This window comes from Hyperoodon ampullatus (assembly GCF_949752795.1).
Source record: "Hyperoodon ampullatus genome assembly, chromosome: 13".
Lineage (NCBI taxonomy): Eukaryota > Metazoa > Chordata > Mammalia > Artiodactyla > Ziphiidae > Hyperoodon > Hyperoodon ampullatus.
Window position 1 is genome coordinate 43,434,733 of NC_136926.1, and position 144,179 is coordinate 43,578,911.

General features: G+C 43.6%; 1 protein-coding gene and 1 long non-coding RNA gene across 2 annotated transcripts; one reads left to right on the forward strand and one right to left on the reverse strand.

Moving 5' to 3' along the window:
- Window positions 1-10,695: 10,695 nt before the first annotated feature.
- Window positions 10,696-17,740, forward strand: LOC307062232. The gene is made up of 3 exons (XR_013811212.1): window positions 10,696-10,718; window positions 15,988-16,045; window positions 17,570-17,740. It is a non-coding gene; the product is annotated as an uncharacterized lncRNA (long non-coding RNA).
- A 154-nt stretch (window positions 17,741-17,894) lies between these two features.
- KCTD1 (potassium channel tetramerization domain containing 1) lies at window positions 17,895-106,336 on the reverse strand. Its single transcript, XM_079717964.1, has 5 exons — window positions 106,294-106,336; window positions 60,875-61,053; window positions 38,279-38,423; window positions 22,108-22,413; window positions 17,895-18,143 (listed from the first exon to the last, which is right to left on the reverse strand). The coding sequence occupies exons 2-5, from the start codon at window positions 61,036-61,038 to the stop codon at window positions 17,985-17,987; spliced, it is 774 nt and encodes a 257-aa protein (XP_079574090.1). The 5' UTR covers window positions 61,039-61,053; window positions 106,294-106,336; the 3' UTR covers window positions 17,895-17,984.
- Window positions 106,337-144,179: the final 37,843 nt, after the last annotated feature.

Here is a 144,179-nt window from a genome sequence, read left to right on the forward strand (position 1 = left end):
TGTTTTGGGTATTTTTTTTTCCTTTCAAGGGTAAAAATTTTATTTTTGAGGAACTTCATACTGCACATTTTCAAAGAAAGTCACATAAGAAAGGAAAAAATGTTATCTGCCCCTCACCCTAGAAATAAATAAGAAGGGTATAAAATTTATTTTAAAATCATGATACTTAGAAGATTAGTACCAGCATCTAAAATGAAGAAAAAAGGGGAAAAAGGCATTTACTATATATTTCAGATTTCTTTGGTTGGGGTTCTTCCTTTGTGGTAGTAATATTTCTTCTTTCAATTCATATTACCAAAACAGTAAAAACCAGGAAAAATATATTTCATATGAATATATACCCAAGTTATAATTATTAGGTTTATATACTGAAGCACTTAGGATACTGCCTGGAATATAATAAACACTGTATAAATGTTTGCTATTATTTATATTAATACTGAACTGTTGTGAGGATTAAATGGGTTATACTCTCTTCATAGAAGCACATCTGTGATACAAGAGTTATGCAAGGAGCATGGATTTTGAGCCTCATTCTTATCGCTTACATCCCTTCTCATAAATATCATGTAAGATGTAAGCTCACTTGTAACCCTGGTATTAATTTTTTTTCACTGCAAGAATATGAGATGACATGCATAGATATGGTTCTCAAATATTCCAGCTGAAAAAAATAGTAACACCCCAACTCGCTGAGCCTGTACCCTTTGCAAATACATCATTAGGAATTGCTGGTGTAGAAAATATTTCTCGTAATTCTTGGTCTACAGAATGTAAAAAACAATAATTATATCAACTGACTCGTGTTAAGGCATGCCATTTTAATAAAGTAAAAAGTTCAAAAAAGAAGAGGATCTGCGTATTTCACTCTGCCTTTTCCTTCTGGCTTCTGCCCTGGCTCTCTTTTCCTTCACAAGTTCTTAAAAAGAATAATGGACAATCACTGTCTTTACTTCCTCACCTCTGATTCCCTTCTCAGCCTGCCGTGGTCTGGTTCTGGATCCCAGCACTCCGCAATGGCTTTCTCTAGGGTCAGCAATGGCCTTGCAGTTGCCATAGCTGCTGGACCTCTCTCCAGCACTGGACACGCTCATTCTTTCTTTGAAATTCTTCCTCCACCCCGATTTCCCACCCCATCGTACAATGGTTTTCATTTTTCCTCTTGACTGTTCCTTCTGGGTCCCCAACCACTTCTAGGTGTTGGTGGCCTCTCCATGTGGGGACCACGCCCCCTCTCTATGCTCTCCCTGGGCGTTGCAGGCACTTTCTTGGCAGTCACCGCGCCAAAGCCACGTGTTTAAGTGCAGCTCCTCCCCCCAGAGCCCACCCCTCCTGCCCCGAGTCCGGACATCTGGTTGCCCACAGACACCTCCCCGCCACATGCTCAAAACCAAACCCGACTGAGCGTCCTCTTTACCTGCCCTACAAATGCAAGCTTCTGCCTGGCCTCCATTGCCTCTTTCTCTTAAGGGCTCCCCAACCCTTAAGAGCCTGAGGTAGAAACTTTGGAATCATTCTTGATTCTTTTCTCTCCTTCACCACCCACATCTAATTGCTCATCAAGTTCTGTTGTTTCTACCTTGGAAATATCTCATGAATTCACGCCCTCTTCTACCTTCCAATTGCTTTCATTTATCTTAGTCCAACGAGACAGCTGGAATAATCTCCCAATTTATTTCTCAGTCTCTGTCTGCTTCACTTCCTTCTCCATTCTGCCACCAGAAAATAGTATTTCTTAAAAACAAATCTAGTTGCATCACTCTTGGGCTTTAAGACGTCACTGATTCCTTGTTGCCTATGGCTGGTTCCCACACAGGGTGCCTGGCCCCAGGGTCAACTGGAGATAGATTCCTGGGGGCCCAGCCCAGGAATTCTGAGTCATTAGGTGAGGCCTGGATACCTGCAGTAAAAAGAAGCTCCTTTCCTAACTTCCCTAGGCGGGTCTGGAAGCTGTCTTCCCCGCACCTGCTCCTGCCCCACGGGGAATGTGCTATTCTTAGTACACTGGCATCTTGCTTGTTCAAGCCTCTGTGTTTTGCAGCCTCTCTGCTCTGCTCGGGCTGTTGTCTCTGCCTGGAACACCCTCTGCTTGCCATTCCCCCTCCCTTGTTTTCCTGGTGGGCTCAACCTACAGGCTTCCGTGAAGCCTTCTCTGGCTTCCCTGGGATGAATGAGTTGTCCCCTCCTCCGTGTCCCCAGGGCAGTCTGCGCACCCCCGTCAGGGCGTCTATCCACCCTGCTGCTATAGGAGCAGGCCACCTGCCTCTCTTGCTGGATGCATCTTCCTCAAAGGCAGGACGCCGTCTCCTCCTGCCTGTGTCCTTGGTGCCCAGCACAGTGCCTGGCACATCAGCCCCCCTTCCGGCTTGGCCAACGAGTGAAAGCATGAACGTCCCTTCCTCCTTCCCCTTTCCTACTTCAAGCACTGCTTGTTAGAGGGCAGTGCTAATAGTTAGGAAAAACCCAATGTGAGTTTGTAAGTGTTGCTTTGGTTAGGACCTCCAGTTTCTCCGAGTCCATTTTGGTAAATTTTATTTCACTTCTTTCTTTTTTTTCAGTAGCAGAAAATTAAGGAGAGATTGAGGAGGGGCAGCTTCTCAACTCTACCACCTACCAAGGCTGTTTGATTTGGGTATCATGAGAGAACACCCCTCCCCTGCCCATGTCACTGTAAAGAACTTCCAGCCTGAAAAGCCCCACTGAGATGGTTTCCCTCGTTGCTGGGCGGTAACATTTATTTATTTAGCTAGCAGGGCACTGCCTTCTGTGGCCGGGGAGGCAGTGGGGACTGGGGGGTGCGGTCTCCCAGCCTGGAGAAGGCAGCAGCAGCAGTGGGGTCCGAGTCCTACTGAGGGTGACGTCGAGAAAAAGAAAAGCCGTCAGGAAAGACAGCTGACCCACAGAATACTGATTAATGGACTGGCCTCATGGTGGAGAGAGAACTTGGATGGTGCTTCAGTTGGACAAGTACATCCGTGGCTTGGGGGGAAACAGGCCAGGATCACAGAATTCTCAGACAACTCAGACTGGACAGAGAGTGGAGAGCTTCCTGGAGGACAGATGCAAGACTCCCACGGTACCTGAGAGGCAGGGATGAAGGACAGACACCAATTCCACGTAAGTTCACTGGGACTAATGCCAAGTTCTTCACTTGGTTACAAATGATCAACTGCTCAAGGGATGTGGGATACCTGGCCTGATGGAAGTCAAGCTCAGGGTGGTGTCTGTTTCTTGGGCTGCACTAAGCTGGGGGTAGTATTCACATGAAAATAGCGCTGCTGGATCTGGTGAAGACAGTATGAAGGGTGAATTCAATGCCTTTCTTCAAACAGCGGATGCCAGTGGACCAAGGTAAAGGTGATCCAGGTGACAAGAGCATGTTGCATCTGACCGTGGCGAGCTCCCCGTAACTGCGGCCGCTTACAGTCGTGCGGGGCTTCGCTGTTCCATATTCTCTTTCTTATTTGTTCTCCACACAGCCTTTGGGTAGAGTTGAGACAGAGGATGATGTGCTCTCGTTAGAGCCAAAGAAACGGCACGGCTAAAGAAAGAGCATTTAAGCGACCGGCCCAAGGTCACACAGCTCACAAGTGGCAGAGCTAAGACTGGAAGCCAGGTGTTCTGGTTCCCAGTCTGATGGACTCCCTGAGTTTCCCATGATCAAGGTGTTGAAGGAGAAGCTGGAAGGTCATGGCAGGGCTGCCACGGAGGTGAGTCCTTCCGAGCCCTGGCTCTGAGTGTCTGTGATCGCCAGGATGCCCCATGCTGGACATCAGACTCTTCTGCAAACTGTGTTCATCACTGTGCAGATGATGACAGGATGCAAGCAACTGATGCTCTTATGTCCCCCACCAGCCACCCAGCAAACACCAGCATGGCTGTGAGTGGAATGTTCGATGTTCGCTGCCTTGCACCATTTTCCAATGAGTTATGTCACTTATTCAAAAGCATGATTTAATGAAATAGCTCCTTCTGCCTTTTGGAATCGTGGGTGTGGTATTAGGGCTTTACTTCAAGTGTTATTACTTCCAAATTAACTGCAAAATCAAGCTTTCATTATCTGAGACTTCCTAATTGGTGGGAGTGGCAAATCAGACAGACACACTTAGTGTGGGTTAGCAAGTGCTTGGCAATATGACAACTACATGTAACGTGTGAGCCTTGATTGGTTCCAGAATCGCAAGCCAAACAAAACAGTTCTAAAATAAATTATTGGGACAATTGGGGGAATTTGAATATTGACCCTGCACACGTGGGTGTGTGCATATGAGATATTATCGCATCAATGTTAAATTTATTGAGAGTTATGTAGGAGTATGTTCTTTTTCTTAGGAGATTACATGCTGAAGAACTTAGGGTTAGATTGTCGTGATGGTTGCAGTTTATCTTCAAATGGTTCATCAAAAACAATACACACAATGAGACCAGCGGGAAGAGCAGACATGGTAAAATGTTAACAACTGATGAATCTAAGAGGAGGGTATTATTTGTACTATTGTTTCAACTTTTCTGTAGGTTTGAATATTTTCAAATGAAAGCTGAGGCAAGGGTGGATTAACATTGAAATTAAGGCAAATTTCAAGAAATACCTTTACTGTGTTGTAAGCCTAAAAACGAAAAGCTCCGGTGGTAAGTAGGCAAGTTGGGGCAAACCATGTTACCTCTTTTCTTTTCTTAGCAGTGTAAAGCCAGTAAACTACAGAATAAAACAAAGGCTGTTTTGTGTGGTAGATGAACTCATTTATCAGCTCATTCAGACTGGAGATGCAGAGGGAAAGATCAGGCTCTTTAAGTCTCTTTTCTCCACCGCTATACCATCACTCTGATTAACCCTATAGTTACTTCCTGATGCTTATAAGAAGAGGAGACAGCCCTACCTCAAACCAGTATAGCCAGGGTTCCAGCATGTTGCCGTACGTAAAGCGTCTTTGAAATACAAGCCATAATTATTTTTGTTTTTCTGGAAAATACCCTTAGTTTGAAAGATGTACAGAATTTAAGAATCTATTTTAAAAAATTAATTTTGAAAGTCAGATGAATTGCCAAAAAAATAATGTTTTTAAAAAATGTTTTACAAAATGTAAATTTTTTAACGTAAATGTATTGCTGTGAAGTGTTTGGGTTGCAAATGTGTAATTTGGAGGGTTATTAAACTTGTTAGAGATACTTTTATGGGCCCAGAAAAAATTTTACACAAGCCTCGCCCAACCTGTTTGCCAATCTGGTGTGCCTCTCTGAACCCTGAAGAGTCCATGGAACCTGGGCATGACAGGTGGTCAGACCTGGCTGGAATCTGGGCTCCTTCATTGATTTACTCTTTGCCTTATCCCTGATATTGACTATAAGTGTCCTCTTGCTTTTTGTCCCTGATCGATCTGGCTAGGTTTATCAATGTTATTGATTTTCTCAAAGAAAACTTTTGATTTCATTGTTTTTCTCTATTGTTTTTTCTTTCTTTTTTTGTTGATTTTTATTCTGATCTTTATTATTTTTGCTCCTCTGCTTACTTTGGATTTCATTTGCTCTTCATTTTCTAGTTTCTTAAGATAGAAGCTTGGGTCATTCACTGGAAACCTTTCTTCTTTTCTCATATAGATGTTTAATGATATAATTTCCCCCCTGAGTATTCTGCATTAGCAGAATCCCACACTTTTTAAAATGTATTTTCATTTTCATTCAGTTCAAATACTTTCTAATCGCCCTTTTGGTTTCTTCTTTGACTCATGGGTTGTTTAGAAATGTATTATTTAGCTTTCAAATATTTGGAAATTTTCTAGAGATCTTTCTGTTATTAATTTCTAATTTAATTCCATTATGGTTAGAGAACATCCTTAGTATGACTTAACTCATTTTTGATTTATGTTGTTAGAGTTGTTCAAGTTGTCTCCATTGTTACTAATATTCTGTCTACTTTCTCTATCAGTTCTTAAAAGATTTGTGCTGAAATTTTTTGCAGTAAGTATAATTTGCCTATATCTCTCAGCAATTCTATCATTTTTTAGTTCCTATTCTATTCTACTCTAATGCTCTGTTATTATGTGCCAAAAAAAAAAAAGGCTAGAAGTATGTGCTCTTGACCTCTTTATAATTATGAAATGACCTTTTTATCCCTGGTAATATTCTCTGCTCTGAAATCTTTTTTTTTTTTTTTTTTTTTTTTTTTTTTTTTTTTTTTTTTGCGGTACGCGGGCCTCTCACTGTTGTGGCCTCTCCCGTTGCGGAGCACAGGCTCCGGACGCGCAGGCTCAGCGGCCATGGCTCACGGGCCCAGCCGCTCCGCGGCACATGGGATCCTCCCAGACCGGGGCACGAACCCGTATCCCCTGCATCGGCAGGCGGACTCTCAACCACTGCGCCACCAGGGAGGCCCTCTGCTCTGAAATCTTGTTTGACTAATATTAATACAGTAACTCTAGCTTTCTTTTGATTGGTGTTAGTGTGGTATATTTTTTCCCATCCTTTTACTTTTAACCTATTTCTTATTGAAAGTGGGGTTTCCTGTAGGCATCATATAGGTGGGTGATGTATTTTCATCCAGTCTGACAACATTTGTCTCTTAATTGAGGTGTTAGGCCATTTATATTTAATGTGATTCTTGATATGGCTTAATTCTAGTTGGGTGCTCCTTTTTACTTATTCCATTGCACTTTGTTTGCTTTTCTTCTTTTTTCTGACTTATTTTGGATAAAGTGAGTGTTTTTAATGATTTTATTTCATCCGTGTTGTCTTATCAGCTGTAACTCTTTGTTGCATTGATTCAGTGGCTGTTTTAGTGTTTATATATAGTATCATCTTTCAGATATCACAGTCTGCCTTCATGTGATATGATATCACTTGACAAGTAGTGAAGTGACATGAGAACCTTGTACTTCTCTCTTCCTTGTGCTATTGTCATACATTTTACTTCTACATATGCTACAAATTTTCAATGCAGTGTTGTTATTTTTCCTTTAAACAGTCGATTATCTTTTTAAAATATTTAAACAATAAAAAATAAAGCCTTTTATGTTTACCCAGGTATTTGTCATTTCCAGTGCTCCTCATTTTTTGTATAAATGCAGGTTTCCCTCTAGTATCATTTCCCTTCTGCCTGAAGGACTTCCTTCAACATTTTTTGTAGAGAGGTCTGCTGGTGATGAATTCTTTTAGCCTTTGTATGTCTGGAAAAGTCTTTAGTTTGCCATTGTTTTTGAAAGATAGTTTTACTAGGTATAGAAATCTAGGGTGACAGATTATGTCTTTCAGTACTTTAAAGATGTTACTCTAATGTCTTCTGGCTTGCATTGTTTCTGACAAGAAATTTGCTATCATCCTATCTTTCTCCTTCTGTTTATAATGTATCTTCATTCTCCCCTCATGGCTGCTTTTAAGATTTTTTTCTTTATCACTGTTTTTAAGCAATTTGGTTATGATGTACCTTGGTGTGTTTTTCCTCATATTTCTTTTCCTCAGAGTTCACTGAGCTCCTTGGATCTGTGGGTTGATAGTCATCTTCAAATTTGGAAAATATTCAACCATTGTTTCTTCAAATACTTTTCAGTTTCTTTCCGTGCACTCCTTGAGAGAGACTCTGATTACATGTATATTAGGCTGACTGAAGTTGCCCCACAGCTCAGCAATGATCTGTTCATTTTGTTTCAGAAATCTGTGGTTCATTTTAGATAGTTTCTATTACTATATCTTCAAGTTCACTATTTTTTTCTTCTCTAATATATAATCTGCTATTAATTCTATCAGGTGTATTTTCCAGGCACTGGAATTTTTGTTTCCAGAAATTTGACTCTGTTCTTTATTATATTTCCCATGTCACCAGTTAACATGTTCATTCTTCACTTTAGCTCCTTGGACATATGGAATATAGTTTAATAGCTGTTTTAATGTCTTTGTCCACTGATTCTATCATCTTTATCATTTCTAGGTTGATTTATATAGATTGATATTTCTTCTTACTATGGGTTGAATTTTCCTGCTCTTTTGCATACCTGGTAATTTTTTATTAGATGCCAGATATTGTGAATTTTACATTGTTGGCCGCTGGATATATTTGTATTCCTATAAATATTCTTGAACTTTGTTTTAGCATGAGGTTGAGTTACTTGGAAATAGTTTGACCCCTTTGGGATTTGCTTTTAAGCTTTGTTAGGTGAGATCAGAGCTATGTTTAGTTTATGGCTAATTTTATCCTACCACTAAGGCATTCTGAGTATTCTAGACAATGCCCCATTAATTATGAGGTTTTCCACTCTGGTGGAAATAGGAACTATCGCTGGCCCTGTGTGAGCAACAGTTTTTCTAATCCTTCTACATAGTTCTTTGCCTAACCTTGGGCAGTTTCCTCAGCCACATGCACTGATCAGTACTCAGCTGAAGACTCCAGGAAGACCCTCTTCAGTTCTTTGGCCTTCTCTCTCTGTGTGCAGGTCTCACCTCCCCATTACTCTGTTCTATAAACTCTAGATGTCTTGGCTTCCCTGGACTGCCAGCTCTGTCTCTCCAACTCAAGGAGACCACTGGCTTCTGCCTACCTTTCCCTGTACCATGCCCGGGCAAATGTAGGGATCACCCTGGTTTTTTTTGTTTGTTTGTTTTTAATTAATTAATTTATTTATTTATTTACATTTTTGGCTGCATTGGGTCTTCATTGCTGCATGTGGGCTTTCTCTAGTTGCAGCAAGCAGGGGCTGCTCTTCATTGCAGTGAGTGGGCTTCTCATTGTGGTGGCTTCTCTTGTTGTGGAACACGGGGTCTAAGCATGCAGGCTTCAGTAGTTGTGGCACGCAGGCTGGTTGTGGCTCACAGGCTCTAGAGTGCAGGCTCAGTAGTGTGGCACACGGGCTTAGTTGCTCTGCAGCATGTGGGACCTTCCCAGACCAGGGCTCGAACCTGCATCCTCTGCACTGGCAGGCAGATTCTTAGCCACTGCACCACCAGGGAAGTCTGATCACCCTGTGTGTTATCCACCTCTCAGACATCACTGTCCTCTGTTGCCTGATATCCAGTGTCTTGAAAACCACTGTTTCATATATTTGGTCCAGTTTTTTAGTTGTTTCATGTGGTAGAGTAAATCTGTTATTCCATACTGGTCAAGTGTGGAGGTCCACCATAACTTTTTTTTTTTTTTTTTTTTTTTGCGGTACGCAGGCCTCTCACTGTTGTGGCCTCTCCCGTTGCGGAGCACAGGCTCCGGACGCGCAGGCTCAGCAGCCATGGCTCACAGGCCCAGCCGCTCCGTGGCATGTGGGATCTTCCCGGACCGGGGCACGAACCCATGTCCCCTGCATTGGCAGGCGGACTCTCAACCACTGCGCCACCAGGGAAGCCCCCACCATAACTTTTAATTGGGCAAAATCCAAAGTACACATTTAAAAACCTACAGTGCTTAAGGGATTTAATATTACTAGTAATGGATTCCCTATTGTATGCCTGTTCCTTTACAAATAATTTACATTTGATCTAGTGCTTATGCGGATAAACAGTCTCTCCAAGTGATGGGGTTAGCAACATGAAAACACAGACTCTGCCTTTTCTAGGAATAATAGACTTCATTTGTTTATTTCATCTGTCACAACAAATAATTTCTTTAGCATCCACTAGGTGTGACAGAAATAAGTCAGATTTCTCCCATTGACGATCTTAAGTTTGGCCATTCGATGTAGACATGTAAATAAATATTTCAGTATTATGTGATCAGTGCCATAATAAAAGTACAAATAGGATGCTTTAGGACCATAAAGAAGGGTCGCCCAGCTGAAGCGCCCATGGGAATGTGGCAATAGGTAAAGGGAATCTTCAAGGATGAGGGGAAGGTGATTAAGCAAATAAGATGATAAATATATTTCAAAGCAGGAAGACTTAAAACAATAAGACACATGGGGGAGCTAAAAGCTCCTGTACTTATGCAGGAGATGAGGCTGAGAGTTAGGTCGAGGAGAGCCTTGGATGCCATACTAAGGAAACAAGATGATTCTGAAAGCAATGAGGAGACATTGCTGGGCTTTTAACAGGGGAGTGAGAGGCTGCAAAGTGGAAGAAGCATTTGGGGGATGACACACCCAATTCCTGGCAGAAAAACCGATTAAGATCTTATGGAAATAGTCCACGGAAGAGGAGTTGATAATATGACATTGAGAAGTGGTAGTAGGGATGGAGAGGAAGAGACTGATTTGAGAAATGTTTAGGAGATACTTTCTGTAGAACTTGGTGGCCAACTAGAATGGAGAGGGCAGGAAATGGATGCCTGGTTTGGATGGAAGAGAGCATCTTGAACTGAGATAAGAAATTTAAAAGGAGAAAGGACAGGGCTGGGGCTAAAAAATAAGTTCAGTTCTGGATAGTGAAAGGGAAACATTGTACAGACCCTACATCTGTCATTGCTATGACAGAGTATATTGAAGTGATCTGATTACATCTTACTCACTTGCCTAACTAAAGTCGAATGGCAGGACCATAGCTTACTTGTCACTGTGTCCTTGCAGCTGCCTACCCTGCCTGAAGCTCTGGAATAAGTTGGGCCTGAAGCATAGGTGATGGGGAAGCCATCAATGGATGAGATCACCCAGGGAGAGGCAGGAGCCCAAGAAGAGCAGTAACACACAGAAAAAGATGTTCACACCTTGGAGTGAGAATTTGAGAAATGAGTGACCTGGCTTCACATTGCCATAGGGCTTTCCCATGGACCCCACGAAATACCACCCGCTTTGTCAGTGTTTTGGGTTTAGGTAAGTCACTTCCTTTGTATATTTTAAATATTAACACAAAAGCTTTTAGTGATTGTATGGACATATTTTGATCCATCACTTGACTATCTCTGCTTGGAAGAAAATATCTAAGGAGTGGGCATGGGGATGAAGGATGGTTAATGCAGACTGGACAGAGGCAAAAAGCTACAGGAAGGAAGGATGTGGGGATGTGTATGTAGTTCCCCTGACTCTGGAGCTATGAGAAATAACTCTGATTTTGCAATTATGATGCCAGTAGGGAAAAGATTATATAGGTCAATGTTCTGTTGTAGAAATACATCTACTTTGCTTAAAGTAAGAGCTATAACTGAATTATTTTCATGAATACGCAACCTACTTAACAGAACTCTGAATTTTCTGGTATTTATAGATATTAAGAGACCACATATGTGAGAATAAGACTATAGGACAACAGTATTTTAAATAACACAATACCGTTTCAAATACAGAGCAATAATGGATGCAAAACTGAAACGTTAAGGGCCCCCAGCAATCCATCTCCCATCATTTTCTCTTGCCAATCCAGTTGCCCATTATTGCTGACTAATAGCAACACCAGTGGAGGCAATTCCCCGGCGGTCCAGTGGTTAGGATTCTGCGCTTTCACTGCCAAGGGCAGGGGGTTCAGTCACTGGTCAGGGAACCAAGATCCCACAAGCCACTTGGTGTGGCCAAAAAAACCAGTGGCATCGAATAGATGGCTCAAGCTGCAGATCTTTAAATGATCCTTTGGGGCCTCAGTTGATTTAATCAACTGTCCCTACTGATCTTGCTTCTTTTCCAACTAAGGTGAGGCTTCTGTGACAAAGATTTGGTTTTCAGCTTCCGGAACAGGCTTTCTGAGACAAGTTCCAGAGTTTGAGTGGAATGCACAGCAAGCGTTGCTCTGGCTTTTTTAGTCCTGTTAGTCAACAGTATAACTTAATACCTGTACTGTCTGTTCCGAATTCTGACAAGCACGATCTGATAGATTGTGAGGAGTGATGAAACACTGGGTTTCACCCTGAGAGTGAGGGAGAAAGAGGAAGCTGAGGGGGTGGGGAGAGGGAGAATGAACTTGGAGCCATGGGAAATACAGTCACATTGAGCTCTCTGAATCTAGCAATTTTTTTTTTTTTTTTTTTTTTTTTGCCGTACGCGGGCCTCTCACTGTTGTGGCCTCTCCCGTTGCAGAGCACAGGCTCCGGACGCGCAGGCTCAGCGGCCATGGCTCACGGGCCCAGCCGCTCCGCGGCATGTGGGATCTTCCCGGACCGGGGCACGAACCCGTGTCCCCTGCATCGGCAGGCGGACTCTCAACCACTGCGCCACCAGGGAAGCCCTGAATCTAGCATTTTTTAAGCATATGCAAAGGGCTTTTGTGTTAAACTGGTTAGGGTTATAGATTTACATACCTCTTCAAATTCTGAAGGTTGAAAAATCATCATTTAAATTTCAAAGAAACTCACACAAATTAAAATATATGGGAAACGTCAGATTCCTGCACACCTGTAGTTAGCTATTTTTACACGTGGCAGATGCTGTGGTAATTCTCTCCTGTAAGGTTTCTGTTCATTCAAACCTCAGGTAGCTTGTTAAAAGGAGGTGAAAGGATTCTGTAGCTGATAGACAATTTCTGCAGGATCAGGTAGTTCTCTCCCTAATTAGGAAAGGATGAGGGCCTTCAGGTTAAATTTCAGTTAAGTACTTCCCCACCCCCACTAACTCCACTGGAAGTATTCAATCTGGCCTTCAAATCAATGGAAGGGGCCAACTATTGTTTAACCAACATCAACGAAGTCATAAGAATGCAAGTCACAAAAGCACCCGCAGAAGGTTCTCATCTACTATTCTTAGTCTAGGTTGAGGGACACAGTGATATCACCCAGTAATTTCCAACCTTGCCTGATCGAAATGTCACCTGTGATGGGCATTGTTAAAACACAGCTTCCTGGGCTCTTCACTTGGAGACTGAGATTCAAGACATTCGTGGGGAGATTGGGGGCTGGGGAGAGGGACTGGAAACTGTAACTTTAACAAGTGCCTTTTGTGTGTCTTAAGAGCGGGCAAGTTGGGGGAGCCGGGACATAATCAATGTAAGCTTTTATTGAGAAGAGTTGCTTGATGGTTACAAAGTCAGAGAAAACACTTCTCAGGGCTTAGTAATTCCTACCCTAGAGCCAGTAAGTTACTGCAGCGACACTTTTGTCTAGTGCCTTTATGACGAACTTACTGAAGTTGCCAATGACAGAGAAAAATCATTTTTTGCATGAATTAGAAAACAAGAAAGAGTTGAGTCCAAGGTATTCATCAGACGTGTGTGTGAGTGTGTGTGTGTGTGTGTGTGTGTGTGAGAACGTGTTGTTCCAAGTGTCTTCTGGAATTTGGCACTTTTTTTTTTAACATATCAATGTTCTCCTCTGTAAAACTGGGATAATAATGCCGACTTCCTTGAGTTAGTATGAGGACAGAAGAACATCTGTAAAACCCCAAGCACACTGCCTGGCATGTGGAAAGCATGGAATGAAGGTAGCTTATAATCGCTATTGGCATTTATACGCCAGGATTTAAATCTTTATGATCAAATGATGTATGACTGAAAGCTTGCCTTAAATTTCCGTATTTTATAAAAGTCATGTTCTCACACAATTTAGTTCTGGTGCCATCGCTTATGACTCTACCCAAATGGAATTTTTCTAGAATGTCTAAAACTGTTTTTATTGTTTTCATAACTTTCAGAGCTACAAACTCTGCAGATGTCTTGCTTGGTCTGTACACCTGGGAAAAAAATGAGTTTGTTCTAACATTCACAGCTAGAGATTTCACACAAAAATCTAGATTTCCAGGTTTTCTAGAAAAATGAGAAGTTGAAGGATACAGGCTTCTTGTTCTGCTGGAGTACCTGCTGCAGTGGAGGAGGGGCTGCCCCTCTGAATGGGGCGCACGTGTTCCTGCTTGTCTGCTTCCTAATTTCTGAGACTCACCTGGCCCTTGTAGGTATCTGAGTTTGTCACCCTGATGCCCAAGGTGATGTCTTATTTTCTCATACATCTTTGAATTCTCAGCTCTTAACCTGGTTAGTAGTCATAAATGGATAAACTGGAAAAACAGCCACTCAACTGCCCCTCACGCCGACACTGTTCCAGCCACTCCACCGCAGACCCCATAGGTGAATATCCACAGTGCCTACCTCCTATGATCCTCCAAAAGCTGCTGAATCAAGTCCACCCCCCAGCCTGGCACTCAAGATAACCCCCAGTCCACTGTCGTTTTCTGCCATGTTTCACATCCCAGTTAAGCCAGCTGCATCCACAGCATTCTCTGAACCTGCTTCCTGCTTTCCCAGCTTGGAGCCTCCGCCCTCCCTCTATACCCCTTCCTTGTGAAAGCCTACCCATCTTTCAGGTGCCACCTCCCCTGTGATGCTTTTCTAATTTCCCCAACCAGAAGTGAACCTCATCATCTGGCATTTCTATAATCGTTGGTTTGTAAATGTGACGCCCATCCATAGTGCCTTGTACTGTGGTTAGCTGGGTACAGGCCCTAATTCTGCTGCTTGATGTGTGGGAACACCCTCTCCCCCAGTACCCCATGGCAGAAACCATGTCGCAATCCTCAGAGTATCACCAAAACCAAGAGCCCAATATATTGTGAGGGATGATCAAAATATTTAAATATAGGAATACATCTCCATTCTAAGGAGAAAATGCTGTTAGCTAATAATCTACTTTCTTCATCATCCTACTACAACATGAAAACTTACTTTTTCTCAAATGCTTTGTTTTGGGCCCTCCTTAGAAAGCTTAACTGAACATTAGCCTTTATCATATCATTTACTTGATGGCTTAATAGTTTCTTTAACTGAAAAATGGGGATAATACAACCTCTAGTGTGGTCATAGGGATTCAGTGAGTTATGTGCAGGTGAAGTACTTAGCACAGTGCCTTGGGCAGAGAAAACATCAAGTGCATGGCGATTATTATTACTATGTGAAAACTCACCTAATATTTAGAAACCAGTTAAGAACTGGCTTTGCTTCATTCTACTTTTTCTAAAAATACTTCTTAGTAAAGAGCAGGTCAAAGATTATAGTTTGTGTGACTTAGACTAAAGAAATGTATTTTGCTCAAAAAAAAATGGTTATTTCAAATACCAAAGGTTCAGGCAATAGTAGCTTTTTTAAGAGTACACTTTTATAACCACCAAGGTAATGACTGATTCAGGAGAAGATTACCAATGAATGTTAAAACCATCAGGTGAAAGTGTGTTGAGGTACAGGGTATTTACAATCTCACAATTTCATCCCATAGATTAGTTATTAATTGCAAAGGGACGAACTGCTTTTACATTGGAGAAATTTGGTGACTGTCACCTCAACTGAGTGGTCAGAATTACCGCCACCAAAGAAAAACCACAACTGACATGCAATAAGATCTACAATAACAAAAAATAAAAACAAAAAATATAAATAAAATTATCATCACCATTACGAGCCAAACAGACCCTTGTGATGTGATGTAATGAGGAAATAACATCCCTATGCAGTATTCTTGCAAAAAAGTTAACTTGACTCTACCAAGCAGATAAATCTAGATTGTGCAACAAACTCCAGAACAACTGACTCTTACTTTCCAAATAGACCAATGTCATGGAAGACAGGAAAAGAAGGAAAGAAAGAAAAAGAAAAAAAAAAGGGAAAATCTTTCTAAATTAGGGTCTAAAGACATTGATAATCAATGCAGCGCTGAGCCTTGATCCCATCCTCTGTGGGGAAAATAAGCACAGCTATAAATATCCTTATTTGGACAACTGGTGAAGTATGGATAACCCTATATACTGGATAATTAAACGTAGGGGAAAAAAATAAGATTGTAACTCAATTATATTTTGATTGACCAGCTCTTTCCTGAAGTACTTTGGTGTCTGGGAATCTATTCGTTGTAAGACCTAAAAACATGAACATAACATCTGACGTGTTTGCTCTGTTGAAATGGATTGGAGTTTCTGTAGAAAGAATGCACAACTGGGTTATAGTTGTATAAATGGGCATAAGAGCTCAGAAAAGAACAAAGTACACATAATTCTGTGGAGTGTTTGATTGGGACAATACTAACTGCCCAGAGAGAGTGCTGGGTAAATGTTCACTGATGACAATAACCAGCAGAAAGTCCCAAAGTGGGGCCCTTGCTTTATTGCTTTTAGGAAATTTTACCCACTGAGAATGGATTACCAGTAAAATCATAGAGCAATTTTGTTTTCCTTTCAGCAGACGCGGATGACCAAGCAGCCGGTGGGAGCAGCCCTGGCTGTCTCCATCTGATACAGTGGTGTGTACTAGTCGCCAATGAGGGGAAATTAAACAACCACGTGAAAGCCTGGCTGGCAGTCATTAGAGTAATTCAGTGTTTGGGCTGCCTCTGTGTTTCAGGGGGGTGATTGGAGCCATTAACAGCTTACCTTTAGTTTCAGAAGCCCCAAATATTTTTATTACTAGTGTCCTCAGGCATAGACTTTTTAATTTAGAAAAAGAAAGTTCAGGATGGAAATGGTGCATCACCACAAGAACATCTCTGCCTCAGAAACACATTATAGTTTACCTGTCAATCTTATCATCATGCCAGGTTTATTTTGAGTGTCTGGAATGAGGAAGAGGAAGTAAGGAAGAAAGGTGGTGGCAGCGCTGACAGAGTCGTCTTCAGAATCACTAATACCCTGGAAAAGCTGAGGGCCTGATTCCAAAGTGGTACTGACATCTCCGGTTTCTCGCCTCTCTGGCTAATAAGAAAGCGATCATTCTGGCCCTGAGATTTTTCCCTACTTCTTCCAAAGCCATGAATGCCTTACTTTTTGGATTTTTTTGGACAGGTGTTATGGTAGATTCAATTTGGCTCAACTTCTTTGGCACTCTTCCCTACAGGAGGTGCATTTTTATCCCCTGCCCTTCCTTGAATCTGGGCTGGCTCTGTATCTGCTGAACTAACAGATTCCTGCAGAAGTGCATTGAGTAGCTCCAGGCCTGGCCTTCCGGGGAACCGTGGCTTCCTTCCTCCCTCTTGGAACCTAGCTCCCACGCTGGGAGATGCCCAAACCACATGAAGAGGCCCATAGCCAGTGGGGACTGGCGCCCTGGTCACGCCCCAGATGACATCACATGCAGGCCAATCCACACAGGAGGATCACACAATCAAGAGAGAGAAGAAAATATTATAAGCTGCTAAGTTTGGGCGTGGTTCGCTCTGCAGAAAGAGAGAACTGAAATTTGTAAACTCACAGGAAGGAAGGTTTATCTTGCTAACCAATGCAGAATAACAAAGCACCCGACCTAACACTGAGCAGTAACAGAACTGTTCAGAAGGAGGGTCGACATCCTTATCCTTTAGTGGGTTTGGATCTCAACACCAGCCTCAGCTTTTAGGCCTCTTTTTAATGTTCGACACAGAGAATTTTAAAATAGAAAAATTTCGTTTTAATACCGCCTCACCCCAACACGTGTGTTTCACACAGACCTTATTTTTTAAACAGAGTTTATTGTATTTAATACATTATAAAATTTGAAAAATTGTAGGAAAGCAGCAGACTCAAACTGGAGCAACTCTAACAAGTAATAATTCTGGCCCCTTTGCAAAACTGATCGGTTTAAAAACAAAGTCATGTTCACATCTGTGAGGCGGACAAAAAAGTGTGACTTCTGTACAAACTATATTTAAAATTTCATGTCTAACGTCTTTCGAACGCAGTGTGCTCATGAGAGTTGTTTTTGAAGTCCTGCCCAGTCCCCCGTCTAAAAAGAGACATGAAACTTCCATATGCAAAGAAATGCGATTCTAAGTGTTCTTGTTTCTTTAAAAAAGGAAAAAGAAGGACAAAGGAAAAAGAATGAATGGATGGCTGTTGGCAATGGAAACTGTAAGAAGATGCGTCCTCACTGCTTGTGGCTTGTTTATTGGTCAGAGGCCTTGGGAGGCCCAGGACACTTCACGGCCATCACAGCACCAACTGTAGCTACCACCTTTTTTTCTTTTTTTGCATTTCCTACCTTTTGACATATATATATATATTTATATATTTTTTACACCTTGAGGATATCACTATTCCAATTGTTCCCATATGAATACAGGTGTGGTCTCTATTGGATATAAATGTGTCTTTTATTCAATTTTAGGTCCAGGACTTGGTTTGCTGTCCCAACTGCACATAAATGTCCCTTTCTTATTTGCATTATTTGTTGTGTATGTTTTCTCCTTTTTGCATAAGAAATATGTCCACTTAGTCCAGAGGCTCTTGCTTTATCCGGATGACAGAGGGTCCACGGGGCGTCCGCCTCAGTTCCCGCCGCAGGACGTATTCGCTGAACTGAGATGAGTCCACTCCTCCCCCACAGGAACCCACGATTTCAAATCCTCTTTGCTGCAACCTCTCGAGGACCTGCGAGGGACCGATACAAGCATGCAGTTAGGGGTGAGCTAGGTCCTTTGGCCACATAAACAGCCCAAAGACTGTTCCAAAGCTTGAGATCATGTGCAGCTCTGGTTCATCTTATCCAACCCTTAAATCTCTCTGTTTCTCTGCTTTCAAACAAAAGTCTGGATTACAGGGCAGGAGGGAGCGAGCAAACGCTTTTAATACCTAAAATGTTCCTTTACACCCTAGCTTTACACATGCCAAGTTCATTTACTCATTACAACCACCTTGCATAATGGGTGGAGTTAGTCCATTTGACAGATGAGAAAACTAAGGCTCACTCCTAGTAAGTGATGGAATTGGATTTCCAACTTAGGTCTCTTTGGCCTCAAATCCCATGGTTTTTGCAATGTGCAACTCCACCTTCTCTACAGAAAGAGAGGGTTCACATTTCAAAGCTCATTTACCACTAACATATATTCGATGAGATGATAAAGACTAAGGAGAGACAGTGATAGTATCTGAATTTACTCCATCGGTGATTCAGCCTCAACTCATTCACTCTTGACTGGGGCCATTGTTCAAATTTCATGAAACTGAGTTAATATATTTCAGCTTGAAAGACGGATGCAATTTTAACAGCAGAAGAAATGGACTATTAAAGACAGTCGAGGTTTATCTACAGCTTTTCAAGTTTGTGGCTTTGAAGTAGTTCTATTGCCTTGGGTGTATCCAGGGAGGCAAGAATAAATGCAATGGTTGTATATGATCTGCATTAGAAAAACATCCAAAAGTAAAGGTGTTCTAAACTTCTCATACAAACATAACCCATATAATCTGACTTTGAAATCAAATACCTAATGCCAGAAAGATCCCTGGGTTTGTCACTACTTGTCTGACACTCTTGAATGCAGGAAACATTTCCTGCAACTCTCAGATACGCAGAAATACAGGAAACTGATCTAGAGCATTCTGTTTCTTTAGGAATCCAACAAATATTAGACTTGCAAATGTTCCCTGCCAGGATTCTGGATGTAATTAAATTATATCTACACCACTCTAAAGGCAAGATGACTCAATCATAACTTTAGAAAAAACGCCTGGCTCAAATTTTTTAAATTTTTGGAACAAAGTGAAATGTTACCAAATAACTCTCAAAATGTAATTACAGTGAATCCTTACTATGTCTTTTTTTGAATTATTATTTTTTGGTTGGCTACTTTTGCATGTAATATAATCTGCTATTTTGCAAAATAGCTAACTAGATGAGATGGGAAAGCAAGAGTATGCATTCTAAAAATTAAAACCTCAAATGGTGGCAAATTAAAAAAAAAAAGAAACAAGTCCTTATGGCAACAAAATGAACACTCTTCCCTGCAGTGTCTACTTCTGTACATAAATTCACAATGCATATGCACACCAGGCAGCAGAACGACACTATGAAGAAAACAATCTCTAAGTTCAGAATCAAGCACATTAAAATGTGCTTTGGTGGCAGGTGAATAAAAAGGTGAACAGCTCGCTCTCAGGAGATTTCCCCAGTAGAGGCAGGAATGTAGCTCGTCAGCAAGAAACACCCCAGCCTACTTGGCCAAGCCACTGCCTTGGAAAGGATTTTTTTGCCTTGATCAGGAGAGAAATTACAAAGGTAGAGGAAGCTGAAGAATAAAGAACTTAACTCTGATATCGTTTGTCTTTCAGTGTTGTTAGGTCGCTAAATTGCTAATATAAGGAAGTCCCTAAGCTTCCTCCCCAGAGGGTCTAATATGCATTTGATAATTATTCAATATGATCCAATGTTACCTTGAAGATGGTAAAGCTTATTCCAGTGTAATGCAGATAGCTTATGCTCCTTGACCATTCCTTTTTAAGCCACAACTCGTTAATAGCAAAGTTCCTTAAAGTTAGTGATCATTTGGAAATATTAAAATCACTTGGGTAGCTATCAGGGCTCCTGTGCCTTATCCCAAAGCCTCTGAACGCCTAGAAGATGGTGCCTGCCCTCTAGATGGGGCAGGAGCTCGCAAGGCCATGTCATATGACGAAGTTAATCCAGATGGAAATCCACATCTGATCAGACTCGAATGACTGGGAAACGTGTCAGGCTTGTGAATTTCTGATAGTTATTCAGTGGCCCTAGGGATGGGGCCCTAGAGAAGCCATGAAATGCTGTCTAGAGAGAGCTGGGGGCGGGGGGCGGGGCAGGGCGCGGGGAGGAGGGCAAAGGCTTTCAGGGCTCTAGAGGCTTTTCTAAATCTCTGAGGCCCCGCTCAGGAACTGTACAGGTCTAGGGTGCGACTCCGGGCCTGCACAGCCCAGGCGCCACCCGCTGCCTACTGGGGTGCGTGCCTCCCTCTGGCACGCCCAGGGCTCAGCGTCTGCCAGTTTCCTGCTACTCTACTCTCAGACACCTGGTCACAAAATTTTAAAATGATAAATAGTTGTGAAACCGTCCTCAAGAGGCAGAATGGTAGAGTGGGTGCTTCTAGTCTTGGAGTTTGGGGAGAGGTTTTGTTGGCTCAATACTGAATAAAGCCATGGACCCGTTCCAATTAAAAAGACAGAGAAAAGCCCCCAAACCCTCACTCCATTGACTTCAAATCATTTTGAATCACACAGACCTGGAGTCAAGACCCAGGTGCGCTTCCGTTTTCTCATCAGCAAGACAGGGAATTTACAGTGCTTACCTGTTAGGGTTGGTGTAAGAAGACAAGCACGGACAACGCTTGGCCTAGGGCTGGCACACGTCAGTTATGACGGTGACCACAATCACCATCGTCTAAGGCACGTGGCCCCTCACACCTTGTCAGCCAAACTTCTGAATTCTGCCCTTAAGTCTTCTTCTCCCATAAACTTCTCTATCTCAGAAAATACTAATTCCATTCACCCAGTTCCTCCATCAAAAATCTTAGTCATCTTTGCTTCTGTCCTACAACCCAGAGCCATTGTCAGAAAACCTTGTCAGCTCTATATTCAAGATATTCAGGGCAGTCCAGTGGTTAGGACTCTGCGCTCTCACTGCCGAGGGCCCGGGTTCAATCCCTGGACAGGGAACTAAGGTCCCCCAAGCTGTGCGGTGCCTCCAAAACAAAAAACAAACAAACAAAATTACTTTGGAACTTCCCTGCCAGTCCAGTGGCTAAGACTCCGTGCTTCCACTGCAGGGGGCACGGGTTCAATCCCTCCCTGGTCGGGGAACTAAAATCCCGCATGCCGCGTAGCGCAGCCAAAAGAAAAAAAAAAATAGATATTCAGAGTCGGAAACTCCTCAGTTATTGCTTGGACCAGTTTTCTAACTGGTCCCCTTGCTCCCCCTGGTTTCCACCTGTTGCTGGAATATTCACTTTCAAATACGTGTTACAACGTGTCACTCTCTTGCTCGAAATCCTCAAATGGCTTTCCATTTGACTCATACAAGCAAGGGAACCAAACCCAAAAGAAACCAAAACAAAGAATCCCAGAGCTCTTCCCACCCTCTGTGGGGCACTCCACCATCTGTCCCTGGGGGGGCTCTGCACTAACCCCCCCACCTTTACTCACTTCAAGCCACGCTGGCTTTCCTGATACTCCTCAGTATGTCAAGCACGTGCTCCTACCCTGGGGGCTTCAGCGCCCTCTGCTCCCCCTGCCAGGATACCCTGCCCTAGGCATCCTCTTCTCACTACCTGCCCATCATTGAGGTTGGTTATTGTTTGCACCCTCCCACCCCCAGTCCCGTAATATAATTCCCTCTTTTCCACGAAAAGAGGGCTGTTGTCTGTTTTCTTCCCTTCTGTATCTCCAGTGCTCATACCAGCACCCAGCACACAGTAGATGTTCAATAAATGTTTGTGGAATGACTGAATGACTGCTGTAGAGGGGTGAACAGTTGACGCCCCCCAACCATGTGAGGGTTCTCCAGCTCTCTGGAGGAAAGGTACCACATGAAGGCAAGATAACAGCATTAAGAGCAACATTCGATGCCACACAGTGTGTGACGACACTATACCTGGACTGAGTTGAGGTGACAGTAGCCATTCAGTGGAAATCTGATGACGTGTGTTGAGTCGTGATTCCAGCCTGCATTGACGGAGTTACACATCACGTCGCCGATCTCTGGAAACACTTCTTCTATCAAGGATTTGTCACCGCTGAGCGTGATCCTTTCTCCGAGGTCTGGGGCAACACGTACCACGAGGCACTCACAGGGCCTTGAAAAGCGACCGGTTTCTCTGTCCTGTTTCCATCTTTCCATCTCCAACAACATGGGCTGAAGCTGAAAATATTTTGCCTCTTCATATAACAAAGTGTAGTCCTGAAAAAAAAAAAAGGTATTTCACAGTGTGAAATGCAAACATAAGGTGCCAAAAATGTCCACATATGAGAGGTGAATTTTTCACCCCTGTTACTTCAATAATCAAATCTGGGTGTAAATTTTTCACTTATATGACACTTTCGTACAGACTCAATTTGCATTCATTCATTCATTCATTCAGTGATTATAATAGGAGCTAAAGGTATTAAGGGGCAGGTGGGACCCTTCTAAGTGCTTTCATGAAATCCCCATAATGGCCCAGTGACTTGGGAACCATTTTTATTCCCATTTTGCAGATGAGAAAACTAGGATGTGAAAGGATTCACCAAGACTCTTCTCTTTTTGTAGAAAAATGCCTTTGGGTGTTTACAGTTTGTGTCTGTGAGAATCCACTTTATGGCCGCTGGATGGAACGCCTATATGGGTCGAGGCGAGGGAGGCATAGCTGTGCACCATTCACCAGGAGCCTATGCTCCTTGTCACCTTCGGTGGCAGCTCCAGAACTTCTCACAGGAGGGGGAGGGGCAGGGCCGTGGTGGAGGTGGGGCTGGAGAGCGGGTGGATGGGCACCTGGAGGGCACGCATGCTGTTTTTACCTAAACTTGCGGGATGGGTGATGGTTTGGGGGAGGCCGATGGAGGACGCACTGCCCTCCACCAGCCCTCGGTGCCCCCATCACAAAGTGAGAGAGGCAAACAAAGTGAGAGCGCCTCAGGCCTGGGCTCCCGAAAGGCAGATGTGCAGGAAAGGAAACTAGTCCACTTCTAAAACGTAGCCACCCAGTCTTTGGGCGTGGTTTCTTTTTCTCTTGTCTTAAAAAAATATCTATTAAAACACACACAAGCCACTGACTGGGAGGACAAAAGAGGATGACGGGGAAGCAGCAGCTCAGGAAGAAAGTTATCAAGCAGGTCAGTATTATGTCTAAACGTAGCTATGGCCACAATCATCTCTGGCTGTGAGGTACGTGGACACTTGTCCAGACACGCTGGCTGAGAACATTTTAATCAGCTGACACGCATTTCGCCTTCCTTCCATGGGCTGGAGCTGGCAGGCGGTGCCCGGTGCCTGCAGGAGAGCCAATGCCTGAGCCCAGGGCTCGAGGGCCTCCAGAGGCCTCGGGACGGAGCATAGGAGGGCACGACTTCAGGAGAGCTGCTTTATTTGGCACTTTGCTTGTCCTTGCAGATCAACAGCTGGAGCATTATTCAAGACTTCCACAGAAAACAGCGTGGAGGGGTGAGAAAGTGTGAGTGGGTCCCTAGCTGGATCGTCTACCTTCCGTGCTGAGAAACTCGGGCCAGGTGGGAGACATGACCTGGACGCTGGTCAGCAGAAGGGGCTGCTGCTTTACTCTGTCGTCTCCTAGCAACCCCATCACTACAGGAGCCTGGCTCCCTGCAGGGGAGCAGCCCTCTGCTCCCATCATCTCATTTCACCTGCTTCGCCTCCTGTCTCACAGGAGGTACTGCTCGGTTTGAGGTGTTGAGAACCAAGCTGCGGTGTGGTCGCTCTGAGGGCAGAACCGAGCCCCCAGCGCAGCCTGAGGGTAGGAGTGAGGGAACTGCAGGTTCCTCCTGGTCAACCTGGGGACCCCACTACCGTGCCCTGGCCATCTGTGAAGTCCACCAACTGTGACATACTGACCTTAATATCTTACTTACTCACCAAGATGACAGCTCTCAAGGAGATTTAAACAGTATTGAGAGTTACACAAGCAATAGAAGTGAGAACTTCTGCTACTGCTTTTTATTCTCCTGTGAGATTTAATTCCAAATTTTAGCATGAAAAAGAATCTGGACTCCAGTGAAAAACATGCCATCAAGTCTTCAGATCTTAAAAGTGCTCACAGCAGTCTTCTTGACCAACCTTGACCCTTGGAGTCAAGGAGGAATCCTTTCTAATATCACTGTGTAGTGATCATTCAGCCTCTGACTGAATGCTTCCAGAGGTGGGAAGCTTACTACCTAACAAGGCACAGTATTTACTTTGAAGCTGTGATTGTTGTAAATGTCTTTGTTAGAATGACCTGAATTTCCGGTAACTTCAACTTATTTGTTCTTAATTCTACCCTCTGGGGTTTCAGTGATCTTAATCTTTGACGTGTTAACCCTTCAAATATTTGAAGACAACTGTTATGTCTAAATATTATTCAGGCTGAAAATACCCCATCGTTTCAGCTCCTTTTCATTTGTTATGACTTCGAAGTTCTTCAACATCTAGTATGTACAGCTGACCCTTGAAAAACACGGGTTTGAACTACACGGGTCCACTTACATGTGGACTTCTTTCACTAAATAGGTACCACAGTGCGACATGATCTGCAGTTGGTTGAATCCGCGGATGTGTAACTGCAGACACAGAGGGCCGATGAAATCATATGCAGATTTTCAACTGCGAGGAGGGTTGGCCCCCCAATCCTTGCATTGTTCATGGGTCAACTGTACTTGAATTTGTCAACATGCTGCCTAAAAACCAAACCAGAATGGAACCTAACATTTCACATGTGATCTCATGAGTGCACTGCACCACCTTTGCTTGGCTGGACACTGTAACTGCTATGAATGCAGTCTGTATTAGTTCTCTGTTGCTGCTGTAATAATTATCACAGGTTTAGTAGCTTAAAACAACATGAACTTATTCTCCTATAGTTCTGGGAATCAGAAGTCCAAGATGAGTCACTAAGGCTGTGTTTATTCTGGAAGCTCTAGGGGAGAATCCATTTCCTTGACTTTTCCAGCTTCCAGAGGCTGCCTGCACCACTTGGCTTCTGGTCCTGCATCACTCCCCGCTCTGCTACCATTGTCACATCTCCTCCTCTTACTCTGACCCTTTCCCCTCCTTCTTTCACTTGTAAGGATCGTTTGAGTAAGTTGGGTCCACCTGGATTATCCAGGATAATCCCCCCATCTCAAGATCCTTCATCTAGTCACATCTGTAAAATCCCCTTTGCTGTGTGAGGTGACATAGTTATAGCTTTCAGGAATTAGGACATGGACATCTTTGGGGGGCATTATTCTGCCCACCACATGGCATAAGGTCATATTAGCTTTCCTGGCATCCCCACAGTCCCATTACTGTATTCACATTCTGCTTATTCGGCTTACAGTGAAATCCCTACACCTTTTCCACAAAGCTGCTATGGAGCTAGGTCTTCCTCATTCAGCTTTTGTGAAAAATTTTAAGTCCTCCATTATTTATCCCTCTTTAAAGTACATACTGTAGGTTCTGAGTTTGTTCCAAGGTATTGAGAAAATTCAAATTCTTTCACCCATGTTCTCGGTCTCCCTCTCGTTTTTGTGTCATTTTGAACTGGGTGTCCTGTTTCTATGTGTGAATCATTTCTAAAAGTACTGAGAGGACAGGGCTACATACAGGGCTTTGTTCAGGCTGACAGTCAGCTAATAAATTAAGTCTCTGGATTCTGGCTGCCAAGTGGTTATACAATCTGTAATCCAGCCCATAACTGTGGCATTTGTTAGATTCTTGTTGAAATACTGTGTGTTTGGGTGGGACTCCAGGGGAAAGGCTGGAGGTCTGGGAGGGTCTCCAAGTCGCCATATTGCCAGATAGTCCCCTTAACTGTTTAGGGCTCCAGTGTACTTACCTGTCAAGCGAGTGGAATCAATCGCATTCAAGTTGTTTCCAGCCCTGCTACTGTATAAGCCTGTGTCTGTGCAAACGCCCTGATCTACCAGTTTGTCTACCATAACCCCAAAGTAATGAGACTAACAGGGCCTGGGTTACAAGTGCCCCCTACGCTGACTCTGCCCTCCTCCTTTTTTCCTCTGAGTTCACAAGTCAAGTGTGTAATAATCCACTCTGAAGTCCGCCATGGACTCAGTCCCTCCCTACATAATGTTGCTCACAGTGATCATTAGCCGCTCTTGGAAAATGAGGAAACACTGGCCTTATCAGCCCTTTGGCCCTGCTCAGGGCGGCTCAAGGACCCTGCTAGTTAGTGGTCGGGAAAGTGAAGGATTCAGAGGGCTCTCCCGAAGGTCATCCTGCACTCGGAACGTCATCTCACAGGCCTAGCCTTGAACGACCTCAAGCCGCCAGGTGTTCTTTTACTGTCTCTTGACTATCTCGGCTCCACTTCTTCCTTTACCGCTGCACCATCTGGTCTGCAGGACGGGGCCACCCTCTGCGCTAGGGAGGGAAGGCTGGAGAACAGCTGAGCGTGTGCGCTTGGCGTGGCCATCGGCTGCCCACTCTGACTCGCCTCCCAGCATCGTCCTCCACCGGCCCGAGTACCAGAAAGGTCACCCTGTAACCATTCTCTGCACAGCTAAGCTCACGCTGGCTGTGCTTTTCATGGCAGGCTCCTTTACATCCGTCCTTCTCCGCTTCCTAACGCCCGCCTCCCGTCTCATCCGAGAACTCCCTGCAGAACAGACTCAGTCTCCACGGCCACTCTCTCCAGAAGCCTCAGCCTCCTTTCCTTGCTCAGTCAGGATCATATAATTTTACTGTCTACATTTCACGTTGTTTAGGGTTTATCCTGTTTCCTTTTAGATTTTCTGGCCTTGTGCTCATCTCTTCTGGTATCTCAATCTTTTGAAGTCTTTTTCCCTGAAGACTCAGTTCCTATCTGACGATGCCCGCCTTCCTTTCATTGGCTTTTACAAACTCTAGACGACTCAGCCTCTTGTTCCCAGGGAATGAGGGGGAACTGGGCAGGCGTTTATGGGGCTGCAGCAGGTTTGTCCCCAGTTCTTCTTTTGAAGGAAGTGAATCCAAAGCATCCGTGTCTGCTTTCAGCAAAGCAAGTCCAGACTGTTCTAGTAGCCATTACTCTTCTCTGCTCCCACGCTGATTTTACCTTCTCTCGTTAAGACAGCATCAACCATATCTCTTGCTTAGCCTCATATTCAGTAAAAGATAGGTTATTCACAGACCTATTATCCTGTTTAAATAATTTAAAATCCTAGAATACATATTTTTAAAATAAAAAAGAATTTTTTTTTGAGATTTGCAATAATTCTGAGAGGCAGAAAGATCAAGATCTCATTTTACAGGTGAATACACTGGGCTTCCCTGAGACCTTGGAGAGAAGTACACAGAACAGGAAAGTAAACGTGGGTGGCCTCCAAAAGGCAGATGGGCCATTCTTCAAAAGCTTATTTCTTGATTAAATATTTGAATTCAGAAGACATTTTCCATACAGTGAGGAAAGTGATATACACAGTGTATTGGTTTCCTACTGCTGCTGTCAGAAATTACCACAAATTTGGTGCTGTAAAACAGCACAAATTTATTCTCTTGCAGTTCTGGAGGTCAGAAGTCTGAAACAGGTCTCACAGAACAAAGACGGGGTATTGGCAGAGCTGCCTTTTTTTCTGGAGGTTCTAGGGGAGAATCAGGTTCCTCGTGCTTTCCAGCTTCCAGGGGCTGCCCACACATTCCTTGGCTTGTGGCTAACCATCACACCACTTCCTTCCTGATACCTTCTCTGACTCTGACCCTCCAGCCTTCCTCTTTCACTTCTAAGGACTCCCGTGGTTCTACTGGGTCCACCTGGGTTATCCTGGATAATCTCCCCATCTCCAAATCCTTAAACTTCATCACATCTGCAAGGTCCCTTTTGCCATGTAAGGTGACATTCACAGGTTCTGGGGATTAGGATGTGGACACCTTTGGGAGCCATTACTCAGCCTACCACACACGGCTTCTAGTTCCACAAAACCGTTGAAAGGCTTATTTCACGCCTAATGTACTTGAAGTTTCACAGGACCTTCCCCTCAAAAGGCAACTCAGCCACTCACTCATTCATTTTAAGACCTGTTTATGTTCAGCGGCCATGCTAGGTACCATGGGCACAAAGTGGGTTTTTCTACGAGGAATGCATCCAGCTCCTCCCCGGAGCTCTAGAAGCTCTTCTCCCACCCGCACCCGGGACAGGGGGTCCTGCTCCCGGGTCTCCCGGGCCGTGCTTGGTTCCCCAGAAGGCAGGGTATGTATGTATCTGGGCACCTGCAAAGAGGAGGCGCCAAGAAAACGAGGAGAAATGAAAGGATTTTATATTTTACATTTCAACAATAGCATCCATGTAGTAATCATAAACAAAAGCAGATCCTTATAAAACTTTGCTTTGAAAACATTTGTTTTTTAGGGGGAGGTGGGCCCTCACAGTTTTTTCAGTGTGTGAGGTTTGGGACCTCTGAGGCTCTTAATTTCTCTGGCTCTGTAACCCTCCTTTCCTCCCTCTCTTCTTCCTTCCATTTTTCCTTCCTTTCAATTTTCTTTTTTTAGAGCAGTTTTGTTCACAGCAAAACTGAGCAGAAGGTGGAGAGGTTTCCCATATGCCCCCTCCCCCAACCCATGCACAGCCTCCCGGGCTACCCATAGCCTCCACCAGACTGGTCCATTTGTTACAATCTATGAACTTACACTGACACATCATAACCAAAGTCCTCACGTTAGGGTTCACTCTCGCTGTTGAACACCGTGTGGGTTTGGACAACTGTCTGATGACATGTATCCAGCATTATAATATCATACAAGGTAGTTTCACTGCCCTGAAACTCCTCTGTGCTCCACCTGGTCTGCTCTCCCCGCCCCCAAACCACTTCCTTTTCTTCAGAGCCCAGGAGGACTGGCCCACTCACTCCTTTTGCCCTGCTACCACTCGGTACTTCCGGCCAGGAGTCTTCTTCCCTGTTCAGCACGATCTGAACACCATCTTCCAGCCCCTCCTGACCACCCCTTTTCCTGGGCCAAGGATGCCCAGCCCTGATGGCTACTGAAGGTAACGTGAGAGGTGGCAAGGTCCCTTCTGTACCCGGCCACTGTCTCCACCCCCACCTTTCTGACTCTCCCAGAGAAAAGCTAAAGTGTCCACAGGTGACAATGACAGGGTGCTGATGGCAGATCCATGAGCATCTGGAAGCCACACCCTGGCGTGTGGCCAGGGCTGGGATGCTATCTGACAGGGCGCTGGCGCTGGCTGCTACCTCTGGTTACTGCAGCTTGCCCTGCCTCGGAGGGAGTGTCCTGGGGAAAGGGAGAGAAGTGGGCCTCGGCAGGCATACCAGGAGCAACAGTCTCTGCAGCAGGGATGCAAACTCTAGGTGGCAGATCTGAGACTGTGGGCGGGGGCCGACATCCTGAGTGGGCACTCTCTCAGGTGCTAGGGAAGAAGAAACTTCCGGCTGTGGGGGGAGGTCTCCCCAGCTCAGCACTCTGCCTCCTCCTAGAAAGTTCGTTCCTCAAGAATGAGTACCTAGAAGCCACGTCTGTGTTGCCGCAGCTGATTGGCTAAAGCACCAGCATCGGAGCCAAGTGGAGCCAATCAGATGGTCTCTCTGTGGAACCAAAAAAAGGGAGAGAGACCCTGGGCATTGCTGGGGCAGAGCCAGGTTAAGGGCAGCATTCTAGAAGTCCACAGACTCCCACAACCAAGGTCCTCAGAGCTGCCCTGGTGTTTCCACCCCTGAGAGAACGTTCCCACTAATTCTGTGAGATAAACAAGAATCCTTCCCATAAATCCTTCCTTCCTCTTTTCCTGAAGCCAGGACATTTTGCAATGTCTGGAGACACTGTTGGTTCTATAACTGGGAGGGGTTGGGTGCTACTGGCATGTAGTGGGTAGAGGCCGGGTATGCTACTCAACATCCGACAATGCATGGGACAGCCCTACCACAACAATCATGTGGCTCAAAATGTTAATACTGTGAGCTGAGAAACTCTGAGCTAGACAGGAATAATTTCTGCTGCAACTACAGGAACACAGAACGTACCCTGAATGAACGGTCACTCCTAGTATCATTAGTGGTGACTCAACCACATGTGTTTGCTAATGTGACGCAATATGAAGTACCCAACATCACTGGAGATGTATTCTCACCAAAATATTTAACTTAAACCTATCAAGTCTTTAGATACAAGTTGCAGTTTACAGGAAATGAGAGGTTAGCGTAATGAGCTCACATGACAAAGCAACCAGACAAATCCAGATGGTGGGGCATTGTGTAGGGCAAGTGGCCTGGTCTCTTCAGCAAGTCAGCATCATATAAAAAGGGACTATGCTAGATAATAAAAGGAAGGGACATAACTAGGTTCATCGAGGTCTCGGATCAGATACCAGCTTGGAAAAACCACACAGAAGGGACTTTCCTGGTGGCTCAGTGGATAGGAATCTGCCTGCCAACGCAGGGCACAGGGGTTCAATCCCTGGTCCGGGAAGAAGCCCCATGCCGCAGAGCAACTAAGCCCGTGCACCGCAACTACTGAGCCTGTGCTCTAGAGCCTGTGAGCCGCGACTACTGAGCCCGCGTGTCACAACTACTGCAGCCCGCACGCCTAGAGCCTGTGCTCAACGAGAAGCCACCACAATGAGAAGTCTGCGCACTGCAACGAAGAGTAGCCCCCGCTCACCACTAGAGAAAGCCCGCACACAGCAACAAACACCCAATGCAGCCAAAAATAAAATAAAAAATAAAGAATCCCTGGATCAAAAAAAAAAAAAAACCCACATAGAAAGGACATTCTGGGGGTCAACCAGGGAAATCTGAATATGGTTGCAGTATTAGAGGAAATAAAATTTTATTAAAATGGAAAGGTAGAGATATTGTCTGAAATAAGCATAGCAAAAGACCCAGAAGCCTATGCACTAAAGTTTTAACATCGGCAATCTCTGAGTGGTGGGAATATACTGTTGAAACTTCTTTTTGCTTGTCTATTTTTCCAGGTTTCCTACAACGTACATATACTTCTTCTGCAATATTAAAAGGTTATTAGAGGGCTTCCCTGGTGGCGCAGTGGTTGAGAGTCCGCCTGCCGATGCAAGGGACACGGGTTCGTGCCCCGGTCTGGGAAGATCCCACATGCCGCGGAGCGGTTGGGCCCGTGAGCCATGGCCGTTGAGCCTGCGCGTCCGGAGCCTGTGCTCCGCAATGGGAGAGGCCACAACAGTGAGAGGCCCACGTACAGCAAAAAAAAAAAAAAAAAAAAAAAAAAAAAGGTTATTAGAAGTAACTAATAGACTTTTTTTTTTTTTTTTTTGTGGTATGCGGGCCTCTCACTCTTGTGGCCTCTCCCGCTGCAGAGCACAGGCTCCGGACGCGCAGGCTCAGCAGCCATGGCTCATGGGCCCAGCCGCTCCGCGGCATGTGGGACCTTCCCGGACCGGAGCACGAACCCGTGTCCCCTGCATTGGCAGTAGGACTCTCAACCACTGCGCCACCAGGGAAGCCCACTAATAGACTTGTGAACTTAAGCCAGGGAGAGGTAAGCTGGAGGCTGTCTGCTAGCAAATTTTTCTTTATCTAAGAAGGGGAGACATCTATCCAGAGACCACAAAAGATGTTAGCAGCACGCGGGCACTTAAAAGGGCTCAGAATAGAAGCCTAGAGAGGGGTAATTTTGTGGTTCCCCATCAAAAAAGGAACCAAAGCTCTGGACTTCTGATGTGCTGGTAATTCCAACTGTGTGCATGCGTGTGTATATGGGTGTGTGCACCCACACATGCCCATGCATGCCTGGGAGTGAGCAGAAAATAGAGCAACAGTGAACAAATCAGTATAATTAGGGGTGAGGGGAAATGAAGGGAAGTTTTATTATTATCCATAATAAAACACAGCAAAGAAGTTCTACAATCACTTATCTAGAGAACAGATTCCAATGCCTTTCAGTGGGAGCAGCGCACAAGCAGCTGCCACTTAAGTGGTGTTCCGAAGTATGAAATTATCTAAATTGTTAAATGGGTATCTAGCTCAGACAGCACATTTGCAGAACGAGATTTTCAGGGTCGTAGGATGCAGTGATTTCAAGATTTCATGCATTTGCTCAACCCAGCGTTAAATAGCTGGAGAGCGGAGCAGGTCATCAAGGAATGCTCTCCCTGCAAACCCAGTAAGAGAGATTCTCTCCACAAGCCAAATGCCGTGTCCCTTTTCCAAGGTCAGGAGATAAGCTCTGCCAAGGGAGAAAGCACTATAGTACTGCTCAGGGACAGGCAGACTGAGCCCATCTGTGTGCGCCCACGTTTGTGATTCGCACAGACTGCGGTGGATGCACTTCCATCATCACCTGTTCTTCGGCTGCTCGGCCAGGTTCCAGACTCCCTGTAATTTACAGCCTGTCTGTCACCCAGAGGTTCTGTGGGAAACATTTCAGGGCCCTGGGATACGTGAGTTTCATTTGACATGCTTTTTGTCTTTTTCCCCAAGTGTGGGCTACAGTTAAAACCTTAGGCAATTAAAGGGTGTGTTCTGTGCTTAGAGTTGATGAACAGCAGGTCTTTCAGAGCTCTGGAATCCCAAGGGAGCACCAAAGGTACAGAGAAGCACCCATCCCAATCCTAGCCAGGGGTGGGGGGCTGGGGGTGGTGACTGGGTGAGTCCTCAAGGGACTGTCCTCTGGAATGGGCCACAGCTTATCTCCCATGCAGTTTTTCTCTGCCCAGCATCTAACCTGAATATTCTTGGAGGAAAAATAATGCCTGCCACATTTAAATGTGTTTAAAACACCTAGCTCTGTTTCTGGAACATACTGCAACTAAAAACAAATGGCTATTATCATTTTCTGACTGTAATTCCCCATAAATTGTTTTATATTCCCTGGAGTCTGCATCTCTTTTAATCATGGAAATTATAAGTTAATATATTACCCTGACAAGTAGCTTAGGATGATGATATTACATACATACATGTTTTATAATTTCCATTTAGTCCTATATGATTTTAAATGGAAGTGTAGTGCCTACTTATAGTTAGCTTCTGGTCTCCTATGACTCTTTTGACCTTTTTTGGCTGTGTTTAAATTAATTAATACTAAGTAAGTATTACACGTCCAGCACACAATGTCCTCTAGAAAAACCTAAAAATGATCCGGTTTGTGAGACTCTTACAAAGTAGTTAAAGAGTCAGGATATACATACAAAATATCCAAAGTTCAAATATAAGGAAGTATATGACCAGGTAGGAATGAGAATCTGGTTTGAATGTGAGACTCATTTCATTCATTTACGCATCCATCCGTGTATTCATTCACTTACGCCACAGATATTTACATGTTACTACGTGCAGGGCTGAGCTGGTGTGACAGACACTGCTGGCTAGCTTCCCCAATAGCTGTTCCCAACCCCTTAGCCTTTGCCCATTTCTCTCACTGTAGAGGTTGAAAAAGAATGAAATTCACTTTTTCAGCCTCCTTTGCATATAGGGGAGGCTCAGTTCTAGCCAATGAGATATAAAGAGAACCTGGGAATCTTCTGACAAGGACGAAGTCTTGTGAGTTATAAGCCTTCTGTCCCCTTTTCCTGCCTTGAATGAGGATGTGATGCCTGGAGCTGTGGCAGTCACCTTAAGACCCTGAGGTGACAAGCATGAGGCCAGAACGTCAACACTGAGGATGACAAAACAAAAAGAGAGAGTCCTGTCCTTGATACCATCACTGAGCAGATACCACAGCCAACAGCCATGGACCTCTGATTTCTTATGTGAGAAAAACAAATCTCCATTAGTTTAAGGTGCTGTTGATTGGCTGTTTCAACACGTGTAGCTGAAAGCATTTGCTAACACACAGCTGGGTACATAGCGCTAAACAACAGAGACAAATAATTACAAATACACTGTGTGTGACCACGGAGAAGCGGGGACACAGGCAAATCTAAGCTAGACTAGGCACTCGATGGCTTAGTGATGAATATGATGAGCCCTAAGTGACAAATAAAGGCCAGGGAAAGAGCATCAGACAGACAGAGTGGGCTGCTCTGAAGGGGAACAAGAAGATGGTGTGGCACATGTGTAGGTTAAGAGCCGGGCGAGGTAGGCAGGGGCCTCGTGGGTTCTGACAGGGATGTGCTGCTTTGCTCCATGAACAAGGAATGGGAAACTCCTGCAGAGTTTGAAGCAGGAGCAAGTCACTATACACGATGTTTTTTAAAAGTGTCCCTTGGTGAGGGATGGGGTGGGAGAGGGAGGAGGGCATAGCTATAAAAGGGCAACAGGAGGGATCCTGGCCATGATGGAAATGTTCTGTACCTTGACTGTGACAATGCTGACATCCCAGTTGTGAGGTTGTAGTATAATTTTGCAAGATGTTACACTGGGGGGAACTGGGTAACACAGGATCTCTCCATTATTTCTTACAGCTACATGAGAATCGACCATGATCTCAAAATAAAAAGTTTAATGGAGGGCTTCCCTGGTGGCGCAGTGGTTGAGAGTCCGCCTGCCGATGCAGGGGACACGGGTTCGTGCCCCGGTCCGGGAAGATCCCACATGCCGCGGAGCGGCTGGGCCCCTGAGCCATGGCTGCTGAGCCTGCGTGTCGGGAGCCTGTGCTCTGCAACGGGAGAGGCCACAGCAGTGAGAGGCCCGCATACCGCAAAAAAAAAAAAAAAAAAGTTTAATGGAAAAAAGTGTCTCCTGGTTTCAACATGGAGAGTGGATGAGAAGGGGTAAGGGTGGGAGACGAGACACCAATTATGAAGCGAGCCTGAGGCATCCAGAGAGTTGCCGGGCCTTGGACTAGGGAGGGGGGATGAGAGGGGTGAATTGATTCGAGAAGTATCCGGAGGGTACTCTAGGCAGAGCCACCGATGGATGGGTGTGGGAGGGTAGGGCCTGGAGCAGGACGGTGGGTTCTGGCATTTTCACTGAGATGGATAGGACGCAAGGGGAGGGGAGCGGGTTTCACGGTGCTGGCAGCAGGGAGGAGGCGGTGGGCCCCGCCAGCTCCTGGGTGGGCAGCTCGTTTAAGGAGCCAGTGAACTATCCAGGTCAGTGTTCTGAGTGGGCGTCTGGAAATGCAATCACCTCCAAGTAGAACTAAAGGTGCAATTTCTCTCCTCCACCCCCTGTCCCACTCCTAGTGCCTTCCTTCTAGGAAAACACCAGAGAGGAAGGAAACCTTGGCTCTCATTCTTTCAGCCCTTTCTCTACTCGCCGACTTGCTCTCCCAGCCCTAACCCAGGAGCCAACGCCTGCCACCCGGGGCGCCGGGTCTGAAGAGAGGCTGGGGTCCCTGCCGAAGCCCCGCCCACGCGCAGCAGTCCTCTCCCCCTCCCCCACTCCTTCCTTCCCTTCTGTGCCCAGTGCAGGACTCAGCCCTGCTTCGCATCTCCACGTAGGGCCTCTGCCTGCTTTCTAGAAGACTTCCCTCCGAGCTCCCGTTCCGCTGCAGCTGGTGTGCGAAGCGGCCGGCTGGCAACTCTGCAGCTGGGGGTCCCTGCAGAGAGGGGCCCGTCAGCTCGCTCTGCCCTCGTGTCTAAGCAGGTGGGTCCCCAGCTCTAGACTGAGGGCTGGAGCCCGGAGAGTCCCCTGCGGCCTCTGCGGACGATGCTCGCAGATGCATCGTATTAGAGACTCGCAATACGTTTTCCTTTCTGAGTTGGAAGAGACCATCCTTGGTAAAGCTGCCGACTTTCGCATTTAGGAGCCACGCTGCACAAACCAACTTCCAATGTCTGTAAACCCTGGAATCCTGCTCAGCACCGTGAGAGGCCTGCTCTGAGAGGCCCCCGGGAACCCCCAACTGGCTGGGGAGCAGCAGGGTCACAAGAGTTCCTCCGATTCATTCCGGGGCTGCGGGGAACTGCACACACTCATTACAGTTATTATTCTCTTATTTTTCTGCCAAATGTATATTGTTTTCAAGTAAGAGGAATGTGTACATGATATGACCCTTCTACACTCTCTTTTCCATATGGCTAGTCATCCTTGGCCCGTACCCTACAGGTCAAAGTCCTGAAGGAGAGGATGGATGAGAGCCCCCTGAACCCCTATTAATTTGGGATCTATTCTTCTAGATCTTTTTCTATCTATTTACACATACATACTCATAATTTTTTACATAAATAGAAACATACTATTCTGCAACTTAATGCTTTCACTGAAAAAAATCTTGGTGATTTTTTCCCCATACATCAACTAATCCATAGTATGAATATTGTGTAATATTTGTAACCATCTGCCATTGTTGAACATTTTAAAATTGTGTCCAATTTTTACTATTACAAATATAATTATAATAAACATTCTATGTACATATATTTTTGCATATTTATGTGTTACTTCTAGAAGATAAATTAACAGACATGGAATTGCTAAATCAAAACTAAATTAAAACTAAATTGTCCTCCAAAAATGTTTAATAGTTTTCACTCCCAACCACACTGTATGTTCCCCAATACTATATATTACCAATTTTTTAATCTTTGCCAATCTGATGGATAAAAGGGGGTATCTCATTTAAGTTTTGTTTCTTTGATACTAGAGAGACTGAATATCTTTTCAAATGTTTATTGGCAATTTCTATTTTTTCCTTGAGAAACTTTTGTTTACATTTTAAAATGTTTTCCATTGGGTTGTTTGCATGTTTCCTACAGATTTTTAGGAGCTCTTTTATGATGGATATTAATTTTTTGTTGCAAATATTTCAACTAGGCTGACACTTGTCTTTTATCTGTATATGGTGTCTTTAGTTCAACAATTTTTTTCTTTTTTTAAGGATGGCTTCTGGGTAGTAAGTCTTGCTTAAGTAGGCCCTCACTGCCTGAAAATTATACTTTTGGAAATTCCTTTTTATTTTCTTCCAATACTTTTATAGCTTTAACTTTTATGTTTATTCCTGGAATTTTGGTGAGCTTATGACAGAGATAGGGCTCTGGCTTTATATTTTTTTCCAAAGGTCTTAGTCCCAATTGTCTCACTGCCAATTACTGACTATTCCTTTCTTTTCCCACCGATTTGAAATACCACCTTTATAATATATCAAATTCCTACATACACACACATCTGTCTCCAAACCCTGTTTTTCTCCATTGATCTATGTGTATAATTTAGCCCTGTCAGGATCACACTTTCTAATCACTGTAGCACTAGTATGTTGTGATGTCTGGTAGGACACATCCACTATTGCCCACCATTACTATCACCACCAAATATTTTTTAGCTCTTCTTAAGCATTCTTTTCTTCTACACAAACTTTATAAATGGGTCACATTTCATTTAAAAAACTTGTGACTTAAATGGGTTTGCACTGAATGTATAAGTTAATTTGGGCATAGCTGACATCTTTACAATATTGAAGCTTCCCAACCAGGAACAGAGAATGTCTCTTCATCTATTCAATTCTTGTTTTAAACTTGTATGTAGAGATTTGCAGTTTTCTTAATCAAGCTTTGCATATTTCTTAAGTTTATTCCTGGGTGTTATAATTTTTGTTGTTACTGTTAGTGGTACATTTTCCCATTACATTTTATAATTGGCTTTTGCTCTTCTATTGGTAAGCTATTGACTTTAATATATTGACTCTGAATGTGGATGCTTTAATGAGTTCTTTATTAGTTGTAATAGTATTTAATTGATCCTTTAGAATCTTTTATTTAGAGAAGTATTAACAGTTGCAAAGATAACATTTTTGTATACACCCTTCTAATATTAACATTTTCTATTTGTTCTTGTCTAATTTCATTGCCTAGAGTTGCCAGCACCATGTAGGACTAACTTTAACACTTGTTAGTAACTTTAAAAGGGAACACTTCTAAAATTTTACTGATAAGTATAATTTTTCCTTTAAATTTCTGGGAGAAAACGTCTTTATTAAGCTAAGGAGGTTTCCTTTTATTCTCTACCTAAGACTTGTCAGAAATAAGCTTTGAATTTAACCAACTTATTTTCAATGTATTAAAATGAGTTGTAATTCTATTCTTCACATAAAAGCTGTCCTCTTTTGGCCATGTAAAACTTTAATGACCATATACTCTATTTCATTAAGATAGTATAACGATGTCAGAAACCTCTGATGCCATTAGAGTTGGTGTATGTTAAAAACGTAGAACTGGAAATATTTTTTTGGAGCATATCAAAACAAAGCACATATTTATGCTGTTGGTAATTTAATATGAATCCCTCACCTTGAAATCATCAGGAATGAGGAGTTTTGATGTTCGTAGAAAATTCAAGATATATCTGAACATCTGTCCATCTCTGTCAATGAAATAGTGCTGTTTGAGACTGTCCAAAACAATGGGCTCTGTACCATCAAAAAGTCTTCCGATTCTGTGATAGGAAAGAGGGAACAGTGAAGACAATTAGAATCAATTGTTCGGCTGCTAAGACTGAGAGCTACTGTTTTGTGTCACTGTCAAAGTTAGCACTTTTGAAGATGGCAGTCCGGGAAAATCACCCACTAAGTAGTTATGGTTTTCTGAGAAATACTAGCCCCTGCTTGATAAATATCTCAAGACCAGACAATTCAAAATAGTCTCAGCCTTTCTCAAGTAAATTCTATTATTCAATGTCTTTTACCTGTAAAGAAGATGTCCTGACATGGTGATTATGGCTAAGTGCTGTCACTGTAATGGAAGATCATGTCTTTCCCTCTGTGTTACTTAAAACAACCCTCTCTGCCATTATTATATATATATATAATTGCTTCAAAGTGTCTTTTAAACAGATTCTACAAAAAAAGCAATTTTGTTTTTAAGAAATTTGTTTTCTGAGCTTTCCCTACTCATGAATCCCAAATTTTCTAAAAATAAAGCAATGCCTATATGCTAACATCTACATTTAATTATAAAAAACAATAATTGAGAATATCACTCATCTAAGAGAATATGTTTTCCATTAACAATATGCAGTCTAGTTTCCTAGGTCTCAGCAAAAATCATCTGTAACAGCCAGGAATCGTTATAAAATATAAACATTTGCCCACCCAAAAAGTATGACCTAGTGCTGAAACATAAGTGGCTATGGGTAATTTTTAAAAAGAGGAATCTATAATATGTTTTTCTTCTTTACAGTTAACATTTGAAAAGTGTGCTACAGTTAAAGCATTTTGTATCCATTATCATTTATCTCTTTAAGGAAGGCTGAAACTATACACTTTAGTATATACTCAGTTAACAGAAAGCAGTCACATCTATAGTATGAACAGGTAGAGTGTTGGCTAATGACAAATAAATATCCTGTATCAGAAAATAGAATTTACACACTTGAAATCTCTTCCTTTGCCAAGAGGTGCATTCGATTTTCATGAACAGTGTAGGCAGGAAAATGGTTCCATTTTTTAAGAAAAGATTTTGTAGAACTCATAACGAGTCTCTCTCTGATTTGGAACACCACTTTATTGCTTTGATGATGATTTTGATTTGAAGATGATTTTGAAATTTTCTAATCTTATTGTTGAAATGGGACAGATGTAATGGTAAATCGACAATTCCATCCCTCTTAGAATACAACCAACCAACCAACAAACAGGAAAGCTGCTCCCCTCCCTCCCCAAAAAGAAAGACTTGTGAATTTGTTTCAATAAAAATCTTCTAAAGATAATTAGAAAACTCACGTCCTACCTGAAGGTAGTAAGCGCAAAGAAGAAAGCAACTAATTAGTCAGATCATATTTTTAAAACTCAATATATTTTTCTCAACTACTATTTTCATCCAACGTTCCACGAATTGAGGGTGATCATCCAGGGTGTAGGTTACAACCATCCTGGGATTCTTCCACCACATGCTACCTTGTCATTCATTTCTCATAAACACATCAATCAAATGGTAGACTATAGAAAGAAGAGGCAGTGAAACGAAAACACATTTTGTCACGTATTTATACTGTTTCCAGGACAGTTTGGTGCAGGATGGGAAAGAATAAGACTTGTTTGCCTATTATGAAAACATTCTACTCTTCACTGTTAATGATAAATTTACAGTTGACAGGAGAAGAAAAGAGAACTATATTTATTAAGTGTTTTCCAGATAACTTACACTCGCCTAAGCACTTTATGTATGCAACAAATCCATTATCCTCCTTTTAAAGATGAAGAAATAGGCTCAAAATGATGAGTAACTTGCCCAACTAGTTAAGTAGCATTGGGGGATTTGGGCACAGTCTGTTTGATCTTAAAGGGGCCTCCCTACAATGACTGGAATGAAAAGAATTACCACTGCTGAATGAAAGCTTTTGGTCTAGAGTTTTCATTTCTACCTTACATTTGTTCAGCAAGAGTTTTATAATGAAATCCAAGCGTGTACACTGATTATGTTTGTGGCCTGAAATAAATTAATATCAAAGATTACAAGTCACTTCACTAATGAGATGAAAAGTAAATATTTTATTCTTAAATAAATCCCAAGCTTTTAATTTTTAAATACTCAATTTCAAAATCTAGACTTGGAAGGTCGCCAGCACAGAATGAGTGATTAAATAAATCTTCACGGGCTTCCCTGGTGGCACAGTGGTTGGGAGTCCGCCTGCCGATGCAGGGGACACGGGTTCGTGCCCCGGTCCGGGAGGATCCCACGTGCCGCGGAGCGGCTGGGCCCGTGAGCCATGGCCGCTGGGCCTGCGCGTCCGGAGCCTGTGCTCCTCAACGGGAGAGGCCACGGCGGTGAGAGGCCCGCGTACCACAAAATAAATAAATAAATCAATTAATTAAATAAATAAATCTTCACGGAGTGAATGGGTAAAGCAAGTGACTGAGTGAGGAGGGGAATGAGGCTCCGCCAGTTACTAGCTGTAATCTGGGTGAATCAACTTCTCTCCGTCTCCATTTCTTTTATAAAAGTACTCTTTTTCTCAGGGTTGATGAAAAATTCAAGAAGAGTCATGGCACGCTCAAAAAGAACACGGCAAAAGAAGGTACCCCAAAGTAGCAAACGAAAACTACGAAACTACTATGTCTACGAAAACAGTTCTTAGAAGCCTGCGGGCACTGTAGGCAACAGGACTGAAGGAGTAAAAGGAACTATCTTGGCTTAAGTGTACTGATACAGACCTTTCCAAGACAGGAGAAACGTGTCGTGTAAGCGGTTTTTAGGATACCGTCAAAACAAAACAAACAAAACCCACCTCCAGCAGACACGGGAAATTGCGCATAGTTGCAATCAGAAGCGCCTTCGGATCTGACTTGGATGACACAGGAAAAGAGGCAAAGGACAGAGGAGGGAAATCTGAAAGAACATCCGGTGCGGGGGGTGGGGGTGGGGGTGGGGGTGGGGGTGGGGTGGGGTGGGGCGGGGCAGGGAGGTGACTGCGACCTCTGGGTGAGGCAGTGGGGAAAATGGAGTCTGTAGGTGGAATCATTCAAGACGAAAGGGGGTGAGAAGCTGGGAGGAAGGACAGGACTCCCCGCGTTAGATGAGAAACCCACCGAAGCCCCGGAACCTGCGTTGGCCCGGAACCTTCGCTTCGAGTTTGAGCCAGGCCGGGGAGGGCGCGCTCTGTGGACCATAAGGTGGGAAGGGCGTGGCCTTAAATTAGTGGGAAAACCCTCCTGCCTTCTGCGCGGGGCGGAAGGAGCTGGAGCGGAGGAGGACGGCGGGATCGGGAAGGAAGAGTCGGTGGCCACATGGATGCACATTCCTGGCTGCGGTGAAAGAGCCCTGGGAGAAGAAAGAGTCCCTGCGTTTGGGTCAACAAATGTTAGAAGTAATAAAAAAAAGACACGGCTGCAGATTTTTGCTAACTTTAAAAAGAGGAGGTTTTGAATTTGTGAAAACAATGTGGAAAGACAGGGTGGTGCCAGCGATCGTAAAATGGGGTCCTGGGTCGGTTTCGAGATTGAATGTGCTGTGGAAAAGCATTGTTTGGCTAAGCAAATAGAGGGGAACATCGACACAGGCTGTATTTCTTGTGGACATATGAATGGAGTTACAAATCAACTGCAGTGACTTGTAAACTCTGGTGCCTGAAAACTATGTGGAACTGATTACAGTTTACTAACCTTGGAGAACATTCCTGTTTTTCAACTGACCAAGACCAAGCTTGCTCCGGATGATGTACAGCTGCCTTTTTTTTTTTTTTTTTAAACACTCATTGAACCAAGTGGCAATGCAGGGAAAAACTTCCTTCCACAAGTTTATTTTTTTGACATTTATTTTTTAACATTCTACTTTGGACAGTTTCAAACTTTATGCCAAAGCGGAGAAAATAATATAATGAACCCCCATGTGTCCACCCAGCTTCTAAAGCTATCAATTCTTGTCCAGTCTTGTTTCACCTGTATCTCTATGCCTCCCTCTCCCCCTCTGGAGTTTCTAAGTAAATTGCAAACATACTACTTTTTTTTTTTTTTTTTTGCGGTACGCGGGCCTCTCACTGCTGTGGCCTCTCCCGTTTTGGAGCACAGGCTCCAGACGCACAGGCTCAGCGGCCATGGCTCACGGGCCCAGCCGCTCCGCAGTATGTGGGATCATCCCGGACCGGGGCACGAACCCGTGTCCCCTGCATCGGCAGGCGGACTCTCAACCACTGTGCCCCCAGGGAAGCCCCATATTATCATTTTTATCTGCAAATATTTCATTAATTAAAATAATTATAAAGGTTCACTAAAAAACTGCATTAACATATTAAAATACATTCCTCTTTTTTGCTTTTTAGTATTAACTCTGTTGACTACTTTTGTTTATGGAGGAAATAATGCAGCCCAAATCTCCAAGGAAATTAAGCTCCTTTTGGTGGAAAGTTAGTCGGCTTCCTCACTGTGGCTCCCCCTCTCCCTGGCATTAAAGAATGGTCTTAAATAAAAGAGAATATAGGGGGGCTTCCCTGGTGCTGAGGCTGCTGAGCCTGCGTGTCCGGAGCCTGTGGTCCGCAACGGAAGAGGCCACAACAGTGAGAGGCCCGCGTAACGCTAAAAAAAAAAAAAAAGAGAGAGAATATAGGGATAGGACCTGACTTACCTGGCTTAGTGTGAATCAATCATTGAGAATTTTTTCTTGTGTAGTCATTCATTTAGAGGACCTGGTTTCTCTAATTTACTGTGATTCAGTTCCTTAAGAATTTCTCTTTCCTCTTTTATTGTGTAGTCATTCAGTTATTCATTCATTTTTTCCACCAATATTCACTCAACCTGGCCATGTGAAATACAGGGGACGCAGTGGAGAATAAGCCACACTCTTGACTTTTGTGGAATTTAACAGTCTGTGGGGCTGGGAATGCAGATCAAGTGCAGTGTGATTGAGTGTGCCAGTGGGTATGCAGAGTGGGCTATGGGAGTACACAGGGAAGAAAAAGAAAGTCCACTGGAGAACCTGAATGATAAGCAGAAGTTGGCCAAGTACAGGGGTGGGAGGTAAGGTTAGATAAGAAAGGAGAGGGGTAGGGAAGATACAAAGGCTTGAAGCTGGAAAAAACCAGACATGTGATTACTCTCCACTGGGGCCAACTGAGAGATGAGGCTGGGGCAGCAGAAATCAGCAAAAGTCAGATCACAAAGAGCTGTGTAAGCCAGGTCAGGGAGTTTGGATTTGGTTCTGAGGGCGACGGGGACTGATGTCAGGCTATGCTCTCAGCGATGTTAAGGAAAAGAGCTCCTTTAGAAGTGAGACAATCAAAACACTTTATCTGAAATCACATCTCCTCACAGATGCAGCTTGTAACTTATCCAAGTCCTGCCTCCTTTGCTTTGCTTTTGACTGCATCATTTGTATAGAGCAGTGCTTCTTAACCCTGGCTGCACAATGAAATCACCTGGGGACCTTTTAAAAAATACAGATGCCCAGTGCCACATATTCTGATGTAATTATTGGTCGGGCTTGGGACCCAAGCATCTGCATCTCTTAAAAAGCTCCCCAAGGAAGTCTAATGAACAGCTGAGTTGAGAACCAGTGCAAAGGCGGATGAGCAGAGAGACTGAAGAGGAGCAAGTCAACGTCGTCGACTTGAGATGCTCTCAGTTAGTCATTCTGTCACTCTGAACTGTCACGGCACTTTTTCTTAAATAGCCAACCACACTTTTAGAGGTGACAGTCTCCAGGATGGCCTAGATCAACGTACCATTTTACAAATGCAGAAATGTAATGCTCAAGGATGCACAGCTGGCTAGACAGAGAGCTGGCTGGAAACCCTCCATGCTGCCCCTGGGGGGATGGGCAGAAGACAGTCACATTGAAGCCCATGGAGGACACCCTCCCATGAGTCCACCAATCAGTAGGATGTTACTTTTTTAAAAAATCGGATTTACAGAGTATTTTTCTATTGAATAATTTTGTTTTCAGAAGCACTTGTGGCTTCATACTTTTTTATGTCTACTAACTCAAGTTAGTAGATTGCCAACCAAGTTTCTGTCCTAATATATTATACCTAAGGAAGATGGTGAATGAGGTAGAGGGCTGGGTGAAGGTGTGTGTGTTTGTGTTGTGCAGTTGTGTGTGTGTGGGGTGTGTGTGTGTGTGTGTGTGTTTGTAGGTGTGGGTACACAAACGAGAGGTGTGTGGGGAGCTGTCACTGCAGTGGAATCCGGACTCGGAACAGCAGGGAAGGAAAGAGATGGGGACAGAAAAGTCAGCATTGCAACCAGTGGGTCCCCTTCCCTCCTTTCTGCTGAGATGGGAGAGGAAGGATACAAAATGGGTGGAAGGAAGAGAAGTGCTAGGTTGATATCTCAAACTTTTTGAAATGTGAGGGTTCAATATCGTATTCTGTTTTCGCATGTATATATATTTAAATTTATTTATAGTTTTGGCTGCGTTGGGTCTTCGTTGCTGAGCACGGGCCTTTCTCTAGTTGCAGCGAGCAGGGGCTTCTCTTGTTGCAGAGCACGGGCTCTAGGCGCGCACGCTCTAGGCGCATGCCGCGTAGTTGCAGCGCGCAGGCTCAGTAGTCGTGGCGCACGGGCTTAGTTGCTCCGTGGCACGTGGGATCTTCCCAGACCAGGGATCGAGCCCGTGTCTGCTGCATTGGCAGGCGGATTCCTAACCACTGTGCCACAAGGGAAGTCCAAGCATATATTTTTAAATGTCCACAATAAAAAGTTTTTCTTAAAAAAAGAGGGAGATTGCTAAGCTGGGTATTATTATAATGTTAAAAAAAATCACCAGTTAACTTACTGTTATTGAAACCTTACTTATCACACAGCATTTAATTCACTTATAACTGTTAACAAAATTCTAGAAATAGTTCTTTATAGTTTCAAGACTTGGGAAGTTTCATCTATATCTCATGAACACAGATAAAAATGAATTCAGAGCTTGTTATAGAAACGGATGGAAGTAATTTAAGAGAAGGAAGAAAATACCTTCTAAGTAAAAGCAAACAGAACAAATTATATCTACTTATGGGGAAGTAGCGTTTCCAGTACCTGTTCCCCGTGGCAGCATCATTTTCTTTAATGATACATAGAGCTGAAGAAAGTAGGGAAGAAAGGAAAGGCAAGTTTAAAATATAAGAAAATGTATGAGAGCGCCCACAATCGCGGAACTCAGCGTTTTGGAGAATTGAACGCTGACGGCAATACTGATGCCTCAGAGGGAGCCCAGAGCCACTCGGGGGGCTGCTGATCCTCCAGGAATCTCATGGCTTCTCCCCTGACTCATGGGGAAAGTTGTTTAAATTAGGAGAAATTACATGAACTGCTTATTATGAAAAATGTATTATAATTAACTTGGTTTTTTTTTAAATACCAGAATTTACAAAAGTAGCCTTTTTATTCCTACATTTATTGAATGCCTACCATGTTCCTGATGCTCTGCCAGGCCTCTTCAAATGAACATGATGCGGTCCTGCTGGGTGCTATGGAAGGACAGGGGACAGGGACCTAGCCAGCCCAGGGCAGGGAGGGAAGGCTTCCTGCAGGAGGCAACCCTGTGCTGGGTCTTCAGGATCACCAGGTGTAAGAGGAAGGGCACAGGGGCTTGGAGAAGGGATTTCAGGCAAGAAAGAGCCTGATGGGTGAGGTGGGCAACACCAACGACTGAGGAGCATCTCTCTCAAAGGGTCAACCTGAGCAGAGCCTGTGAGGGCACAAGAGCTTGGCCGTGGTGCCTTCAGTAATATCTCGGAAGCCCCTGGATGTTCAGCTCTGACTCACAGGCCTGGGTTGGAATCCTGGCTTTACCATCTTCAGGACCAAATCGGTTTGAGTTTTGATTTCTTCATCTGAGGAATGGGATAATACCCTGTCCAAAGAATTCTTACGAGGAATAAATGGATGTCTAATACGACCTACATTTACCGAGTGTCCTCTACATGCAGGGCACAGTACTGAGCCTTCACAACAACTCTGCTAGGTAGACACCATCACCCTCGTTTTACAGGTGAAGACACTGCAGCCAGTCCACCCGCGCTGAGGCAGTGGAACTTCAGAGCCCAGCTCAGGGCCACTCCCTTACTGCCCAGTGGTCACTCTGCCCCTCGGTTAAGCCTGGGCTCCATAAATGTTGACAGATTTTCATCCTTTGGAGATGACATGCAATGCCCAAACAGAATCTGATGGTATATAAAATCCTGTTGTGCATCTTGAATCGGAAGACTTTTTATTTCTTTGGCTGTGCCCCGGGGCATTCGGGATCTTAGTTCCCAGACCAGGGATCCAACTTGCGCCGCCTGCGGTGGAAGCACGGAGTCTTAACCACTGGACCACCAGGTAGGTCCCAGAAGACAACTTGTAGTTTTTTTTTTTTTTAATATATTTACTTGTTTGGCTGCGCCAGGTCTTTGTTGTGGTATGTGGGATCTTCGCTGCGGCACGTGGGATCTTTTACTTGCGGCATTTGAACTCTTAGTTAAGGCTTGTGGGATCTAGTTCCCTGACCAGGGATGGAACCCGGGCCCCCTGCATTGGGGGCACGGAGTCTTAGCCACTGGACCACCAGGGAAGTCCCAGAAGACAACTTTTTACATCACCTGGTCCTGCTCTTTGGTTTGAGCAAGTGTCTGTTTTAAAATGATTACGCGGGCCTCTCACCGTCGCGGCCTCTCCCGTTGCGGAGCACAGGCTCCGGACGCGCAGGCTCAGCGGCCATGGCTCACGGGCCCAGCCGCTCTGCGGCATGTGGGATCCTCCCAGACCGGGGCACGAACCCATGTCCCCTGCATCGGCAGGCGGACTCTCAACCACTGCGCCACCAGGGAAGCCCCAAAGGGCTACTTTTTAAGGTCAGTCCTGGATCAGAGCATCATGGTGTCCCATGGGAGCCCACTTTGGTATTTTTGGCTCCAGCGGTTTCTGTTTAGGCTTCCCCTTGCTTTCTCTGTGGGCAGGCGAGCCCGCACGTGTGCACCGGTCGGCACCCCAGGTCACCCCCACTGCTCCGAGTGGGCTGTTCTACATTTGGAGGTATTTGTGACACACTCCTTTTTTCTCTTGACTTAAAACTCTAGAATATGTTTTCCATTTTACAGTAATAATTACTATTCAGAGAAAAAATGTTATAAAACATTTTTTGAGTTTGTGTTAGGCACTCTGCTAAAAACTCTATGGACTATCTGCTTTAATCCTCACAGCAACGGTAGAGTATTTACAGGTGATACTTCGATGTTAGTGATGGAGAAACTGAGGCGCAGAGCCACCAGGTCACTGCTGAACTATGCAGCCTCCCGTCCTGGAAGAGGGAGGGCCAGCCCAACCTCGACACTGTCTCTGACTCTCAGTGTCCGTCTGTCCCAGAACTCTTGCTCCTTTCCCACTCAGACACCTCCCGCCGACCTTTCTGCATCTTGCAGCTCCACTCCAGTTTTCTTGTTTCCAGTTTCTTGTTACATAAGCAAACTCTTTTGCATGTGTTCCCGTTGAATTGAACTTATTTTTGAGTGACTGCTCTTATTCCTGGGATTCTGCGTGTTAGCAGCCCCAGCTGTTGAAGGAGTGCCTTCCTATATGATGAAACATCCCTGACTCTTCCATTTGTGCCCTCAATCTCCCTCATAAAATGGCATGAACTCAGCCCATCCCTGTGTGGCTGTGCTCTCCCAGTGGCCCCACTCTCTCCACCATACTTTGAGGCTATCAGTAAAAACAGGATGTGGAACGGAGCCCGTCCCCATTTCCTCTGGTATCTTACTATCCCAGGCTGTTGGAACTGGCTTACAGTACGTCACAGCAGTCCTTTCAAATAAAAGCATCCTATTAATTATATGACACTAGGAGAGGGCTAGGGCGAAGCCAGCTGTTTCTATTTTCAATTTAACAATTTTTTCCTACTTGTAATGGAGCCAGCAAAACAGCAGTTTACAGGGAAGTATTTACATATTTTGCTTAGTACCTAAAAGTGAAAAAGAGGCTTCACACAGTGCTTGATATAAAAAGAAAGAACAAGAAAAATATAATTTACTTAAAGGCGAGGTAAATGCTTTTTGAAAACCTAACAGAAGATGTATGGAAGAAAGTAAGTGAATCTATACTGTCTCCTTTGTATCCCTATCCTGCTACACACACACACACACACACACACACACACACACACACACGTCATTACCGACACCGTTCAAGAGTCTTATGAGTATCATTCAAATACTCAGGAGTATTGAAAGGTGGTTGGATGAATGAAAATCAATTATTCTGTCACTGTATGACTTCAGAGTGACTAGGAGGCTTAAAAACACTTTCAGAAACTAGGCTTTTGAATTTGAGATGACAAAGACAAAGGGAGGAGATTTAGCCCCAGGACTGTGAGTTATACCTCCTTAGAAGAAGGAAAGAAAGCTGCTAATTGGACAAGAGTCATGTTTACAGAGCTTCATAAGTACCTAAACATTTTAAAGAATATATAAAATGTCCACCCTACCCTTTTGTTGGAAACACTGTCTAATTGCCTCTTCAAACCACGATGGATGATGTACCTGGTTGGCTTTGTACTCTGAGAAGCTTAAGATTTTGAATTTATGGCGCAAGATTATTTACATAGTCACCAAATCAAAAATGACATGTGAAAAATATGAAGTTTGTATCAGCTCATGATTCAAAGACAACATTCTCGGGTGTGTGGGGTTGAGAAATAAGGAAAGTGACTGTTGACAGCACCTGCCTTTGGCTGTACCACGGTCAACAATGTGCTGTCACAGGTGTGTGTCTTGTGTAACCGTCCACGCCCTTCTGGGGCTCAGGCTTTGTTTATCACAGTTTAAGAATTTACCCAAAGGCATCAAGCCGGTCCATACACTCGCTGGGCGGTAGGTGCATCAATCGATGTTTCTTCCTGTCCCTTCCAACAAAAACCAGAACCAAGCCCTGACCTGCAAAACATTTGAAGAAACAAAAGTATCCCAGCTAATGACAAGAATTTCTCATGTTTCTTCTTCCTTTCTGTGATCATATATAGAACGGGACAGACTGCAGGAGTCATTTGATAACCATTTGCTTCCCCTATCTTTTGTTCACATAACTTTTCATTTGCAAGTCCTGAGTGAAAGTGCACTAAAGCCAAATCTTCTTTTACAAACAACTACTTTCTCGAAGTTCTTAAATCTATGTAAAGGATTACAAATGGGTTCTTCAAGAGCCTGTCAGGACGTGTATTTGGAAATACAAACTGTGTCGTCACCGTTGGGTTTTTGTGATGGTCACAGATGTCTGCCAGGGTGGAGACCAGAGCTTCATTCACACTGATCATGGCTCCCCAGGCTTGCTTCACTGTTATAACCTTTATTCCAGCCCATTTTAACGTGTCCAACAATTTTCTCTGAGTTCCACCCTTCACGCCACCTTGTTCCTTCTGTAACGTAGCATCAAAATGGTGATGTGATGAAGTACCTTAAGTACCACTAAGATTCTGGATCAGCAGGATACACTTAAAAGATCCTTCTTTTTTTCTTTGACATTAACGCTTTGAGATAGAAGGGCTTTCATTTTTTAGGTAAGCTCTGAAGCCCTCAGGACCTTTTAAGCTGTTTAAAAAAAAAATCAATTTTTGGAGGGGTGGCAGGCACCTAGCCAAGCCCTCATGAGGCTGGGTGGGAGTTCTGGAGCACGTTCATCTCAAATCATGGAAACAGGTCTGAGTGAGTTCAGATTCACCTCTCGGTTACGAAGCCCTCTGAGCCTGGTGAGGTCCGCCACTGTTTGAAAGTGGTGGTTAGCTGTTATGCACAGTTGTAATTTATCTTCTGAATATGGGGAACACAATAAGAAAAGTTGCACAGGAGTAAAAATAATCATTACCACCAAAAAAGATAAACAGCAAGGTCATTACTAAGCAAACCGACACATGGCGTTTATGTGGCAGCAGGAAGCCATTATCCAAGTGACTGTGTCATTTCTACTGACACTGCATCTTGATTAGATTCAGACAGTCCAGCAAAAAACTGTTATAATTGTGGGACTGAAGAAAGTTTTGGGGTTTTTTTTTTCACTTTTTTTTTTGCAAATGGAATTGCCACCCAATTGGAAATTCTGGGTGTCTGCCTTTGGAGTATGACCACATGAAATGCATACGCCTTGTAAGAGCACAGCTGACTTCTCATCCCTCACCACCTCTCACATCCCTCATCCTCCCACCAGGACCACCCTGGGCAAATTCAGAAGCCACACGTCAAGCATTATGCACCCACTTCAGCTTGTTATTTTGGAGACAAATTGTTGCTACTTTCTATCTCCAGGCACCTTGAGAGTAATCATTCAGAAGCATAATATTGATAATTCATCAACTTGAGTCAATAAATCCTGCATTTCTAATGAAAAGAAATGGCATTTTAATGGGTTATTTATATATTGATAATAGAACAAACTGCCAGACATGGCAGATGCAGTGAAATGGACTCTTCTAAGACCACAGCTCAAGTTTCAGCAGAGGGCATCTGGGTGTTCAGTGGACCCATAAGGGATCGTTCAGTGTGACTTTCAGAGTTTTAAGTCCTCAGAGTTTACATGCAAACTATAACATCATGTGATTTTGTTTTGAATACATGCTTCTCTTCAGAAATTAAGGGAGGGGAAGTTTATTTTCTGCATTGGCTTAATAAAAAAGACTCCCCCAACTTGAGAATAACTTGTGCATTGTTTTATTCCAGGCAAGAATACACACAGCATAGACACCTCACTGTATCCTGCACAGAGATATACGGAGAGATTTCATCTCTCTGCAAAGTAGACCATAGCGGTCTGGGAAGACGGAATTAAGAGCCCTATGGTAGACACAAGCTCTGGGGTGTGATATTTGGCCCACAAAGCTCTCTACATAGCCAAAATGTGGCTTGTCTTTTGGAAATTCACCTAAAATTAATGTTGGTTCTCATTTGCCATAAAAAGCTCTCAAACGAAGCACTCAACCAGAATCAGAGTTATGTGACCAGCAGAAACTACAGGATTTAAGGAACCAAAGTCATAGGAGATATGTGAGCTGGGTTGTGGAAAATACCATTGTCAATTTTAAGCCCTTCTAATGGAACTATTCTGAAGAACACAGTAAAGTGGAGCATATTTTTCACATATTAACCTTGTACGAAATTACCAGAATCTTCTACGAAATACCTATGAATTAACTTTTTCAAACAAGTAAATAGAACATATAGCTTATTATCAAAGTATTTCTTGTATGATGAGGCAGGAAACACGAAAGTACGATAACGAGCACAGGGCAAAAACTACGCTGGCATTCCCCAATGACACCATTTATCACGACAGATCAAAATGAGCACAGTCCGTATTATTGTCCCAAGTGCTGAGAATCAAGCCAGAAGCACTAAGAAAAGCCTCGCTCTAACACTGTGTCTCTAGCCACACCACCGCTGTCCCCACCGTGCTGCAGGGGGATGCACTGATGTTTCACTGCCCTGCTCTGCAGATCTGTGGCCCAAACTCGGAGATGCAGGTGGATTTCCTGGATGCCAATGAAAACTGCTCATTTCCCTCACATCCTGGGATACAGATGGCGGCCGGAGACAAGGAATCTGCATTCTTTCAAGCATCTGGAGATGATCCGAGGGGCTCAGGTAGGAGATTATCAGTTGGAGGAAAACATTCTGAAGGCAGGTGTCACCCTTCTGTTAATCTGGCTCATTGGTCTCTGGATTGTGACTGGATTGATTTATTCCCTTCTCCTTACCTTTTCCCTTCAGCGTAATTAGCCTAGAAATTTCCTTTCTGGTCTCTGCCTTGAAGGAAAAAGGATGTTAATCTTTGCTGCCCAGATTGGTCTGGGCTTGCCGTTACAATCTGACATCACTGTTAGCACCTGATGATTCAAAATGTTTGACCTTCACACTGAAGCAGCCCTGTGATGGCTGAGCTGCTCCAGGTCAGAACAAAACTCATTCAACTCAACTAAGCAAAACTCATTCAACATTCGACAAATATTTATCAAGCATTGCCAGGCACAGTTCAAAGCACTGAAGACTACTGGTAGATCTATTATTTGTTTTAAAACTTAAAGTGTAAGCTTAGAGGGCATGTTTTAGAAATAAATTTTAAAAAATTTTAAAACAATTTTTCTGATTGGTGCAGGCACGTGTGTTTTGTGCAGTGGTGTGAACCTGAGAAAGTTTGCTGCATCGTGGGGCACTCGGGTCCACTGCTCCAGTAGCAACGGGAAAGGGAGGAGGCCAGCAGAGAGGCGGTGACTAACACATCAGTGGACCTAGACACCCCTAACCTGATTAGCAGCCCTACCTATCCTGGCATCCGGTAGACCACTCCTTCCCGTGGGCACAGTGTGCTGGGGCCGAAGCTGGTCACTGAATGCTGTGCTAATGATTTTCTCTTCACAGGTCAACCCAGTGGCCATCAGCAGGTGGCAAGATCACTGGTCCAAGGCAAACTTTGTCCCTTGCTGTGGGACGACTGTGTGCACTGGACATGGGGGCATGAAAAAAAGAGCTTCCTGAAACCCACAGGCAAATAAGAACAAGATTTACTTATCCCATTGCCCAGTCTAAGGCAGTGCTTTGCAGACTTTTTAAAGTCATGACACACATAGAAAATGATTGCACTGTATTTGTATGACACTGGACGGCAGGAGACCAGGCCGGGAGCTCCAGCACCAGGGGGGCGGCAGGGCTCACACACGCCCCAGCACTGACCCAGAGTTAGGTGAAGGCCACCTTGAGAATAAAATAGCTTGAGATATTGTAGATGAGCTGCCCCCTTGGCTAAAGCTCACCTTTAGAACGCAGTTCCAGAAGGTGGGAAGATGGACTGCATAGCTGAACACGGGAAGCGTTAGCAAATCCTGTGCCCAGGTCCAGACCAATGAAATCAGAATCTTTGTGGGAAGGACCAGGTTGTTTTTTGAATCCCAGTTGATTCTAACATGCCCCCAGGGTTGAGAAGCATGGCTATAAAAGAATTAAAAAACCAAGGTCGGGCTTCCCTGGTGGCGCAGTGGTTGAGAGTCCGCCTGCCGATGCAGGGGACGTGGGTTCGTGCCCCGGTCTGGGAAGATCCCACATGCCGCGGAGTGGCTGGGCCTGTGAGCCATGGCCGCTGAGCCTGCGCGTCTGGAGCCTGTGCTCTGCAACGGGAGAGGCCACAACAGTGAGAGGCCCGTGTACCGCAAAAAAAAAAAAAAAACAAAAAACTAATGTCCTGGAGTCAGAGTGGGAGTTGGAATCCTGGTTCTTCCCCATTTGCCGAATAAGACTGAACACGTTGCTAAGCCTCGTAGAGCTGCGTGTTCTTATCTGCTAACTGGGGTCAGTAACAGCCCCTCCTATAAGCTTATGGCGGCACACTGAATGATATAGGTAACGAACCCAGTCCAGCTTTAAATGTAACTTTCTATTTTGAATAGCTTTATTCAATTATTTGACCTTCATTGTTTTGAGGATCTGGCCTCTGTGTACAGAATCTTACCCAGTAATTAATCCATATATCAAGCAAACTTGTGAATGTCCCCTGTGCCAGGCCGGATACTAGTTTCCAAGAACACAAGGATGAAAACTAAGTAAGAAAGTTTTTCAGGAAGAGGGTTTCTAGCTAAGCTGAGGCTGAGTTCTCGGCAAGTGAGAAGGTAGTAAGAATCGAGAACGTGACCTACAGTCCTGTCCTGAGTTGTTTCATGCTGAATACCCAGCGTTACTCCCCACCCACTGTTACTGCTCTGCCATCAAAGGCACCAGCACCATCTGTGGGGGCCAAGGCGGCCCTCACCTTCCTGGTCTAAGGATCAGGCTAAGGGATCCGCTGGCCTTGTTACTGTTTACCTCCAAGGGCCTTCTGCCCACATTTATTTTAACATCTGTTAACTCTCTACTTTGGTCAACACCAAATCTAACCTCAGTCACCACCAACTGCAAAATTACAGAAAATGTACCAGAAACAATATCACAGTTAGGACTTCCCTGGTGGCACAATGGCTAAGAATCCACCTGCCGATGCAGGGGACAGGGCTCGATCCCTGGTCCGGGAAGATCCCACATGCCGCGGAAGAACTAAGCCCGCGAGCCACAACTACCGAGCCCGCATGCTGGAACTACTGCAGCCCGCGGGCCTAGAGCCTGTGCTCCACAACAAGAGAAGCCACTGCAATGAGAAGCCCACGCACCGCAACGAAGAGTAGCCCCTGCTCGCAGCAACGAGGACCCAATGCAGCCAAATAAATAAATAAATAAATAAAATAAAAAGAAGTGACATTTGAACTGAGTTAATATTTAAAAAAAACATCATGGTTAATATAACTAGCAAGGTGATCTGAAGATGATAGTCTCGCCTGGAGCTGTTCCACACCCATAGCTCAGACAGTAGACTTCACCCTGTCCTTCCCTCCTGCTGAGATGAAGGGTGAACATATGTATTTGCCACACATCAGATAACAGGAGGTGAATCACAGAACTCAGAAGAGGCTGTTGGTCATCGAAAAGGTGTGACCTGTGATATTGAAGCAACAACAATCTGCTTCTACAGACTCTAAAATGTAAACTAGATTTTGTCTTGAAAATGTAGACGAACTAATAAAGATGAATCCTGAAGAAACAAACCATAGAATAAAATTATCTTTAGACTTAACATAGGAAGCAACCTACATCCCAAGGCTATTCATCCTGTTTTATTTTTCTTCCTACTTTACTTACTACCAACTCAAATAGTGTTAATTGATTGTTTACTTGTTTAATGTCTGTCCTCTCCTGCCCCCAAGGAAACGACAAGAGAGCAAGGACTTTTGTTGGCCAGGGTATGCCCTGGTTGACAAGGAACACAGAATAAATCTGTAGAATGAAAAAAAAGAACATGACAGGGAAAACTACAGGCCAGTACCTGTAATAGGGCTGCATTTTTCTTTAAATGATTGTCGACGATAAGACTTGATGAGCTAGATTACTTCAAAAGCTAGGCCTACGTTGTGCCCAAGTGGCAAAGAAAGTTTGCTGAATCTGCCAGCAGTGCAGCCTAACTTACTGAAGCTGGATTTTCAGCACTAAACAGAAAATCCAGTTTCATCGTTTTGAAAAAAAAAACACAAAAGTCTTTTGAAGCTGGTTTCATTTACTCTTTGCCTATATAAGTGAGGAACAGTTTTGGAAAAGCATTATTGTAAGATGAAAAGAAGAAACAGAGCAGAGGAAAACTTGTCCCTATGATCCTGGAGAAACTTTCCATTTTTCATTGGCCAAGTGCTTTTCCTCCTTTTAATCCCTCTGTAAACGAATTTTCTTTCTTTTTTTTTTTTAAGATCAACCAGTCAGAACTGCTCATTAGACTGTCCTCATTGTATGCATTTCCATAGGCATTTTCCCAGCAGCAGGGATACGTTCTTTTTCCATTTGTGCTGAGACTATATATGCCAGGTTGATGTCCACTCATCTAAAAACCCCCAATAACCTATTCAAGTTTTTTAAAAACTTGAGATAGATATTGAATTATAAATCATGCTGATCTAAAGAGCAGGTCATAATAAAAAGCTTTGTATTCAGTGCCACGCAATCATTCTGAAAGAAAGTTCAGGGAACTGTTTGGCAAATGAACAGGATGCATTAATTTGGGGGCATTTTTGTTGAGCTCCTGAAGCGCAAGCCTGTGTGATGACAACGTGGGATGCACCATGTGTGTCTAGGGACCATAGTGTGAACTGGAACTGTGAAGTCAAAGTCAGAGCACAGAACCCCCAGCCCTGACACGGGATTACAGAAAACTCCAGGGACTGGTGCACAGCAGTTACTTGGAAATCCAGACATTAGAATTCAATTGTCCTGAGAGTGCGGACCAACCCCTTAACGTTGCAAGTGCCCCACTTTCCCTCCAGTGCAGCTCCACGTAACCACCCTGGAATGGTCAGCACATCGGGGGTGAAGCCTGCCAAAACCAGATCTCTACTGGCAAGGCACACATGCCTGGCATCGCCATCCTAAAGCTCCAGATACACACACCCCTTGGGTGGCCATGGGTGTCGACTGCAACGTTGAAAGCTGAGTCTCTTGAGTTTTGCAATTACCTACATACGCCAGTGTGCTTAGTAACTGCTGCTATTTAGGAGAGACCAATTCAGCATAATCTCCTTATGTCGGAGTTAACTCATATACTTGGTTTAAAATATACAAAGGCTCTGTCAAGCAAGCAGATCGGATGGCTCAGGGGATTGTAACAGGAGATTGTGTCTTTCACCTCTAGGTTAGTAGCTCTTTTAGCTAAGATCCCTGCCTCACTGCCACCCAATAGGTGTGGTTAATCAGCAGTATTTGCCCACTTCTTGGTTTTAAAAAGTCCACATCTGAATAACAATCAATATAACTGCTGTTAATATTGTTTTCGTTTGAGGTGACAGTAAATGATGACACAGACCTAACTTTGAGCTCAGACTTACGTCTTCTTTTAAAGCAAAGAACATTTCTTTAATATCACACACACGTGTGGCTAAGAAGATATTTCACTGTCAACAATAGGAGATTTTAAAAAGGCCATGTACTTTGGTACCAATATTACTTACTTATGACAAATTAGATACCTAGATTTTTTGTTACCAATGATGTTAGTGGGTACCTTGGATTTCTGAGTCAGATATAATCAGGTCTGTCCTTAAAATTTGGGGGGCTCAGGGCAAGAGTACAAGTGAGGTCCACCTCCCATATGCCTACATATTTACAACTTAGAAATCAGGGTAACAAATTGTTAAATATGTTCTATCTTCTTTGTATATCTATTTAAAATATATATATATTTTTTGGTTTTACTTATTTGATGTAAAATTATTGCAGATCTGAACTGGGTGTTTTTCTTCGTGACTGTAATTCAAAATAGCAACCAGAATTGGAGACTTGTAGGCTCCCCTGAAAGGGAACAGTGTTTTTCACTGAGGTGGTGTGGATCAGCCTCTGTCTCATAAACACTTCCAAAGAACTGTTTTGCATCTCACACGAAATGTTGGTAAAGACAGACCACACCACGGATGTATGCAGCACTTCAGTTAATTTGAAGCCTTTATGTCCAGTCCTGTTAGCTAAAAACCACTCAATAGGCTTCCCTGGTGGCACAGTGGTTGAGAGTCCGCCTGCCAATGCAGGGGACACGGGTTCATGCCCCGGTCCGGGAAGATCCCACATGCCGCGGAGCGGCTGGGCCCGTGAGCCATGGCCTCCAAGCCTGCACGTCCGGAGCCTGTGCTCCGCAGCGGGAGAAGCCACAACAGTGAGAGGCCCGCGTACCGCAAAAAAAAAAAAAAAAGATAAAGGACCAGAAGGTGCAGGCAAGGAGGCCCTTGAGCCTTTATAAATCCAGGCAAGTATCCAGAAGTGAGGCTGTTTCTGTGGTCTAGGAAATGAAGGAATGGGATATATTTGGAATTTGGAAGGCAGTTTGAAAAGAAACAATTGCTGGGTTTGGCAGAAGATTAAGTATAAAGGCAATACAACGTGTTGGGCACAGGGCCATGTCGATCTTTCCATAATCACATTTAATCCTCCCAATAACCTTGGAAGAAGACGTATTTGTGTCTATTTTACAAGACAGAAGACAGGCACTTAGAAATTGGACCTATCCATGGCCAAACAACTATTAAATGGGAGCGTCAGCATTCAAACCTGGGACTAATGAACCACGTATTATTTTTGATGTTGCTCCCAGGACACTGGGAGCATAGAGGTGACAGTGAAGCATAGAGAAAGATCGAGAAAGAAAGATGAACAATTTTATCTTTTCTAATTAAGTTGGTGAAAGAGAAATTCAATTTATGATGCATGTAAGTATCAGGTTTCGGGAGGGGGAGGTTTAATGAGATTTTTTAAAAAAATCTGTGCATATATAGAGTTCAGTGCTGTCCAACAGCAATAAAGAGTGAGACCCATCTGTAACTTTGTGTTTTCTGGTAGCTACATTAAAAGAGTAAAAAGAAACAGGTGAAATTAATTTTAATATATTTTATTTAACTCTATTCTTATTTATACAACTCAATATATTATCATAGTATCACTCCAACATGAAATCGATATAAAATTTTTGAGATATTTCACATCTGGGGGGCACTAAGTCTTTAGAATCCAGTGTATATTTTACACTAAAAGGACATTTCAGTTTGGACCAGCCACACGTCAAGTGCTCAAAGCTGCATGTGGCTAGTGGTTCCCATATGAGACAGTACAGATACCGAGAGTGCTGAACCCGTACTGAGATCCATGAAACGTGATGCACGTCTCAGGGGGAAAATAATAAGGGACAAAAAGGGGACTCTTAGAAATACCCATGGAAAGTTGGCCTGAGGAAGGCGCTCCAAATGAGACACTATCAGAGGTCTTAAATACTGCCAAGCATCGAAACGATTGAAATGGCAAATGATTTGAGAGAGAGGAACTGAATACACTGAGTCCCTCACTGTCTACCTTATACCATGGCCAATGCGCCAAGTGACACCAGTGAGCTTCACAGAAGCCAAAACCCTGGTGGGCCTTAGTCAGTGGGAAGAGACCCACCCAGATGCAATGAGCACGAGAAAACCTACCATTTACATCACATGCAAATAGTGTAATGACTAATTTCCCTCCTGTATCACAGTCTAATAATCAGACTGAAGCAAAAGGCCACCAGATCAGACCAGTGCATTCTGCTATCGTCGAAACTTGCTTTTGACTCATGTTTGTTGGGTGACGTGCCCCCTATAATTAAGCGTTCATCTGAAGAGGCACAGTGATTTTCTATTGTCGATGTTGGTATTAGAAGGTTAGAAGGAATGGAAATAGACTTTTTTAAAAAAAAAGAACCCCTTATATAATGATACTCTTAAGAAATATAACCATCATGTAACAATTTTGTAGCATCCAATAACAATGCATTTAGGGAGGGTGGAGACTCAGTAATACTAACAACTGACTGATATGATCATTTCATTTAAAAATATACATTTTTTTTAATTTTTATTTTTTTGGCCATGCTGCACAGCTTGCAGGATCTTAGTTCCCTGACCAGGGATAGAACCCATGCCCCCTGCAGTGGGAGCATGGAGCCCTAACCATTGGAACGCCAGGGAATTCCCAATATACAGGTGTTTTGGGTAACTGAATTTATAACATCTACTTTTTAAAAATCATTTTGTGTCTATTGTAGAAATTAAATCTGGAAATTGAGAGGGAAAATATTTCATCTTTTCTCAACCTTCACATTCCTTCATAAAATATCAGATAGTGAAGTGAGACCAACAAAAACCAAAAAAGCAGTCTTTGTGCAGTTATGACAGTGATTTGTATGTCAGTGCTCTCTTCTTAGGCTGTAAGTTACCTGATACCTGTCATATTGTAGGACGTTCTCAGAAATGCAGTGAGTGCTTTTCTGAAGCCCAAGTGCTGTGTTTCCATTCCATTTGAGCAGAAACAAGCAGAGAAACACCCTTTCTCCTGACATCAGCCCACGTGAGCTCATGCCTCTTCCTCTACCCACCAGCCGAATGGCCCGAAGATAAATTCCCTAATAGGATCTGCCTCAGCCCCCAGATTTAGGTGGAGCCAGGAGGGGTGTCCTGGGGCGCAAAGTAAATTGTCTTCTTGGAAACTCCTTTAGAAGAGGCTGGGTGGCGGGACTCCCCTGGTGGCGCAGTGGTTAAGACTCCACATTTCCAGTGCAGGGGGCCCGGGTTTGATCCCTGGTCAGGGAACTAGATCCCACATGCGTGCCGCCACTAAGAGTTCATATGCCGCAACTGAGAGCTCATATGCCGCAACTAAGGAGCCCACTTGCCGCAACTAAGGAGCCCACCTGCCGCAGCTAAGACCCAGCCCAACCAAATAAATAAATAAAATTTTAAAAATAGAAGAAGAAATGGGTGAGTGGGGCGTGGGAGGGGAGTTCTCATCAGCGTGGTGTACGCGCCCATTTAGAAACCACTCTCCCCGTTCATACCCTTTTCCTATTTGCTTATCTGCCTTGAGCGTTCATAACGTCCACTGCTCTTCATTTTTTTTTTCAAACAAGGCTATCTTTCTGTACTTCTGCCAACTGTTCTAAATATACTGCCCTACTGATAAGAGTCTCTCTTTTTTTTTTCTCCAGTTCACAAGTTGGGCCAACTATAAAATTCTAAGACTTGATAAGAAAGTGTGTTTTAGAAGAAGAGAACAGAAGAAAGGTCAGGGGTAGAAATCATCATCCTGTGTTTACTACGCTGAGAAACGCGAAGCTCTCAGAGGAGTGAAATATCACAGAACTCCATCCAATCTCAGTGACACTTTCACACGTACTCGGCTAAGCTCTGGATCAAACCCTGACTCGTAGGAGATTTACGGTCATGTCCCAGAGCTGCCTCCATAACAGGTGGCCCACATGATGCTTTCATGTCCTACCCCCGACCCTGGCGAGGCTGCACTGCTAAGCTGGTCAAAGGAAAAACAGTTAGATCATCAAATACATGCACTCTGGAGCGTGACTTTGCGGCTTTTTGAATTACCTTGATTCGGGGTATTTGGTGAGGGTGGCCAGGCTGCTGGTGTACATGTGGCCGCCCACGTCGATGTGGACGGGTGCGTTGGATTTTGTGAGTTGTGCTGGAGTAGGAATGCCTTGGTTGTTCAGTGGAGATGCAGGAGATCTAGTGATCAGAGGTCTTGACATATTGGGCCGACTGTCCTATAGAGAGATAAGCAAGTTTAGACACGTCTTCGTTTGTGGAGAGAAAGGAAACCCATACATCCTACAGAAGAAGCCAGTGACTAGTGTTGATATTCGTTTGGCAATAAAATCTGGAAGATCAGCAAGCTCTCGCTTTTGTTGTAATGAATATCAAAAAGCCCCCCAAATCTGTAACAAAGAAAAGGAAAACTTCCCATGCTCAGAATCAAGGAGCTGAGCTAATGTTCATTTCATATCATCCCACACACTGTGATGGCTTATTTTACTAATGAATTCTCGCCTTTAAAAACTGGTTAATGGCATGTGGAGAACTACTATTCATTCCAAATGAAAAGATAACACTTAAAACAGTCCACTCTAAATAAAATACATATGCTTTATCCTTCTCTTGGAAAACGTCCTGACTGCTGTGGGCTCGGGACAAATTCAGACCTCCGGCACTTGGGTCCTGCAGAATGTTTTCTTCAATTTCTATCTTCCAAATCAGGAAAAAGAGGACATGACTGGTCTAGACACCAGCTCACAAACTCACAGCAACCTTGCAAATAGGCACCAGAAGTTCATCAGTCAACAGATAGAAAAAAAAAAAAAATCAACCCACACTCTACCCATCTGGTTCCTGCTTCTCTCCCTATAAGACTATGGGGCTGGGGACACTTTGAAAAGAATGTCCCCTCCAGTGATTAAGTATGTGCTTGGGAGCCATGAGCAAGCTGCTCTTCTGCATGCTGGGTTCCTGGAAGAGATCAAGGTCCCAAGGCTGGGCTGAGGCAGATGTTCGTGTACAATGTGCCGCCCCACAGGCAAAGGTACCACGGGAGCAAACGGAGCATCACGTGACGGCAGCGAGGGCGTGCTAAAGAAACTATACTCTTGAGAAAATAAAATACGACATCCTTTCCATGGATACAATATAAATATTTCAAACACTATTCAGACATGGTTGATTGCTTTTAAATTAGAGCCCAAACCACAGACAAGTCAAGTCAGGTCTCTGGCACTCAATGAAGGCGGTCAAATATTTAGAATCTGCGATTGAGGAATAAGCTAAAATAGCGCTTATGTCTGAATTCTGCTAGGCGAACGCCACAAGGATACTTGTAGATTTATAATTTAGCCAGAGATTGTTTGCAAACATGCAAACAATGTGTGGTAGCGCCCGTGATAAGGCATAATAAAGGGATTTTGAGAAATGCCTTTGATGGAGATTACAAACGGGAAGTCATCTAGTTTTTGTGCATAAAGCCCAGCATGATGAAATATAAATTTGCAAAACATCCTAGATTTTATGATCTGAAACAGCTTTAGGAGTTACCTGGGGCACAACTGTTAGACTAGTTAGCATTAACCACACGTCCAGGCAAGACTGGGAACGCACGTGTTTTCTGAAACTCCGCATCTACTGTGAACGGGGTGGTGACTGGGCCTTTACACAAAATGTTGACCATCTGTGTGGTGCTTTTCTCCAGGCTGAATTAAACAGAGCTCAGGAACAGTCATAGAAAAAAGAGCTAATGTTTTATTTCTTAAATTGGGTGGTGGGTTCGTGGATGTTCACTGTGTTATTCTTTATACATTCCTGTATATTTTTAACAATGCAAAATAGATACTAAAAAACACAACGGGGGCTTCCCTGGTGGCGCAGTGGCTGAGAGTCCGCCTGCCGATGCAGGGGACGCAGGTTCGTGCCCTGGTCCGGGAAGATCGCTGGGCCCGTGAGCCATGGCCGCTGAGCCTGTGCGTCCGGAGCCTGTGCTCCGCAACGGGAGAGGCCACAGCAGTGAGAGGCCCGCGTACCGCAAAAAAAAAAACAAAAAAACCCACAAGGGATGTTTGTAACACAGAGAGAAAAGTGAAAGAGGTACTGGATGGGGAAAAAACTAAAAAACAAGGACACAGTTGGTAGGAAATATAAAAGAGTTAAGGCTGGGAAATATTCAAAGTAGAATTTTAGAATTTGGGTGTCAGAAAATGCATTTTTCCTTTAAAAATACAATCATATAACCTCGACTTTTAAGAGCTACGTACTACCTGACTTCCTTTTAGAAAATGATTTCTTGGCTAAACACACACACACACACACACACACACACACACACACACACACACATCCCCGTCTCGGTTACAATTCAGTCCATCACAGCACTGCATCACCTGTAATAGTTTTTCAGTTAGACACATTGTAGATCCTGCCTCTGGGTGCTCGGGCGAAAATGAACAGTTTTGCAGGGTTAATACTGTAGTTAGACTGTGACCTCACTCAGCACAGCTCTAACTCTGTGAGGTCTACGGAGAAGGAGGAAAAAGTGAAAGCATAACTGATCGGTTGAAGGATTCCTGATTTCTCAGAATATATACCATGTACGTTGAAAATCGTGGATGTATAGATATTGCTAAATTTAAAATTAAACCAGTGTTTCCTCAGCTGGGGGGCTAGGGGTAGTGGGGGGATTAACCCTTAAGGGCAAGGAGGAAGTTTCCTAATGGCTTGGCTCGGGCAGACTAGTAAGACTTTTGTAAAATTGAAGTATAGTTGATTTACAATGTTGTGCTAGTTTCAGGTGTACAGCAAAGTGATTCAGTTATTTATATGTATATACACACACACACACTTTTTCAGATTTTTTTCCCTTATAGGTTATTACAAACTATTAAGTATAGTTCCCTGTGCTATACAGTAGGTCCTTGTAGGTTCTAGTAAGACATGTCGTGTTATAATTGGTCCTTGGTGAGCCTTCCTACGTCCTCTCCGAGGCTCTCTCTTCCCATCCTGGGAGCTTTCTGTGTTCTGTATTTGCCGTTAGTTAGATCATTTCTAAAGCATTAACTGCTATTAGCTAATGGAGTTAAGGGTTTCCACTCAGTATTTTCTGCACTGATGCAGGCTGAAAGAATGCATAGGCTGGGGTGGGGGAGCATATTTGGGCCGGGTGGTCTTGGCGCTTGTAGGAGACCCTCGGATCTATTGCATCAACTCCAGATGCTTCAGCGACACAACTCTGGCCACCTCCTCCCCTCACCAGTGACCGGAACTGAGACTTTCTCTTTTTTATCTATAGATGTTGAGGTCCCGGATGGGATGCCTGAGCCTACAGAAGCCACTTCCCTACCAGCCTAAGGATGAAGCCAATGTCCAGAATGGCTGATCTGGGTCCTCCCTGGCACTGCTGAGACACCAAATCAACCAACTCTGAGCCTCCAATCTCTTGATTTCCTGATACTTGGGAAAATAAGTTCATCTTTAAAGCTGGTCTGAGTTGGGATTTCTGCTACTGATCCTGATTCCTACCCTTCCTGGATACAGCCGCCTCCCCAAGAGGTCATTTGGCTTGGTGAGACTTGGCCTGTGATGCCAAGAACAGCTGCCTGCTGCCAGATGCAGCAGAATTTTCTATCATATTATCACCATTCTTTAACTACACTTTCCCATTTTTAATTGCTCTCCCAGCACCATCTCAGTTTGTATATGTCTTTTAGCATCTCACTTTTGATGCGACAAAAACCATGAACTTTAACCAGAGAGAGTGCAAGCGTCTTGGATGTGCCATCATCACTGCTGGAGAAACAGCTCAGAGCACTGAGGTGTATTCGGAAGGGTGGCCAGACAGAAATGTGTTTCTGATAATCCCCCTTCTGGAACAGACTCCTCATCCGGGTGGTGGGCTGGGGGAAGGAACCCCACTCTAACATTAAGTTACTTGGTTATTGCCCCTTCCTTGTGCAGCCCACTGTTCCTTCCCTCCACAGTCCCAGGCAGTGTCCCTAGGGATGGACAGACACCAGCGGAAAGGACAGGCTGGTCCTGTTCAGTGGGAGAAAGAAGCCAGGAAACAGGTAGGGGAAGGCCAGCAGCTTACTGTGGCAGCTTAACTGCAGGGATACATAATCCCCAGTCTTGGGGGCTGGGAGGTGGGATGTGGAAGGCTCCCTGGAGACAGTCTAAGCTGAGATCTGATGGATGAGAAGTCAACTCACATTGGGATGCAGGAAGGAGAGCACATGGTACATTCTAGAAATTAAAATTTCAGTACACTGTGAGAATTCTTCCACTTGTTTTCTTCCCAAGTATGGAGGGCAAACGCAGGAAACAGAAGCTTGTAAGACAATGGTCTGAGGACCACAGAATTAAATGGTAACTTACAATGAAAACATAAGTAAACCCACCATAACATCCTTATGAAGGGAAAAGGGGAAGAGGAAGGAAGCTCATAGCCAGCTTTCTAAACAGCGCTGTCCAACAGAACTTTCTGCAAGAATGGAAACAATGTTCCATATTTGCACCATTTAGTAGGGTGGCCATGAACCTCATGTGGCTATTTGAGCCCCTGAAGTGGGGCTAGGGCGACTGAGGAACTAAATTTGTAATTTTAATTTATTTTAATCAATTTAAATTTTAAGGTAGGTAGGCCAAGTGTGGCTCGTGGCTGTCATATTGGACAGCAGAGTAAACCCTGCTTGAATTTTTCTTAATCTATGGACGCCCAAATCATGATAAACTTGAACTTATCACTCAGGGAGAAGCAGGGGCATTTTAAAGTGAGTACAAATGGTCTATGACTGCCCCCCCCACAACACATGCATTTCCCTCTCCCCTTCTAACAGTATTTCTCCCTTTTTAACTGATTTTATGAAAATAAAAGAGATTAGTAACCACACAGTGGGGATGCTGCACACACATCTCTGGATCTCAGAGAGCCAGCCCTGAGGCATAAAAGCACATCCCGGGGGGCTTCCCTAGTGGCGCAGTGGTTGAGAGTCTGCCTGCCGATGCAGGGGACACGGGTTCATGTCCCGGTCCGGGAAGATCCCACATGCCACGGAGCGGCTGGGCCCGTGAGCCATGGCCGCTGAGCCTGCACGTCCAGAGCCTGTGCTCCGCAATGGGAGAGGCCACAACAGTGAGGCCCCGCGTAACGCAAAAAAAAAAAAAAGCACATCTCGAATGACTCCCTTCCCCCAAGGTGACAGACAGCAAAAGGAATCTGTGATGACAAAGCTCAGATCACTGGCCAGCTTTTCTGGGGGGCGGGGGGTAGCTGGCTAGGAGGGGATAAGAACAAGCCTTCTGGAGAGCTAGAAAAGTCCTGAATCTTAATCTGGGAGGTTAAACAGTTGTACACGTATGTATGCCTAAGATTTATTCACTTGACTTTTTTTTTTTTTTCCTGATGTGGACCATTTTTAAAGTCTTTATTGAGTTTGCTACAATATTGCTTCTGTTTTATGTTTTTGGTCTTTTGGTCAGGAGGCATGTGGGATCTTAGCTTCCTGACCAGGGATCGAACCCGTACCCCCTGCATTGGAAGGTGAAGTCTTAACCACTGGACCACCAGGGAAGTCCCCTATTCACTGGACTCTTACATTATACTTAAAAAGAAAATAAACCAAAAATAATCTTGGAAGAAACTCCTCCAATCAAAACACTTTCCTGTTCAGATGGTTACTCATTTAAATTTCTGTGAAATAGTCTTCTTTTAAAAGCCAAAAAGACGTTCATTATTCCCTCTCGTAGGATTCACCAAATCTGACTCTAATACCCTGACATGAAACAGCACCTGAAATTCTATTTCTAATTCTTCTTTCCCTCATTTCTATCCTGTAGAGATTTTCCAGGCATGTTGATCAGTTTATCTTTAAAATTTCCATTTCCCAGCTGCTTTCAGTCTGCGGCTTCCTTGTAGCTTAATCATCCATCTCACCTCTCCAACAGAGCGGCAATGATTTTGGGGGAGGATAGTCCTTCAAGGGATTTGACTTCAGGCATCTTTCAAAAGAAGCTAATGAAAACTTTGCCTCCGAAATCTAACCTTGCTGTGTGCTGTTCAAACAGGAGCCCCAGGGGCACCGCCTAGAACAAATGAGCTAAAGCTTAAACTGAAAGTTTTAATGACTTTATTTGTTAAGAATGTATGCCCCTGTCTCATGTCACGTTTCACTAACAAGTAGGACTATATTACCTCTATCACTGGGAAAAGAAACAGGTTTCTTAGGGATACTTCCAGAAAAGCATGTCTATAGTAAAATATTTATCTATATTATTTGATATTATAATTCATAGCATTCAATAGAGCAGTGAAGGAATTCGACACAAATGATAACTTTTCCACCTATTTCAGCCTGGGTTTAAAATACATGTATTTATATCACACACACTCTCACACACATACGCAAGTAGCTTCTAAATTATATGGAATGCATGGAGAATGGAGTGTTCTGATTGATTCTGTTTTCTGATAGTTGGCCAACCATTTAGGCCATGAGCCTGTAATCAAAGTGTCTTAGACCAGGATCCTGATTCCTAGGATGAAAATCTGTGGTTACCTTGGGAGGGTTAGTTTAGAGCTGACACAGTCCTGTTGGACTCACAGTAAAGGTTTTTTAGAGAGAAACATCCCTTCACTGACCATAGTTACTCAATCGGGTAGTAAGCCTCTCAACCATAACGCCAACACATTTTGTAAGGGCTCTCATTGTTCCTTCATTCAAGTAGTATTGATTGGGCTCCTATTATGTGTCAAACTTTATGGTCTCTTCTGACTTTAAATAGCAGAATGACCCTGGAGAGAGAGAGAAAAATAAATCTTTTCTTGTAATTTCATATAGGTTAAAAAAAAACAACAAACCAATCCCTAGCATTATTTCAAAATTGAAGATTGTTTCTGTCAATCTCTGAAGTCAGCAGAGAATTAGGCTGAAAAGTCTTCTGAACATCCAAATTTGATATCAAATCTTCCATTCACTTTATTCACAGGAACTCCCTTCAAACTCATAGAACCTGCTTACTCTTAATTCAGAGATGCATAACAAGTGTGGTCATTGGTTTTCTAGCCTATACAAGAATCATCCAAATTAAGTCATCCCCAGATCAAACCCCAGACTAACTAAGATTGGAAAGTATATAACATATTGAAGAAAATTTTCTGCCCAAATATGATAAAGAAAAACTTTTTTTAAAGGTAAGACAACTTTCAAAAGTTTATATAGCTGGGGAAAAAAATCACCTACACAGAACACCTCAAGTGTACAGGAGAAAGAGCCCTGGTTTTTGGAATCTGAAGACCTGGTCTGAGTTCAGGTTCAGCCTTTGTGTCATCTTGGAGAAGTTACCAAACCTATGGAACTCTAGTTTCCTCATCTGTAAGACAGGATGAATCTTCCCACTCCACAGAGAGATAAAGCTGACAGTGGGTGAGATGTTTGTGAAGGCATACAATACAGTGCACGGCATAGAGAAAGACAAAGGAAGTTTCTTTCCTTCTGCATGTGAAAAATGAAATCTAATACACCAGTACACCTGATGTACAGAGAAGATGTCTATGGATCCAGTGAGAAGTACAGAGAAGTTTTAAAGCAGTTGGGGAGGTAAGACCCATGGGTGAGAAAGACAGCGTTTTACACTGATAAAGTACTACATAGTGGGATATAGATAAATAAAAACAAAATAGGGGGGCTTCCCTGGTGGCGCAGTGGTTGAGAGTCCGCCTGCCGATGCAGGGGACACGGGTTCGTGTCCCGGTCCGGGAAGGTCCCACATGCCGTGGAGCGGCTGGGCCCATGAGCCATGGCTGCTGAGCCTGCGCGTCCGGAGCCTGTGCTCCACAACGGTAGAGGTCACAACAGTGAGAGGCCCGCGTATCGCAAAAAAAACAAAACAAAACAAAATAGGACAGAGCATAACAACATGTGAGTTACGTGCTTTGGACAGAGCCTATAAAAGGAAGTAGAGAATGAGATCATCACGGTAGGTTCATAAATGAAATGGCACTTGAGCTGTATTAATATTTTTTTCAGATCAAATATTAATTTCACAGATTTAAAAAAGACAGAAATCAAAAATAGGAGACTTCAAAGTTGTTTCAAAATGACTAGCAACTGTGTTAAATTAATCTGCAATTACTTCCTAATCTGAAAAAGCAAAATGTTACTCTTCTTGCCTTGGGCCAGGAGTAGGGGTTACTATTGTTTATCTGTTTTAATGCACAATCTTTGCCAGATATGGAGTGAGTGCCCTCAATGTGCTTTTTTTCCCCTCCAGTAATGAAGTACATATTCAAGGAGTTCCTGTATTAGATTATCAAGCTGGGACCATGAAAAGAACAACTATTTGCCAAGATTTCTCTGTTTTTTTTTCCCAAAAGCAAAGCGATTTGTAAAAAGGGAACGTTTTGATAGAATTTTGCTGTGTTTATTATAGCTGGATTAAATTTTAAATTAGATTTCTTAGATATTTTTTAATGTACTTAAAACATCACAGAGTATTTTAAAATAGACATTGTATCTCAACTATGGATATTACTGGTTTTTAAAAATTAAAACATAGCATTAAAGCGAAAGCAGGCTCTGTCACAGTTCTATAAGGAAAGGCCATTTTTTGCAAAAATATGTGTATGTACCATGAAAAAATTTGAAATTAAATGCACCAAAATATTAGTAGGGGGCAGGACTGGGTGATGATGTTACAGGAAAATTTTGTTTTTTTCTCTTGTGTTTTATGGTGTTGAACATTTATTACTTTCGAAATTAAAAAAAATATTATTTTAAAAAAGGAGAAAAACAGCACTATTTTGCTCAATCGAATCAATTAGTACATACTCTTGGCACACTGTTATATCTTACTTTCATAATCAGCATTTTTTGGACATTTTTAAATGAAGGACTGAATGAAGAAATACCGAAATGGAACAGAACTTAGGGGTAATGCTTCCTTTCCCTTTATTTTCTTGCCAGGGAGGAAATGTGCGGAACAGAAAATTAAATGGGCCTCAGGTCACAGTAAGCTCATATTTAGCTGACACAAGTCTATTTAGTTTGATCCTGAAAGAAAGGGGCAGGGGCCTATGATTTCCACACTCTTGGGAGCTATCTGGTCATCTGTGCCCTCCCCCAGGTCCCCTCCATTCCTAGATCTAAAACCCAGCAAGATGATAAAAGCCGCACACGCACACCTCCTGTGTTTCCAGAAGTCGGTTCTGCACCTGCTTTCTTGGAAGGAAGATGCAGACGGCAGCAAAGGTTGACAGTGAAACAGTACCTGACACTCCGAGAGGGCCTAGTCTGAAACCAGAAACCTCTGCACAATGTTAAGTATTATCACCATTTCACAGAGAAGGAAGTTGACTTGGAGGTCAAGTGGCTTAGCCTATAATTATCTAGTAATGAATTTACTGTGATATTTTACATGCTAGCCATTGTGTACCAGGATAAGGTTACCACTCTCTACTACTAGACGATCCATGCCCTGGTTTTCACAAGAGAAGGGAGAGATTTGTGTTGCTCCATCCACATTCTTCCACTTGGTCTGTTTTGGGATGAAGACAACTGGCTGGAGAGTTTGAAGGATGGATGGTTAGTGGTCAGGCACAAGGCAGGAGCCAGCTGGTCTAGGAAGTGGACACCTTCCCCCCAGCCCCTGACTCTGTTTCCCAGGCACAGAAAATTGGCATTTCATTGATTGCTCTAACTGCTAGTCCTAGATGTTACCTACAGGACACATCTGCCTCTAAATAAACAATAAGCTTGACTTACTGTTTTCTTCGATGTGGTCATAAAAATTCCTTGTCCGGTAGAGTGTCAAAAGCTAAATAGGTGCCTTCTAACCTTAAGTGAGTCCTTAGAAATCTCCTCTTAAGATGCCTATTTGCTTGACCTTTATGAGAAACACTTTTTCTTTTTTTCTGGCTGTGCCTTGTAGCATGCAGAACTTCCTTGAACAGGGATGGAGCCCGTGCCCCCTCCATTAGAAGCACGGAGTCTTAACCATTGGACCACCAGGGAAGCCCTGCTCGACCTTTATGCATTAAAAAATAAAAAATTAAGATACACGAATTTGTAAGTATGCTGACTTACTCTCATTTACATAATAGGTGTGTTCAAAAAGTTCATTTGCTCACTTGTTCATTCGCTGAGAAAATGTTGGCTCACTAATCTGTTTGGTGCCGGGCTAGGGTACTGTGGAAGTGAACAATTCAGGGAGTGAGAGTCTGATTTAGGAATAAACCATATACACAAGGAATTCCTGATGACAAGAGAGCCCCATGTAAAAAAAAAAAAAAATCAAATTATATTTTAAATGTCCCGAGAACTACTTAAGCGAATCATTTGGAGGGCAAACAGTACTTTGGTACAGTAAGGAATGAATCACTCTTGGTTTTATGAGTCCAGAGTACATTATTTTTAAATAAAACATACGTGTTACTTAGTAATTCCACATTACAAGGATCATACTCCTAATTTTCGACCCAATTACCTTTTAAAAAGGAAACCAGTTGCAGTGTTTCTAACGGTGTTGACATCGACTGAAGTTTCTAAACTGAGAGATGTTTTCCTGACGATGTGACAGAGTGGAGGCCCAAGTTTTAGTCTGAGCTGTGTTACTGATGAGCAAATTATTTCATTTCTCACTTCAGTTTTCTCATTTGTAATAGATGCGATTGAACCAGCTGGTCTATAGTGTTTTTTTCAATCCTGATTTTTTAAAAATAATCCTATGATTTTAAAAAATATAAATCATAGAGATTCAAATGTTTTAAGAAAGTTAGCATTTTAGGAGGTCAGAATTGGAATTCAAAATTCTTTTGAAAGAAAGAAGAACTGGTCATGAGATGAAAGGCATTCCAAAACTATGAGGCCAAAAGAAGAAGAAGAAGCCAACACAGAGAGATTTCTTAACAATCACAGCATTTTCTCTAGCTGATTAGGAAGATTAAATTTTAATCACTACTGCTTTTTATTTGCCTTCACTGACAGGAGGAAATGGCCAATAAAATATGGTGCTTAATGAGCAGAATGCCTACTTCAGAGATATTCTTTCCTTGGTGCAATATTTTACTGCAGTATTGTTTATAAACAATACTGTTCTAAAATACTAGAGTGGTCTGAAAGCAGCTTATCTGAGATTCCCTTATAGAATAGAAAACATTTATTTGAGTGATAGAAAACAAATGCTTTTTAATAAAGTAAGAATCTCTTATAAGCAGAATCAGTGTCATCTTTTCAAAAAGACATTGAATAATAAAAAAAATCTGGGCAATTGAGAGTAACAGTCTCGATGTTTCCACACTAGAACCAATGGGTGGCGTGTCATGTTGACAGGCATGCCAGAGGGCGAGTGGCTTGCCAAAAATGTTTCTCCCAGGTGACATCTCGTGCCAGGTGGAATATTTGTCCTCAGAAGATGGAGACGGATTCTGGCTGTTTGGGTCATCCTGATTCTTAGTTCCATGAGTCCCATCTGAGCTGCTAGTGGGAACTGGTATGAAGTAAGAGTGGAGGTGACTCTATGGATTGCTCTGGCTCTGCCCCTGATGATGTGGTTGAAGCCGGATCTGGCAGCAGCCAGCTGTGGCCAGTGACCCTGGGAGGCACAGCAGTGCCTGCAGCTGAACTGCTGGTCCTGGTATGAGAGTTGTTTCTTGGGAAATTTTAGAGGGGACATTGATTGATGAAACCTCCTGCTTAGGAGCAGATGGATGAGGAGATAGCACCGAAAGCACAGATTAAGAAGAAAGTGAATGAGCAGTAAAGGCAGCAGCAAGGCAGTCACCCTCCTCCGGATTTTATTGCAACAAGCTATTCCTTACAGTTTTCACACGATAAAGGACACTTCTGTGTTCTTGGAGAAGTATCTTAAAATAAATACCAACAAGAGTAAAAAAAACAAACTAACTTTTTAAAGATCAACCTGATTGGCAAGAAAAGTATGGTACAAAAATGGAAATGCATTAGAAAAAGAAATCATACCTGGAATTTACATAGTGCCTTATGCCTATGAAGCAGTTAACTTATGACATCCCAGAACTCCAAAGACCTTATGAACAATTACAACCCATAAGCCTCCAAAAGGTCCAGAGAGGAAGGAAGGAAGGCCAACACTGTCTTTTGCAAAGAAGAGAAACTGAAGCAGGAATATTCAGATGGCCCAATAGTTGCCCGAGGTCATAAAGAGTTAGTTGATTAAAAAGTCAGAAGCAAAATATTCCAGGATCTAAGCTTGCATTTTCCCCTCTCAAATGTGCTGCCTCGGTCTGGGGCAATCTGGTAGTGCCTGACCCACTAGGACTTGGATCAGACACAGGTGGTTGGGAAATGAGGAGATGAAACGAGTCCGATTCACCCCACTCTCCGAACACACACACTTTGCTTCCTGTCTCTTTCTTCCTGTCTCTCCGGCCTTTCCCTCTTCATCAGTCTCTCTTCCCGTCTCCCTCCCACATCACTGGCCTTTTCTCCCTTCCTACCCCTCTTCCATCCTTTCTTGTCCTCTGGTTTGCCTGCAAGCAGCAGGCAGCACTGCACTGGAGCATTTCCACTTAAGGAAGTGCAACGTGCAGAAGAGTGCCTTTGGTAGTCTTAAAAGCCCCGGTTTAATTTTGTATATTAGATGGTTATTTAACCACAAGACACTATGTAATGCCATGGCAACGGAGGGGGTGGCGGAGTGAGGAGGTGGGTAACGAAATGTCGTCTAAGGGGAAAAGCGGTCGCCATTAGGGCAGCAGGAAAAGAACAGAAAATAGCCCAAGAGCAGAGGCCAAGAAGAAATGAGGAGACTAGGATGGAGCAGGGGCAGGAAGGGAGAAAAGGCCAGTGACGTGGGAGGGAGACGGGAAGAGAAACTGATGAAAAGGAAAATGCCGGAGAGACAGGAAGAAAGAGACAGGAAGCAAAGTGTGTGTGTGTTTGGAGAGGGGGGTGAATCGGACTAGTTTCATCTCCTCATTTCCCAACCACCTGTCCACTTTTCTATTCAGGAGGTCAGTTTCTAAGGCCCGGCTGCTGGCCCACAGGTCCTCTTATTTATTCCACAGAAGATCTTACTTGATCCGTCTAAGTGCGGAGCAGCGAGAGAGGTTTGCGGAGAGGGTTTGAAGCGTTCTCTAGGTCCTACGGTTTGCATTGGTCTCCTTCCTAACCAGTCTGAATGATCCCACTATGTATTGCTTCCTTCTGAAGATTGTGGAGATGAAGCCTGATTTTTAGAGAACCAAGTAGATAGATCCTTGACCCTGATGGAAAGCTGGCCCCATATATGAGCTTGGAGATCAACGGCTCCAGCCCGCAGGATGGAAGATCACAGGCATCAAATGAAAGCTTACAGCCACAATAAGAGTGAAATGAGGGGGGTAAGCACTGCCCAGTTACTTTTCCTACCAACTCCCCACGGTACTGAATGAAATGCTTTTTTATTTTTGCACACAGTAGAAAATGAATAAACAGTACTGATGATGATAAAGCAAGTCTATAAGGCTCCATAATTGAGGGCTCTGCTCGCCTTCCAGTAAATGACCTCAGTGATTTCTCCCTTTGGGCCGTGGCCCCCAAACACTTTTGGATTTGTTATTTATCCATCCTATCATCCATCAAATAAAAAAGAAAAGACAAAACCCACCATCCCATGGTGTTAATAGGCATAAATGTCAATTAAGGAAAAATTAAACACTAATGAGGCGATAGGGTTTTGTGGAAATAAAGTAAACGCATACTTCCCAAGACAGAAGCTCGATGCTGCCATACCGCACAATAAAAACACCGGCGCCGGGGGGGAACCTCGGGGGTTAGCAGTCCACATTCGGAGAAGCAGGGCATGAGGAGTCTTGGTATTGCTGAGGTTTACATAAAATGACAAGGTGGCCAGCTCTGTGGGGGTGATTCTGGGTTCCTGCAGCTCCGACGTACAGAGACTCAGGGTCGGTGGGGCCGGACAAGAGTAGAGAGTCAAACGCCACCAAGTCCCAGTCCAGGGTGAAGCGTTTCACAAATGAGATGTACTCAAAGTCACCCCTGGAAATCAACCAGGCTACAGGTTCCGCGGGGACCGGAACAGTGTTTTGTTGACAGTCTCCAGCACACAGCCTGGCATTTAACAGGCACTAATAACCATTTGATGAATAATTTAATACTGAATTCCAGGAGGGGCTGGGAAATGTGGGAGCACCATGGCTGCGCTAACCATTGAAGGGACTGGAAACCACTTTAGTATAGAGACTAGAAGCAGAAGGGGAAACAAAAAATGAACCTGGGGCTGGAACAGGCAGAACGCTTCAAGCAACATAATAGAGCAACATAGAGCCGCACATTATTTAAACACAGGCACTATGAGAAATGTTACGAATAACTTAGGTGAACATTTATTCGGTAATAGAATAACATTTTCAAATGAAGTAAAATATTTTACAGTATAATCTTATGAATTGACAGCTATTCTTTCTAAATTCTATTTAGAAAAATATTACTAACACATCAGCAATGGTGCACAGAGGCAGAATGGAATGGAGGTCTCCAGGGCCAGAGCGCTGGGCTTCCATCCTAGTTCCATCACGTGCCTGCTGTGCGATTTAACCACTCTCTGCCTCAGTTTCCCCATCTTTAACAAGGTAATAATAATGTTTTTTGTGATTATCGTGAAAAATCAATAATTCATGTATAAGAGTAGACAGTTATGAAAAGCACTTACCTAGTGCCTGGAATATAACCTTTAACAAAAGTAAGCTATTTTTTTTTTCTTTTTGTGGCAGCACCTCGCAGCTTGTGGGATCTTAGTTCCCTGACCAGGGTTCAAACCTGTGTCCCCTGCAGTGGAAGCGTGGAGTCCTGACCACCGGACCGCCAGGGAAGTCCACAAGTAAACTATTATTTTTAATGATGGTTTTAAAGATTTTCCAAATGATGTTATTTCTAAAGGATTTAATGATTATTTTAAGAGATACTTACAAAATACCTGTCTACACATATGTCGCTCATACAACCTGTCTCATTCCCTCTGTTTAGTGGCTCTGAACTTGCTGTGAGGTCCCAGCTTACATTATACTGCATAGTATGCAGTACTATCCAAATACCCAGAAACTTAAACTTTACAAGTGTTATCTTTTCTGCTAAGAAAAGAGAATATACTCTAACTGATACACATAGTGTATATTGATGAACTTCTGATATTATTAACTGACAAGAATAGTAAGCAGTAAAAATTCATTTTTTTCCTGCTTTTAGTTTATTTTTCATTACTTTATTACTTTTATTACTTTATTCTCAAATCTGTTTAAGTACAACTTCTAGCTCAACGAAGACACTTGGTTAATGAAAACTTGCCCGACTTTCACAATTATGTTATTTAAATCCCACAAGATTGCTTTTCACATGTCTTCAGAAACTCCTCACTCTGATGAGGGGCTTAGTTAGCCACCACCTAAAGAATTCCCATGTGAATTAAGTGCCCTCAAACATAGATAAAATGCCTCCTCTGCAGCTTGTATGTATGACAAATAAGCGAAAGATGAGAGTCTGGTATGAGAGTGATGCTAAAATAGTAATTACTTGTTTGTAAGTCAGTCCAGTATTGTACGGGAAAGCGTTATGTTGAAACAAATAAATATTCTAAATCTTTACATTTAAAGACGTGCTGGCCTTCTAATGGAAATCCCAAACTAAAAGGTAATCAAAGGAAGTTAGTAATAAATGGGGAAGATGATCTCAGTATTAATATCCACTCAACCATTTATACAAAATAAGACTCAAAATAAATTTCATCAGTGGAATTATTTTATCTGCTTATAATGTACTTGATATATCCTGTTGCATGTAGTTGGACTACGGAAATTAAAATGTTAAATTAAGCAGTGATTACCACGTGTCTCTCTAAAGCTATATTCGGCTGCACTAATAAATTTAGTTGGATGATAAAAAAGGAGATAGGAGGTAGGAAATTAGAATCTTTGAAATGTAAAAAAAATAACCATCGTGGAGAGGGACTATGGCTGTTTTAGATAAAAGTCTATATACTTGGAGCCAATTGCTGTCATTTGTTACTGTTAATTTAAAAATCTGTAAAAAAGCATCAAAATCAATTCAATTCAGTCTTAATGAGACAGCTCCAGCAAGATCCTATTCACTGTACCTGTTCTAATTAGCATGACTATATCCTCACTGTCAACTCTGACAATATGCTCAACTAAATTACTGTTAATCCCGTAACATGGGATCATATTTGAGATAGCAGCTCAAAAACAGAATTTGTACACCACTACTTTGATAATAAATAGCAAATGACCTCAGGGCTGGAAAAGAACTGGTATGTGATTGTTTTCCCCAAAAAGGGAAACTGAGGCTAAGGGACACTTGGAGACTTGCTCCAGGCCCACAGCTAAGAAGCATCCGGTGAGCAGGGCTTCAACACAGCTCTTTTCTCCCTGCCATCTCCCCAGAGAGAAGTGGCGCCCTTGGTAACCTTGTAAAACTACATGGAAGTCACAGGCTATCCCGCCTAAATTATTGACGACCAATAGCAAATGTTGAGATGCCACAACAGAAGACCTCAGGTACCCCCGCGGAGGTTATTAAGTGTAATTCTTTGCTTTTTAATTGCCACTTAAGCTGAAATTACCACCTCTTCAAGATGGATATGAAGATAATTCGGAGATTTAGTTGGAGGTGGGTGTCAACACACACGCTAATTGACCTTAATTCACACGTATTTCAAAAGCGATATGAAGGGTAAGGGATGAGGAAAATATGACACATTAGAACTAAAAAAACAAAATGAAAATGACTGCTAAAAAGATGGTGTCAGCCAGTTCCATATTTTAGCTCTAAAATGTTTAATAACGTCCCAAACAAGAAACTGTAAGGTGAGTAACTTCAATATGTATGCCTATCAACGTTTACTCCAGCCTGGCTGGCACGGGAAATGCTGAGATGGGTAAGAACAGTCCTCATTTTGAACTGGCACAATGTTACAATCTCAGTGTTGGGTTGGCATTGCCTCTGTTTTAATTTCCTAAAGGCTGGAAGTTTGGAGAGCTGAGTTCAAGCGCTCCTGCCATAAAGTGAGGAGGCTGAACTTTAGGGGAGCGCCCACATTTCTTCACGTGGAACCTTTACTTTTCAGAAGAGAGCTTACACTTGAGTTGCAGTTGAAAAGCAGAAAAAGGCAGTGCTGCTGGGGGAGGGGGGAGAGGGAGGGGCACAGGACCACCTTCTGTCCACCAGACCCACCCCTCCCTGGGCCCTGAAGGGTGAAAAGCTTGGGCCTGGATTATCATAGAGGGGCTCCGGCTGTGACAGGCCCTGAGCCCACTAATAACCATAGCGACAAGGAGCACTGGGGGGCCCTCACCGTGTGCCAAGCACTATACCCAACACGTGACACGTACTACCTCACTTAATCTTTATAATGACCTTGTGACATTTCTAAAAATGCCATGACAGGGCTTCCCTGGTAGCGCAGTGGTTGAGAGTCTGCTTGCCAATGCAGGGGACACGGGTTCGAGCCCTGGTCTGGGAGGATCCCACATGCCACAGAGCAACTAAGTCGGTGAGCCATGGCCGCTGAGCCTGTGCGTCCGGAGCCTGTGCTCCGCAACGGGAGAGGCCGCGACAATGAGAGACCCGCGCACCGCGATGAAGAGTGGCCCCCGCTCGCCGCAACTAGAGAAAGCCCTCGCACAGAAATGAAGACCCAACATAGCCAAAAATAAATAAATTAGAAAAAAAATTCTCCTTGTAAAAAATAAATAAATAGATAGATAGATAAATAAATAAATAAAAATGCCATGACAGCCATATTCCAATATTCTGACGTTCAACTTCCCTCAACTAAACACATTTTCCAGGTAGCAGTAATCAAAGACAAAAAAAAAAAAAAAAAAAAGCACCAAGAAACTGCCTCTTTTATAAATGAAGAAAGGAATACTTACCTCACAAGGCTGATCTAAGGATTTAATGAGGGTATAAGGTCTCTAATAAAGAACCACAGGCATAGTAAGAAATAATGTTTTTTAAAAAATATCTATCAAAATTGTGCTCCATCTAGCTACAGAATTCTAAGGGCTGGATTTATAGTTATTAAAAACTTCTACACTAGATTCCTGTGGACTATTGGTTCACTTCAAAAGCAGACACAAGCAAAAAAGTCAGCACAGAAGAATATATATACTGTAAAATTTCATTTATGTGAAAGACTAGAAAAGATACAACTATAACTAATCCACAGTGGCAGGAAGCAGACCAAGGATCAATTGCCTAGGGGCTGGGCTATGGCAGGGGGCTGACTGGGGAGGGACCAGAGGAAACTTTCTAGGATGTTGGAAATGATCTATATCTTGACTGGGGTGGTGGTTACATAGGTGTATACGCTTGTCAAAACTCACTGAACTTACACTTAAACTGGATGCATTTTGTTGTATGTAATCCCACCTTAATAAAGGTGATTGAGGGACTTCCCTGGTGGTCCAGTGGTTAAGACTTCGCCTTCCAATGCAGGGGGTGCAGGTTCGATCCCTGGTTGGGGAGGTAAGATCCCACATGCCTCAGTGGCCAAAAAACCAAAACAAAAAACAGAAGAAATATTGTAACAAATTCAATAAAGACAAAAAAAATGAAGGTGATTGAAAAAAAGTAGTTCCAAGGGAAAAAAAAAAGCAAGTACAAAATTTCACAACCAAATATTTAACCAGATCTCTTTCCTCTTGCACGTTCTCAAGACTGACCTACTATGTTGGTGCTGTGGGTTGAACTGTGTCCCCCAAATATTCATATGTTGAAGCCCTAACTTCAAAATGGTGCCTCAGAAGGTGACCTTATTTGGAAATGGGGTCATTGAAGGTGTAATGAGTTTAGATGAGATCAAACTGCAGTAGGGTGGGCCCTAATCCAGTATGACTGGTATCCTTAGAAAAAGGGGAAACTTGGACACAGGCAAGCACCCAGGGAGAACCCCATGTGAACACGAAAGCAGAGATTGGGGTGATGTGACTATAAAGCCAAGGAACACCAAAGATTGCCAGCAAACCACCAGAAGCCAGAAGGCAGGATGCAACAGATTCTCCCATAGCCCTCAGAAGGAACCAGACCTGCTGATACCCACCTTATCTCAGACTTTGGCCTCCAGAACTGTAAGATAATATATTTCTGCTGTTTAAGTCATTTAGTTTATGGTACTTTGCTATGGCAGCCCTAGGAAACTCAACTGTAATTTTCTCAAGTTTAATCAAATCTTGATGGCATCTATCCCCCAGACAAGAGTCTACCAGACTCTGCTGAACAGCAATCTGCGTGGATCTCAGGAATAATAAAGGTTAGTGTTTTCTGAGCACTTACTATGTGCCACATGCTTTACGTGAGTCAACTCATTGAATCTCTGCAATGACACTAAAGTAAGAATTAATATAACACCATTTTCAGACAGAGAAACTGAGGTTTAGACAAGTTAAGTAATTTGGCCAAGTCACAAAGCCAGTAAGTGGGTGAGAACTAAAGGAGATTTCAAGCATCTCCCATAGGTTGTCCACTGCTCCTTGAATCAGAAAATACTAGTGGTGGCTGATAGCCATGTGGGTATCTTTTGCAGTTTCTAAATTGTTAAAGTTAAAATTATTTTAAATAGTACAAATAAATTTACAGAGATGCATTTTTTTAAAGTTGCAAAAAAATTACATTTTCCCTGATGACGTAGACTTGTGTTTCCCAAAATGTTATGAAAAGTAGTAGTGCTAGTTATTCCAGGTGGGGGAAGATGACGAGTTAATTCAAATAAATCTGGAAAACACTGAATTAAATAGGTTCCCTTACATAGGGTTTCAAGATGATGGCAATGTTCCCCCAAACGCACCTGACTTGGAAACCTTACTTTTTAGGAACCTATTGTAGAACCAGTGTTTCCCTTCATTTCCTCTGGGGAAAGTCCACTGTGTACAATGTCTTACTTTCTGTTCGAACTTGCTATGGGATTTGGCTATTACAAGACTCGATTTTTGCATCTATCAAAGGAGGATAATAATGTTTTACGGTCACAACGGGTTGTTGTCGGGGTCAAATTATATAATATACATGAAAGGACATTAAAATCTGAAAAATCATAAACTTAAGGCAAGCCTTGAGTGGTTTTGTGAAAAAATCTTACTTACCTGTATTTAACCCAGTTTTTGAGTTTGGAAAAAAAGTGGTGGGGAGATCTTCCTTTACCTACTGCTGATTCTACTTTGCTAATTTAAGAAAAGCTGCCAGCAGACTGGCAAAGGCCATTTGTGGAAGAAGGATAAGGTTTAGGTGATGGAACTGTGGCTGGCCCCATTCAGAACCACTCCCGGGCTCCGGGGTCTGCCCACTGTCACTGGAACCCAGCTGTAGCAGGGTGGTTCCAAGCAGGGAACAGAGTGGAAGTGGCAGTCCTGGAACACCTCGGCAGAACAGGATTTGAGGGCTTCAGGAGCTGCACTGGACACAATGCTGGGGGTCAGGGAGGTATTAACTCACGAGCTTCCCAGCTGTTACCGGGGTGGCTTCTAATGCAAATGCCCTGAGATCACCAGCTGGAGCATCTCGCTGCTGCCCTGTTCAGGAGGATCCCCTAGGGGCTACCAGGAGATGAGGCGCTCACCCTAACATCTGTATGAGGATGCTGGTCCTCACCTGCACAAACTGCCTGCTTTCCAGCAGGGGGCCTGAGGACATCTCCCAGGCCCACATCTCCACTTTCTCGTGGACCACATTTGCCTGCTGTAGGGGCCAAGATGAAGGCACTCACAAGCAACTCAAACACTTTCAGGTTTTGGTGAGAGAGAGAAGAAAAGACTCCAAAAGATTTTCCAAGAGTATACATAACCAGAATATTCAAGGTTCTGTTTTATTTCCCCAAAAATCTGTCTCTACAGATAGAATAAGCTCCATTGTACTGTACATATGATTTTAATTTTTTCCCTTAGCAATGATTTGTATTACTTATGTGAACCCCCAAATTCACTCATGCTCAGGAATCAATATCCCAATGACATTATTCCATCTTCTATGTCGTCTGATTTTTCCCCAAACCTTTGAGTAGCTGCCATGCACCCAAACGTTTAAGAAAGCACTACCTTTCAAAACACATATGGGATGCATGCAATATATTTGAATATGTATATTAAATGGCTGAATCATAAGAATTTGTAAGAAAATGTAACAGTGGCCGTCTCTAGGGAGAAAAGTGGGGAACAGGAAGTCCTTCTCCTCCAGGAGTAGGAGACAAGGCCATTTTTCATGGCATATTTAAAAATTTAATATGTGCATGTGTTAAATTATAAAACATTCTTTAAATTAAGAAAAGAACCTAAAGACACAAAACCACATATGCCCTTCCAGACTTATTTGTTAGAGCCACGACTTTTACTCTTCCCCAAACAAAATGTCTTGATCTCACTGTTTATATGTACTGCCTGGATAAACTCTGCCCAGAAAGGCCCTCTGGAAAGAATGCTGAATATCAAAAGAGTTCATTTCCCTAAAAAAAAAAATCCCTCTCCTATAAAACCCAGCCAATACCAGCCACCCTTCTCCAGAGCCTTCCTTTGATGAGGCTGGCAAAGAGCAGAATTACCCAAACAACTTTTAAATCTTGGCTTATTTCTCACCATGCATCTCTTTCTACCCATAAGGACTTTCCACAAGGCCTCTGGGGTTAAGAGGAGGATTCAGCTAGCAAAACCTTTGCAGCTGGGTACTTCAGTGTGCCAGGCCTTGTGCCAAGTGGGGTACAGACACCCCTGCATGAGGCAGCGTTGCTAGTAAGCATCTCGGACAGATCACGTGCAGTTTAGAGGTCAATAACCTGCTTCAGGCCGCAGACACTGCACCAACGCGCGTGCGCTGGTCCGCTTTGCAATCTGCTTCGTCCCGTGCTAAATTCTGGGACGTGATTACCCTGTATAAGCCAGTGCCCCTATCTCCCCACTGCCTCCAGTAAGGTCCAACCTACTGTCCACCTCATTCCCTTCTTGGCAACCCAGAATTAAACTAACCTAACCTGCACTTCCCAAAGATTTTCCAAAACTTTTGCACACGCTGTTCCCTCTGCCCGAAACACTCTTCCCAGGGTGGGTCTCTTTGTGCCCCGTCTAAGTGGGCCCACGTGCCCATAACCACCTGTCATGCCCCCAGGGTTTCATGTTCTGTAGAACATATCCGACTATATGCTACTATATTGCTACTATATCCCATTTTCTTGCTGTTACCTATTTCCCCTTTTTGTCTGTCTCATCCCCTAGACTATATAAGCTCAGGAGAGGCAGCGTCCTTGTCCGTCTGACGGACAGTTGTCCTTTCCAGGGCCCACGCAGCACCTGCGGGTAGGTGTTTAAGAGTAGTTGAGAAATATGCAAACGATTTAGGTATCTCTAAGCTCCACCCCCCAGGGCGGGGCCCTCCGTTTACACAATCCTGGACGCTGGAGACCAGTCTTTGAGAGCATTTTCCTCTGGGTGGGAAGAAAAAAAATCCAAGAATGCACAAAATTGCGAGTTAGCCAAACGTGAGGAGAGACCAGCAAGGAAGCAGCCCTTCCTTGACACTTCTGGGCACCGGGGAGCGACTGGACAAGGGGGACCGTGCCTCACGTGCACGATGCGGGGGGCCTCGATTCACGGGCTTCAGGAAATCCGGGGGGGACCTTCCAGCTCTATGAGGCTGTGGTCGACACCGGTGTTCCCAAACAGGGCACCGTGCATCTTCTTGCTTCTAAATAGTTCTGGGTGTTTTAGTGAGTATTAGAATATACAGCTAGCACATCAAACCTGTGATTTCGTGGCTACTGTCACTTGGGATGAGTGTGAAATAGTCAAGAGAAAATGCCAGGTAAACATGAACACTGGCGAAACGAGAAACATCAAAAGTCACAATGTCCTTGCATTGCGATGTCGGAGAAGCCATCCCCACTTTACAGCCCCACCCCGTCTCCTCCAAGGCATCCAGAGGGATGTTGGAAACTGAGGTGACCTGGGTAAAGCCTTGGTAATGGAAACACAATGCGAGGATCAAGAAGCTTAACGCCCAGGGGCCTCTCCTCTGAAGCATTGGTATTTTCAGTCCAATTCTCCCTGCACATTTTGGGATTTTTTCCCAACAGTTTTCAAACCGCTTAATTTACAATGACCAGTTTCCCTAGGCTTTAAAGCAACATATTTTCTGCACAAAGTAGCAATGAGTAAAAACCAGAGCCCCGAATGCTAATGCTTTAACTCCTTAATCCCCAAACTACCTTTCTCCATCTCTTAAGGCCCCTGCTGACAACACTGTTGCCAGTACCTTTAAGAAGCCGCTGCTTCTCTGCTTCTCCTCTGGCCCTTTAGGAACGGAAATCTACTCTGCAAGACTCAGGAGAGGCCCAGAACACTTCCTCAGCTGGCTGCCCTATGGTGGTTTGGGAGGGTCAAGGGCGAATCTCTCTGCCCTCCTGGCCACCCAGCAAAGAAACAGGGGAAAAAAAAGTTTCCTTGAAATGTTAACTACAGAGAGCTTAAAAAGTAGGGCAGGGAATACTTGCAGAGAGGAGAATATAGCCGGAATTAGAAGTCATTGCTTTAAAATCATAATTCCAGGTCAGGGACTGAATTTTTCTTTTAGGTACAAAAGTACTCAAAACCCAAACAAAGCTGTTATTAAGGTTCTATCAAGATCTTCAGAAGGAGAGACTGAAAATCGAATTGCTATGCTTACATGGAAGAAGATGGCTGCAAACAAGCCAACAAACACACATAGAAATAAATAGAGGGGAGGGTGGGATGAACGGGCAGAGTACAGAGGATTTTTAGGGCAGTGAAACTACTCTGTATGATACTACATGGTGGATGCATGTCATTGGACATTTGTCAAAACCCATAAAATGTACAACACCAGGAATGAGCCCTAATGTGCGCTATGGAGTTTGGGTGCTCAGGAGGTGTCAGTGGAGGGTTACCAATTATAACAACGTACCATCAATAGTGGGGCAGGCTGTACTGTGTGGGACATGGTATCCGTGGGCACTCTCTGAATTTTCTGCTCTGTTTCCTTGGGCATCTAAACCTGCTCTAAAAAATAAAGTTTATCAATTAAAAAAAACAAATTAAAAAAATTACACTTGTTGCAAGTCACAGTAATTTTTCCCCTAGAAAAAAGCCAGTGAATGGAAGCCTGAAATCTAGAAAGTCTCTCTGCACATGCACAATACTCGACATCAGTTCAAGTGATGCCAAAAGGCGCCCATCTTCATGCTATGAAACTTGAGACCCAGCACGTTCATTCCCGTGCAACTTGTTCGTTCCCTCCCTGGCTGAGAAACATTTTCGGAGAGTGTTCCTATTTTTTTTTTTTTTTTTTTTTTGCGGTACGCGGGCCTCTCACTGTTGTGGCCTCTCCCATTGCGGAGCACAGGCTCCGGACGCGCAGGCTCAGCGGCCATGGCTCACGGGCCCAGCCGCTCCGCGGCATGTGGGATCTTCCCGGACCGGGGCACGAACCCGCGTCCCCGGCATCGGCAGGCGGACTCCCAACCACTGCGCCACCAGGGAAGCCCGAGTGTTCCTATTTTATCTACCTTTGCTTTTGATAAAATGGGCCCCTACCTTGAATGTGATCCTCCACTTTGTCACTGACTCAATTAAAACACAAAAGATGTTCTCCGGTTGAATGAGGAACGCCCTTGAAGTGGGAGCCAGGATCTCAGACTCCCTGGGGAGCACGCTGGGCCAGATGAAGGAGGAGGGGCTTTGAGGGCCGGCAGGGGAGCTGAGGTAGCAGTGTCATCTGCGTCTAACCTGGGTCAGTGTTTTCCTTCTGTGATTTTAGAAAAGTACATAAAATATTAACAAGACCACCCCAAACCAGCCACCTCATTTGTCCTCGGGGACCCCCCGCCCCCTCCTTCCTGCTATCGACTCCTCCCCATCCCCATCAGCATGTAAACATGCTCATGTGTCTCCCATGTTAAAAATATATAAAATCCCCCACAAACTTGTCTCCAGCCCCAGCTCCCTCCAGCTCCCGCTCTCCTGACCCCTCTCCTGGACAGTCAAACCTGAAAGCAGCCCAGCTGTTCCCCTTTCCTCGCCTCTCTTCCCTCCCTCCGGTCCCTCCATATGGCCTCTGCCCACTGCCCACCACAGAACTGCTCTGCATAGAAGCCAGAGGATGTATACCACGGTCTCATCTTACCGGAAATCTCAGCCGCATTAACAAAGCCCACTACTCCCTCTGGTCCCAATACACTACAACCTACCAGTGCCCTCCGCCCCGCCCCCCTGGCTTTATGTCAGCAAGCCCCTTCTCTACCTTTCTACCCAATATTCAAGTTTCTTAGGGCTCTCTTTTATTCTCCAGCTAGGATTTCTTTCTAAAGCAAAATAATCCACCCCAAGTGGCTTCAATTATCATCCACAAACTGGTGAACTTCCAAATATTATCCTCCAGACGACTTTTGCCAGACCTGTTTATCTACCTGCTTAGCCAACATTCCCCTCGGGTGTCCCAGAGCCTCTCAAATCCAACAACTCCCAAGCAGACCTCACCATCTACCTCCAGGGCTCCCCCCCGCAGGGGCCCCTGTTTCAATATGTAGCACCACCATTCACCTGTCCATCACCTGAACTCCTGTCCCCCCGACACTGACTTCCATGTCCTGTGGAGTACACCACCCATATATTTCTGGGAACCATCTACTATTTCTCCCCCCTCCCGCTACTGCTATCTTAGTCCCTGGACACCGTCACCTCTCCCTTGCTCTAGTTCCTCTGCAATCCAAGGTCCACATCTCTCAACCAAAGAGAACTTGTTAACAAAACAAAACAAAACAAGGCAAATAAGTTGAATCCTGTCCTGCTTACAGCCCTTCCACAACTGCTTATAGCCCTTCCACAACTGCCCAGACCACAGATGAGGTTTGAAACCTTTAACAGAGTCTAGATGCCACAGCGCTGGAGCCGAACCCTTCAGCTTTCTCTTTCACCCCTTCCCCGTCACTCTATGCACAAAGCCCACAGACTTCCTTTCTGTTCTGCAATATTCTGGAATGAACCATGCTCTTTCCCATCAGGGGTGTTTGCTCACACACCTCCCTGTGTCTACCACGTCGCTCAGATCAAATTCCTTCTTCCCTTCTCTGTTCTCTCTACACCCCCTTGAAGTGAAAACTAAGAGTAAAGCCCAAAGGAGAATAAGAACCAAGAGAAATAGGTAAGTTGAAAAAAAGCACCAAGAAGGAAAAATAGGCAGTTTGGTTTATATCCCTTTATTAACTGTACTTTGCCCTCTCAGACAGTATTCTTTAAGTTTAAAAGAAAACGTAACCCAAGGAGGTTGTGACTAAGCCAGAACAGATATAAGTTCTCAAACAGAATTAAATAACTGTGAGGGCACTGATTTTATTTTCTGTACCTGTGATCAATCAAAAGGCGTCTGGAGTCCATGATCAAATCTCATAAAAGATAAATGGGACTTCCCTGGTGGCACAGTGGTTAAGAATCTGCCTGCCAGGGCTTCCCTGGTGGCACAGTGGCTGAGAGTCCGCCTGCCGATGCAGGGGACACGGGTTTGTGCCCCGGTCCAGGAAGCTCCCACATGGCGCACAGCGGCTGGGTCCGTGAGCCATGGCCGCTGAGCCTGTGCGTCCGGAGCCTGTGCTCCACAACGGGAGAGGCCACAACAGTGAGAGGCCCGCGTACCGCAAAAAAAAAAAAAAAAAAAAAAAAAAAGAATCCACCTGCCAATCCAGGGGACTAGGGTTCGATCCCCGGTCCAGTAAGATCCCACACGCCGCAGAGCAGCTAAGCCTGTGTGCCTCAACTACTGAGCCTGCACTCTAGAGCCCTCGAGCCACAACTATTGAGCCCACGCACAACTACTGAAGCCCGCATGCCCTAGGGCCTGCGAGTCACAATTACTGAGCCCACGACCGCCGCAACTAATGAAATCCCTGTGCTCTAGGGTCCATGTGCCGCAACTACTGAGCCCACATGCCGCAACTACTGAAGCCCCTGCGCGCTCTAGGGCCCATGTGCCACAACTACTGAGCCGACACACCACAACTACTGAGCCCACGTGCCACAACTACTGAAACCCCTGCGCTCTAGGGCCCATGTGCCGCAACTACTGAGCACATGCGCTGCAACTACTGAAGTCTGTGCACTCTAGAGCCCGTGCTCTGCAACAAGAGAAGCCACTACAATGAGAAGCCCGCACACGGCAATAAAGACCCAATGCAGCCAAAAATAAGTAAAATTTAAAAAAAAGAAAAATGGTATTAGTGACAATAGTCATTGATATTTCCTAATATAGTATATGATACATCCTAATATTGATAGAATTAACATAGGATAGCAAGAAGAGGCAGAATAACCACAAAAGCCTAACGTAGACAACTGGATAGACAGACAAGCAAAAGGAACTCTTTTCCCTAAATCCAAATTATAACACTGACCCCCTAAAGTTGGAGTCCCCTCCCTAAGAATTTCGCAGTTGTGCACCGTCAACTCTATAATTTGAGCAAATACTACACATTGGATGATTCTACGGAATCAAACGGGTTCCTTTGTAAAAGGGTTTCTCTCAGTTGTTATGGGGTTGGAGGTTGAGCCAGGGAAAGGCAGAGGAGAAATGAGGGCTCTGGGGGAAAAAAAAAAGAAAGAAAAGAAAACCTGAGTAGGCCTGAGGTGGAGAGGTGAACACTAGTCCAGACCTAAAGCACAGAAGGAGCTGAAGTCCAGGTGTGGTGACCTCGGGGCAAGTCCATCTTCGTCTCGCCCCACCGTCATCCCCAGAGGGCACAACTCACCAACCAGACCTGCACCTCTACTAGGACAGCACTGCTACCACCACCGCATTTAACCTAGCTGCTGATTTATTTGGCTGTATGTGATCCCTGTCGTGTGCTAAGAAATCAACAGAAGAGAACAAACTGCTTCTGCAACATATGCAGGACAGAACTCGATTTAACCTTCAGGGCACTGTCTTAATCGTCTGACCTTCAGAGCAGAGCACAGTGCCAGGCACACAGTAGGTGTGCCACACATATTTAAGGAAACGTTTTTTCCTTATGTGCCATTGGAGGAGCTTTTTATTTCTAACCTTCACAGCTGAAGAATTAGTTTTCATTTTTTCAAATGAGAGTAAAATATTTAGACCCGTTCTGCTCAAGGCTAGGAGGGCAAAGATTATAAATTCACCTTTATTGTTATTACAAAATATTTTTATTCATTTCTACAAATACTTTTGAGCACCTAAAATGTGCCAACCACTGTGCCAGGCACTGAGAATAGAGCAGTGAGAAAAGGAAGCAACGTCCCAGGAATGGTCGTTATGCAAAGGGTCCAATGAATAAAAATCATGAAAATGTTAACTCTCACTTTTAAAAATATTCAACCATTAGTTTTTGAGAGGCTACTCTGCATACAGCAAATAAAAGAGAAAACAACCCTAAATCAGTAAGAAAATTTCAACCGCAGGTTGAGATACATTAAATCAGATACACTACTTTATATATCACATTAAGTTGAATATTGTAGAAAAAGACATACATCCTTGAAACATAAATCCCAACCAGAAATGGCAACAGACACTAGAAAGTGTACCAAGGTATGGTTAACTTTAAACAGCCTGACCCAATAACAGAATTCACATTGAGGACAAATGAGGGCTCCAAAAGAGAATTCACTCAGTGTCTTTCAATTGCGATCTAATTTACAAACACTTGATTTGTAAAATTTTGATTTGCAGACATTTTTGCCAGGATGGAATCATAGGTTCTTAGGGCAGAAGGGATTCTCAAGATCACCTGACCAGGTATTCCGGTAATGCCTGTCTCATCAAGAAGGACTTCTCATAAATTGGTTTAGGTAAGTTAGACTAACACCCAGTGAGGTGAGGGCAGTAACCAGCAACCATGCCAGGTGATCTCACTCTCAAATGCTAATCCCACGATCCTTCAGCATCAAGTGCTGACTAACAAGTGCCCACCCATGTTGATATTTTCTTTTGATCCCATCAATAATACCTTAGATGCTTTCTAGTATAGAAGTGGGGAGAAAAGCACATATTTTCTGACAAGTATCCTCAGTGAGGCAGTGTGGGGAAATGTGTCCCTGAAAGAAAGACCCCAGTCCTTTGAAGGCATGGGAGGACCTTGCCCAGGATGGGAATCAACTGAATAAAGTCTGAAACTATCACATCGTAAGGGTTACACATAGCCTAGCAAGTGAGAAGAGGGGGCTTTGTTGACCAGGAAGGAGATTCTGAGCCTATGAATAAGGAGCACTTCCTGACTCTGGATCAGATTCTGCTACCCATCTCTCTGGACTTCTGTATCCTCTCCCTGCCTAACAAGCTGAGGTGCTCAGATGTGCTGTCCACCCTGAGCTCTTAAGAAACGATACTAAGACCTGTTCTATACAGGTTACCGTCCTTCCCCTAACATTGGGTTGGCCAAAACGTGCGTTCGGGAAAAACCCGAATGCACGTTTTGGCCAACCCAATATTTTAGTTAGGGAAACTATAAGTCTGATTTAAAAGTGCCCACCTGTACCTGGAAGAGTGGACAAGACCAGTCACGGGTCCATCTGCGGCTCATGCAGAGCCTCCTCTGGGATTAGGAGAGCCCATGTGCTCAGTGTGTGTGGCCCACTCCTCTGTGGGTGGGACCCAACTGATGGAGAGGGAGTAGCCGCCCAGTCACTTCAGCCTATTTCAATGATAGTTTTGTTGGTTTTAATGTGTCTCTCCCACTTGAATGTCAAGTCTATGAGAAATGAGACCTTCTGTCTTGTTCTTTACTGGGTCGTCAGTGACTGGCACATAGTAGGTACTCAATATTTGTTGATGGGAATCCCCTGGCAGTCCAGTGGTTAGGATTCTGCGCTTTTGCTGCTGAGGGCCCGGGTCCAATCCCTGGTCGGGGAACTAAGATCCCACAAGCTGCGTGGCGCAGTCAAAAAAACAAAAAATTAGTATTTGTTGAATAAATGGTCAAGTGAGAGCCCTGGGATACGCCCTGAGTTTGCCATTTACTAACTGAACTTCCTGGGGCAGGCTACTTAATCTTTCTAGGGTACAAGATTGTTATGCGATTGGATCGAATCATGTATGCTGAGAATGTACGGTAACAAGTTCCACACATATGTGTTAGCTACTGGATGGGTCATGGGGACGAATTCTTCAGGAATGAGATGTGTATCTTTGGTAAGGGCAATGCATTGAAGGCTAATATTCTAATTATAATTCGTACTTCATGATGCAAATAATATTTACTGACTTCATTTCTAAACTTGTTGGTCTAAACTAAATTAAGACTAAAATGTGAAATATTTGATGATTTATGTCAGTTGAGCAAGTACTTTATTGCCACATCGGAAAAGAGAGTTAAAAGCATGACATAATCTCTCTCAAATTAGCACTTTGACACAAAGAGTGCCACTGTTCTATTTAATACATTGCCAGAAAGTTTCATATTCTTTATTGTACCTGGATGAAATATTTTCTGGTTGTAAAGTGGCCATGAGAATGTTTTTAAAACTATTATTAAAAAAAAAACAAAAAACAAAACCTGCAATTTATCATCTGGTCACATGTATTGTTTTTAATGATAAAAGTTTAAAAGATCTCAATTCCATATTCTATACGATTAAGATATTTTGTTTATTCAAATCAATTTAGAATATACTTTACTGGAATCATGACACTCTAATGAAAATTATAAATAAAGAGATCAATTTCTATAAATTTATTGCTTATAATTAAAAGAAATCAAATTGTGTATTTTTTAATGAGATGGATAGTTTTATTGAACACTGAAGACATATTGTCAATACTTGTAAGTCATTTCAACTTTTTTCTAAGATCTACTTAAAAGGTAGTCCAAAATTAATCCGTTAAACACTTTATGTATATTTAAATTATCCTCTTCATGGTATAAAGGAGAGAATAAAAGATTGCAGATTTAATTTTATTTTTATACTTCAGTGAGTTATACACTGGCTTAAACAGGGATACCTAGAATTTAATACGCATTTTTCTCTTTTATTATTTGCCTTTTGGTTATCATTATTTTGTTCTTACCATAGATGTGGGTCCTCCAGCTGGTTTCTTTGCATATTTCCATTCTTTCACCTGTGTTTATAAATATTTTGTGGGGTTTTTTTTTTTTGGATCCACTGTCTTAGCTTTAAAAGAGAATATTGAGGGTCAGCTGGAAATTGTATACAATCCCTCTGCTTTTCCTCTAGCCTGTCAGCAATCTCTAACCAACTGAAATTTTTTAAAGCTGTCAGTTATTGAGCACTTACTATGGGCTTTTACCACTCACAACTGGAGTGCAGTCAGCCCTCCATATCCATGGGTTCCACATCCACAGTTTCAACAAACCGCAGATCAAAAATATTGGAAAAATCATTCCAGAAACTTCCAAAAGGCAAAACTTGAATTTGCCATGCACCAGCATTTACATAACATTTACATTGTATTTATAATAGTATTTGTGTTTATAACTATAACAATACATTGTATTTACAACTATTTACATGGCATTTACGTGGTATTATGTATTATAAGTAACCCAGAAATGATTTAATGTATAAGGGAGGGTGTGTGCAGGTTATATGCAAATACTACACCATTTTACATATAGGACTTGAACATCTGCAGGGGTCCTGGAACCAATTCTCCGAGGATACCGAGGAACAACTGGATTCCCATTCTTCCCATCTAACAGATGGGAAACTAAGTTAACTTGCCCAAGGGTAATTCAGAGTTATTATTCTCTTAGCTTTAACTTGGTCTACCCTTTGGTAAGTCTAATTAGAACTGATGGAGAATGCTGAGTTTGCTCCAGATGTCCAGTAAGCTTGGAGGTACCTTGGCTACTTCCCTCCCCTTTACTTTTCTGATCCTGTGCCTTTTCTCTGTCTCCTTTTTGCTCCCATGTCACCAAAGTATCCTTGAAACCTTGTGTTATCTGTTGTCACCAGCAAAAAGGGCTACATGTCAGTGGTGGCCACTTCCCAGCGATGTTCCTGCAGGGAGAAGTCGGGTCGCCCCAGGTTGGCAGAGCCCAGGCAGCTCGCCTGTGCAGTCTGGGCGGAAGCTGGCGGCCAAGGGCCGCTGCGAGGAAGAGCCTCCGTGGGCAGCCTGTCGTCCTGTGCCAAGAGGTACAGACTTGCCCCATGAAGCGCCTTAGTGTCATTAACATCTTCCATTTGGCGGGCACTTCACTGTCATTTTTATTGGTTCTTTTTACTAGCCATACCTGCATCAGAGCTGTGTTCACTTTTTGTTTTAATTAAGTGCTCTGGCTGAAGTGGGAAAGACTGAAGGCCTTGGGGAGCTGGTCTTCAACTGCCAACCAGTCAGGGATCAGACAGAACCGTGCAGCGCCCCGTGGGGGTCAGCCCTCAACCACTGCAGAAAGGGTTCCAGGAGCTTGGGCTTCACTGTAAGGAAAGATCCCCCAGTCAGTCTGGCTAGAGCTGTCAGTCACTGACGTCTGGAGCCTGTGCTGGGCCATTCTATTTCACCCTAATCCAGAATGTTCCCTTGGATTTTCCTGAAACACCAAAAGCATGAAAATCACATTAAGCCTCTTTTAGGTTTTAAAAGACACATCCATCCACATGCTTGTGCTTCAGGGTCCCTTTTTTTTTCTTTCTTTCTTTAATGCCTAACTGCACTGCTTTTATAACTTCAGCTAGGGAATTCCCTGGCTGTCCAGTGGTTAGGGCTCTGTGCCCTCACTGCCGAGGGTGCGAGTTCAATCCCTGGTCGGGGAACTAGGATCCCACAAGCCACACAGTGCAGCCAAAACAACCAACAAAACAAAACTTCAGCTATAAATGACGGCCCCCAAAGTAGCACTGTATAAGAGGCCTGGACCTGGACTTGGAACTTCACTCCTCAGTGGTGAGGTGAACTTGAGAAACTGCCTAACCTCTCTGAGGGTCAGTTTTTCTCATCTGTAGGATGGGTATAATCACAGTTCCTCCCCTCCCCCTTCAGCTTGCTTATACTGTGTGTACAGAGTATCACAGGAGTTATCACACATCGGGGTTTATCTTTCAGGTTACTTGTCTGCCCCCTCCACGAGACTGAGTCCTCCAAGGACAAGGAATTTATCTATGTCGGCACCATCTATTTAACCCAGTACCTGACACTACAAAGGGCCCTGCAAAGCTTCCTTAGAATGAAGTCACATACAAGAAAGCCATTTGCAAATCATTAAGCACTATTCTCATGTACCTTAGTAATTGATTACTCATTGTATGGTCCCAGACTCAAGATGTGAAAGAAATACTGCTGGGTACCAAAGGAGCCAGGCTTTAGTAATTCAAAGAGCTGGAACTGAAATGTAAACTAGGACACAGTACCAGTCTTGAATTTCTTTGGGTTATTGCATAAATACTCAGTCTTAAAACACGTGGATTAACACAGGGTGAACATTTAGAGGGGCTGATATGGAGAGAGCTGTGGCAGCCTACTTCGTGCTGGGACATCTAAAATAGTATACTAAGGCCTTCCCAAGAGAGATCAATGTCACAGCAAGGAAAAGGCTTACATTTTGACAAGGCAAGATTTTATTTCTTCTGAGTTTTTACATTGTCTCTTCACACACTTTTAAGGCTTAAATGTTTAGTCTTTCAGTTTGGTCGGGCCATCTTCGGTCCCATTTCTTAGAAAGTAATACACACTGTTTACTACCCAGGCTTTACTTGTGAACAGTCATTAGATGGTACAAGACCCTCGTCCTCTCCATTGGGTCCTCCTTCTGACTTGCCCCAGGTATTCCCACTGTCGTTTCTCCAGAATCTTCTCTTAACTATTTCTAAGTTATTCTTTACCTCCAAATTCCTGCCCTTGCACACAGTAAGTGCTCAATAAATGAATCCTATTTTCAGAGTTTTTCTGTATAGCAGTCTCCTTCATCTTGACTGTTCTCAGATCATCACTCACATCCCAAGAGGTGGTTCTAAAATACATCACTTGAGATAGTAGTTAAATGCTATGAATAGGATCTAGGATTCCACGATCCTCTTCATAAGTTTAAAAACATAAACTTGAGAAACATACCTTGAACTTTACCACCCCACCCGTAAAATAATCCTGAAAATAGTGAAATCACCAGCACTATGAATATCCTACTGTTAATTATAAAAATTCGACGTGTGAATGAACACCACGTTGAGAAGAAAAGAGAATGAAGCTAGCATAATCTGTTTTCTAATATTCTTGTTACACTTTTATTTAGGTCTGTGTGTTTCTGCAGCAACATGTTTTCCACTGTAAAATAAATTTTCTGCCAGTCTCTTTTTTTTTTTCTGGAGTAAAAAACAATGAGATATTTGTTCAAGATGGAAAGAAAATATCTAAAATCTATTTATATATAACTTTGTCAGAAAAAAATGTCACAAAATAGAAACCAACATTCCAGATGAGCGGGCTTAATGAAATTAATAGAATTATTAATTAAAGCTATCAATAATTAATTAATTAATTTAATTAATATAATTCTCAAACCCACAAACTTATACTACTGGGAATATGGTGGCTGAATACTGTGATTATTTGAAAAGCAAACTAAATTAGAGGTGACAGATCCCTGCATCATCACAGCAATTGTTTCTATTTTATAAGAGTGCTCACTTTGTCAAACTGAGAACAAGTCAGAAGAGGTCATTAACTGGTCAGCAATGCTGCATCAGAACACCAACCAATTACCCTGATTCTGCAGCCTATTCAAAGCATATATTAGTACACATCAACTTCAAGTAAAACTTCTATTGATTTTATATAGTCTCCAAGACAGAAGTCAAGAATTAGAAAATTATAATCCAATTATGCATTAGGGAAATGCAAACAATATAACAGAAGATCTAGCCAAATACAGGCCCTACTTCTAGAATACTGGAACTAAAATTTATGAAAGTCATTACAAAGAATAATGCTAGTTAAATGCCAATGAACTATTTTTACTCTTTTTATACGAAATGTACAAATTTCGGAGGGGGGGTGACAGTGGCAGCGGTGCCTCTTACTACCTTATGTAAAATACTTGAACATTCTCATCAATACTGCCATCATCTGTTTAATACTTCCAGTATATTTTCTCAACGTCTGTTTACTTAAAGTTGTATGGAATGACATAATAAGCAATACAACCTGAATTACACCCCCCCAAAAAATTTACGAGTCATTGCCATAACGACCTTCATAATGTTTTAAGAACCCCAGTATTATGACTGCTCCCCTAATCCCAAACCATTCCAAATAATATTTACTCTTGTGAAAAGCTGTCAATCTCCTTCTAAGCCAACTTTTGTGAATCCCCTGGAGTTTGGGCGGCAATTATGCCCCTCAGAGAGTGCCTCCTACCCCCTCTAGCAATGGGAAGGGTCTGCAGAACAAACTTAGAAGAAGCTGTGGAGCTAAGTCTCAAAGAAAAGTAGAGGGTAGAAAAACCAGCTTTGGTGTAAAGCATCCACTTGGATGGCTGTCTGAGGTGACAGTGAGAGGGAGGGGGCCTGGGTGAGCCACAGTGCCAGAGGCCTCCTGAGATTGCCCATCTCCTAGGAGACCACAGGGGGTGCTACTGGCCCAAGGCAATAGACACCCCAGAAGGAGACATGGCAGAAAGGCCCCTGCACAGCACCTGGACGACCTGTTCGCAAGAGAAACACCGAAGACGGAGACTGGGACTTTATCAGCAAGATCAGCCGTTTTTCATATGTCAAACATTCTGTGCTAAGATAATAAAATGATAGAAAATGTTCATTGAGCACTCCTGTTTTAAGCACTTTTTAAACACTAATTCATTTAACACTGACGACCCTAGGAGGTGAGTATGACCACTGTCCCCATCTGACCCAGGAGGAAACTGAAGACCAGGTTGGTTCTGGGCAGAGCTGAGCTTTGGCCCCGGCAGTCAGGCCCTGGAGTCTACTCTTAACATGTTCTATATGATGGGGCTTCTCAAAACAGGTGGATACTGTCCCCAGACTCGTCAGAGGCTGGGACCACACACAGCAAATTGGAAGCATGTTAAGCACTGGAAATATTCTTCTGTGTTCCCAATTTTTTTGCTGTATTTTAACAAGTTCTCGCTTCTTAAGTTGCTCCAGGAAAGCACCTCAGGCAGTGATATGAATCTAATGTTATATCATCTTCTCTTTAATGGATTCTTTTATTTGAACAGTTAAGAATTTTGGAATCAACAGACCATGGATTTAAAAGCAGACTCTGAAATCTGACAGTTCTGGACTCAAATCCCAGCATAGTCACTAACCAGTTGTTGGACCTTCAGTAAATTAAGTCAACATCTATTAACAGACTCCTCCTTTGTAAAATGGACATAATAACCATAACTCCTTGAAGGACTGTGTGAAGATTAAAGGAGACCAAGTAGCCCACTGCTCCTGAGCGATGCAGAGGCTGCTGGTGGGGGGACCACTTTAAAGCCCTCTGTTCGTCTTGGCTATTATTCATGATGACATTCCACTTCCTAACTACAGAGTCAGTGAGAGAGGCTGGGACAGTTGACATCAGACTCTTCAAGGAGGGAATCACGTTTGTCTCTGGACTGTAGCCCAGTAAAACGGAAGCCTCGGGGCTGCACACTCCCTCACTTCACTCCTGTGTGGATCTGGTCCAAATGTCCATTCCCTGACCCAGAACAGTGAAGAAGCCAGGATGGTGAAACAGTTCACCTGTGTAAGTTCCTTAAAAACCACATGGCAGGGCCTTCCCTGGAAGTCCGGTGGTTAAGACCATGATTCCAATGCAGGGGGTGCGGGTTCGATCCCTGGTTGGGGAACTAAGATCTTGCCTGCCGCGTCGCAGCCAAAAAAAACCCCAAACCAAAAACTACATGGCAAAAGCCACAGCAAGTTTAGGTATCAAAACTAATCCACAAGCTTAAGAAACGTGGTGGAAAGAGCCCTTATGGGACCCGGTGCTAAAAATAACAGTTCCCTTTGTCTTGTGTTAAGAGAGGAAGGATGGGGACTGAGTGGTGAGACCGTGGACTGAACCGGGTGAGTTACCCTGGACTGGGGACATGTCGTTAAAACTAGAAATTGATAATTACAAGCTTCCAAACTAGTCTTGACATTCGGTAACCCAATTATCACAAAGGAAGCAACACTTATCTCTGTCATTCTCCAGCATTCCTTTCCAAATTCCTCTTTCTTCCCAGAAGCCTACAGCCTAACCTCTCTTAAATCTGTCAGCCCTTTGTAGGTAGCACATTTTTGCCTCCTTCCTTACTGACCGGATCAAACCGCCCATCTGCCAGGGTTCACTGCCAGGTGATCAGGGGAAAGCAGTAATTCAGGGTGTGAAGGGAGTCTAGACACTCCCAGGAAAGGCTTGCATTACAAAGATGAGTTTCAAATGTCTGTACTCAGGTGGAGATGGGGCTGGTGATGGGGGAAGAACTGAGCGGCCCTGGATGGTGCCCGGGGCTTCCCTCCAAGGCCTCCCCAGGTTCCCGCAGTTTCCCAGGGTTCCAGACGTAGGAGACCCTTACCGCCCCCCATCCCCGCTCCTTCACGCCTGAGGGACTTCCCTATACTTCCCCCGCACCCTCTCCCCACCCCCCACCCCCGCTCCCCGCCTTCGCTCCCCTCCCCCCCCTATTAAAAACAACCGAACTAACTACCTGGAGGGCCCACAAGAGCTGAACTGTTTCCAACTGCTAAACACAAATCACAAATCTCAGAAAGTAGTGGGTTCCCCGAAAAAGGAAGTTCCCACTGGGGTTTGCAAAGCTGCCCAAGGGCAAACTGCTGTGACAAAAACTACAATTAAAGCTCAGACACTCTGGCCTTCCAATACTGGAAGATGGTTCCCACTTCCATTTGTTTTGAAGATTCTGTGACCCAAGATGCGGACAAATCTAGGATAGGAAATGAATAAAAAAAAAATCAGTCACAAAGGAAAGTTTGGTGTCAGATAGAAATGGATCTTTTTTTAAGGAAAAAAAGGCTCTGTCAGATTGTTATAGCACAAGCTGAAAGGAAGAAAGGCTGACAGTAAAAAAAAAAAAAAAGTGTTGAACAGAATTACTGAAAACCTAAAACACGTCTAATTAGGTTGGGCCTCCTGTAGTCTGACAGGATGCGCTGGGGTCCAGTGTCTAGGTCACAGCCATGGGCGCTAGGTAATATCCCCTCACATGCAGGTTCAATCTCAGCCCATAGCGGCTATTAGTGAGATATCCTGAATGGCTTAAATGTCCATTTATTTCTAGACCATATAGAAGCTCAATCTCTGTTATAAAGACTCGATACCATTCAGAGACCATCCTCTCTTGAAAGAGAAGGCAAAGAGAAACTTTCACAGATCTGGAAACCCAAAGAGCCTAAAACTTTACAAGTTCATCTGTTTCCCTTGTGATGTTCATGCATCAAGCAGAGAATCACTTCAGCTTGGAAGCCCGTCCTCTGCAAACCCTGACCGAGGGCAAAAACTGAATCCTGCTCCTCTTGGCAGTACTTAGCAGGTAGCAAGAGGTTCAGGTAACAATGGTTGAGCTGAGGGACTTCCCTGGCAGTCCAGTGGTTAAGACTCCTTGCTCCCACTGCAGGGGGCACGGTTCGATCCCTGGTCAGGGAACTAAGATCCTGCATGCCCTGCAGTGGGGTCAAGAAAAACAACAACAAAAAACAATGGTTGAGTTGAATTCAGCTTCTTTAGAATATTACTAGTGTTAAATAAAAATGTTTATCAGCACAAGGTTTCAAATTCTAAAGCTCCATTTTCTTTCATTTTCATTTATCGAAGTCAATCAATCTCCCTTTTTGGACCAATTAATTCCCACTACCTATCCCCTATCTAAATTCTCCAAAGAAGTCTTTCAAATAGCATCCTGACCAATTGGTACAATGCAGTGAATGATCAATCAAGAGAAGTAAAATAGGTTCTAGAAATAAAAGTTCTAGATTACTAGTTTATGTTTGGTCCTAAGATTTTCAACATATGTAACCACAAAGCAACTCCTATATCGATTCTGATTTTGAAATGGCAGTGGAGATACCAAAAGATAACTTGAAAGTGAACTTTTTTTTAAATCACTGAAGTGGAGCTTTGGCCTAAATCAAGGTGAAAACCTAAGAGGTCTCACACACAACTCACAGTCCTATTTGAAGAAGGGGCTCTTCTTGCTTGAAATCCATCTACAATGATGAGAGGATGGCCTTTTAGGTGACATTTGTTAGGGGAACCAGATTTTAAATCAGGGTTTACGTTCGAGATGAATGGCATCCACTTTCTCCTTTGGAGGCAAATACTTCTTTTTCTATTTCCTGGATCAGATATGATAGATAGTGAGCTGACATATATGTAGGTTCATATCAATTTAAAATAATACACCTGAGTACTCACTGCAATATGAATATGCAAGAGTAAAACTACAGATTTCTTTCGTCACCTTTTAACCTTATTTTAATCTCATTTTAATATTTAATGAGGCCAAAATCTTGCCAATGAGACTACTTGCCAAGTGGAAAATGATTAGTTTATAAAGATGCCTGGTACCAAAGCCAAAATAGTAGGTGCTCAGTAATTGTTTCCTGAATGAATGAAAAAAGTTCCACACTTATGTTAATGCCATTTAGTTTCTTCACCAATTTGAACTTTCTGTAAAGGAGAGCAAACATTCCTGCATCAGAAAAAAATAATACAGCCACAAAATATTATTAAAAATCAGGAAAATACCCACTTTAAACAAGGTGGTTAATCCTAATTGCTCCAGATAACCTATAATTGCCATAGCTGTTAAACACACTCTTCTGTCACTGTCACGTTTACAGAAGTTTGATTCCATCTTTAAGAAAAAAAAAAAAGTGTATCCCTCCTGCCTAGTCTCCAAATTCAAAATAAGATTTTGGTGATAATTTCAATAATACATAAAATGCATGTTTTTTCTAGTAAGTAGATAGAATGAATATTCCTTCTCCCTTCCCACATGACAGCACCTGAATGAAGACTGGTTTCCCAAGTGCTATAAGTATCCGGCTTCTTCAAAGGTAAGGTCATGAACCACTGGGCGTGCCTCACAGGGAAGCTGCTCTAATTTTCAGCTTGGAGACTCTAAGGATAGACTCTGGCCCCTAGTGAAGTCGATGAAACAGAAACACTGGACGTGCACCACCAACCCCAGAATCTCTCCACTAATAGATTTCCTACTTACAGAATTCCTTAAAAGTATTTCTGGAAGTAATCTGGGTTAGGGTCAAGTAGCTCCAACTGAAGGCACCTTTGTCACAAGCTTACGAATGCTGCCAAGTATATTTTAGGGAGATAATTTTCACACTTTTGTTTTGGTACCGAGAAAGGTACAGTCCATAAAAACTTTAGCAACAAAACTATACTATTTAGAATCTAAACTCCTACTAGTATTCTTTTTTCTGTAAATGATAAAGACTAAAGTTACAGATCTCTATCATCCCATCTAGGCTGAAGTACTGTTGACTGAGGCAGGAAAAATGCTGCATTTTCATGCAAAGAGAACAGCTATGAAGAGGTAGGATATGGGACGTGCTAAGCCTTTAAATAGAATCACGTTATCTCCACCTGGGAGCTAGATGTTGTACTAGTAACTGGATCGTCTTAAATCACAACAGCCTTGGGTGGGGAGGGGAGGGAACTAAAACCATCCCTTACTTTGAACACAGACCTTCAAGAGAATTTATGAATGAACCAGTTAAGGTAACCAACACAACCACCAAGCCCTCCACCCACTCCAAAACCAACTAAAACCAGGCACTTCACATGAGTAAAACAATCACAAATTCCATAATCTTCATTAATCCTTGAGTGCATTCAGTTTTCAACCAGTCCCATAAGTGATACACTTATGAACACCCTCAACAAGTAAAAACAGTAAATGCATTTATAGTAACAGGCTCTTCATTTTTTTGAGAAACTTGCAATGTTACAAAAGAATCAAACATCAGGGTGGGACTGTGGCATCAAGTGGTCCTTAGTGGAATTCAGTGCCACTCCCCTTGATGAGGGTCTAGCCTGTATTAAAGTTAGACAGCCTGTGTTTATAATTAAGTGATAATGACCAAAGTTCGAGGTACACAGGGCATTTCCTGGGAATTAATGACCAGCCAAAGGAGTTGCCCACCTAAAGCAAAGCCTCCGGCCAGTAACCCCAGCCAGTCATTAATCCCCAGGAAATGCCCTGAACCTCAACAGTGATTTTAGTAAATACAGGAGGAAAAAGTTTAATATCAGCTTTGTACTTAAGTTAAACACCTGTTTCATACTTAGAATGCTCAGACTTCATAAAGTGAGTCCTACAGGAGTTACTAAAGAGTTCCCTTAAACTTCTTAATGCTGATAAAAAAAATGTTCACCCTAACATTAGTGAAAGCAAAGAGGGCAACTTTTTGTAGTGTTTTAACTGCAAGACTTAGCTAAGATACTGTTTGAGAGGCATAATGATAACATAACCAACTTATGGACCCTCAAATCTACATTTAACCAGGGAGTTACCTGACAATCACTCAAGAATAAAAGAATCAGTGTTCAGGTTTACAGAAATGATTGATCTCACTCAGTTAAAATGAAAGACTGTGACAGAGTGACTGCAATTCTTAGAACAAAACCAAGCCAACTAAACAAACCCCCCTAATCTTTCGTGGATCTTATGTCATTATTCTATGTGACACTGGTGTCAAGAAACCAGTAGACAAATGCCAGGGGACAAACTGCTTCATTGTTAAATTCAAGCAGATAGATACTTTAATAAACTCTCTTAGGCTTTTAACTCTTAATTAATCAGGTGCTACTTGAAACCAGGGCATTTTAAGGGTTTTTACTTTCTCAGAAGAATGCGATCGTTTATTTCTGCTTTCAAAGAAAAAGCAAACCCAAATTCTCCAAAGAGGAGAAAGAGCTCTCCTGTCCATCCTTACAACGCCCTACAACCACCTCCTGGTCTGTCAGAAACTACCGTGCACACTACAAGTGCAGAAAGACACGTAGCCTCCGGTCTCGTGTATTTTAGAGAACTTCGGTGTTTATAGTACCTTTCACAGCCCCTTTCTCGGTTGGCCTTGAGGCTTGCTGATTAGCAAGCAAACGTTTGAAAGGGTCAGTGTGTCCAGAACTGGAATTTCCACTTTGGAAAAAGCACAGAGGTACCTGACATCTGTTCCTTGAAAGGCCTGCACTACACCTCCAAACTTAGAGCTGAAATTCCTACTTCTGCTGGATGGCAGGGAGGGCAAAGCTGTAAAACCCCCAGTGGCTACTCCTGCCTGGAGAATAGAGCAGAGTTCCCAAGGACCTCTGCTTTCTGGCTCCTACAGCACAGTACCCAAAAGATGAATATAGTTTTAATAATATGAATATATTCCTCCAGTAAAAATAATAAGACAAGCATCCAATCGAAACCCCAATCTCTACCCAGAATTCTAAGTGCTTAGAAATAAATAATTTTTGTGTAAAAACAGTTTCCTTATCTTTGTTGACGATATTGAAGTCCAGAGAGGTGAACTGACTTGCCCAAGGTGGCTCAGCTTCTGGGCTAGCACTCTTACTTTGGTGTTCTTTCCACACTACTGTGTTGTTATCCCAGTAGTCTATCTTCCCACCACTTATCTGCCCCCTAGACAGAGAGCTCCATGGTGCTAGGAAAGACAGCAATGTTTCAGTGCCCACTCTGCTGGGCACCATGGGGCATGCTCCAGTTGGGAGCCTGGCTGGCAGTGGAGATACTACCTTTCCATAACTTTAACAAGTGACTTTAGTTTATGAAAACTACATCCCAAACGTTGCTTTACATTCAACTACACCTTACGGTATAAACTGGCACTCAACCACCAGTCTCTCCAAAACCCGCCCCTTTACAGTAAGTAGGATTGGCATGTTTTCTTTTTTAATAATTTATAACTTTTTCTACCTTCATAAGTTAGGGCGAATATGTAATATAGTATTTTAATGGTTACTTTATTCAAAGATATTTTAAGTAACTGCTTCATTTATATGCACAGTATTCCTGCACTCTTTGCCTTATAAACTCAGGCCTTCAGTGGAGAGAGGCTGCGAGGGTTGAGCTGACCCTTTTGTTCTGCGAACTTTGACGTTTTCAGCGTTACTGCGCAGCAGGGATTGTTAGGTAGCTTGCCCTCTCACAGCCTTTAAGGTTAGGTGTAAACTGTCCTGAAAAGCATCAAGAGTTAAGTTTCTAAGGGTGAAATCAAATCCGACTCGGCATATTTGCTACTTTGAAAAACTTCCCCCCAACCCAGACCTGAGTTAGCACAAGTTAGTCTCGAAGTGGTACCAGAGAAACATTTCATGCATAGAGTTTGGTTTGGTTACCTGGGTGGGGGAAACAATAGCAGGTGAAACTACTGTGGGAGAATTGGTGCTTCTGTGCCCATTGGCTTCTGGAAGAAGAGGCAGGGGGTCGTGTTTCACGGAAACCACCACCACCGCATCCACAGGCTCCGAGGAGGGGCGGATACAAAGTCTTTTAGGGGAAGAGGGGCCGCAGATTTCCCCCGACCCGAACACGGACTCGTACAGGGCGCGCTTGGGCGCAGCCTCCGATTTCACGTCGGGCCCGACCTGGCTGTCTCTGGGGAGGATATAGGTGTTCCCCAGCGAGGGCGGCTGGGGGCGGTGGTGGTGAGAGGGATGGGTGGGGGGATGGGGGGAGTGGTGGCGAGCCGCCCCGTTCAGAGCCTCGGCGTAGCAGCCCTGCGGGGCGGGCGAGCCCAGTTTGGTGCCGATGCCCGCGATGCTGTTGAGCGTGGCGATGGAGACGGCGCCGATGCAGTGGTTGGTGTAGGTCTTGGAGAGCTTGGCCGCCTTGGACAGCATCTGCATCCTGGTGCCCAGCAAGTTCTTGCCGATGGCTTTGTTCTCGTACCAGGTCACATCGCCCTCGCTGCAGTGGTCCCGGGGCCGCTGGAAGAACGCCTTGCAGAGGGGGTTGCGCTTCGACAGGTACTTGACGAAGCTGGCGTAGGGGCAGAACTCGGTGCCCGTCTCGTACATGCGCGGCAAGTTCTCCTCGTCGCTGCTCTCGGCGCGCTTCTTGCTCCACGACGACGAGCGCGACTTGTGGTAGGGCCCGAGGGACTTGAAGTAGACGAACTTGCGGCCGTCCTCGTCCATGGCCAGCCCGAAGGAATCCTCCTCCAGCTCGCGCTGGTTCTCGCGGCCGCGCGTACAGAAGTACATGCACGTCTCGAACCAGACCTTGTTCAGCAGCCCGAAGGGCGTGTTGGTGCTGAAGACGCTGGAGGTGTAGAGCTTGCGCAGGTCGGCGCGCGTGATGGCTTGCTTCTGCACCACCGGCCCGGCGCCCTGCTCCTCGAGCTTGCGGATGACCGCGGCCAGCGTCAGGTTAGCGCTGCGCAGCTCCGGGTCCTTGGTGAGGTCGAGCGTGCGGCAGTACGGGGGCTCGTTGAGGTAGCGGTTGAGGGAGCTGCGGATGCTGATGAGCGACGACTTGCTGTAGAGCTGGCCGCTCTTGGAGCGGGCCTCGGCGTAGAAGGAGCGCAGCACGCGGCACAGCGCCCCCTTGTCCATGGTCTCGAAGTCCGGGCTCTGCGCCTTCTCGCTCAGGTACTCCCGGAAGATGCGCACGGCGTAGCGGGTGGCCAGCCGGGTGTTCTCGCTCAGCCGGGCCCGCTCGGGGCGCTGCAGCACGTCGGGGTCCAGCTCGGCGCCGTCCCCAGGCGGACCGCTGCGGGCCCGGGGCGCCAGCAGCCGCGGCGGCGCCTCGGGCTCCAGCGCGGCGCTCTGGTCCATATTGATCATATGGACCGGCTCCGGCTCCAGCTCCTCCCCGGCCGAGTCCTCGGGCTCCAGGGGCTCGTCCCAGTCCAGACCCATCTCTTCCTCCTCCTCTTCCTCCTCCTCCTCCAGCCCCCCACCTCCGTCCTCCTCCTCGTCCCCCGTTATCTGCACCTCCTGGATCTCGTCCTCCTCCTCCTCTTCCTCCTCCTCCTCGCCCGCGCTGCAGTAGTGCGGGCGGCCGTGGCGGCGGCCTCGGCCCCCCGCACCGCGCTCGCCCTCGCCCCGCTCCCCATTGTTCTCGGCGGCGGCGGCGGCGGCGCTGGCGCTGCCGCCCGCGCTGGTGTTACAGTCCCCGCTGCCAGGCATTCTCGCCATATTGCCGTCTCTCTGCCAGTCCTCGGGCAGGGCGCATGCGCTATATTGGACCGCAGCGCTGAGAGCTTTTGTGTTTAATGACCTTCAGCTACCGGGAGGCAAAGCCGGGCTCTTAAAGGAGCCGCGCTCCAATTGTCAGTTCGGAGCGCTGCTCCGGAGGGGCAGCGGCGCGCAGGGGATGGAGGGGTAGGGAGGCGGGGGTAAATTAGACAGGGAGAGCGTAAAGACCGAGGCTGGCTGGACCCTCTTCCTCCCCCACCTCTCTCCCGACTCCGAAGAAAACTTTGAAGGGAAAAAAAAGGAAAGGGAGGGAGAGCTGTCGGTGGGGGTGAAACACTCCCAACTTACCCTCTGGCGGAGTGGCGCGCGGGCCCGGGCGAGAGAGAGAGGGAGGGCCGGCGGGAGGGAGGGGCGGTCTCGCTTCTCTAAGTAATGCCCGAGGAGCAGTGCCCCTTCCACCGCCCCCTCATTGCCCCCCGGAGCCGGGGGTTCCGGGAGGCGGCAGCACCCGGTGGGCCGCGGATGCTACTTCGAGAAGCCCGTGTCTGGGGCCGCCCGGAGCGGAGCGGAGCAGGCAGGTTAATGAGTAGGGTGGAGGAGGCACGGCGGGGCCCCGCACCCTCTCTGCGCCCGCGGCCAGGGCGCAGCGGGCGAGGCTTGGGAGCGGGATGGGGCTGCCGGCAGCGGCGACTCCCCCACCTACTTGCTGGGGGCGAGGCGCGGGGCCCTGCGGCCAGCCGCAAGGCTCCCAGCTCCCTTTCTGACTCTTGCAAAGAAGCGAAACACGCCCCACGTCAGCCTCATCCCTTTCGACTTTTCCAACAGCCACTTTTAAGCTGTCATTAAAGACCGGGGGCGCTCCCCGTAGGTCTGGGGCAGGTCCGCGCCGGTCCAGCCAGCCTGGGGAAGGAGCGAGGAAGAAAGACTGGGAGGGGCGGGTGGGAGGGGAGACGCGGGAAGAGGCGCTGGGGACCCCAGGGACCCCTCCCCACCCGCCCAGGCCACCGCCCTCCTGCCTCGGAGCAAACTGACACAACTCCCTCCGGCGAGGCGCTCCACCTAGTTGGAGCGAGCAATGCCGGTCCCTAAGATCCGTCTGGCAGGAGGACGGAAAAAGTGAACTTGGGTCTCGGCCGCCCCCGCCGCCGCCACAATTCCGGCAACTGGGATCCCGAGCGTGCTCTAGTTCCAAGTTTGCCAACTGCCGTTCGTTTGCCCTCAGGGCTGCGCTGCCTTCGGCGCGCGGGGGCGGGCACCTCCGAAACTGGAAAGGCGGCCAAAGAGCTCGTCCGGGTCCCGCTTTCCCATCGGAGACACTGTCCCACTTCCAGCCAAAGGCCCGCCCCCGGCGCGCCCAGGCTCCGGGCACGTCCTCGTCACCGCCTCCGGGTCTCCCAGGGGCAGCGCCCCCAGAGCCTTCGGAGGCCTCGACTGATTTCTCTGGACGTACAGGCACGGCCACCTACGGAGTTCGCCCCGTATTCTAACTTTCTCCTCCTCGGGCAGCCTGAGTGTCCCCGCCCCCCCCGGCGCGCTAGTCAACTCCGAGTCCCACGGGCTAGGGGAACCTACGGAGTCAGGTACCAGCAGCGCGCGGCCCAAGCCGGCCAGCCTGTGAGGCTGCCTCGCCAGCTCCTCGAGAGCGTCCTCGGATTTCCTTCCGAGTCCGAGTTCTCGACAGTTCCGCTGTGAGAGTCTTGTCAATTGCCGGTCCCCCGAGGAACCCCTCTCCCCGGGGCCCTCTGTCTTGCTTTCAGGGCAGTTTATAATTTTGCGCATCAAAAGTAACCCATCTGTCCATTTGTAAGAAGGAAGGGAGGGAGGGAGGGAAGGAGGGAGGGAGGGAGGGAAGAAGGGAGGGAGGGAGGGAAGAAGACTAGGTCTCTGGGCCGCATGGGCGTCTAAGAGGGAGTTGACTATCTCCCCAGGGATGAGTCCTCGCTCTCCGTGTTCCTTCTCGGCCCTGGACGTTGCCGAGCTTTGGGGAAACCGCGCCAGGTGTGAACAAGTTAGAGCAAGTCCCTGCCTCGCGGGCCCTCTCCCGCTCATCGGGGAAACACACACACACACACACACACACACAGGCTCTCATCCGTCCTCCTCTCCGCAGAGAACCGTCTCGGGACGCGAGGAATCCGGAGGTGGCCTTCCTCGGGAATCTTCCCGGAGGTGCGGCCCGCTTTGTTCAAAATACATTGTCCCCCGGAAATGAGCCCAAGGCAGTAGGCAGCTAAGTTAGTCGCACACGCGGGCCCGCGCACACGAGTTGGCACACACCAGTAGCACCGGCTACTTCCGGAAGCCTCTTTGTCCCGGGATGTTCCCAGGTTTTTGGGCCGCCGGAACTGTCCGGCGGGGCATTTCAGCGGTTCTGAGAATTCAGGTGGGCGCCCGGCAAGTTACCTACCAGGGGCTGCTCCCCGGCGGCCCTCACCGCCAACGCAGTGAACCTAGGGGCCGCGTTGGCTCGGGGCTGCGCTCCCGGCTCGGCCTGGGGACTCGGACCCACATTCCAGTCCAGGAGCGGAGCCGCTTCCCAGGTCTCCCCACTTCTGCAGGCGGCGGGGGTCCCCCGCTCCCTCCTCCCCGGTTCTCCTCCCTGCTGGGCGAGCTGCTTTGAATTGCTTGCAATTTGCCGAAGGCAGTGTGCTGGGTTGGACGCTCCGGGAAACAAAGCAACTAAAAACAGCTCCCAGTTGACGTCAACTTATTTCCAGGAAAGAAAATGGTTTTGTGCTCCCAGGACAAACCTCCCCCCCTTCCCCCTCAGGGCAGGTCTCTACTGGCAAAAGCCAGGGGGCGGGGTTGGGGAAAAGCAGAACCAAAAAACCCCAAGCACAAATAACTTTTTAACGGAGTTGGAAAAACAGCAGCTTCAGATGCTGCCTGGATATTTTGCAAACAACGGGCAGGACCCCCGCTAATACTAGATACGAAAAAACGCACCTTGGAAGTACGCCTTGACTGATTATCGGGCGACTGTGAATCTGCTTCGTGGCACCAGCTCCTGAAGCGCTACCAGAATTCTTTTCCCGTAATGATACTTCATCAAATATTGGAAAAGACCTCTTGAAGTTAGTACCTACAATATTTACCAGGAATAACACCCAGGGAAACCAAGCAATTATAAACCTGTTCACCTCCCCCCCGCCAAACACACACACACACCAACGCTCCCCACCCAAATGTTGCTTAATTTTTAAAACCCAATAACACAGAATTACAGTTGAGTTCATACAGGAGTTCATTTCCAGCTTTAATAAATGGTTCCTTAAAAACATCCTGTGGTTCCACACACTCAATTCCAAACTGACAGAATCAAAAGAGCTTTCTTCTAATTATTTTGGTAGACAGGCAACATTGGTTATCTTCTGCCTATCAGCCCAGCCTCGATTTCTCCACTTTGATTTTGCCTATCATGAAGTCCCTTTAGCTCACCACTTGAAACTGACAGCTGTCCCTCACTCCTTTGCAAGGACAGTTATTTCTTGTGTAGAATAGCTTCTGCACATATAAAACACATATCTTCTTTATATAAAAATGATCCCAGTACTGTATGGCACACTGATTGCAGTGGTGTAACTGTCAGAACTCTTTACTGTAAGCGACCCTAAGAGGTTTACAACTTCAACAATATGCTCCACAGTTTTTGTCTCTTTCATTATCATTATAAAGTACCATCCGTGCTTCTCCATTTCTAAGATTACTTGAAAGTAGTGACATGGTTATTTTGGAAGGAAAAACTCCAAATGTTTTTTCCTCATTTTATAACCCCCCTATTTACTCCCATTCAATTCACACTTTATGAAAGGTTACGCCATAAAGAAGCAGATTCAGCTCTTCCTCCTCTTTGATGGCAGTCTTCTGACCTCATCTGTTATATAATTGATGTAGTTGCTTTTGATGTTTCCTCTCCTAAACCGATATACCTGTGTAGTTTAGGCTGGTGCCGGGGACATGGTGAACACTCCAGTTGTTTTTCATGAATGAATGCATGAACAGGATCTGTGTTTAGTTAACCCCTATTTTAAGGAAGAAACATGTGGGGGGAAAATCAGAAATATCATGCATCTGAACTTCTATATTAAAAAAATTTCATAGGATGAAAAGTAACTATAAGGCAACATTACTGTTTGCAATAATGTTTACAAGTTAAAATGAATGTAATGCCTGCTTTGCTTTAATATTTTCCTGCCATTAGTTCCCTCTCTAGAGGACCACATTATAGGAAGTTATTGGAAGAGCAAGGGACCAGGGAAGGGAGGTAGCTATGTATCAAGAGATGTGAGTTGGGGAGGATTTAGATGGATAAATTCAAGAAATCTTGTGGGCTCTTGAGGGCAGAGGCCAGAAAAAGCATTTAGTTCATCGTCTAAGTCATGTTTTAGTTCATCACTGTTTTTAGTTCGTCACTTTTAAGTCATGCTTTCTTGATTTGATTACTAAAAGATTCATAAAGAACTTTGGAGGTTAAATATGAATTCAAATTGAGGCTGTTTTGACATGTCTGTTTCAGAGTATTACTACTAAATTCTGTTGAATTTAATCGAAGATCGTCTTGAGTAATTTTTTTTTGAACTCAGATGAAAATAGAACCCATGTAATCTAACTCTATGAGGTGGAAGAAAACTCCATATGAGTAGAAACTGTGTCTTATTTATCACTTCAACTCTGGTTCATTTCCAGTACAGTTCCTTCACATATTTTAGCAGAGTGGCAGGTACATAGTAGACACTCAATAAACATACAAATATTTATGTGTGGGGAGAGAGCTAACCACCACAAAAGGTCATGGAGCAGAGTGCTTAAAAATTGCATCTTTGAGTTTGAATCCTAATTTGGCCTTACCAGCTGCCCTCATTATTTTATTGTCTTGGATGATAATAATAATGACCCCTAACTCACAAGGTTGTTGCGAGAATTAAATGGGTTAATATGAATAAACATAACACAGTGTCTGGAACATCGTAAACATTCAATTGTTAGCTCTTAGTTATTAAGACTCTAGTATCTTCCAGGCTTGATTATATACAAGAAAACCAAGTCCAGAAAGGCTCACAAAAGTTAAGCCACTTGCCCAAGGTCTCCCAGGCCTCCTTAGGGCAAGGAAGTTTGGCTCTGTAGCCCAAGCTTAGCGGGCCACATTCAGTTTCTAGAAACCAAAGGATGAAAAAACTAAAACTAAAAATCTTCAAGGGAACAGTTTCCTACCATTAAAATACTTCTCTGTGTCATTTGATTTGGGAATCTTGGAAAGCTAGAACAGTACCAAGCCAAGTCCTTGGACTGTGAGCACAGCAGAAATAGCCTAAGAAGCTGTCACCCTTGTCATTTGGCACCTAAAAAACTGGGATTATTTTTCTGGGCTATTGGAAGTAGAGACCCATTTGTGTCTTAGAAGAAATGATGGTGAAGATTTTAGAGGCAAAAGGAACGCCCACAAACTCAATCAGACTAGAAGTAGGTGTTTTCTGTTGAAACACCCTGGGCTGTCCTGCATAAATCTCCTGGGGGTAAGGAGGGCTTTACCTATTTTTATCTTTGATGTTTTGTCAGAAAACAGGTCAGAGTGAACTTACCACACAGATTGGCAGGAGTGGAATTTTTAGTTTCTAATTGCCACCTGGTAACTATAATTCTTGATATTTCCACCTAATAATCACCTACCAGTCTCCTACGCTGTTTGTAAAACGAATAATGTATGAGAGGAATGCAGTTTTCCATAAGAGAATCGTGTTTTTGTAGAACTTAAAAGTGTGTTGTTATTTCTCTTTGTTATAATATTCTGACAATGAAACTCCTCTTGGCTAATAAAGAAGTCAAACGTAAAGGCTGTCAAAGTTAAGTCAAACATAAAATTAATAATGATAGTCATTTTTTTCTTTATCTTTTAGTCATATATACTTAAAGAGCATGTAGGGTTGAAGTGGATGTTAGTCCTAGTATTAAATAACATTTATTTCAATACCATTACAATACTAATTAAGGTGGAAAAGGAGATAAAGATATGTGTTAATGTCATGTAACTAATACATATATTTTACATAATGGAAGAGCTATTTACAGTTGTCTTAGAAGATAAAATATTCCTGAAACTATTAGCTACATGTCAAAAAGTAACCTATTAAATTAGTAGAAGCAAAACAAAACAAACAACAAAAATGTCAAACATCACTCTATCCCCAAATGTTGGTATAAAAATGTTATTCTTATATATATTTATTGTCAATATCAGTTAAGATAGCCTTTTAAGAAAGCAAGTAGGCAACCTCTCAAAAGCCACAAAAATGTTCATATTCTATGACCCAGAAATTGCTTCTGGAAATTCATCTTCTTAAGAAATATGTAATTGTGTTTTGGTAAAGTTTGGTTTATTGCATCTGGACCACTCGGACAAATGAGTTTTGCAGTGTATGTCATAAAGTGTGCTCTAGAACTACATTTCACTGTGTCTTGGGCACTGACCTTTGTTTATAGACATTTAGAATATTTGTTGAATGAACAACAAATATTCAACAGAATATTTGTTGAATGAAGGAAGGAAGAAGTTCAATTAGGGTAGAATCTTGTCTTCTCATGTTCTATAGCAATGCCAAGCACCCTTTGACAAATAACAGTAATGAAGGTGAAGATAAAGTATATGAACTAAAAGGGCAAAGCAAGATACATTTTTAAAGCTCATATTTCAATATCTTCATGACTTGGAGAAAGTTTAAGGACCAGATTTTAAAGCTCTAGATATCAGAAATTAGTATCTAGGTATGTCATGGCAATTCACAGGACGTGCTGAGGAGTAGGTATGTACCTGCCCCGTGGCTGTTTCTAAATGAACTAAAAAGGAAAAAAAAAAAAAAATCCCCTTTTAAATACCCAGAAGCACTAACCCACATTTTGAACTAATTGACTTACTTTTTCTTAGGAAAGCTTAATTTAACCGATAGGGGCACATGGGTTTATCTGAATATTTAAAGAAGCCCTGGGATGGGTTTGTTCTAGTTCTTTAATTTGATGCTGGAAATCCAGGCTTTGAACCTGATGGAAGAAGACTGCCTTGGAGAGGGGTGAGGAAGCAGGAAACATTGTGACTTTACCCCTCTATTTTGGGATCTAAATTTGTAGAGCCAGGGCACGGGAGATACCAGGATAGAACTCATCATTCTTGGTGTTTACTCTCCCTACAATCTGTGCTTAGATTAGGATACCCCGGGGGTTACATGTTGTCACTACTCCAAATAAAAACAGACTCCTCTGACTGTGATGGCATCTGTTTGTTCCACTATCCTTTCTCTCTTTACGGCTCATTGTTACTTTCAAGTAAACAACAACAACAACACAGCAAAACTGTGGTTTATCATTCTTTCATGATTGTAAAAGCAGTGGGTCTTCAGGTTCAGAAAGTCTAGAAATCTGGAAAAATGTATATGCACCCTATTTCGTTCTTGCTAAGGTTTAGAGAGTGCTCGCTGCAGGTCTGGTTTTTTATATTAAAACCCTCAAGTCATTCTCATGAATATGTGTGAGCGATGTTCCCAATTTCCAGATGAGTAGAAACCCAGAGAGTTTCAATAACTTGCCCAACATCACACAGCTAATGAGGGTCAGACTTGAGCACACACACTTTCTTAATCCACCAGAACAGGTCCTTCAGTTCTGTTTTCCATTGCCCAGAAAAAAACACTCTTTTTACTTGAGAATATTTCCATGAATTTGATCTTATGTGGTTTTCTGTTTAAGTACTACATATTTCAAAATCTGTAATTCAAAATATGTAATCAGTGGATTTTTGGCAAACTGCCAAGTACATGCTACGAGGCAGGATAAGCAGAAGATTCTCTCCAGGAAAATGACTGGCCTGACTGCAGGGAGGGGTGAACCTTCAGTAGGTCCCGGTGGTCAAGAGTTTTCCTTCTGCCTTATTTCTATCTGCCACAGAAAAAACATGTTAACTTCTTCTTTCTTTCTTCCCTTTCATTTTTGGCTGTGTTGGGCCCTCGTTCATTGCTGCGTGTGGACTTTATCTAGTTGCAGCGAGTGGGGGCTGCTCTTCATTGTGGTGTGTGGGCTTCTCATTGCGGTGGCTTCTCTTGTGGCGGAGCACAGGCTCTAGGCATGCGGGCTTCAGTAGTTGTGGCTCGTGGGTTCTAGAGCGCAGGCTCAGTAGTTGTGGTGCACGGGCTTAGTTGCTCCGCGGCATGTGGGATCTTCCTGAACCAGGGCTGTAACCCGTGTCCCCTGCATTGGCAGGCGGATTCTTAACCACTGTGCCACCAGGGAACTCCCTAAAACATGTTAACTTATTCTTTATCCAGTGTGAAGCTGAGTTGGACTCAGAATTTGAGGATGAATCTCGCTTCAGATATTTTTTTGCCATCCATATGGTAATACACATAGAACCTAGCTTTATTTTATTTTATTTTTATGTATTTTTTATTTCAAATTTATTTGTTTTTAACTTTTTATTTTATATTGGAGTATAGTTGATTAACCACGTTGTGTTAGTTTCAGGTGTACAGCAAAGTGATTCAGTTATACATATACATGTATCTATTCTTTTTCAAATTCTTTTTTCCTTTAGGTTACTACAGAATATTGAGCTTAGTTCCCTTTGCTATACAGTAGGTCCTTGTTGGTTATCTATTTTAAATATAGTAGTGTGTATATGTCGTTCCCAAACTCCCAATAGAACCTAGCTTTAAATGATCACTGAACAGCCCAGGAAAATCTCTGCTCTGGCTACTGTTCCCAGTTCTGTGGGATTGTGGGCATTGTAAGACTTTTTGTGCCTTAGCACCATGCTTTAATGGCTCACATGCTTTCCAAACTCATTATTAATTTCGCTTTCCTAGAATTATTTGGCTTTTGAATTTAAAGCCTGAAGCAGTTCATGAACCTCAGAATGCATCAGAATCAGCCAGAATCACCTACGGAACTTTTTAAAAAATGCAGATTCTTGGTGCCAACTGCAGAGATTCTGATTTAGTAGGTCCAGGATACAGCCCAAGAAGGTATATTTTTAACACACATCTCAGGTAATTCTAATACTAATCTGACCATGCTTTGAGAAACACGGCCTCAAAAGCTAATATAATTTAGCAAGCAATAAAATAATTTCCTCTCTATAGCAATGATTACTAAATCATTTGGGGGCCATAATTCATTTGAAAATTGAATGGAAGTTATGAAACCTCTTTTTCAGAAGATGCACATTCACACTGAATTCTGCCTACCATTTCCGGGGGTGGGGTGGGATTGGGGACCACCTGCATTCTGAAAACGCTGTTGCGTGGTCTCCAGCACCATCTGAGTACTTTTCCTCCCCTGGTCAAAAGTATTCACGGCTCCTTTCTTACGTTAGTTTCAAGTCCAAATGCCCCATAGTCTTGCCCCAGGCTAATTTCCCAACGTTCTTCCTCACGTCTCCCTACGGTGAGTCCAGCCCTCTGTTGGGGAGGACTCCAGAGAGAACAGAGCTGGAGATGTGGCTGGGAGTCCTCAAGACATTGATCCTCAAAGTTGAGTGTGCATCCGAATCCCCCGGGCGGCTCGTTAAGACAGATGTCGGACCCCGCCCCCCATCCTTCCTGTGTGTCTGATGGAGCACGTCAAGGCTGGGACCCAGGAATGTGCACGCTCCCAGGTGCGCAGATGCGCTGGTTCCCGGACCCCACTTTGAGAACCACCGTCCTAGGAGAAGGTAGATCAACATTTCTAAAGGGAAGAATCAGCGCAGGAAGGGACGAAAGATGGGGTCAGAGGTTGAAGGCGTGGAACATGGTGAGCATCCCTGAGCTGACTGGGCAGGATCCAGGGGGAGGGAACCTCTCATATGACTCCTATGATTGAGCCTATAATGGGAGAAACAGTTAGGAGGCTTGAACCAGCCCTAATTACCAGCTTCCTTTCCGACTGGGAAACTCCTCTTCTCATCCCCTCTGCTGATCTAAATTGTCTGGATTCTTTAAGGCCACCTCCAAATCCTCCTTCCTCAGGAAGCCTTCTTTCACCCTTGCAGCTTGAAGCCAGCTGTCCCTGCTTTTGACCCTCCTGGCTGAGCCCTTTTGTCAGTGCCACCCACAGGGGTATTGCTCTGCTCGTTGGCTCTGACTCGCAAGTTCTCGGGGTTGCATTTAGCTTTTCTTCCTTCTACTCTCATTTCTTGGGGTTTCTTCTCTTTGGCAGGCTTCACAATGCACAGTGATTATCAATGTTGGCTACACCTTAGAATCACCAGGGGCAGCTTTTAAAAAGTAATGACACCACTGAATTATCTGAGGGAGAAGGGTCAGCCCTCACCCACCGCCGCCCTCCCAAGAACAGAGCAAATGTGCAAAATTCTAATAAGTGTTCAATTTAGGTCATGTGGGTGTTCAGGTTCTCTACTCTTGTGTACGTGGAACATTTTCTCAGTGAAAACATATGCATCAATGCCAGGTCCTCGTCCCTCCTGCCCACCACACTGACCCATGAAAATAAAAACACCTGCAGTCAGGTCTGAGGTCCCTTGAGCCCCTTGTAGACTCTGGTTTTCTGTCTTCAAATGACTTCTTTTTATCCTTCTTTAGGCCTCTCCTAAACTGAGGTGGTTCTTGCCATTGAGCATGTGTTAGAATCATCTAGAAAACTGGCAAAAAAATTTACTAATACCTAGATCTTTTACTAGAGAATCTGATTGACTTGGTCTGGGAAGTGGCCTGGGCATGGGGAATTTTCACAGCTTTCCAAGTGATTTACATTAATGTAAATTGTAATGCTAAGATTGAGACTCACTGACCTAGACTGGGAGACCCATTCATACATGTCCATTCGGAGGCCCTTAATATGAAGTCTTGGGAATCCTGGGTGGTCTTCAGGTGGTCTGTGAACTCATATAAATTGTATGCAAAATGTTCTGTATATGTACATCTGTGTATTTTCCTACAACAAGGATTCATAGCTTTCAGCAGAATCTAAAGGGGTTTATGATTCAAAATAGTTGAAGAAACATTCATATGGATGTGGAGAAATAAGCACATGCATGCTCTGTTGCTAGAAGTATAAACTGGTACAGTGTCTTTTGAGGACAATTTGGCAGTAGCTATCAGCATGCAAAATGCACATCCCTTTCAACCTAGCAATTCATTTCTAGGAATCTAGGCTGCACACAAAGAAAAATGTACAAGGATGTTCTTGAAGCATTGTTTGTAAAAAAGACTCATCAGATACAATCTAACTCTAGAGGTGGATGGTGAATAAAAAAAGTTATGTCTCATCTATTCAACAGAATACTAGCTGTAGATATAATGAATAACATAGATTTGTAGGTGCTGAGTGGAAGGATCTCCAAGACATTTTATTAAACAAGAACATTAATGTAAAGTATGAGTTCATTTGTTGCAAAAACTGAACTAAAATGTTATATGCACATTTTACGAATGTACTTAACAAGCCTAAAACCAAAATAATGATCTTCTTACTACCCACCCCCCATTCTAGATGTTTCAGTGACACTGCTTGGCATACCCCAGACCTTTCTAAAGGATGCTGCTTTGCTCACAGCCACTGATGAAGGGACAGATTTGTCAAGCCAAGTATTCATTCTGTCACGTGACCAACAGCCTTAACAGATTGGATCAAGGATAGGTCCCTGTACAACCAACCCCTAAGCTACCTAGAAGCCAGCATTGAAACTCCTGAGCCAAACTATCTCTCTATCTCTCTAGGAATTATGATGAGAGTAAGTCAGCCAGCAGGGAGAAGACAGACCATTGAGGCAGCCCAGTCCTGCCCATGGAGTGAGCATCTGCTGAGAGCCCCGGAGCTGCTCTGTCTCCAGACTCCAGGAGGGTGACCCTACTGGAATCCTGACCTTGGGTTTCAATGAACTTCCATTTCCATTACAAGCACACTACATCCCTATACAGTTCATCACCCCTGACCTAATTTCTCGTGCTTACAACCAAGAAATCCTATCTACACCTTCACCCTCTGCCCAGGTCCAGCTCCCAAACCTCAGACTCAGAAAGTCACCACAATTCATCCTCTATCCAAGATTGCAACCTAGACCACATCCCTTCCCCCTCTTCCTCCTTTGTGCTCTTTCTCACTCTCCACTTCCGGCGAAGCACCAAGACCTGCTAATTCTAAGTCACCATTTGCTTTAAATCCATCTTCATCCAAGTGTGGATTAACTGTCTTTCGCTCTATATCAGTCAGTTCAGGCTGCCATAACAAAATACCACAGACCAAGTGTGGATTAAACAACAGAAATTAATTTTCTCACAGTCCTGGAGGCTAGAAGTCCAAGATCAAGGTGCCATCAGGGTTGGTTTCTGGTGAGACCTCTCCTCCAGGCTTGTAGACTGCCGCCTTCTCGCTGCGTCCTCAGCTGGCTGCTTCTCTGTGCATGTGTGGAGAGAGAGAGAGATGGAAATCTCTGGTGTCTCTCTCCCTCTTCTTACAGGGACATCAGTCCTATTGGATTAGGGCTCCACCCTTATGACCTCATGTAACTTAATTACCTCCTTAAAGCCCCTATCTCCAAATACACCCACACTGGGAATTAGGGCTTCAACATATGGCTTTGGGGGCACACAATTCAGTCCATAATACCTTGCAAACCTGCTCTTCCTTATATTTCTTGTCTCTGCAGTGCACCCAAGCTACGAACCCAGCGATCACCATCACTCTTCCCTCGTGTTATCCGTGTCATTCAGCCCTGCTCTGCAGTTCCAATGCCTTCATCCTAATCCAGGCATCTCCTCCACAGTTCTGTGATTTAGGGAACAGAGTAGAAGCCAAGACTGAGGCAGTGCCAACCACGGAAGAGGGAGCAGCCTCCACGGGAGTCTAGGCTGGGATTAATGCCTTGTCCTTAGATGTCCACGGGATACCTTTATATCCTTTAACTTGGCTTATTTGCGTAAGCTTCTCTTCCTTGAAAACCAACAAATGTGAGTGGTCACCCATTCCCCAATACCTGCCTCCACGCTCCACCTACCAGGAAGTAATTTTTTTTTTTTTGCGGTACACGGGCCTCTCACTGTTGTGGCCTCTCCCGTTGCGGAGCACAGGCTCTGGACGCGCAGGCTCAGCGGCCATGACTCACGGGCCCAGCCGCTCCGCGGCATGTGGGATCCTCCCGGACCGGGGCACGAACCCGCGTCCCCTGCATCAGCAGGCAGACTCTCAACCACTGCGCCACCAGGGAAGCCCAGGAAGTAATTTTTTGAACACACGCTTGTCTCTCCTCCCGCATACCTTAGCTCCTCCTCCCTTAGCCTCATGTCTCTTTCATCCCCTCCGCCAGTGGCTGAACTCCCAGAGATCTTTTGGGAATGATTTCACATGTTGCCCCCTCTTGGAAGCCTGCTCTGACTCAGCAGGCTTGGGTTTTCTTTCTCTGTATCAAGAGAGTGTAGTGTGGGTGTGAAGTGCTTGGGCTCTGGTGCCAAACGACTCAGATCAGATTCTGGCTCTGCTGCTTACCTGTTATGTGATCTTGGGCAAAATTCTTCACCGTTCTATGCCTGTGTCTTTGTTTGCAGAATGGAAGGTTGTTGTGACAATTACATGAGTTTATATGGGCAAAGTGCTCAGAACAGTGGCTGGTACACTGTAAGTGCTTAATAAATGTGAGTGTTGATGGTGACCCTACGCAGGACCTATGGCCCCGTCTACTGAATGGCGAGCCTTCCCGTCCCAACTCAAGTCCTCCCAGGCACCTTCTCTGACTCCCTTCGCTTCCTGGTATTTTGGACAGACCTGTGGTTTAGCAGTTGCATGTATTATAATTGCTATTCTCTCCTTAATCAGACTCCTTGCCTTCATTAAAAGAAAGGAGCTTGATTCTTTTATTTTTAACTCACTTTGCTTGGCATAGTTATGGCACATAGAAGATATTCAATAGATGTCTGTTGCATGCATTATAATGAATTTAATATAATATGAATTTACTTGCCTGCATCACCCATTAGTCTGTGAGCTCCCTGCACCCATTTTACTCTTTGAATAAGAAGGGGCGGTGAGGCATAGGTTAGAGTGAGTGTGGACTCAGAGCTAGACAGCCCACTTTAAATCATGGCTGCATCGCTTCCGAGCTGTGTAACCTTGAACAACTCACTTTTCCAGTCTCATTCCAATTAACGTTACCCACATCCACAGCCTGGGCTCTAGCTCAGTGCACGGTGCCTAGCTCTGGGCCTTTGTGCAACTCTGCTCTGCCTAGGATGCCTTTCCCTCATACTTGACACGTTCCCACTGATCTGTACTTATCTGACCCAACTCAGGTCTTAGAGGCTTTTATGAAGCCATCTCTGATCTTTGTTCTATGCTGATACTTGCATATTATTTTATTGTCAGAGTAATATCACCACAGAGAGGCTCCAGTGTGCCTATATGTGTGTGTAGTTTTTAAGAACAGTCTTAACACGGTCATAGACTATATAATATCGATTCAAAACAAGCCAAAAGGCAACATCACAGAACATAAAAAGGAAAAAGAGGGCTTCCCTGGTGGCGCAATGGTTGAGAGTCCACCTGCTGATGCAGGGGACACGGGTTTGTGCCCCAGTCTGGGCAGATCCCACATGCCGTGGAGCGGCTGGGCCCGTGAGCCATGGCCGCTGAGCCTGCGCGTCTGGAGCCTGTGCGTCCGGAGCCTGTGCTCCGCAACAGGAGAGGCCACAACAGTGAGAGGCCCGTGTAGCGCAAAAAAAAAAAAAAAAGGAGAAAGAGATACTTGTAACTGTATCCTAGAATGATATGCTAATGAGAGTCAGATCTGCTAAAAAAGTTAGACCAATTTTCGTGAAAGAGTAGCTATTTGGGGAGTAGATAAGAGGAAAAGAGGTGAAGAATTCATTAATATTGGTCTGATCCTTTGAAGATGAAGACTGCCAGGTGAGGGTGCTAAGTATCAGTTTACTATGTAATTAGCCATCAGATCTGTTCCAGATCACTCCATCTCTGGCAGACTCTCACTTTATTTCTGCAGACAATTGAACTCTTTCATTCATAACCTTTCCCTTCATATGAACATGGTTCTAAGGGGACCCATCAAAGGGCTTGGAGATCATCAGCTGAATCAGGTTGCCTCTATATATTATGTTATGGAAATGAAATCTTTATCTTCCATTCTGTTTTTAAAACAGGAGGAAGCAGTTCCCTCTCTGAATATGGAGCAAGACTTCTCAGAATATACTCAGGACCTTAGGTCCCTGAGAAATACAGAAAGCCCAACAAGAATGTCTAAAAGTACATTAAAGTTGGTCATTTCCATCTGCAAGAACAAGTTGCACTCCTTTTTCCAGTGACTTTCATTTTGTGGGCATTGGTTTGATTCTTCTGAGTCCCAGCTTACTTTTTTGAATAAATTAGACTATCTTTAATTCGCTGCTTGATGCTTTTGTGGGGGTGAGTATTCTTTGTTTCCAGAACTTCTTCCCTGTGGGATGTTAAGTGTTAGTGCCAATTTTTTTTTTTTTTTCAAAAGAAAATGGAAGAGTCAGGTTTAGCACTGAGGATTAACTCAGCAGTGGTGGCTAAACCCTTTGAAATCATTAGATGAAAGGCAAAATTAGATCTGCACTGAGTATACATGTCATTGCTGTTTTTGTTATTATTGTGGGAATTTGCCATTTAAAGAGTATTTTATTACTGAATAATTTTCTCTCCCGATTTCTGACATCTTAAGTTCTATTTAGGAAAAATAAGTTTCTTTCACAAGTATTCTTTGCATTTTGTACCCAAAATAGCTTTTTATCTTAGTAGTGTATGAACCCTATGGGATACAGTCTGTTTCTTCATTTCCTACCCAGTGCCTAACATAAAACCAAGCACATAGTAGGGACCTACAACCACTGGTTGAACTGAATTGAATCTGAATGACTTGCCATTTTGAAATGTGATCAAATAGCTGTAATTAAATACTGTTTCCTCTTCCATTAAGTCAACTCAGAAGTTTGGCATTTTAAACCATCTTTCTTCCTGAAATTCCAATTTTCAAGCTTGCATACACTGTCCAAGGATCCCAGAGCTATATCTATGGCCTGGGTAGGGAAGTAGGAAGCCAGATTCCACTAGGACAGCTGCATCTGCCCAGTCTCCTGCCCTGAGTTTTCTCCCTGGCTGCACTTCCAATCCCCCTCCCCGCCCACCCAGGTCCACACCTGCACTACAGAGGCACCAGACCAGTTCCACCGAGCTCCTTCTGGCTGTTCTAAAACAAACCAACAAAAGCTTGCCACTGCGGGTAAACTGCTGGTGCACTGCCGCACTCTGAGTTGGTTAACAATTCACTGAGAAAGACAGCTCTGAAATTGCTCCTGCCTATAGAGGGTGACAGTGGGTATCTGTAGAGATTTCCAACTTGAGGAATCTGCTGGGGAGGTCTGAATTTGCATTTGGGGGAGGGAGCTTGTTCGTGGAGCGTCTGCAGGAACATTTTGCTGGAGCAGCCTCTGTGCCGAGATCCACAAGGCTGGCACCTGGGGGTTCACCTGGACTCTACAGGCTCTGTGGTCTGCTTCCAAAGTCACAGCCCACACAGCTGCCATTGCCCGTGGTGGCTTGCAGAATCTTAGACAATAATCCCCAAGTGCTGTTTTGGAAGCAATATCTTGAAGGGGAGATGGTAGGGTTGTGACCAAGCCATCTGTTCCTTTCCACCCAGGAATCTGTGCCCGTGTCCTCGGGCTGGTCAGGCAACAGCTTAGAGGTTGGTGCCACAAAGGGCCACTTCCTGAGGCAAAAGATCAAGGAAACATTTTCCCTGCTGCAGAAGGCCCTCTGGGAGCCAGGGAAGAAGGGGAATGACTCAGAGGGTCTCCTGCAAACCCACTGTCTCCCAGTGGAGTTCAAATGCTGTTGAGGTTTCCCTTGACACTAGTTGCCTAGTAGTCCACAAACTATTTTTACAAAAGATGTATCCAAACATCAGTGTCTCTAGAATTGGACGGTTTCTGCTCATCTCTATGTAAGGATAAGAAATGTCCAGGCATTTCTCATTGTTTCAAGAAATGAGTTACTAATTCTAAAACGTGGAAATTGGAAATTTGTTTACATACAAGTTACAGAACTACAACCCTGGAATCTATGTGCAATTCCAGCGTGCTTTCTTGAGAGTAAGGGGGTAGAGGCATTGTTATAAGGCCAAAGAAAGACTTGTCTTAGGGGTGATGAGAGGGAACTGCTGTTGTTTTAGAGACACAGATCTAGTACTTCTCCGTTTAAAATACCCATCATATCAGGCAACATAGCGGAAGGGGTACAAACTTCCAGTTATAAAATAAATAAGTCACAGGGATGTAATGTATAGCATAAAGAGTAGAGTCAATAATGTTGTCATAACTTTGTATGGTGACAGATGGTAACTAGACTTCTTATGGTGATCATTCTGTAATGTATGAAAATACCAAATCACTATATTGTACACCTGAAACTAATATAATATTGTGTGTCAATTATAATTTTTTTAAAAATCCATAGCAAATAGGAATTGAATACACACGTTGAAGATGATGATTAAGATTTCATCTAATCTATGTAAAAGAGCAGTTGTCTCTGTGTGTGTGTGTGTGTGTGTGTGTGTGTGTGTGTGTTACGACCCCATGAGAAGAAAACCAACAATGAAGTGATATATTTTCAGAAACATATTGTTTATGAAATCAAAATCAAGATAACCAAGGCCTTACTTTCTTAAACATTTGTAGGATTTTAAGTTAGAATATTTTAGATCATTTTCTTCTCTGACCACTTGAAAATTCATTCTGTATCTGTTTCCTCTCTACTTAATAGGGCATGATTAACAGATTCCAAAAGGTGGTGCTAAATGAAACCCCAAATACAGCAGAAGTAATATAAGTAGAATTATCAAGGGGGGAAGAGTAGAGAAGTTAACAATATAAATGAACCAGCTCATGCGTTTTTAAATGATTTTTTTTCCTTCAAAGTAAAAAAAAAAAAAAAAGAGGTAGGTAGGTAGGGTGTAAAGGCAGTCCATTTGTATAATCATTCCATCTAAAACCATTACACCATAGAATAATACAAGTAAAAAATAGAGTAATTAACAGGATCCACTGAGAGTTTAACCAAGGCCAACACTGGGTTTGCTCCCTATTAATTTGTAACTAATTTGCTGCTACTGATATACTTTTGAGACTGAGCTCAATAGAATGGACGCTGAACGCTGGGAGCCCAGCAAACGGCCCTGATATCTTCTTGTGCTAAAGGGGCCTTTGTTAGTACTGCTGAAAAACCAAAAGTTGCATTCCAAATGTATCTTCTTTGTGAAAATACCAGTGTTATTTTTCTTTTCGACATAAAAATTTGCTTTGGGTTGGGGGGAAGGGAGAGGAATTACTGTTTAACATTTAAAAAAGGCAATTAGCCTGTTCATTGATCCCACCTCCATTGCATAAACAGCATTTTATCATACCGACTAGACGGAGCTGAGGCACCTTTAATAATGTGTCATTGATCTTTGTCTGATATGTTAGAGTTTACAAAGCACTTTCATATGTTTTTTCTCATCTCAACTTCACAACAAAGAATGGAATGCTTTTGGGCTTCCCTGGTGGCGCAGTGGTTGAGAGTCCGCCTGCCGCTGCAGGGGACACGGGTTCGTGCCCCGGTCTGGGAAGATCCCACATGCCGTGGAGTGGCTGGGCCTGTGAGCCATGGCCACTGAGCCTGTGCGCCTGGAGCCTGTGCTCCACAATGGGAGAGGCCACAACAGTGAGAGGCCCGCGTACCGCAAAAAAAAAAAAAAAAAAAAAAGAATGGAGGGATTTTTTTTAGTTTTTTTTTAGTTTTTTGGTTTTTTGGGGGGCCATGCCCCGGGGCATGTGGGATCTTAGTTTCCGGACCAGGGATCGAACCTGTGCTCCCTGCAGTGGAAGCACAGAGTTCCAACCACTGGACTGCCAGGGAAATCCCAAGGAGTGCTATTGTTATTCCCCACTTGACATAGAAGAAAACGGAGGCAGAGAGCATTTAAATAGTTTGCCCCCAAATTATTTAACCCAGGTATTAAGATGCAGTGGCCCCAGTACTTCGATCCCAAATCCTGTATCCCTTCACTACTACAACTACCACCTAAAAAAATTTCAGCATCCCGTGGGCTCTGAGAAATAAGCTTAGTGCTTTGAGCAGAGCTTCACTCAGTGATAAAACCCACTCAAGACCTCTTTCTTCTTGACAATTCACAGCTCAAATGTCAGGGAAAAGGAACACTTCCTACCCCTCTCGCCTTTCTCCCACCCCCGACAGCACTCTTCTCTTCAATTTAGGCTGTCAGATTCTTCTTGCAAAGCATTTGGGACTCCAATCAGGGAGGAGAGGGCACTTTGCCTTGATTCCCATGGCAATGGCAACTAAACTTGCATTCATTGTTGAGGGGGAAGTAAGGACACAGATTATTCACAAAGAACAGAAAATTCCCGACTCACCTCCGGTTATGAAATAATTCCTCTAACTGGATCTCAACCCTCTCCTGGCTCAGACCTGAAATCACCTATTGGAACTTAGTTTTGGACAGAAAGACACATAGCTTATAAAGTTATTCACTCACAAATAACTGAGTAATATATTGACTGAGAAACTAAATTCATTAGATATTAGCAGTCAATTAAGGAAAAGATCATGGAGATTTGGCACCAAGGTCAACCAAAGTCACGTGCAAGTTAAAATTATGGGAGAAGCCAAGGGCCCATGAGTCAGAACAGACAATCCATGTGCAGTGAGAATTTTTTTTTCAAGATTTTTTTCGATGTGGACCATTTTTTTAAAGTCCTTATTGAATTTGTTACAATATTGTTTCTGTTTTATGTTTTGGTTTTTGGCCACAAGGCATGTGGGATCTTAGCTCCCCAACCAGGGATTGAACCCGCACCCCCTGCATTGGAAGGCGGAGTCTTAACCACTGGACCACCAGGCAAGTCCCTGTGTAGTGAGAATTTAACTTCTCTGAAACCAAAGATCCTTGACAACAATACTGAGAAAAGACATATTAGTAAAATCACTGACCCACAATACCAATCAGGCTGTACTCACATGCTAGGTAGTAAAGCAACTCAGTTCCAAATAGGGTGAACTAAATACACTTTTGAATAACCCAGAAGGGCTTCATGGAGGTGGGGAGGGCTTTGTGTTACTCTTCCAGGAAGTGTTTGCTAAGGTCATTGTAGATCTCATACTAGGGAGTGACACAAAGAAAGCTGTGTTCCGGGAGTATTAATTTTGTAGGAATGTGCAGAGAAATTTGGAGGAGAAAGATGCTTAGGAGAAGCAGAGATGAGGAAGGGCAAAATCTGAGGAACATTGCAAGGAGCAGCTTCTAGAACAGACGATAGATTAGAAGGAATCCAGTGAGGACATCTTCGTCAGGGGAGCTGGGCTGTAGCATGAGCGCTTCTCCCTATTTATGATGTGACCTCTGACTTCGGGCAAATAATCAAGCCTTTCTGGACTTCATCTGAAAATGACTAAGTTGCCTTCTTTCTCTAACAAGAAAGAATTCTATGATTCTGGTGATTCACACCTTGCAGACAGGGAAAATGGTGCTTCACTTGACTGAAATGAGGAAATTCGAAAAAAAGCTTCTCATCAAGGGGACTGTATAACTCCATTCTGTCTAAGAATGTTCTAGTCTTACTAAGATTATAACTCTCAATTACATTCTGAGGATACCCTGTAGGCTCTGAGCATATCGTTCCATTACTCTGTGGGGATGGCCCAGTCATTGGTAGCTCCTTCCTCTGTCAGGATGTCTTAATCGTCCTCTGAGTAATTCCATTACCTGTGAAGATGTCCAGTCATACTCTGGGTATAAGTCCATTACGCTCTGAGTGGGCTCCAGGCACTACCATGGTTCAAAGGATATTTTTGCCAGATGAAATTTCCAAATTCTTTGCTTCTATTGCTACTAATCATAAACTATTTTTACTGTTGAATATCCATTGCATCTAAAATTCCCTGGCTTTCCTTTATAGAATGTAAGGGCTCAACAGTAAATTTTCTTTTTTTTTTTTTTTTTTGCGGTATGCGGGCCTCTCACTGTTGTGGCCTCTCCCGTTGCGGAGCACAGGCTCCGGACGCGCAGGCTCAGCGGCCATGGCTCACGGGCCCAGCCGCTCCGCGGCATATGGGATCCTCCCGGACCGGGGCACGAACCCGTATCCCCTGCATCGGCAGGCGGACTCTCAACCACTGCGCCACCAGGGAGGCCCAGTAAATTTTCAAGTAACCACTGAATATGAAAAAAAAAAATTCTTTCTCTCACTGGTTGGTGGGCAGGGACGGAGTCCCATTCATTTGTGCAGTAACAGGAATGAATGTTGTTGAAGGGAGGAATAAATAAATGAGTGACAGAGATCCGATATTCCAAACTTTGGGAAAACTGGCATAGCCTTAATAAAAAGAGGAGACACAATCAAGAACACTCCATGTTGCAGTTTTAAAAAATGCCCACATCTGAATGAAAAAGTTAACTTTATATATATTGGTACTGTGGAATCATTTATGGTGATCATGCGTATTAACAGGCAGTCATAATATATCCCAGAAAAAATCACAGGATAGCAAATGTAAGCTTAACTAAAACGTACCTACATATATAATGTTCCATATTGTCTTTTTTTTTTTTAAATAAAGGGCATAAAATGTTTGATGTAGTAGCCAAGAAGAACAAATTAACTCACTGAGTGAGTTTACACTGAATGCAAAATAGTAGATGGTACTTAATTCTGCAACCATTTAAAAAAATTGAACCTCATGCTAGGGTAAGGTTTTTTATTCTTAGCTGGCGCCATTAAAGAATGACAAATGAGATTTCTCTCTGTGTGAGAAAATTATCTCAGGTAATTCAAAGAGAGTGAAGTCACAGGCATGGTACAAACCAGTGCATGAGTCAGATTACACCAACTTCTTTTTATTGGTTCTGGGTGGTAATTTATTAGAGCCAGAGTTATCAGAGGGCCTATGGGATGTCATATCAGGATGACTGTGGCAGTACGGTGCTCCTATTAAAACTGATCAGGGGACTTCCCTGGAGGTCCAGTGGTTAAGACTCAGCACTCCCATTGCAAGGGGTGTCGGTTCGATCCCTGGTCTGGGAACCACATGCTGCAAGGCGTGGCCAAAAAAACAACAACAACAAACAAACTGATCAGTGTGCGGGGTCACAACACAAGGAAGGCGGGAACAGCGAAGTGGGATACGGATTGATACTGATGAGCCTTTTGGGTTAGGGCTGCCAAACACTCCAGTTTTCTTCTCTTTAAAATGTCTTTCAGTCAGCCACACTGCAATTGTTTATTCAGGAATGGTTCAGTATGCTGGAGAACCCCGAGGTACTAAATAAAGTAGACCACAGTCTAGGCAAGGAGCTCCCATTTTTGTTGATTAAATTCAATTTCAAGATGGTTGTCATTTCAGATCATATCAGGCTAGTGTAGGAATTGAAACAATACTGGAAAAGCTCAAGTAAACAAAGGCCCTCCTCAAAACGGCTTAGCTTTGGAGGAAATGATTTTATTTTATCTTAAACATGTTACTAAGTTGAAGGTTGATTTTCTAAGATACGGATCATGCAAATGTACTGTTAGCTGATGCATAGATACTGGTAGTTCTAACCCTATCAGACTCAATGCCTTCTTTCCGTAACAAATATCTTGTACCTCCTCCTTACTGTCCTGCTGCAACACAAGTCATAGATACTATAACCTATCTACACACAGACTCTGAAAAATTATACTGTGAGTACTAGAGTAGTCAAATTCATAGAGTCTGAGAGTAGAATGGTAGTTGCCAGAGGGGTAGGGGAAGGAGGGGAAGGAGAGTTATTTAATGGGTATAGAGTTTCAGTTTTGCAAACGAAAGGAGTTTCATGGATGGATGGTGGTGATGGTTGCACAATAATGTGAGTGTATTTAATATCACTGAACTGTATACTTAAACGTAGCTAAGATGGTAAATGTCTTTTACCACAATTAAAAAAAATCATTATGTTGACCTACTTGTAATGTACAAGAGAAATAAAGGGAAAGTAATTCTTTTTGAAATTATACAAATAACAAAAAGTTAATGCCTGGCCACAACTATGTTAGAAAACATAAGGAGTTGGTTAGAAGCTGGCTATCCATGGAATCATCATGATGTGAGTGGTACAGATTCGGTCTGATATGTGAGTTTCCAGAGCAGTGACGCTGAGGATGGCATTTACCAAGTGGTGAAGGACTCTCAGGAAGTTCACAAAACAAAGCACAATTTTCTCTCGATGTATGTGGGAATTGCATTTTGGGTAAATTCAGCATATTTAGAATCATGCAAAGATACATTGTGTTTATATGTAAAACAAATTGGATCCTTGGATAATTATGAGCAGATTTTTCACTTACATATTGGGTTGTGAAGGACACAGGATAAGTCTTTGTGGTTTGAGACTGTTCCTAGAACTGTAGGACATCTCCCATCCCTGACCCCTGTTCACCAAATACCAGTAGTGCCCCACAGTCATTGTGACAACCAAAAGTCGCCCCAAATTTCATCATGCCGCTTCTGGACAGCCACTGACAAATGCTGACCATCCCTTGTGCCCCAGACCCAGTCACGCTCTCACTGATGTTGTCTCAAGATTTCTCATTCTACTATGATTTCCTCCTTCTTGGAGCTCATAATTCTCTTTTCTCTTATCGATCATAAGTAATAAAATGGCTTTTAAGAGCATTGCCCAATTAGCTGAAAACCAAATAATAGAGAATCTTAAATAAACACTCTCCTTTCTACTTTTATAAAAGATGACCAACAAGCCAATATCAGATATTGGTTCTAAAAATTAATTCTTGGTGCACGTTGCCAAGGGACTCCTCACCACTGGCCTTTGGGCAAGTGCAGTGACCTGAAGTACCTCCAGTCATTTAAGGAAGATTAACTCAAATTCAAAATGGGTCTGAATTAACACAAACTTTTACTGTTGTCTCTTCACTTAAAAAAAAAAATCATAATTCTCAAGAATGCAAATGCCCTGAAGTCAGGCCTTCTCCATTTTCTTGTTTCTCATAGTGCCTCCCATGTAGCCTTCAACACAGAAAGCACTCAATAAATATTTATGAAAATGATTAGAATTTGCCCATGTAAGGTATTTATAGTCACTACCAATATTAAATTAATCAAAACACCCTAGCTTCAATTCCTCCAGATAGATGGAACTTTAATGTACGATTCACTTTCAAGTACATCATCATCTTACAATCAGTGAAGACAAACATGAGTCAGTTGTGATGAAGATCAAAACTCTTCATGCAGGTATTCTTCCAGTGATTTCACTGCAGATAAAATGAACTAACCTGAAATCTGCAGATTAATTATGCCAGATAGCCTCACATCATCACTTATTCATTCCCAGGATAAAACTGTTTCTCCTGGGCCCTACAAGAAACAAGTTTGGCTAAGGCAAGCAACTCCCAATTATAGTGATATCTTTGCTGTGGAAAAAAATAAATAAACCTGTAATTAAATTTTGCAGGTGCAACAATCCTGCCACCGCGAGCCATGGAGGAAACCTGTGAAATTATCCTGAGCAATTTTCCCTAGTGTAATTTGGAAATTAGCCCACCTGGAGACATAAACCCACAATTTCCTCTGCCATTGTCTTATCATGTTTATCTTGTCTTAAACGCTGAGACTCCTGTTGCAAAAAGAAACAGGTTTGAACACTGAAATCTCAGCAACAGAGTCAAATATTTCGGAACTTTGAATTCCAGGCCCAATGACTTTCTTGGTGACTTTAAGGATCAGAAAAGCCAACTGAAAGTACTGCAGGGCATAACTAACCTGCCGGAAAAGCCTTGCTGATTGTGGCGACTTGGATGCGCGTGCAGACTTGAAACACTAAGTGCTTTGCCAAGGCCTGCCTTCCTCGGAAACCACACGCGCCGTGTCCTGAAGAACTAGGTGTGCGTGCGATCAGGGCTCAGGAAACACTTGTTAACACCAAATTCTGTGACCACCCCCCTGAGCAGGACCACTTGTAACTTTCCTCTCCGTGTCTTCAGTGGTGGAGGGAGGGGCCTGATCTCAACACCAGAGGGAAGCCAGAAATGGTGTGGTCTGTTTTGTTTCTCCAAGTGCCTGTCTGTTGTGACTTGGGGAAATGGATTTTTTAGCCTCAGGCTCACCATCTGTAAGAGGAGAGTCTTTATTTGCAAAAGTGCTTTAGGATCTTCAAAGGGAAGACTCAACCATTAAGAAAACATTTGTTCTTCGTTTTTTAGGCTGTGCTGGTCATACCTCATCGTGGGCCCCAAATTTCTCAGGAAGTTTGGAGCACTTGGAAATTTGAGAATTTATCTTCTCTCCCTTAGACTCTCCCCAAAACCTCACTGAACACACCTCTTTTGGGGTCATTGGAGCTCCTAAAACAGAGCCAAGTGTTGAGGCTCTAATGTCAGCCATGGCAATATATGGAATCACCCTGCTGTTGGCATGGCTTGCTTGCTTTTACCTCATAAAAATACTAACACATAAAATACCTACAGAAGTGCACCCTCCATGTGTGCCTTGACTCTCATACACCTGTCCTCCCTTTGGACATCCTCACTTTCAGGAAGCCTTACTAACACTGCCCCCACCCCCCATCTATCTTTAGGGTAGATATCCCTTTTATACCCTTCTTGAGCATTCTGCCTACATCAAAGCACTTATCGCCATATTGTAATTGTGTGTTTGTTGTCCTTTGAGCCATTTGACTATGAATTCCTTGAAGGCAAGAGATTGTATTGTTTATTGCCCTTTCACCTGTGTTTAGTACAATGCATAGCCCACGGTAGGAATTCAGTATACGATTTGTTAAGTGGACGAGTGAATACATATGTGTGTAGACCTGTATTAAGATTTTCATGTATTTTTGCCATTTTCTTGATTAATGTATTCATTTTAATAAATTGTTTTTGAGCTTTCAAGAGTTACAGAGGCCCCTGGTAACCATTTCAAATAATTCAGAAGTATATTAAGAGGAAAAAATGATTCTCCTTTCATCTCTTCTCATTGATCCCACTCCATTCCTCCAGTGAAAACCACTGTTAAAGACTTTTCTTTGCATTTATAAACATATATTTAATATAACAACAAAAATATTTTAAGAAACACAACAGGGTTATATTTCAGGTATTGTTCTCTGTATTGCTTTTTTTCTACCTAATATATAAAATATCTCATTCTTGTTTATTTTTAAACTCAGAATATTTCTTTGATCAGGTACTTATCTTCTTATTTGTTCATTATAAAAATGTTCAGTATACTTGCTTGAAAAGTCAAACAGTTCAGAAGGCATAAAATGTAAAGTAAAACTGTCTTTATCCTTTTGGCCATTCCATACCTCAGAGGCAAGCACTTGTAATTGTGCTTAGTTTTACTACTTTTGGTGGTTATCCCAACAACTCCAAATTACTTCTTGATTTCTCAACGTTAGATAGTATCTATCAACTCCTTGATAAGAAAGTTGAGGAATTTAGTGCTTTCACTCCATCTCATTCCCCCTTCCACCTCCTGATTTTCTTTCTGTCCTTGTGTTTAGTTATTTTAGTGGTTATATTGGTTACCTTATATAAACTCCTTAAAATTCTGTCTTGCTGCTTGAATCTTAGACAGCAAGTACTGGTATTCTGCTGGTGCTTGGCAGATATTAGAGCATCTGTACTTTCCTCCCCCTCCACTCCTTCAAATTTCTCTCACCTACACCATTGCTGTCAAGGTCTATGATGTTTATATCTGGGCTTTAATGGTTTCCATTTCTCCTGTACTCTGCTTTTGGCATCCAGATATTAAATGAGATTTTTTTTGTCTGTTAATAACACCTATCTTGTTGTTAGAGTTGTTAAAAACCAATTCTTTTTAGGATATCTTTTTTATTATTTGATGGGGCTTGGGGAGGTAGCAGAGATAAATACTTGGCCTGCCATCTTGAACTGGGCTCTTTTGCTTCTTTTGAATGCAATTGTTTCTTTCAGATAAATTCATTAGCATCTCTTAACTCTAATTGCCCGTAAGTACAATTGTGTATGTGATTTGAATTGTGTTAGAAAGAATTTAAGGATTTGGAAAGATGTCAGTCAAGATTATTATTTCCATGTCATCACTGTACTCACCACAGCTTTTCCTATTTATGTCTACTTTGCTTCCTAATAAGCAATAACAGCAAAGTTCTTCTATAAATAATGATGCATTTTTCCTCTTCCATAAAAATCACTTGGACAAACTTTGGTAGCATCATGTTGTTTATAAAAGACCTGAACTGGCTTTAATGAAAGCATAGTTACAATAAAATTAAAACTCTATTGAGAATTCCCTGGTGGTCCCGTGGTTAGGACTCCAGGCTTCCACTGCATGGGGCACAGATTAGATCCCTGGTTGGGGAACTAAGATCTGGCATAGTGCAGCCAAAAAACAAAAAACAAAACAAACAAACAAAAACAAAACAAAACAAAAACTCTACCAAGGAACTGAATGGTTTGTATCACAAACTATTGTCACCAGTTTTTCTTATGTCCTGTCTTCCCAAGTAGATACTAAACTCTTTGAAGAATCACAAAGAACTTTTTTTGTTGGTTGTTGCTTTATTTTTATTTTTTATTTTATTTTTTTATTGAAGTATAGTTGATTTACTATTGTGTTAGTTTCAGGTGTACAGCACAGTGATTCAGTTATACATATGTGTGTGTGTGTGTGTGTGTGTGTGTGTGTATTTCTTTTCAGATTCTTTTCCCTCATAAGTTATTACAAAATATTGAGTATAGTTCCCTGTGCTATACAGTAGGTCCTTTTTGGCTATCTATTTTATATATAGTAGTGTGTATATGTTAATCCCAACTTCCTAATTTATCCCTCCTCCCACCCCTACGAAGAACTTCAGAAGCTGCATCTTATTAATTTGGGGGAGGGGGCTGCACTGTGCAGCTTGCGGGATCTTAGTTCCCTGGCCAGAGGTCGAACCTGGGCCCCAGCAGTGAAAGTTCTAACCACTGGACTGCCAGGGAATTCCCAATTTTCTTCTTTTTTTAAAATTTGAACCTAGCAAAGTGCATGCCATGTATTTGGTGTTTGACTACGTTTGTTGAACTTAATTGAACTGATTCAGTAGATTCTCCACTGCAGACTTCTGGCTACTATGCCATGCAAATAGCAAGACTTCACCTATTTCTTCCTTAGGTCACTGTATGAAGGAGCCCTTGAAATGACTGGCAAATTCCCTTTTAATCATAATTATACATGACTTCTCTTCCCCTTCTTAGTATGCCAATATTAAATGCAACAGGGAAATTGATTTCAATTACAGTGGATGCCTTACCCTTCCAGTTCATCAAATTACACACACATCACTTCCGTGGAGGTTATTCAGTGTAATTCTTAGTTCTGGGGAGCATGAACAGGGTGCCAATTACTCAAGAAGTGCTCATTAGGAATTAGAAAGCAAATATAATTACCACATGCCAATTGCATAGGAAATAAGAATGCTTTTCAACAAAGCCAGGCTTATTTTATGTGTCCCCTATAGCTCCCACAGGATCTGTTCTTACTTGTTTTTTTTTTTTACTCCACCAAATACTGAATACACATGGAAGACAAAGAAATAGGAAATAAGAAACATACTAGACCACAAACTCCTTATTTGTCTTATTCCATTGTACCTCCAGCACCGAGCTGTGCACACTGTAGGTGCTCTAAATGTACTATTGGATTTTTTAAATACCTATAGTAGAAATATAGTAGAAAGGAAGTTAATTTTTTTACAGTGTGAGATTTTTCATGCCATCACAAAAAAAAAAAAAAAAAAAAAAAAGCATCCAAAGGCCTGAATATGCTAGGGTGGCATTTAAATTTATAAAAAGTTTTAGAGTTGGAAATTACTTTTCTTTAATATGAATTTATTTATTTATTTTATTTTTTGGCTGCGTTGCACCTTCGTTGCTGTGCGCCGGCTTTCTCTAGTTGCGGCGAGTGGGGGCTACTCTTTGTTGCGATGTGCAGGCTTCTCATTGCGGTGGCTTCTCTTTGTTGCGGAGCACAGGCTCCAGGCATGCGGGCTTGGTAGTTGTGGATCGCAGGCTCTAGAGCAGAGGCTCAGTAGCTGTAGGGCACGGGCTTAGTTCCTCCGCAGCATGTGGGGATCCCAGACCAGGGCTCGAACCCGTGTCCTCTGCATTGGCAGGCAGATTCTTAACCACTGTGCCACCAGGGAAGTCCCTAGAGTTGGAAATTACTTTCATGATTAACAATCTACTCCTCCCCCACCAAATTTCACAGTGGGTATGGATAAGGCTCAGTGTGACAATGTGACTACAAGGCCAAAAAGCCCCTTTGCTAGGTTTATGCTCTACAATCTCCACTTGGCTATAGTCACCCTGTGGGCAAAGACATCATCAAACATTACTCGTGTATCTGCCCTGGACCTCACCTATATTTACTCCCAGTTAGTCTCCAAAAATATCTTACACACTTGGCAATCACAAGCTATTTGGTGATAGGTAATTGTTTTATTGTTTGGCGTGAACTTAGGGACTAATTAAATTGGACAACTGTTTTGCAAATGACTATAGAGAAAACCAAACTGTACATTTGTCTTCAATAACTGTTGTCTGGAGTGTCCAACCTGATTTACATAAAGTTTACTTAGGGTTTTCTGTACTGCTTCCTCTAGGAAGCTTAATTTTCTTCTTCAAATTTGGTTGTGTTCTACTTAAGATATAAATATTATATAGAAATATTTTGGAAAAGAGATTTTCCCATAAATTACATGCAAAAACCAGAAGTTTTTTCCAGTCATCAAAATTTCATATTCCCAATGATACAAATGAACTTATTTACAAAACAGAAACAGACTCATGGACATAGAAAACAAACTTATGGTTACCAAAGGAGACTAGGGGGGAGAAGGAAAAATTAGGAGTTTAGGATTAACATATACACACTACTATATATTAAATAGATAAACAATAAAGATCTACTGTATAGCACAGGGAACTCTAATATCTTGTAATAACCTGTAATAGAAAAGAATCTGAAAAATGAATATGTATATTATATACTCAATATAATGTGTGTGTGTGTGTATATATATACTGAATCACTTTGCTGTACACCCGAAACTAACACAACATTGTAAATCAACTATACTTCAATTTAAAAAAAAGGTGAGCAAGACAAAAGAAACTTCATATTCCCGTTCTTTATTATCATGCGAAAACATTCAGTAATGATGAAGTAGTCCAGAAATTGCCAAACCAGAGCCTGAGAACAATAGGTAGGCACCTAACTGCTTTGTTTTTCACTATTAAGCTGAAAGGAGAAAAGCTAAGCAGGGGCCCAACCAGAGAAATTGCTTTGGTTTTCTCCTTCAAGCTTAAGAGTCGAAACAAAGCACTTAGTGGCCTACCTGTTGTTCTCAGGCTCTAGTTTGGCCATTTCTGAACTATTTCATCATTGGTGCTTAGGTCTCTGGACAAGGTGAGGAGCATTGTCTATCCTTTGAGTCATGGAGGAAGTGTAGGACAATAAAGAAAATGTGAGCTGCCCCCATTTTTCCCTCTCCTCCTCTATCCGGCTGTCTGGAGATGCCTGCCAACAGTAACTTGGTCCTCAGTGATTCTCTCTGAAGCAGATAAGTTCCATTTGTAGCAAGACTTTCTGTGTTTATGAGAGTTCCGGCTCCACCTGGCCAATGCCAAGTGGGTGACTTGCGAGGAGAGGTGATTCATTCAGTCAACAAATTAGTACTGAGCACCCACCATATGCCAAGCCTGTTCTAGGTTCTGGGAATCAACAGCGAGTAGGGCAGGCAGAGTTCTGCCCTCTTTCTGGTGGGGGAGATGAACAAGAAACACGTGAATATATAATGTACTGTCAGGTGTCAATTGTATTCAGTGCAACAAGCAAAAACAAAGCAAGGTTGGTGGATAGAGATGAGGGGAAACAGCTAGGGGTGGGTGGGGCTTGCTTCTGGAAAGGAAGGAGCCTGGGGTGCCCCGTGGCCACAGGTCTCAATGAGCAATGATTCCGGAATGAACCTGGCACCTTAATCATTTAATCAGATCTACACTTTAGTAAGGACAAGGCATACTATGATAACCAACAATGCAGGACAAACAGTGGCTGGGAACAGGCCTTTGTTTTCTGCAGTTGAGGATGTGATTTATTACTATGGTTATTACTACAACGATTGTTCTTACCACTGTTAGCTTAGAGCAGAGATCAGCTAACTATAGCCCACGTGCCAAATCCAGCCCACTGTCTGTTTTTATGTCTGTTTTATATGGCCATGGGCTAAGTTTTTTGTTTTTTTTAAAAATATTTTTAAGTACCTGGGCAAATTTTAAAAATATATTTTGTGGGCTTCCCTGGTGGTGCAGTGGCTGAGAGTCCGCCTGCCGATGCAGGGGACACGGGTTTGTGCCCCAGTCTGGGAAGATCCCACATGCCACGGAGTGGCTGGGCCCGTGAGCCATGGCCACTGAGCCTGCGCATCCGGAGCCTGTGGTCCACAGTGGGAGAGGCCACAACAGTGAGAGGCCCATGTACTGAAAAAAAAAATATATATATATATATATATATATATATATATATTGTGTGTGTGTGTGTGTGTGTGTGATGTGCAAATGATGTGAAATGCAAATTTCAGCAGTCATAAATAAAGTTTTATTGGAACAGCCATGCTCATTTTTTAGGTATTGTCCATGTCTGCTTTTATGCTACAACAATAGAACTGAACATTGTGATGAGACTGTATCACCAAGCCTAAAGTCTTTGTGATTTGGCCCTATAAGAAAATCTGCTGACCTCTGTTTAAGAGTATGGACTCAGCAAGGAACTGACTATAATGTTTATGGTATATGCTAAAAAAAAAAGAACACTATAACCATGAAAAGGAATGAGATAAATCTCTATCTATTGCCACAGGAAGATGTCTGTGATATGTTAAGTAAAACAGACTGAAACAATTTGAGTGCAGTACATTTGGGTTCTCCAGTAGTCCTTGGTCTGTTTTGTTCACTGTTGTATCCTCAGTACGTAGAACCTTCTGATTCATGGAACACTCCCAGTAAATATTTGTTGAATGAATAAATGAATAAATATAATGCAACATCTAGGGAGCTACAAAAGAAAAGATTTATAACTTTGGCTACATAAAAACTTAAAAAATAAGAAATATACTTTTTGCATAGTGAGACCACCATGAGCAGTCAACAGACTACTGGTAAACCTCAAAAAAAGCACCAAGAGTCTATTCCTTATTGAACTCCTACAAATCCATAAGAATATCAACAACCCAATAGAAAAGTTGATGAAGAATACTAACAGGCAATTCCCAGAAAAGGAAACAGCAAATCAATGATCAAGATACTTTTAAGAGAAAAACAAATTTAACTAAAAATTTCCATCTTATCTCTCAGCTAATTAAGACACACTGTACTAGTGGAATTGTAAACTGGTAAAGCTTTCTAGGGAGTTCAATTTGACATATCTAACCAAAACTTAAAGTGCATATCCCCTTTGACCTATTGACTCTAATTCTAGAAAGTCATCCTGTAGAAACAGTCACATTTGAAATGATGAAATTACACATTTTTAAACTGCAGCATTGTTTGCAATCCCCAAATATTGGAAATAACCCATCAGTAGGAGAAATAAATGAATGTTCAGGCTAAAAAATACCAGGCAGCCCTAGAAAAGAATGAGGCAGCTTTTCATGTACAGTTATGGAAGGATCTCTAAGTTATATTAAGGGAAAAGATATAAAGAACATGTATAGAATGATACCAGTTGTTTAAAAAAAAAAAAGAAAAGAAAAGGATTTATATGGAGTTCCTTGCATAGACTATCTTTAGAAAAATACAGAAGTGGTAACAGTGGTTGCCTTTGGAAAGGGGAACTGTTTGGCTGGGGAACAGGGAGGAAGGAAGCTTCACTTTTACTTCATACATTTTGATCCTTTTATATCATATTTAATAAATGTAATTAACATTGAAATATGACTTGTATGAATTTAATTTAAAAAAATAGCAAATATACATAGGAAAATCTGAAAGAATGTATACAATTAACATTATAGGGAACTTTCACTTTTGAATTATATATTTCTATAATGTTTAATAGTGGATAGATAGTAATAGTGGATAGTAATTTAAAAAATAAGTCATGGGACTTCCCTGGTGGCTCAGTGGTTAAGAATCCACCTGCCAATGCAGAGGACATGGGTTCGAGCCTCGTCCGGGAAGATCCCACATGCCGCAGAGCAACTAAGCCCGTGTGCCACAACTACTGAGCCTGTGCTCTAGAGCCCGCGAGCCACAACTACCGAGCCCACGTGCCACAGCTACTGAAGCCCGCGCACCTAGAGCCTGTGCTCCACAACAAGAGAAGCCACCGCGGTGAGAAGTTTGCACACAGCAACGAAGAGTAGCCCCCGCTCGCCGCGTCTAGAGAAAGCCCGCGCAGCAACGAAGACCGAATGCAGCCAAAAATAAATAAAATTAAATTTTAAAAAAAAGTCATAATGAAAATATAAGACAGCAAAAGTGAGCATGGGCTTCTATTTATTCAAGTACTAAATCATAAACATGTAAATCATATTCAGAGTATATTCATATACTCTGAATATGATTTACATATCATCTAAAATATGTAATTTGGCTCCATGTGACTTTATTCTATGCAAGTGGGTACTATCTAATGCATTCTGCTTTACCTTATAGGCATTCACAAGCACTTGGCCGTTGATAAATTGAATTAAAATGGATAAAATTTCTTTCATCTGATCCTGTTATGTCTCAATCTTTGGCACAACAAAGATACAGTGAGGTCACCAGTCAGTCACGTCAGCTATTATTTTGATTACCTGACATTTTCTTAACAGTTGTTTTAGGAAATTTAGAAATATCCTTTCCATTTAAGAAAAGTTGTCGGACTTCTCAGTCTAACAAAATACAAAATCAGCTCATAAGGATCCTGGGGGAAGATTATGATAATCCCCATAATGGTATCTACTTTCTCACCGTACAGGACAGCACGCTGCCCAGTTTCCCTCCAAATGAACATCAGGCTTTCCTCAGTTTTGAGCTTAGCTTGTTTTTTACATCCTCGAGTTGATATGAATCCAAAGATCAAAGGGCAAGTCCTATACAGTGGCCTCTCTGTATTTTCCAGACGCCAGATGGGTCTGGTGCCAGCCCAGAAGGTTGAGATCATTCCTGGTCTTCCAGACCAGGATTCTAAAGCAATACTGGGATTGGAGGGAGAGCTGTAATGGGCCATCAGTATCCTGGAAATATCCTAGGACAGAAATTTCTTGGAGTGGATCTACCTACGTTGTCCAATAAAGTAGCCACTAGCTTTGAAATATGGCTAGCATAGACTGAGTTGTGCTGTAAGTGTAAAATACACATGAGGACTTAAGGCCAAAAAAGGAGCCCCAGCATCCATATGGGAAGAGCTAGGGCTCTTCCCATGGTGTCTGCGTGGAGTTCTGGAGTTGGGAAAGAGCTTAGTGAGGGTGCACTGTGTGTGTGTGTGTGTGTGTGTATGTGTGTGTTCATTAATGACCAGTGAGAGACTAGTTTGTGTTCATAAGCTCTCTCAGTATTTGCAGAGTGACCACTATTTACCCACCACACAGCTAGTAGTTTGAAAAGAAGCCCTGGGGGAGGGGAGGGGATCCCCTTTCTTTATCTGCCCAGAATACTTTTCTTTAACATATCCATCCCTGTGAACAAGGGAGCAGACACAGAGCCCAGGATGGGCCAATCATGGTACACTGTCACACTGACTAGTCCGGGGATGGGCATGTGACCCAAGTCCAACCAATCAGAAGGCTTCTCCAGGAGGTTTCTGTAGAAGCTGAAGAAACCCTTATCACTTCTCACTTGTTAGGAGCTGTCCGTTTGTGACTTGGAAGTGGCCAGCAGTCATGTTCCCAGCCAAGCAGGGAAACGTGAAGGCATAAAGTTCAATGGAAAGCCTTGTGAGTTGCAGAGAGGCCTGACTGTGTATGAGTCACAAGCCAGTCCTGGGCCCATTCATGCATGAGGTCAGCTTCACCATTCTTGTGGTTTGGTTACAGGAGCCAGAGCTTCACTTTTCACCTTTCAAGTTCATTCACTATGTGTTTCTATCACTTGCAATAAAAAGAAACTGACAAATATAGATTTATGGAAAAACAAGACATGGGTGCTGCCCTCAGAGAACTTATGATTCATATGGAAAGATAGGGACAGTACAGAAGAAAATACAAAATATACTTAAGCATATGTTGTACTTACTGCACATCTACCTGTGCAGTGGCTAAATCTATTGTCAAATGTATGAAGAATGTGCTAGAGTAGACAGTTGAGTGGTTTAGAACAATGGCCATTGTTTCGTTTCCCACAGGACTCAGAAGTTTCTAGCCCTCGTTTTAAGCAATTTCACATTCTGAAAAATAGTAGAATGAAGTGGAAAGAACACAGGCTTCGGAGCCAGACCTGGGATGAAATCTGGGTTTGCCACTTCTCAGCTACATGATGAGGTCAGTTTTGATGTCTTCATCTGGAAATACCACCCTGACTCAAAATGCTTGGGACAATATAGGAGCCTGCTTTCCAACCTGCTAAGTCTGGAGGGAGGTAGGGTAACTTCGAGGCTAGTGAATCCAGTGGCACAATCATGTCATCATGGGCTCTGGTTCTTCAGTCCCTCCACCTTATCATTTCAGGTCACAAGATGATGCACTTATTCCAGGCATCCCATCCAAGAAACATCAAATCCAGGGATTCTGTCTTTTCCAATGCCCCTTTAGGAGTTTGAATGAAAGCTTTCTCAGAACATGCAACCCAGAACTTCCCTGGTGGCTCAGTGATTAAGAATCTGCCTGCCAAGGCAGAGGACATAGGATCGAGCCCTTGTCCGGGAAGATCCCACATGCCGCGGAGCAACTAAGTCTGTGCGCCACAACTACTGAGCCCGCACACCACAACTACTGAAGCCCGCTTGCCTAGAGCCTGTGGTCTGCAGCAAGAGAAGCCACCGCAGTGAGAAGCCTGCAACGAAGAGCAGCCCCCGCTCACTGCAACTAGAGAAAGCCCGTGCGCAGCAACGAAGACCCACCACAGCCAAAAGTAAATAAATAAATTTATTTAAAAAAATACAGGGCTTCCCTGGTGGCGCAGTGGTTGAGAGTCCGCCTGCCGATGCAGGGGACGCAGGTTCGTGCCCCGGTCCGGGAAGATCCCACATGCCGCGGAGCGGCTGGGCCCGTGAGCCATGGCCGCTGAGCCTGCGCGTCCGGAGCCTGTGCTCCGCAACGGGAGAAGCCACAACAGTGAGAGGCCCGTGTACCGCAAAAAAAAAAAAAAAAAATACAGAAAGAACTTCTAACCCCAGCCCACCTGCCCTCTCATCTCATTAGCCAGAAGAGAGTCACATGTCAAGCCCCAAGCCAATCACTGACAAAGGGAACAACCCTACTCTGATTGTTTTAAATTAATCAGGACTTAAACTTGAAATGTGGGCTAGGATTGCCTTCCTCTGAAGCATGTAAGGGGTGGGGTGAGGAGGTGTGTTATATTCTCAACACAATTGAGACTTCTGATCTAACTGCAAACCATCAGCAGAACTGGTAAATACTCTTGAGTGTCTGGTCCAAGGCTCCCCTCCCCTGAGCCTGTGTCGGGGGGAGATAGACAGGGACAGGAAGGCTTGGAAGGGAGGCACATCTATGGGAGGCTACATCACAATTAAAGCCTCCGACTAGACCCCTGGCTGCGGGACTGGAGCTGGGAGAGGATAGGATGGCAACAGAGAGATGGGGCTCAGACCTGGGGCTCAGCGTTTGAGTCTTGCACCCTGGGCCAGCCAATTGGCCATGTGAGGACATTGTGAAGAGTGAAGGATTTATAACAGTTAGCACTGAGACCTTTACTATATGCCAGGCATCCTGTTAAGCACTTTTCAAGGATGATCATGTTTAACCCTCACAAAACCTCTATGTGGTTTTATTACCATCTACATTTTACAGAAACTGAAGCTTGAAGGAATTAAATAACTGGAGCAAAGGCACACAGGTGTGAGCAAAGGAGCCATGCTTTGAACTCAGTAATGGGATCCCAGAGCCCTTGTTCTTAAGCACTGAGTTGTCCTGGTTTAGGAAGGATGGTGATGAGCCTGCTGTTTCTACCATTCCTCCAACCATCCATTCAACAAATATCTGTGAAGCGCCCACTAAGTACCTCACAGGAGACAGAGCAGTGAGCATGGTCTCTGCCCTCAGGGAGCTTAGTTTTCAACATATAATCTTTAGTGTTTATAGGACACCTAATTGGAGGTGCCCTGAGTCAGAAAACTGAGAGCAGGATAGAGTCTGAGCTGGAGACACAGCTTTGGAAATGTAGTTAGGCCATAGCCAAGACAACAGAAGATGATTGTATGACAAATACTGCAGGGTATCATTTATATGTGGAATCTTTAAAAAAGTCAAATTCATAGCAACAAGGAGTAGAAAAGTGGTTGCCAGGTGCCAGGGTGCTGGGAAAATAGGGAGAGGTTGGTAAAAGAGGACAAACTTGGGCTTCCCTGGTGGCGCAGTGGTTGAGAGTCCGCCTGCCGATGCAGGGGACGCGGGTTCGTGCCCCGGTCTGGGAAGATCCCACATGCCGCGGAGTGGCTGGGCCCGTGAGCCATGGCCGCTGAGCCTGCGCGTCCGGAGCCTATGCTCCGCAACGGGAGAGGCCACAACAGTGAGAGGCCCGTGAACCGCAAAAAAAACAAAGCAAAACAAAACAAAAAAAAAAAGAGGACAAACTTTCAGCTCTAAGATGAATAAGGTCTGAGCATCTAATATAGAACATGATGATATAGTTGATAACACTATTGTATAATTGAAATTTGCTAAGAGAGAAAAACGTTCTCATCAAAAAAACAAACAAACAAAAGGTAAATATGTGAGGTGATAGATGTGTAAATTAGCTTGATGGTGGGGATTCTTTCATAATGTATATGTGTAACAAAATATCAAATCGTCACATTAGATCACACTATAAATATATAACAATTTTATTTGTCATTTATACCTCAATAAAGCTGAAAAAAAAAAGATTGTGATTAAAAAAAATTCTGAAGAGATAAGTGATTAAGGAAAGCCCTAGAAAAGCCATTTAAGTGTTGTCCTGGTATTTTAAATTATATTCTTTAAAAAAAATCAATATTCATATATTATTAGCACCAGGTTTCTGAAATCT

Coding starts and splice junctions, on each gene's coding strand:
- KCTD1 (XM_079717964.1), bottom strand. CDS start 61,038: ATGTCAAGACCTCTGATCACTAGATCTCCTGCATCTCCACTGAACAAC. Junction 38,424..60,874: donor ACCAAATACCCCGAATCAAG/GTAATTCAAAAA, acceptor TTCCTATCACAG/AATCGGAAGACTTTTTGATG. Junction 22,414..38,278: donor TCATTCCTGATGATTTCAAG/GTGAGGGATTCA, acceptor TTTTTTTTTCAG/GACTACACTTTGTTATATGA.